At 40.4% G+C, this 144179-nt stretch overlaps 2 long non-coding RNA genes across 2 annotated transcripts; both read left to right on the forward strand.

The window, feature by feature from the left end:
- The first annotated feature begins 5167 nt into the window (after positions 1–5167).
- LOC138835134 (uncharacterized) lies at positions 5168–81595 on the forward strand. The gene is made up of 6 exons (XR_011374464.1): positions 5168–5289; positions 76316–76516; positions 78039–78120; positions 80040–80228; positions 81120–81236; positions 81536–81595. It is a non-coding gene; the product is annotated as an uncharacterized lncRNA (long non-coding RNA).
- A 2046-nt stretch (positions 81596–83641) lies between these two features.
- LOC138835135 (uncharacterized) lies at positions 83642–86784 on the forward strand. Its single transcript, XR_011374465.1, has 3 exons — positions 83642–83811; positions 85128–85826; positions 86113–86784. It is a non-coding gene; the product is annotated as an uncharacterized lncRNA (long non-coding RNA).
- The last annotated feature ends 57395 nt before the right edge of the window (positions 86785–144179 follow it).

Genomic DNA, 144179 nt, shown 5'->3' on the forward strand with positions numbered 1-144179 from the left:
AGACCAAAGTTTGAATTATAAGATTCTAAGGTATTGTATGAGAAAGACAAGAGTTTTGGGTCAAGGAATTATAAATAGAAACGAAAATGCAATCTGTGACTAAACAGGAGAGAAAATGACAAAATATTGGTTTGAGTTTTGAATGTGATTGGTTAATTCTATTTTGAATGGTGAAGGCCAATACTCCATTTTAACTCCAGCTAAACTATTGTATTGTAATTTTTTTTTCTTTTTTGTCGGTCGTGGGGCTTGAACTATGGGCCTGGGCGCTGTCCCTCAGCTCTTCAGCTCAAGGCGAGCGCTCTACCACCTGAGCTACAGCGCCACTTCCGGTTTTCTGGTGGTTTATTGCAGATAGGAGTCTCATGGTCTCTCCTGCTCGGGCTGGCTTTGAACTGCGATTCTCAGATCTCAGCCTCCTGAGTAGCTAGGATTACAGGCGTGAGCCACCAGCTCCCGGCTTGTAAATCTTTTAACTTATGATTCTGTAAAAATTACAAACAGATGCTAACCCTCACAAAAGACACATTGTTAATTCCTCCAAGGGACAATCTGTCTTTATCTCTTTCTTTACTGTGTGGCTACACCTAAGCGTTTGGGGCACTATCACAGAACGTTTTATTTATATACGACTAGTTTTCTACCAGTTTTGAGCCACAGCACCACTTATGGGTGTCTCCTGCCAATGGTGGCTTTGAATCATGATACTCCGATGTCTCTAAGCCATCACTGTACCTAGGATTATAGGCTTAAGCCATAAGCACCCAGCTCAGAGACTAATTATGTTTACAGCAAAAATGTACATTTGGAACTGAGAAGCTACAGTATATAAATGACTGAGGTAGCAGCTCTACTACAGATTTCCTCAGGGTGAATTAGTATTATATCATGCAAGAGTGAAAACTGGCAGATATCAGTACTGTCATGCGTGCCTCAGTCAGGCAGAACACGGTGCAACCAAGGTATGGTACCAGGATAATCACTGATATGCCAGAGTCCAGCCATCACCAACTTTCTTCTCCCTCTCTAGGCAATGTTATGGTGAGCGCTCGCCACCTACTGTCCATTTTCTGCAACTACCCAGGTTAGGAATTCCAGTTGTCTGACAGGAAATAAGCCAGAGAATTCTTGTCGGTCCAAAGGTGGGGTAAAAAGCAGGGCACTGTAGGAATGCAACAGAGTTCCACAGAGGTGGAACCACAGAACTCAGTCCAAGATTTGATTTGTCTTCTGGGCTGCCTGACACTCTCCACAGATTATTCAAAGCAGTGGTATTGGTACCAAGCTAGGTAGCAGAGCCAGGAAAATAAGCAATTCCCTCTCCCCCTTAGCCAACCTCCCCTCACACTTCACAGAGAATAGGAAATGGAGGAAATAAAGGGAAAGAGGGGGCAATATGGGTTATAGATTGAGGTATGAAAAGCCACTTCATTTAGCTGATAACTGACATTTAATATGCCTAAATAATAGCAATGATCTTCACATAGTGATGACATATGATTTCAAATTAATTTATGCCACGCCGACTCCAGTGGAGTCTGCTTAGCATGGGAAACCATCTATCAGACCATGATAGGGGCTTCAGAGACCTATCTCTGAGTTTTGGGACTTCACCGAAGTCTACCTCAGAGAATGGGGCTTTACAGAGACCTATCTCCAAGTTTTGGGACTTCACCGAAGTCTACCTCGGAGAATAGGGCTTCTAAGAGGCCTACTCCTGGAAAAAGGCTGGCAAACCCCTGGGAAAAGATGTGTTTCTGTCTTTCTTTCCCTCATAAGAGTGTCTGTTAATCCTTTACTGCTTCTACTTCTTTATGTACTTGCTCATTGTCAACGTTCCCTTATTCAAAGCTCTTTCTTAAGAGTGTTGACGACTCCAATATCTGATGAGTGTCTTAAAAAATATGACGGACTCACCAGAGTTAAGTGCTAACCTGAGACCCCTCTTATGGAGGCTAGGAGACAAGTTATAAGTAAATATAAAAGTATTGGGGGTTTTCACAAAGTCACTTCAGCAGAAGGAATTATTTGTAAGGAATTTACAAGAAGCTATAGGCTCAGTTAAAACAGAAAGAATGTATGGCAATTGCTGAGATAATTATGGAGAGAGAATTTCCTGCTATTTACTAAGAGAATTGCTAGGTCTCCTTAAAGTTTACTATTAAAAAAGAGACAGGAAAGATCTTATGGGAAAGTTAAGGCCTCTATAAAAATAGGTAATGGTTAATTGGTGACAAACATCGAAACCCAAACCCATTGTATTCCTTAGAGATAAGCCGGAGACAAATGCCTATCAGGTGCCCAGCTGGTGACCACCCAAGAATGAAGCCATGCAGCAAGATTGTGTAACCTTTTGCCCTTTCTCATGGAGACTTCTGTTATAAAAGTTTGCTATCCTCTGCATTAAATCTCACTCAGCACTCAGCACTCAGCATCCACTCCTCTTGTGTGTGAGTTGTCTGTTTGCCATCTCCCCACCTATTCCAGGTTCCTCCCCTAGGTATCCTCCGTCGTCCCGACAGAACCCGGTCCGCGGCAAATTTATTGTCATATGATTTCGTGAAATTTTATCTCTTGAGAATACAGATGGAGAGAAAGGTAAGGATAAGGAAAATCTCTCTAACCTTATCTCTTCTTGCATAAACATTTAACATGTTCTGGAAAGGAATTACTAGAAAATACAGTACATTTCCAACAGAGAAATAATTACACTATAAGTTGAAGATATGCCATCGTTGAATGCACAGCATTAGTAATGCATGCATGATGCCTAGGTTTGAGATAAAGACATACTAATGACATGTTAAACATACTCACAAACTGTATACACCTAATAATAGGATATCAAAATATATACAACAAATACTGCCACAGATATGGTTTGGGGATTGATGAGGAAGGAGAGAAATAAATAGAACAAATAAGGGCTGGGAAGATGGCTCAGTGGTAGAGCGCTTGCCTTGCATGCCTGAGGCCCTGGGTTCCATTCCTCAGCACCACATAAGCAAAATGAAAAAAGACGGAAGTGGCTTGTGGCTCAAGTGGTAGAGCGCTAGCCTTGAGCTGAAGAGCTGAGGGACAGCGCCCAGGCCCAGAGTTCAGGCCCCACAACCAGCCTCCCCCCCCTCCGAAAAAAAGAGAAAAAGTCAGCCCGCCATTACATCACACCTGATCAACAATAGTACATAAGGCTGAGTAAGGCTGACCCAAAATCCCTCTTAACTTCAAATCACATAACTTTTCTTCACTCATTGCCTTTGCAATAAAACACAGGCCAGAGGATCCATGGTAGTCCAGACTCTGTCATCAGGTCACAAGAAGACAGACAGGTAGAGAAATCCGAATCCCACCTTGCTTTTGTCTCATTCCTTTTCACTGTGAAAGGGCCTTACATGCCTTCTCCTGGCTCTAGCTACAGTCCTTTTCTCCCTCTCAAGGACCAACTGCAAGAGCACACTGAAAAGGCTGTGGGTCTTTCCTCAACATGACCTCCTCAACAGGACCATTAATTGACCCCTACTAAGCATGCTGTGATTTTCAAAATCAATGACTACTTAGATAAATTTAAAGTGCCAACAAGATAGTAAAGAATTTCTAAATATAGTGATACAATACTTAGTAGTTCATGACTTATGACAAAACAAACCAAAATCTGTTTTTATTTAATTGACATGTTTGTGTTTGGCTTTGCCACTCATGCTTTAAGTTGACCTTGAAGTATGGGATGTCTACAATTATAATTGTTTTTAAGGTGGAGGTATAGCTCATCAGTAGATAATCTAAGTTTCTGTTAGCAAAATGAGTCCCTTCCCATAGCTTTAGTCCATTCCCTCCCTTCTCCACAGCTTAACATACTCCCTTCCTAAGCAACACTAGGCCCACATAGTAATGGCAGTACATAATCAACTTCCAACCCCCTTTACCTTGGGATGGCACTTCTCTGGGACCAATACCACCATATAAGGCAACAAGAACCCCTTAGGGTGACCTTCAGATTTGGGCAGTTGCAGGACCCTTATCTACTAGGTGGATAGGAGGCATAAATCCTAGTCTGACATGATGAAGCCCCTGGCCCACACGTGGACACCAGGGTCTCCACCTCCTAGCACCTTCTAGCACCTCCTACACCTCCTAGGTTATATAGGTCACCCCAAAAAATAACCGGTGCTTCTTCTCATTCCTCCCTTGGGAGAAGGAGTCTTGCAGGCACTCTTTCCCCACCAATAAACCTTTCTTTGTTCTCTGTACCTTGCTGTCTGCATGGTTATCTGGCAAAGTATACTTAATATTAATTTTGCCATCAGTTCCTTTCCAAACACTGGAAAACCAAAAAAACAGACATCTATTTCTATATATGTGTACATATATATGAAGGCGTGAAAAGGTCAACAAGTGTATTATCAATCGTTACTTCATTTACAAAGAAATGAAAGCACAGCACAAATACATCCACGAATCTCTCTTTTAAAAGCAGCTTTGATGTTCTACATAATCCATGCAGATTAATGAAAAATACATATTTTAACATGTACCCTTTCATGTTCCTGTCCACAAACGAATCTATTTGTCAGCGTAAGAATGGCATGTACTATCTGACCGAGCACTAGGCAACCTAATTTTTATTTCCTATATATCCCAAACTTAAATCTACCAGGAAGTTATATTGCACCACCACCACCACCACCACAAAAGCTTAGATTTTCTCAGAAACACAGAATCACATTAAAAATTACCTTACAATTTTTCCAAACTTCAGTAGGTGGTATAAATGTTGCATGACTAACAAGCTGGCTATACATAAACTGAGGCCCCGGTGGGGCTTTTGTGTATTTCCTTCAACACTAGTTCCTGAAGCCCAGGGATTCCATTCAATGGTAATGCCTGCAGGTTCTGGTCTCCATGGTGATTGGGCCCTGCATTGCCTCACATCTGGGTTTGCATTCCTGGTGAGCCAATCTGTGCGACCAAGCCGCATCTACTGACCCAAGGAGAAGCCGTTTTGCTGAAAAGCCTCGGCTCCCGCAGGCTGCATGAACCTGTACTGAATAAAGCCTCACGCCATCGTGCTCTCGCTTGCACACTGGCGGCACGGGGGGCGGAGCCCGGCCTGGTGCTCGCGGGGAAGGGTGGCCTCGGGGCTCTGGCTCGGGGTAGCCGGGTCGTGAACGTGGCTGGCTCATGTCTGGGCACGGATCCTGGTCTAAACTTGTGGTAGAGAATCAGAAGCGCTGAGCAGCAGGCACAACTCTGGCCAAGGCCTTGGTGGCACCATCCCAGGAGCTGGATCCGGTGAGTCCAGCACGCCATGCCTTATGGAAACACCTGGTGGGAGGTGGCGGATCCTCCACTGCCCCGTAAGCCCCACTGCACATGCGCAGCCCTGCCCCCTTCCGCCCCCCCCCATTGCCGGAGGTCAGGGTCCGGAATCGGTCCACTAGTCAGGGTTGTCAGTGGCCGGTGCAGGGTGTGGTCGACAGGACCCGCAGGGGGAGCCGCCGGGCAGAGAACTGGGTCCTTCCGGGGCTGTGTGGACCGGCTCCGGGGGTGTTTGTGGGTCATGGGAACCAGGGTTCGGACCGCAGCACCTAGCAGCAAAGCGGGACAGCGAACAGCATCAGGAGATGGAACGGCCCCCAAGTGTGCTGGACACCCACACATTGTCAAGCCGCCTTCGTTGAGGGAAAGGCAGGGAGAGGCAGAGCGGCTTGGGGACAATCTTTCAAGAAATAACCGATTCGGTATCTCAACCGTCATGGGAAAAGCTGCGTAGATGAAATCGGAGGCAGGGGCTGGGCCACCGCACCCGCACCGGACCGCGGTGCCCGCAGCTTCTACGTCCCTCCTGGTCACCTCCTTCCGCTGCACCCTCCTCCTCTCCTTTGCCCTTTTATTAAGGGATGATAAGGATGACTCTTAGTGGAGAAGGACTGTCCTGAGAGCAGCCCAGGTCTCCAGGGCCAGGCCATTCCACGGGCTGGAGCTGAAACTACTGCGGTGCTCAGAGCCTGGGTGCAGTGAGCGCTGCTTCCCTCCAGAGGGCGCGCTCAGCGCGTGGGTATCATGGGGCCCAGGGTGTAGTGAGCGCCGCTTCCCGCTAGAGGGTGCTCTGGGAGCGTGCAGATGCTAGGTTGTTCTGTCAGACTCCCTTCTCAGATAATGATTAGGAGAGTCACAATTAGGCTTGCTTCACATAAAACCTAAAATGAAATAAGTTCCATGCATGTATTGTAATGATAGGACTTGAAAAACAATTAGTATTTACCTGTTTTCTGTATGTTAATGGCTGCTTGGATAGGTGAGGTGAACTAATGTAGGAAAAGTCAGGGTGATAGGGTTAGAATGGGGTAAAGAGAAAAATGAAAAGTAGTGAAAGTAATTTTCATGATAGCGAGTACATATGAACAGACATTCCATGCTAATAAGTAGGTGATGAATGGTTGAATTAATTCAGATCATTCCTGTGACTTTAGGAATATCAAGGTATAGAGATGAATATGGTTCTGGGGGGAATAATTTTCAGCATTGTCAGAGACTAAGGCTTTGCAGGTAATGAGTATAGTTATTTTACACTACAAGAGTAATACCAAACCCACAGCAGCTTCACAGGCTATCAATGTGAGAATATTATTACGCATTGTAAAACACGGAGTAAAATGTGTGTTCAAGATTATTACAGTGAGCCAGGAACCGGTGGCTCATGCCTGTAATCCTAGCTACTCAGGAGACTGAGATCTGAGGATCGCTGTTCAAACCAGCCCTGGCAGGAAAGTCTGTGAGACTCTTGATCTCCAATAAACCACTAGAAAACCGGACGTGGTGCTGTGGCTCAAGCGGTAGAGTGCTCACCTTGAGCTGAAGAGCACAAGGACAGTGCCTAAGCACAGAGTTCAAGACCCAGGACCAAAAAAAAAAAAAAAAAGATTTCTAAAGTAGGCGATCATAAATAATGATGATATTATACTGTCAAAGCAGAGAGGAAGAATGTGAGACCGGAAACATCAGAGCTCAACATACAGAGTAGCTACCATTACAGGCATGAAACACCAATGCCCAGCTTAATAAGGAATTTATTATTATAGAAATACTTAAGTAATTGTACAAAGAACTTCAATTCAACATATCAGTTTGTGAGTGCAATGTATCATTACATTTACTAATAGTATTTTATGAAGTTGATGTACAAAGGGTTTTAATTTCCATACTTGGGATCATGAGTACAATGCATGTGATAGATGTCACCCGTTTTATCATTCTTGTCATCCCTTCCCCAGCCCCCATCACCTCAGTTTGTCTAGTTCCATTTTCACACATTCACATTGACTGTCATGGCTACATTCATCTACCCTTCCTGTCTTCACTTGTCTACCCCAGTTTCCTTGACATTATCCTTCCTGAATATACTACACTGTAGTTCATAGTTTTGTGCAGGGTCCTATTTTCCTTAGAAACAGCTATTATTCCAAGATCCATGACGTAGTGTGTGGTCAGGGTCAACATTTCACTAGTATGTTTTCCTAGGTGGTCAGCTTTCTACCCAAGATAGAAGTCCTGTGGGTTTTGTTGTTGTTTTTGTTGTTTCCCCAAATCTTTGCATTTTCTTTTTATTTATTTCTTGCTCTTTCTTTTTCCTTTTCTTTTGTCGGTCATGGAAAAACACTCTGGGCCTGGACCCTGTCCCTCAGAATTTTAGCTCAAGGTTAACGCTGTACCACTTGAACCACACTGCCATTTCCAGTTTTCTGAGTGGTTTATTGGAGACAAAAGTCTCACGGCCTTTCCTGCAGGGGCTGGCTTTGAAGCACGATCCTCAGATTGCTACATCCTGAGTTAGGATTACAGGCAGGAGCCACCTATGACCAGTGTGTGTGTGTGTGTGTGTGTGACCAGTGTGTGTGTGTGTGTGTGTGTGTGAGAGAGAGAGAGAGAGAGAGAGACCAGTGTGTGTGTGTGTGTGTGTGTGTGTGTGTGTGTGTGTGTGTGTGTGCGTGTATGTGTGTGTGTGCCCCAGTCCTGAGTATTGAATACTGACGCTTGAATTCAGGGCCGGTGTTGTCTTTGAGCTTCTTTTTTTTTTGCACTCTGCCACTGGAGCCACACCTCCACTTCTGGATTTGTTTGGGGCAAGTTTCTGGAGTATCACAGATTTCCTGCCTAGGCTGGCTTTTACCCTTAATCTTCATATCTCAGCATCTCTAACACAAAGATGAAACTTTAATAATAGCAAGCTATCATGTGACAGATGCCAATATATTAGGTTTCCTACACAGACTACTGAGTTCTCAGTATCTCTAATGTGAGTTCAGACCTCCAAAACAGCAAGCAATAAACCATCATGACTGTCTCTGGGAATATACAATTTTTAAAAATATTCAATTACCAGCTGGGTGCCAGTTACTCACATCTGTAATTATTGATACTCATGAAGCTGAGATCTGGGGATTGCAGTTTTAAGCCAACCTGGGTAGGAGTCACTTATCTACAATAAGCTAATCAGAAAAAACTGTGTAGTGGCTCAAGTGTTTCAATGTGGCTCAAGTGATAGAGTGCTACCCTTGAGCACAAAGAGGCTCAGGGACAGTGCCTAGGCTCAGATTTCAAGACTTGGGACTGGAAAAACATTCTTACCAGAGCTCCCACAAATAACAACTACCTTCCTTTATGATGAAGGTTTACATTAACTATATTTATTCTCTGTACCAATAGCAAATGCCACCTTATCTTCATAAATCAAGACTTGCTTCAAAAATTCTATTTTGTAAAAATAGAAAAATGAAAAATTCATAAATCAAAAGTGGCTTACATTAAACAAACAAGTTTCCGCCGGGCGCTGGTGGCTCACGCCTGTAATCCTAGCTACCAAGGAGGCTGAGATCTGAGGATCGCGGTTCAAAGCCAGCCCGGGCAGGAGAGACCGTGAGACTCCTATCTCCAATAAACCACCAGAAAACCGGAAGTGGCACGGTAGCTCAAGTGGTAGAGCGCTCGCCTTGAGCTGAAGAACTGAGGGACAGCGCCCAGGCTCAGAGTTCAAGCCCCACGACCGACAAACAAACAAACAAACAAACAAGTTTCCAGAGCTCAGAATTCAGGGCTCAGCAGGAGACTTTGCTCCCACAGACCTAGGACTCACCTGACCAGTGCCTTCTCATATCCAGGAAGTCCAGAAGGATGTTGTAAATGATCATGAGGTTCATTAGGAATGTTACCAGGTAGGGAATAGTGCACTTGATTAAAGTCAGTAGAATTGGATGGGGTGATAAGCTGGGCTCAGAGCTCCTTCACTGACCTGAGAGTCACCTCGGTGTGGTGTGACTGACATAAATGGTCAAATGTAAGCTGTCTCTAGTAAATCAGAAATCTTGACAAAAAATCATTTATCAGAGGTGCAGGTAAGGGAACTACGATATTTTTCTATCAGTGCAGGACAGAAGCAATGGTGTTTTTTAAACATTTATTATTATTGTTGTTATTGTTATTGTTATCTTTAGGTAATTATACAAAGAAGTTCCCATTCTACAAGACACTATATAAATACAAGGTGTCTGACAACATTGTCACTCATCCCTCCTAGCAATGGTGTTTTGAACAAGAAAAAATAATGAGTCAGCAGTGGAAGAATGCTTGCCTTGCAGGCATGAGGCATGAGTGGGGAGGTGCTGGTAGGAGGCAGATAGTGCTGGGCTTGGAACCAGAGTGAGGAGGGGCAGCTCCTAATCATGGCAAATCTGGGAACAGACAGCCAGCGGGGCGACCTAAGGATATTCACCTACCAGGGCCCACGAGAGGGCCACATCCAGGGCACTTGAAAGCAGGCAGGAGGGACCAGGACACTGCAGTCCTGGAGAGAGCCACTATGGACTCCCACTAGTGTGTCCTGTCCCTACAGACTGTCCAACAATGCAGTCTCACTTTATTCAGAAGGAACTGGGGAACCAGCTCAGGCCCCGATGCCCTGCCAGTCCCCACTGCCTTCTCAGGCCACCTCCCTTCTCTATCCTTTCCTCTCCCTCCCTCCTCAACCCACACCAGAATGGAAAACAGAAAACATTATTTTCAAGTCTTGTTTGTTATAAGATTCTTGAACATAAAATAAAGAACACTTGCAATAATATAAAGGGATAGCCCAATTAAAAAATGCTCAGTGCTGAACACCAGAAGTGCTGAGCTCAGAGCTGCTGATGGCTGTTGTACACCTTCCTGAACAGACTAACCACCACTCAGTATTGCACAGTAAACTACAATCGTTTATGGGGATTTTCATCTCCATTGTTTCAAAGAAGTTCCTCAGCAATGTGTCATCCCACCATGGATCATGCTGTCATCTTATTTAGTGAGCATGCTGAGAGCTAGAGAATAACAGTTCAAAAGCAGCCTAGGCAGAAAAGTCTAGGAAATTCCAACTGCAAAACAACCAGCTAAAGGCCAAGCCAAAGGCATTTTTCAGGAGTTAGAATACCTCATGCTCTGCTATTGTAACTATGCAATCAAAGGTGTGCACATGTGCATCCTGCCTGGGAACACTGCAGTTTCTAGCTTCTGGGCAGCAGGACAGGGAGTTCATCTCTTCTTTACTTATTTGGTAGAATCTGGCTTTTTGTATAATTCCCTATATTCTCTATGTTTTATTTACTGATCATAGTGATGAAACTCGGGGCTGGGCACTGTCCCTGAGCAATTTGGTTCAAGGATAGTGCTCTGCCACTTGAGTCACAACATCACTTTCTGCATTTTGGTGATTAATTGGAGGTACCAGCCTCATGGACTTTCCTGGGCTGAGTTTGAACCATGGTGCTCAGATCTCAGCAGCTAGCATTACAGAACCATGGGCATAAAACTTTTGTTAGAGGTTAGTCCTTATTGTCTTAGTCAAGATTTTAGCTGAGATGGAGTCAGAGGAGAAGGAGCAAATTCATCCTGACTGTCTGCTTTCAGAAAAACAACTTATTGCATTTAATTTTTCTATAAACTCTGCTCTGTTTCTAAAGAAACTGAAAACTTTTTATTTTTTACTTAATAAGCTGTGTCCCTGAGCTCTTTTGGTTGAGGAGTAGCATTCTGCCATTGGATCCATAGCTCCACTTCTGGAGCTATTTTGTTTTTTTGTTTTTTGTTTTTTTTGTCGGTCGTGGGGCTTGAACTCTGGGCCTGGGCGCTGTCCCTCAGTTCTTCAGCTCAAGGCGAATGCTTACCACTTGAGCTACAGCGCCACTTCCGGTTTTCTGGTGGTTTATTGGAGATAGGATCTCACGGTCTCTCCTGCCCGGGCTGGCTTTGAACCGCGATCCTCAGATCTCAGCCTCCTGAGTAGCTAGCATTACAGGCGTGAGCCAACAGCGCCCGGCTTCTGGAGCTATTTTGGAAATTAAAAAATAAATTAAACTCGGTGGGGAAGGTGGCTCAGTGTTAAGTGCTTGACTTGCATGCATGAGGCCCTAGATTCGATTCCTCAGCACAAACCACATAAGCAGAAAAAGCTGAAAGTGGCACTCATTTGATATGGATGAGTTGGTGTCTCACAAAGTTTTTGCCCAGGATGGCTTCAAACCACAAATCTACTTCCTAGGTTTACAGGTGTGACCCACTATGCCATGGTTGTGGTTACTATCAATTGTCAACTAGAAAAGGCTAAGAAATGCATTAGAGGTTACTAATGCACAACTCTTGGTGTTTAATAGAGGCTATTTCATGAGAGCAATTATGTGCACTTTGCACATAATGTTAACTTGTAACACCCTGGAAAAAGCATTTGTAGACAAACATTTAAAAATACATGTAGTTGGTAACTTGTAGGACCCAGATTTAAGCAAGATGACAGGCTCCATGGAATGAAAATCGGTGTGCCTAGAAGTGGACTTTAAAAGCAGTTTCCTTTGCAATATCTTTTCTCTTCCTGCTTGATAAGCATCCTGATACACTATTATAGCAGCAGAAGTGGATAAGAGCAGAGAGAACTATCTTGAAACATTTACTTCCAATCTAAAGTGGACCTTCCTCTGACATCTGATGACAGGACAATGGTAGGCTTCCACACTTCTGTGGTTACTCAGTAGGAATACACTAAAGCCATCCCTCAATCAGATCCTGTGCTTCGTAATGAAGAAACATGCGATGACCATCTTGCACTCCATTCACCATTTGAGAAAATGAAATCTGGTGCATTTACTAATAGAGTGTGTAGTATAATAAAGTTTTTTAAACTGCAACAAATAAAAAATAAATTTATAAATTAAATTGAACAAAAAACACCCTAGAAAGTAGTGGTTTTGAGAAGAATTTGAGAGCTTGGCAGCAGTGGCACATGCTTGTAATCCCACCTTATCATATTACTGGGAGCTGGATCAATGCCTACCAAGGCAGAAAAGTGTTGTCCCCATCTCCAAGAAAACAAACAAACAAACAAACAAACAAAAAAAGAGTCCATGTGTCCTGGATGAAATCCCCAAAGGCTGCTCCTCAGAGGGTGATGTGTGATGCTGTGAGGATGAAATCTAATCTGTAGTGGAGCCCTCAGGGTATTGGTCATGTCAGGAATATGAAATGCCTGTTAAGGAGAATGCCTGAGGCTGGGAAGGTGGCTCAGTGGTACAGTGCTTGCTTTGCATGCATGAGGCCCTGGGTTTGATTTCTCAGCAATATATAAGCAGAAAAAGCCAGAAGTGAAGCTGTGGTTCAAGTGGTAGACTGCTAGCCTTGAGCTGAAGATCTGAGGACAGTGCCCAGGCCCAGAGTTCAGGCCCCATGACTGAAAAAAAAAAAAGGTAAATGTCCTGTGGCCTGCAAGTAAAAATACCATAAGGTGGGAATTTTCCTTTCTGATTGAGTGGAAATCTATAATCTGTGCCATTTTCCCTCTAGTGTATATGAGTTGTTTTTCACTTCATAGTGACTCATGCCTAAGAGTTTTCCTAGAATCGCATAAGAAAATTTAGTCTTAAAATTTTGAAGACTTTTCGATTGTTTACAGCCATGGGGAATTCTGGGAAATGGATGGACAAAAACCTACAAGAGCAAAGGTGGAATCTTAGGGTTATGAAGAACTATTTGGGTTCCAGGTTAATAAAGGTGGACTTGTGATGGATATGGTGAGTATTATTAGCATGAGTGGATTAAGAAGTAGCTAGGAGATTAGGAAAGCACTCCTTGGGTTACATTGTGTTATTGCAAGGAGGATTAACAGTGTGGATAGATCTTCACTCAATGTAGATGAACATTACCATCCCATTCTGGGAGCCTGAGAGAATAAATATCCTAAAAGGAGAATGCCAGGTACATCAATATGTTCTCATTCTCATTCTCTCCTCCATCTACTTCCAAGGAATCACTCAGTATGTGAGAAGGTTTTCTTATAAAAACTTACGTGTACTGAAAAATCCTGAAATTATAGGCAAAATAAGCCTGTCCTGCTTTAATTTGTCTGTATCAGATCTTCTGTCACAACAATGGGAACTCATTAAGACACTGCCACTCTCTGCCTTTTACTGGGAACCCTTTCCCCAGGAGAAGAACCATGACCATGAAGAGACTTGCTCTGGTCAGTTGACAGTATGTCACAGAGGCTGGTAGCCACACCAATGGTTCCCATCATTTCGCCAAGCCTAAGTGGCAAGTTGTAGGTTGAAACAGCATTGATGCTCCCCATAGCCTGGACTATTTCAGCTGCATCAAGCTGTCAGTGGTACTCGTGTCAGTGCTATGAGCCTTATGGCTGACTAGATGTGTTGCTCAGTGAGGATATCTTAGAATCCCCCATCTTGCTCCCATGTCTCACTTCTGGTCCACATGCTTACTCCTTCCAGTCATTCACACTGCCTATGTGCTTCTTTGGTTGAAAGCCTTTATTATTAGTTTGGGTCCAGAACTCTGGTGTACATGACAGGTCATAGTTAAGGCAAGGGCTGTCCAACATGAATAAGTACCATGCTTTGGCCCCTTGCAGAATCTGCTTGGTTCAGACTCCACCATGCCCTATGTAGTGCCACAATGGCACTCTGAACATAGGCTCTCTGAACACACCCAAGAGACAGACCATTCTTGCTGCTCTAATGCCTCCCAACCCACCCAGCATTCTTGCTGAGCTGCTCCATGGCCCCAAACCTACCAACAAAGTGCTTCTCTAGTATGATCTTGTCATAGCTGCAGGTCACACAGTGTCACCTCCAGCTATTTCTAAGTAGTTTATTGGAGCTAACAGTCTCCTGGACTTTGAGCTTCTTTTATCTATCATTCTACAATTCCCTTTTCTGATCTTATTATATCTTTCCTGAGTATCCAGTATGCTTATTATGTAATTTGCCTACACTTGAGCTGTTGTCATGACTAACAAAGCCAGGTTCACAAGTCTCCAGTGCATCAGGAATAGATTAGCTGGAAAAGCAAAGTGTTCAGAAATTCAAGGCTAGCTTGATTTCTTCATGGCATGAGAAAAGAAATAGAAATCTGCATTCCTTGAGCTCAGAGAGACTATTTTCTGTCTTTCACATAGAATTAAGTTTGTTTAGTCACTAACTTGCAATTTTTTTGTCTATTACCATATTTTATATTCTTGGATTTGGAAATCAGGGAGCAATCTAGCACTGAAGGCATCCCTCCAGCCCCATTGGTTAATGTTATATTTTTTTCAGATAAGAGAGGATCCCACATACTTTCCCCAAGTCCTTCCTGACACTTAGAGCTTCCCAATCCTTGTCTCTCACTGTGCCTTACATGGACTAAACAAATTTAAATAGGACAACTCTATACTTCATGAAGAATACTTACTAGAACTTAACGTTAATTGAGACTTTTATTTTTATTTTATTTGTGAACATACTGTACAGCGGGGTTACAATTACATGGGCAGGATAATGCATACATTTCTTACCAAGCATTGCAGCCTCCTCCTTTGTTTACCCTTCACATCCCTTCTGTTAATTGAGACTTTGTTTTTGAAGCACCTTCTTAAAATTTATATTATTTCATTTTAATATATTTTTATTTTTAATTTTTCATTATACAGTTGATATATAGAGGGATTACAGTTACATAAGTTAAGCATACATTTCTTTTTGGACAATGTCATCCTTTCCCCACTCCCAATTTTCCCTTCCAATCCCCACCCGCAAGTTGAATAGTGCATCTTCAGCATAGTGTCTATTGAATACCATTGATGCATTTGTTCACCCATTGTCTTATTTCATTCTTATGCCAATACCAAATTCTGTCATTCCTGGCTATTAAGTGAAGGAACTGAAGTTCAAAGATAAGAAACTCAAGATCACATTGCTAAAAGAGCTAAAGTTTACAATTGAATAGATTTAGCTGTGCATGATGGTGTGACTGTTATCTCAGCTGCTAGAAGCAGAGGCAGGATATTGTCAGCACGTTGCCTGTCTAGGCTGCATAGTAACACTGTTGCAAAACATCAAAACCAAATGAAAAAAAAAACAAGGATCTACCAATGCTAGAGATTATGTGGAGATTTACAGCATTAGTCTTTAAGGAAGGAGACTAAGGACACAGAAATGTAGTTAAACTTGGCTGGGATAATGGTATCCTGATCATGGTATCAGGCTGCTGTTCTTCTTTTTCTTCTTTGTTTTTTTGGTTGGTTGTCCTGAACTCTGGGCCTGAGCACTCTCCCTCAGCTCTTGACCAAAAGGTAAGCCCCTTACCAATTGAGCCACAGCACCACTTCCAGCTTTTTTCTGCTTATGTGGTGCTGAGGAATCGAACCCAGGGCCTCATGCATGCAAGGCAAGCACTCTACCGCTGAGCCAATTTCTCAGCCCAGGCTGGTATTCTTCAGCAGATACTTTATGAGTAGGATTTCAGTGATGATGGAACTTTAGTCTATATTTCTATTGTCTATATGTGTATAGCTGGTACTTATATGTATGTATTAAACATGTGAAATATGGTTTAGGATAACTGAAAGCTGACTTTAAATTGTATATACTTTTACTTACATTGCAATAAGATGGAACACTCTATTATTCCTTGTCTAATGTTCAATTTTAATGCAAGCCAAAGCTGGTACTGTGACTTTACTTTCAACTACTTCATGGTGGAGGCAAAAATAAAACAGGATTTCAGGTGTCAATAACAGCTTGACAGGTGTCAATAACGGCTTGAGTGTCTCTTAATGTGCCAATCCCTATTGAAGACAGATATTCACTTTGTAAATTCTTCAATTATTCAGCAAGAATCTAGGAAAGCACTCTAGAAGTCTAGGGAAAAAAAGGTAGTGTGACTAAGGCCCTGCTAAAATCAGTAGCCACTCTGGAGGGACAGGAAGTGTCTTGGGAAAGTGTCTGTTATCTGTTGCACTACCTTAGGCTATAGCACTGGGATGCTGTGGCACAAAAGCCATGTTCACATGAACTGTCTAATGCTGTTCAATCTTATTTTATCTGTGGCAATCCTTTTCATATGAAATTTGTTACAAAAATGGGGAGCTCTATAATTTGCAGCAAGTGTGGGGATAGAACCATGGCCTTATTTCCTGAAGTAAGTTGCTGTTGGTGGCTCTGGAGGTGCCTCTGTGATGCCAGGATGGCATGCATAGAATACAGGTGGAGCCTAGATAATTCTCAAGGGTCAGCTGCAGATGAGTTGATAGGCTTGTGAAGGAAGGAAATATTTGGAGGTGAGGTGTGATGCCGCCATGACAGCATCTCTAATTAAGTAGTTTGAAATACATTTCAAAAGAGCTCAAGGCCCTGAGTTAAAGCCCCTCAACTGATAAAAAAAATCACTGATTTTTCTGCCCAAGGTGGCTTTAAACCATGATCCTCTTATCTCAAGCTCCTCATTTGCTAGGATTACAGGCATGAGACACCAGCATCGGCTTTGCCTTTCCTTTTCATATTATGCTATAAAAATTTGTATCATCATTTTATTTTTTTTTTGATTTATTTTTTTTTTTGGCCAGCCATGGTGCCTGAACTCTGGGCCTAGGCGCTGTCCTTCAGCTCTTCAGCTCAAGGCTAGCTCTCTACCACTTGAGCCACAGCACCACTTCCAGCTTTTTCTGCTTATGTGGTGCTGAGGAATTGAACCCAGGGCCTCGTGCATGCAAGGCAGGCCACCGTCCAGCCCTGTATCATCATTTTATTATTGTATCATTATTGAGCTATATTTTTAGTGCAATTGTTTGCATTTTCCTCCTCTTTAATTTTCTCTCCCCTCCTCTCATCCTTCCACTTCTCCTTCACTTGTACTTTACTTGTACCATTCTAAGCTTGAACTCCTTACTGAAGCTTATTGCTCAAGGCTAGCAATATACCACTTGAGCCACTGCTCTGCTTTTGCCGGTTAATAGACAATAACAGTTTCACAGACTTTCCTGCCAGGGCTGGCTTTGAACAACCATCCTCAGATCTCAGCTTTCTAAGCAACTATGTTTATGGCAGCATTATTTACCATAGTCAAGATATGGAACCAACCCAGATGCTCCTCAGTAGATGAATGGATTGGAAAAATGTGCTCTGTGTGTGTGTGTGTGTGTGTGTGTGTGTGTGTGTGTGTGTGTGTAATGGAATTCTATGCCTCCATCAGAAAGAATGGCATCTCACCACTCATTAGGAAATGGAAAGACTTGGAAAAAAATTATATTAAGTGAAGTAAGCCTGGCCCAAAGAAACATAGGTCCCATGGTTTCTGCTGTCTCTTTTGCTGCTAACACGCTGGAGTTTAGGAATTGTTTATTTCTCAGTGCTAATAAGAGAGAGGGAGCCAAGCACAGGAGGCTTATGCCTGCAATTCTAACTACTTAGGAAGCCGAGATCTGAGGATTGTGGTTCAAAGCCAGCCCAGGCAGGAAAGTCCCTAAAACTCTTTTCTTCAATTGACTAAATGAAAAGCAGAAGTGGGGTTGAGGCTTAAAGCAGCAAAGTGCTAGCCTTGAACATAAGAGCTCAGGGATGGTGTCCAGGCCCCAAGTTCATGCCCCATGAACATCCAAAATAGAGAAAAAAGAAACTGAAAGAGGAGAGAGAAGAGAGAGGGGGGAGGGAGGGGTTGGGAGAGGGTTGGAGAGAGGAGGGAAAGGGAGGGAGGGAAGGATGGAGAGGTACTTGGTTTTCTAAGTCAGAGCACCACGTCCAGTTTTCTAGTGGTTTACTGGAGATAAGAGTCTCCTGGACTTTCCTGCCTAGGCTGGCTTTGAACCATGATCCTCAGATCTCAGCCTCCTGAGTAGCTAGGATTACAGGCATGAGCCACTGGTGCCTGGCTGCTTGTGATATATGATTTGGCCATATTGAGTCCCCAGAGTGTTCACCTTCCCCATCTTTCCCTTTGTCACCTTCATCTTCTCTGGAAGTCTTTTTACTTTCATTTCCCCTTTATTTAAAAAATTTATTTCCTTTGGATTCTAGTTGGGTAACAGGTATTTTTTTCTGCATCTCATTTATTTCTCTTACTATGAAAGTATGAAGATTTTTTAATAGCCTTTTTAGCTGTGTTCCTGTGGCTCATACTTGTAACCCTAGCTGCTCAGGAGGCTGAGGTCTGAGAATCAGTTTGAATCTATCCCTGGGCAGACAAATCCAAGAACCAAATCTCCACTTAACTAGCAACAAGATAGAGGTGAGTTGTGACTACAATGGTAGAGTGCCAGACTCAAGTTAAAGATCTAAGGGGCAGTACTCAACTCTAGTACTGTAACAAACATAACGGCAAACAAATCCCTTTTTAATAAAGAGACATTCACAGTAAGCTCAAAAACAGAACATCAGAATCTGCTGTGACAATCTCCTGTGGGAAAATGTTACACAGAGAGGAAGCCCCAGATGCTGACAGATGGCCATAGCTTCTCCTCTCTCTGTACCTGCAGATCCTGAAAATCAATGTGTGATGAGCATCCCCGTGGTGGCACAGAGCGTCCCATGCTGGTGCTGAGTACACTTGCTGGTCTTGAGCAACCATCAGGGAGGTTAATGTCTGGGGTCACACTTGGGTCCCCTGTGTCTCATGCAGTAGTACAAAGCTATGTCCTATCTTCTCAGACTGTCCATCTGCAGAAACAGCGTGCTCCTTCAGTTGTCTCTGGAGATGGTGAATTGACCTTTCACAGAGTCTGCATAGTTTTTGTCACTGCTATCACCACTAATGTATAAGAGCCACTCAGACCTCTTTCCTGGAGGCTGGTAGAGCCAGTTCATGTAGTAACTACTGAAGCCAAATCCAGAGGCTGCACAGGAGAGTCTCAGGGAACACTCAGGCTACACCAAGCCTCCTCCAGATACCACCAGCTGCACTTCACACTGCACACTTGTGAACACAGAGCATCCTGGCCAGGAAATTTCACAAAGACCTACTGTCTCCTCACTCACACCCAGTCATATATTTAGTATCTCTTAGTTTTCATAAATTACCTTGTAATGCTGCCATAAGGAAAGTCCATCTTAGCACAAACCCCAGAGACATTTCTCAGATTACAGTCCTGAACACTAAATGGAGTTTTTATCAGCAGAAGGAGCTGATATACTTTTTTAATTGTAAAAATACTGTACAGAGGGGTTACAATTACATAGGCAAGATAATGAGTACATTTCTAACCAAGCATTGTAGGCTCCTCCTTTGTTTCCCCTTCCCATCCCTTCCCATTCTTCCCCTGCCCCACACCCAATCCTCCCTGCCTCCCTCCCCCACCACCAAAGTTGTAAAGTTCGTTTTCGACATAATGACTTGTACATCTCATTGTTGCAATGGGTCCACCTGTATCCCTATTTAAATGATTTGTTTTTCCCCTTCCCCTCCACAAAATATACTGACATCAAATACAGTGAAAGCAGGGGTTATACTGTGGGGGAGGGACATACATAGCAACAAAGAAATAATCTTATAAATGTGTTAGAAACAATCGCATGAAAGAAAAAAAAACATCTGAATACATATCTTAGGGTTCATTTCTCTAACATCACCTTATCTGACCTTTTCTGCTTGGCTCAGACATATAATAGATATTGCAAATAAGGGAAACCATGGGACCTATGTTTCTTTGGGCCTGGCTTACTTCACTTAATATAATTTTTTCCAAGTCTTTCCATTTCCCAACAAATGGGGCAATGTCATTCTTTCTGATGGAGGCATTGAATTCCATTGTGCATATATACCACATTTTCTAGATCCATTCATCTACTGAGGGGCATCTGGGTTGGTTCCATATCTTACCTATAGTAAATAATGCTGCAATGAACATAGTTGTGCTGGTAGCTTTAGTGTGGTCTTGTTTGTAAACATTTGAGTAAATGCCCAAAAGTGGAATTGCTGGGTCATAGAGGAGCTCTATGTGGAGTCTTTTTTTTTGGGGGGGGGTCCAGTGGTGGGTCCTGAACTCTGGGCCTGGGCGCTGTCCCTCAGCTCTTCAGCTCAAAGCTAGCACTCTACCGCTTGAGCCACAGCACCACTTTCGGCTTTTTTCTTTTTGGTTATGTGGTTCTGAGGAATCGAACCCAGGGGCTCATGCATGCAAGGCAAGTGCTATATCACTGAGCCACCTTCCCAGCCCTATGTGGAGTCTTTTGAAGAACCTCCATACTGCTTTCCAAAGTGGTTGAACAAGTTTACACTCCCACCAACAATGCAGTAAGGTTCCTTTCTGTCTACATCCCCTCCAGCATCTGTTGTTATTAGAGTTCTTGATTTGTGCCATTCTAACTGGAGTGAGGTGGTATATCAATGTTGTTTTGATTTGCATTTCTTTTATGGCTAGGTAGGTTGAGCATTTCTTCATGTGTCTATTGGCAATCCTTCTTTCCTCTTCAGAGAAGTTTCTCTTTAAGTCTTCAGCCCACTTATTTTTTTTTAATTGTATTTTATTTTATTTGAGAACATACTGTACAGGGGTCTACAATTACATGGGCAGGATAATGCATACATTTCTTACCAAGCATTGCAGCCTCCTCCTTTGTTTACACTTCACTTCCCTTCCCCACCTCCCCCCTCCCCCCACCCAATTTTACCCCCCTCCCCCCACCCAATTATACCCCCCTCCCCCCCCCACACCGACATTGTAAAGCTGGTTTTGACATGACATTTTGTACTTCTCATTGTTGCAACAGGTCCACCTGAATCCTTAAACGACTTGTTTGTCCCCATCTCCTCCACATGTTATACTGACATCAAATATAGTGAAAGCGGGGGTTACACTGTGGGGGAGGGACATACAAAGCAACAAAGAAATAATCTTATAAATGCGTTAGAAACACATGCATGAAAGAAACGAAAACAATAAAATACATAATTAAGGGTTCATTATCCTAACATCACATTATCTGACCTTTTTCGCTTGACTCATACCTATACTAGATATTGCAAATAAGGGAAACCATGGGACCTATGCTTCTTTGGGCCTGGCTTACTTCACTTAATATAATTTTTTCCAAACCTTTCCATTTCCTAACAAATGGGGAAATGTCATTCTTTCTGATGGAGGCATAGAATTCCATTGTGTATATATATACCACATTTTCTTGATCCATTCATCTACTGAGGGGCATCTGGGTTGGTTCCATATCTTAGCTATGGTAAATAATGCTGCAATAAACATAGTTGTGCTGGTAGCTTTAGTGTGGTCTTGTTTGTAAACATTTGGGTAAATGCCCAAAAGTGGGATTGCTGGATCATAGGGGAGATCTATGTGAAGTCTTCTGAGGAACCTCCATACTGCTTTCCAAAGTGGTTGAACAAGTTTACATTCCCACCAACAATGAAGTAAGGTTCCTTTCTGTCCACATCCCCTCCAGCATCTGTTGTTGTTAGAGTTCTTGATTTTTGCTGTTCTAACTGGAGTGAGGTGATATCTCAATGTTGTTTTGATTTGCATTTCTTTTATGGCTAGGGATGTTGAACATTTCTTCATGTGTCTATTGGCCATCCTTCTTTCTTCTTCAGAGAAGCTTCTCTTTAAGTCTTTCGCCCACTTATTTATTGGGCAGTTGATTCTTTGAGGATTTGTTGTTGGGTGGTTTAATTTTTTGAGTTCCAAGTATATTTTAGATATGAGACCCTTGTCCGTTGTATGGCTAGTAAAGATCTTCTCCCAATCGGTGGGCTTTCTATTGATCTTGCCAGCTATGTCATTTGCCCTGCAAAAGCTCTGCAATCTTATGCAATCCCATTTGTCCAACCTTTCTTTGATTTGTTGTGCTTCCGGGTCTCTATTCAGAAAATTTCGACCTGAGCCAAGGAGACCTAGGGTTTCTCCTATTCCATCCTGTAATGTTTTCAGAGTGTCTGCTTTGAGTTCAAGGTCTTTGATCCATTTGGAGTTGATTCTGGTGCAGGGTGATATATAAGGATCTAGCTTTAGTTTTCTACATGTAGTTAACCAATTTTGCCAGCACCATTTACTGAAGAGGCTGTCTTTCTTCCATTCTATTGTTTTAGCTTCCTTATCGAAGATTAGATGGCTATAGGTCTGTAGGTTCATTTCTGGGTTTTCAATTCTATTCCATTGGTCCTGAGGTCTGTTCTTATGCCAATACCAAGCTGTTTTGATTACTATGGCTTTATAGTAGAGTTTGAAATTTGGTATTGATATTCCTCCAGCAGTGTTCTTTCCGTTGAGGAGCGTTTTTGCTATTCGGGGTCTTTTATTGTTCCATATGAATCTTTGGATTGCCTCCTCTATTTCCTTGAAGAATGAGGGTGGAATTTTGATAGGTATCGCGTTGAATTTGTAGATAGCCTTGGGAAGTATTGCCATTTTCACGATGTTAATCTTGCCAATCCAGGAGCATGGGAGGTTTTGCCATTTTTTAAGTTCTGTGTTGATTTCCGTTTTCAAGATTTTAAAGTTTTCATCATAGAGGTCCTTCACTTCTTTGGTTAAGTTAATTCCTAGGTATTTTATTTTTTGTGGGGTATTACAAATGGAGTTGCATTCCTAATTTCAGCCACACTTTTCTCATTGTTGGCATATAGAAAAGCCACTGATTTTTGGGGGTTAATTTTATAACCTGCTACTTTGCCAAAGTTTTGAATCAGCTTGAGTAATTTGGGAGTGGAGTCTATGGGATTCTTTAAATACGAGATCATGTCGTCTGCAAAGAGGGAGAGTTTTATTTCTTCTTTCCCTATTTGGATCCCCTTTATGTCTGCATCTTGTCTTATTGCTGTAGCTAGGCATTCTAATACTAGATTGAAGAGAAGTGGAGAGAGTGGGCATCCTTGTCTTGTTCCTGAGTTAAGAGGAAATGGCTTTAGTTTTTCACCATTGAGTATAATGCTGGCTGTAGGTTTGTCATATACAGCCTTTATTGTATTGAGGAATGTTCCATGGATTCCTAACTTTTCCAGAACCTTCATCATAAGGGGGTGTTGGATCTTGTCAAATGCTTTTTCTGCATCTATTGAGATAACCATGTAGTTCTTATTCTTGCTCCTGTTGATGTGATGAATAATATTAATTGATTTGTGTATATTGAACCAGCTTTTCATCCCTGAAATGAATCCTGTTTGATCATGGTGTATGATTTTTTGGATGAATTGTTGAAGTCGATTGGCCAAAATTTTGTTGCGAAGTTTTGCATCAATGTTCATCAAAGAAATGGGTCTATAGTTCTCTTTCTTTGATGAGTCCCTGCCTGGTTTTGGGATGAGGGTTATGATGGCTTCATAGAATGTGTTCGGTAGTGAGCTTTCTCTTTCAATTTCATTGAAGAGTTGGAGGAGTATTGGTGTGAGCTCTGCTTTGAAGGCCTTGTAAAATTCCGCTGTAAAACCATCTGGTCCTGGACTTTTCTTAGCTGGGAGGTCTCTTATTGCTGTTTCTATTTCAATGCTTGATATGGGCCTGTTAAGCTGGTTTAACTCATCTTGGTTTAGTTTTGGCATGTCAATATTTGCTAGGAAAAGGTCCATTTCTGTCAAGTTCTCAAACTTATTAGCATAAAGTTTTGAGAAGTATCCCCTAATAATGTTCTGAATCTTGGTTGTTTCCGTGGTGATGTTTCCATTCTCATCTCTGAGTTTATTAATTTGGGTGTGTTCTCTCCTTTTTTTGATAAGGTTTGCTAAGGGTCTGTCAATTTTGTTAAGTTTTTCGAAGAACCAACTCTTTGTTTTGTTGATTCTTTCTATAGTTTTTTTGGATTCTAATTCATTTAATTCTGATTTAATTTTGATTATTTCTTTCCGTCTACTGGATTGGGGTTTATCTTGCTGCTCTTTTTCAAGGAGGTTTAGATGTGTAATTAAATTGTTAGTTTCCGATCTCTCCAATTTGTTGATGTAGGAGCTCAGAGCTATAAACTTGCCTCTGAGTACTGCCTTTGCTGTGTCCCAGAGGAGCTGGTAATTTCTGTGTTCATTTTTGTTGAATAGCATGAACATTTGAATTTCCTTTCTAATCTCTTCCATGACCCATTCATGATTCAGCAGTGTGTTGTTCAGCCTCCATGTGATACCGGACTTTCTTTGGTGGCTTTTGTTGTTGAGATCTAATTTTATTCCCTTGTGGTCAGAGAGAATGCAAGGTATAACTTCAATGTTTGTGAATTTAGACAAGTTTGCTTTGTGGCCTAAAATGTGGTCTATTTTAGAAAACGTTCCATGTGCTGCTGAGAAGAACGTGTATTCTGTTGCTGCTGGGTGAAATGTTCGGTAAATGTCTGTTAAGTCTAGTTGATCTATGCAGCTGTTTAGATCTGCGGTTTCTCTGTTGAGTTTTTGCCGAGTTGATCTATCTAGTGGGGAGAGTGGTGTGTTAAAATCCCCAACAATTAATGTCTTTGGATCTATATGGGATTTGAGGGAAAGTAGTGTTTCTTTGATAAATTTGGGTGCTCCATTGTTTGGCGAATAGATATTTAGAATTGTAATATCCTCCTGAAGGAGAGATCCTTTAATTAGTATGTAGCGACCTTCTTTATCTCTTCTCACGAATTTTAGTTTGAAGTCTATTTTATCTGATATTAGGATTGCAACTCCCGCCTGTTTATGAGGGCCGTTTGCTTGGTAGATTTTGTTCCAGCCTTTAACTTTGAAAATATGTTTGTTTTTACGGGCAAGATGTGACTCCTGCAAGCAGCAGATAGAGGGGTCTTGTTTTTTAATCCAACTAGACAGTCTATGTCGCTTAATTGGAGAGTTCAGTCCGTTAACGTTAAGAGATAGGACTGAGAGGTATTTGGGGGTTCCTGCCATGTTATCCACCTTCTTGGGGGCTGTGAAAACTGGGTTCTTCCTAAGGTTCTTGGATTCTCAGTTTGGGTGCAGTTTCTTGGCCTTTGTTGCGTTCTTGTTGGTTTTCTATGTGTAGGACATCTTTAAGAATCTTTTGCAGGGCTGGTTTGGTGGAGATGTATTGTTTCAATTTTTCTTTGCTATGGAAGGTTTTTATTTGGCCTTCAGTTATGAAGGAGAGTTTAGCTGGGTACAGTATTCTTGGTTGATAGTTGTTTGTTTTTAGGGCATGGCATACGTCATTCCAGGCTCTTCTTGTTTTGATTGTCTCTGCTGAGAAATCTGAGGTAATTCTATTTGGTTTCCCTTTATAGGTGATTAACCTTTACTCCTTGACAGCTTTAAGGATCTTTTCCTTGGTCTGGGTTGATCCTGTGTGGATTATAATGTGACTGTGGGATGTCCTATTCTGGTCTGGTCTATTTGGGGTTCTAAAAGCTTCTTGTATCTGAATAGGCCTATCTTTTTGTATGTTTGGGAAGTTCTCTGCTAGGATCCTGTTAAACAAATTTCCTAGACCATTAACTTCTGTTTCTAGGTGCTCCTCTACATCCATTATCCTTAGATTGGGCCTTCTGATGGTGTCTTCCAGGTGTTGGATAGACCTATCATATTTCTTGGACTTGTCTTGGATGGTTGTATGTTCTTTCTCTATAATATCTAGGCTGTCTTCAATCCCTGAGATTCGATCTTCTGCATGGTCTAACCTGCTGTCAAGACTCTCTACTTTGTTTTTTATCTCTTTTCCTTCTAATTGGTCAGCTTTGATGGCTTCAAGTTCTTTGTTGAAGCTCTGTTTTAGGTCTTGTATGATTTTCTTTACTTCCTTAATTTGGTGTTCAGTGTTTGTTCTCAAATCACTTAGTTGATTGGTTATGGTTTCTTTGGACTCCCATTCCTTCTGTTGGGTTCCATTCAGCATTCCCTTTGTGGTCTCCCTGACTTCCTTCAGCTCTTTGTTAATGGATTCCATGAATGTCTTTAGTGATCTTTGTGTATTCTCTACCTGGTCTCTTAATTCGTGAATTACTCTTTGATTAGTTTCCTCCCTTCTGTGGGATTCCTGCAGTTCTCTTTGAGTGTTCTCTGCCTGCTCACGCCATTCCTCCCTTTCTCTTTGAGTATTCTCAAGTTGTTCACGCAAATCCTGTATCAGTTTTTGAGAAGCTTCCTCACGCTTATGATATTCCTGTATAAACTTCTGGGATGCCTCCTCTCTCTCCCTATCACGCTCATACAGAGTCCTTTGTACATTGTCAAACTTCTCATTTATCATGTTTGCTATTAGTGTTTGTAGAGCTATTTGGGAACTCTCCTCTGGATTATTCTTTATCTGTTCTAATCCCTGATTATCAAGGTTGGGAATTGAGATACCCGAATTTGCCATTTTTCTTGTGTTTTTCCGGCTTACTTGGCCCATTTGAGATAAAGATTGCACCAGTTTTGTGCTAGAACACTATCTTAAGGCAACCATCAACCAAAGTTTGCATTTGTACAGTCAATAGTCTACAGATACAATCTAGTTCAACAGATACATCTATTCAACATCAAACGACTATATGTTAAAGGACTTCGAACCGCAGAAAAGAATTTGGAAAACCAGAAATTATTAGGATTAGGGAGAGATGTGGGTAAAAAGTAGGAATAGATTGGTGTGGGGAGGCACAGGGAGAGTTAACTATGTCCTAATCACAGTGCAGGAAATGAGTTGGGTAGGATGCAAGTAGAGAGAGAGAGAAAAAGAAGAGACGGAAAGGGGAATAAAGAGAGACCAGAAAAAGAATAGAATCGTAAAAATTAATGTTATTATAGAGGTTAAAAGACCGTCTATTTAGAGAGGAATGTGAATATGTTCAGAGAAGGGGAGGGACATAGAGGAGTTGTGAAAAGCTTTAAGGATGGGAACGGGAGAAGAAAAGATCAGAAGTTCAGTAGAGCTAGATAAAAAACAAAAAGATAATTAAGAAAGAAAGAAAAAGAGAAAGAAGACAAGAAAAGAAAGGAAAACTCTTATTCACGTATTCCTAAAATAAAAATTATAAGATGAGAAAAAAAAAAAGGTTACTGGAAAACAATTATTTTTTCAGAAGAGGCAAAAATTAAAGATTAATAAAAGTTTTAGAAGGGAAAAAATTTATATATATATATATATATATATATATGAGGTAACAAAAAACAAAAAACAAGCAAAAAAAAGAAAAGAAGAAGAAGAAAAAAAGAAAAAAGAAAAAAAAGTCTTTTGATTTTTTTTTTTTGGGGGGGAGGAGTGGGAAGAATCCTGTATCTCCCTTTTGTCTGCAACCAGTCTCTTGTTGGAGTCTCTGGTCAGCTTGAGGTCCTGTGGCTTGATTGGTTTCTTAAGTCGGTTGGTTGGAAGAGGCAGAAAAATGCTCTGCTTTACCCAAGATTTTGAGATCCCCCTCCCAGGTTAGTTTTCTGGGAGGGTGGTCTGCTTTCAGAGTCACAAAAGAGGGGGATGTGGTGATGAGGCTAGGTTCTGGGTAGAGTTGAGGCCTTTCAATAAACAGTAGCTTTTCCCTGGGGCTAATTTGTGATAAAGCTCACAGCACCCAGCCTGGAGCCATTCTCAGGGTTTCTGTTTTTCAATTGATTGTGGAGGCTGCTAGAGGGAGGGGCAGCCTCTGGCTCTGGTTACCCAGTGAAGCAAGGCACTCCGATGGCTGGCGCCTGAGCTGGGTGACTTTTCCCTGGATGGAGCTGAGTCTGGCAGGTCACTTCGCCGTTAAGTTCTTGTGACCTGCTAAATGACTCATTTTATTCCAAGGCCTGAGCTGGAGCTAGCAGCTCCTCCGAACTTTGTCGGTATCCAAGATGGAGATCACCGGTGCTGGGGGGGGAGGGGTGGCCTTCCCTCCTCTGCTCCCTGAGGAGTGAGGATGTCGGGCTTGTACTCACGCCGAGTCTTGGATCCTGGGTCGTCTCTGTTCTGCAAACAGCAGGATGAAGATGTTCGCTCCTTGTCGGTTCTTGTTGGTGTTGAGTAGAATCCGCTCGTCAGCTGCGTCTGGCTCCTTCGTCCCAGACTCTCTGTGTCTCAGGTATGTCTCCGCGGCGGTGGTCGCCGCCGCCGCGGCCCCGCCGCCGGAGCGGCAGCTGCTGCGTTTCCTTGGTTTCCCCTCTCTTGTCTAACTCTCTGTCCTGTGATGACACACTTGGTGTGATTCTCTGGCTTAGGACTGTTCACTGGAACTCTAAAACTCCTTTCTATGCGAAAGCTTGTTCAGATTCCAGCTTCTCCTCCGCCATCTTCCCGGCTTCAGCCCACTTATTTATTGGACAGTTGTTTCATTGAAGATTTGTTGTTGGGGGATTTAATTTTTTGAGTTCGTGGTATATTTTAGCTATGAGACCCTTGTCCGTTGTATGGCTAGTGAAGATCTTCTCCCAATCTGTGGGCTTTCTATTGATCTTGCTAGCTATGTCCTTTGCCATGCAGAAACTCTGCAATTTCATGCAATCCCATTTGTCCAACCTCTCTTTGATTTGTTGTGCTTCTGGGTCTCTATTAAGAAAATTTCGGTCTGTGCAAAGGAGACCTAGGGTTTCTCCTATCCATCCTGTAATGTTTTCAGAGTGTCTGCTTTGACTCCGAGGTCTTTGATCCATTTGGAGTTGATTCTGGTGCAGGGTGATATATAAGGATCTAGCTTTAGTTTTCTACAAGTCATTAACCAATTTTGCCAGCACCATTTACTGAAGAGGCTGTCTTTCTACCATTCTATTTTTTTTAGAGGGAGCTGATATTTGCCTGTCCTTCTGCTATAGAATAAGCTCTGTACTGCAAGTCTCAGGTAGGACAGTGCTCAGAGCAGATGAGTGTGCTGAGGGAGTCAACAATAAATCAGTAAATGCAGGGAATTGGAGCTTTTCACTATATTTACAAGCAGTGACTTTTGGGAAGATTTAGCCCACTGTGAAAGCCTCAACAGTAGGATCAAGGGGCCTATTATCATCACAGAGAAATCTGATGTGGATTATAATTCCTACCTTAAATGCAAACATTATGTTTAGCTGTATTCCATCATTCCCACAAGTCTGGGTTGGTTCCCAAAACATGTTCATCTATGTGTCTTTCTGTTTGTGCTATCTTCATATATCTGTGTATTTTAAACCATCTTACTGAGAAATCATTGGCATATAATGATAATTATATAAATATTGAGATATGTATGTGAACACAAGTGAAATAACCATGAAAATATTCCACAACCTGTGGAATCATTGCTCCTTGAGACCCAGGTCCTCTCAGGCACCACAGATTGGATGCAGGCTGCCATAGAAGTCAATGCAAATGGATCATTCGAAAATCTGATCTCTCCTCTAGAGAAGGCTATCTTCTTGTTCTTTTGAAATGTCATCCAGCAATGATGTTTCTCTTATGGGACAATATAATGTTTCTAACTGTTGAACCTGAGTCGACTTGTGTATAGGGCTGGGAAGGTGGCTCAGTGGTAAAGCGCATTGCCTTGCATGCATGAGGCCCTGGGTTCGATTCCTCAGCACCACATAAGCAAAAAAAGAAAAAAGCCGGAAGTGACGCTGTGGCTCAAGTGGTAGAGCGCTAGCCTTGAGCTGAAGAGCTGAGGGACAGTGCTCAGGTCCATAGTTCAGGCCCCACAACTGGACCCCCCCAAAAAAAAAACAAAAAAAAGACTTGTGTATATCCAAGTCTGTTGGCAATCTGCCACATGAACAGTGGCTAGATCTCACAGAATTTGCTAATCACCAAAATGTTCCTTAATGCTGTTCCCCCCCCCCACACACACACTTTGGGTGCAAGCAACTCCACTTCCTGCTTTTCCGTGGAACATTCATCTTTCCCTGGCTGGCAGAGGAGTATGCACTCAGTAAGCATTAGTTTTACTTTTATTTTCTTAATTATTTCATAATTAATGGATTAGGTGGAGTTTATGTTTGATATCTTCCTTTAACCTACTTTTCTTGTTTTTCTTTCATTTATTCTGAACATTTCTCTTAGGTGCCTGTTCTCAGTCAATTTTTGGTTATTGATGCCTGTATGATGTAGGACAGGGGTTAGCAAACTTTCTCTGTACAAGGTTAGAGTTTGCGGGGCATTGTCGTTGTAGCTATTACTCAGCTTTGCCCTAAAATAACACATAGGATGTCACAGAAAGTATATGAATGGATGAACGAATGTAATTGTCTGTGTTCCAATTAAATTTATTTACAAAAACAAGGTTGGAATTGGCTTATAGTCCTATAATGTCTGTCACTGATTTCATTTATTTCTATCTATTTATGTATGTATGTATGTATGTATGTATGTATGTATGTATGTATGTATGTATGTATGTATGTATGTATTTGGTGGTCCTGGGGCTTGAACTCAGGGCCTGGGTGCTATCCCTGAGCCTCTTTGTACTCACGATTAATGTTCTCCCACTTGAGCCACAGTGCTACTTCTGGCTTTTTTGGAGAAGTTTATTGGAGCTAAGAGTCTCACAAACTTTTCTTACCAGGCTAGCTTTGAACTATTATCCTCAGATCTCAGCCTCCTGAGTAGCTAGGATTACAGACATGAGCCCTCAGCACCAGGTTAACTGTCCATGATTGTATGTTAAGTAATAAGAGCTTACAGGTTAGTTTACCATGTCACTATTTTCTTTCCCTTTGATGAGAAGGATAGGTAGATGGGTGAAGATTTGCTCTATTAGCAAATTACTAATATATCTTTTCACTATAAATGTTTACTTTTACTATGCTGATAATTTTCTCTTTTTAGGCAGGAAACAGCATAACTTCTGGTTTACATGAAGTTTGGAAGTTAATGAATATATTCTAAACTTTCAGAGACTGACAAATTCATTTCCTTTCCTGTCATTGGAGTCTTGTAGGAGATTCTACAATGAGGAAAAACACATAAATTTAAAACTATATAATAATTTAAATCTTAAGTTATACCATGAGTTATTATGAACGTGTTTTGAAATGATCCAAAGGTCCTGTGACCAGAGCTTTGTCCATTGCGTAGCAATGTTGTGGGGCAGAATCTTTGGAGAGATGAGGCTTGTGCAGGGCATCTGTGGCTCATGCTTGTAATCCTAGCTACTCAGGAGGCTTTGATCGATAAAAGTCAGACAGGGCAGAAAAAGACATGTGACTTACCTTCAATTGACAACTGAAACAAAAGCTGGATGTGGAGTTGAAGTGGTAGTGTGCAAGACTTGTGTGAAAAAGCTAAGAGACAGCACCTAAACTCTGAGTTCAAGGCCTAGTCGTGTGTCCCTCATTGAATTATTTTTTTCAGCTTGGCCCCATCTCTCCAAGTTTCTAGAATCCTTGAAAATAGCACTGCCCTCTGGAGAGCAAATATTCAACACATGAGCCTGTGGAGGACATTTCTTATTCAAAACATAACGTTAGTGAATGTTAGTGAACTAGGAACAATAAGAAAATAAAGTTATTTCTCTCAAAAGGAGTGAAGAGTGTATAGCTTAATGGGGATAATTAAAACACATAAGTTGCTAGTGATTTGTGCTATAGAAATTAAAAAGAAGCTGGGATCCCTTCTTTAGTGGAAGTCTTGAGGCTGTAGAGCGGGTTAGGGGTTAGGGTAGTCCATATATACAAAAAACATAGTCAAAAGGACAGCTGAGAAAGTCAATACTCAGAGGTCACAGAAATCCACAAACCTCACTTCCTTATACCAAGGATCTAAATGGTGACAGTTAAGGAGGTGGTTCTAGGATATTGAAGGTTTCAAAGTAGAACTTTGGAAACAGTTCTGTATTCATATAATAGCTGTGGAAGAGGTCCAGAAAAAAAGAATGCTTAGTTGTGTTCTGGTACAACTCATCTGTAGGGAGCTGGAGAAAAGGATGGTGGTGAGGAAAAAAGGACATCCACAGTTACCAGAGCTGTTTTGGAAGAAAAATGGATATAGGTGGAGTCAGGGATTTAAGGACAGCCCAATAACAACCTGTGAGATGTGTTGACATCACACCAGGCCCACTGCTCTCACGCCACGCCCCTCCCTCCTCAAGTGCAGAATTCCTCACAGCCCTGTTCCTTCACAGCTCCGCTCTCTCCGAGCCCTCCCTTAGTCCCGCCCATCCCATCGCCCCATCCCCTGCACACACGCCCCCATGTTCTCCGTCCCTCCCCAGCCCCACTCCTCACCTTGTGGCTCTTGCTGCCTCCTGGCTGCCCAGTGCAACCTGCATGTATCGCTCCTCACAGTGCTCACACATGCCACCCTGCCCCTTGCAAGTGCTCCCCTATCCTTGGCCCCCACGTGCTCCCACCTAGTCCTGACACTTGCCCTTGCCCTTGCCCCTGGGTGTCAGCAGTGAGGGGGGCCCTCTCCCCGTGCCCTAGTGGTGTCAGGTGAGGGTGGCTCCCACTCTTGTGCCGGTAGGTGAGTATGGTCTGCGCCCTGCTCCCCGTTTTCGGGCCTCTGTGCAGGGAGGCAAGGATGGCCCACGTCCTCTCCCCACTTTGGCCTGCTGTGCCGGCAAGTGAGGGCTGCCTGTGCCCAGCTCCAAGTCCCTGTGTCAGCAGGAAAGGTGGCCTGCGCCTCTCCCTCCCTGCTGAGGGCCACTGTGCCAGAAAGTGGGGGAAGTCTGCTCCCTGCTTCCCCTCTCCGCTCTCCGAGGCCCTGTGGTGGTAGGAGAGGGTGACGGAGGCCTGCGAGGCCTGCAGTGCCTTATCGGACCAAGACACTATGGAGCGATAAAGCCAGCACTCCCCCACGGAGAAGGACTTGCAGGCATCTCCAACTCTCTGTGGCGCCAGGCCTCCCCGAGAACAACCTGACCTATGGGAGACTATTCCATTCAGGTTTATCCACACAAACCCTATATCACCCCTGCATCCCATTAGCAGCCTCTCTTAGGGGTTGGGCTTCTAAAGGACATGGGGAAAGGAGGCCAGGCGCTGGACAATGTGGGTAGGGGCTGCCAAGGTAGGTGGCCAGAGAGAACTTATAGAGGTTTACAAGAAGCAGGATAACTTATGGAAACTGAGGCCTTTTGTTGACAACTCTGAAATATGGCACCTAAAATCTTAGAAATGCTATCTTTGCTTCAAAGAGAGGCAACTGAATGCATTCTTTCCTGAGGGATGCATTTCTCACCCAAGAATTCACAACTACCTGACAGGATGCCCCAAAATGCAGACAGCAGGGTGTCTCCTTGTTTCAAGGATAAGGATCTGCTTTATGGCAGGATGCATTCTTTCCTGGAAACTCAGAGTATAACACCAGGTGTAGTAAAAGCAAAGACAAAGCACCCAGCTTTGCATAACTCAAAGCCAGACCCCCTGCCTTTCCCCTATAAATACTCAACAGCTCAAGGACCTGTGTGTCTTTCTGGGTGTCTCCTTGTGTGTGTGTCTCTGTGCTTTGTATCCCTATGAGACCAGCAACACTTTGCTAGAGTGTGCCCCTACCCTTCTGTTTGCTCTTTTGTCTGTCTGTTTCCTTGTTGTTTACTTAACAAAGCTCTGCCAAGTTTTTTGACTTGTCCAGAAATTCTGTGATCAAAGTCAAGAACCCTAAGTGAAGAGTTACTATATTTAAAGGGGAGCTTCACTAAACCTTACCTCTGTCTGGTGACATACACAGGAGTGAATTTCCCAGATGGCATCCTGTGCTGACAGAAAATTACAGGGGTTCAGGTGTGGACATGCATGAAAAGAAATGGAAGCAGAGTGTGCGAGAACCTGTGTAGGAGGGGAGAGAGAGAGACTGAGGAGGCTCTCCCACAGATGTAAGGAAATTTGTCAGAGTTGGTGAGATGTTAATTTTGTGCCTCTGGAATGAGGGGTACCTGTGGCTAGGACTCAGTCGTCTCAGGCATACCGAATCCAATCGTTTGTAGAGACTAGAGAGTCACCTGCCTCTTGTGCTAGGACCCCTAAGTGCTTGTCCCTAGGAACTAGTGAGGAAGGGGAAGAAGTTTCGATGGTTGGGAAGGCCTAGGGATGAAGCTCATGGAAGCATGGCTTTCAAGGCCTTAAGAGGACATGTAAGGGCTATAATCTTCTGAAGAGGTTCCTAAAGATCCCCTCATGAAACTGTTTTGCTAGGATTGAGTAATTAGCAACCCACATTATCAAATATCTGGTCATGGCCAAGAATAAGAGAAGATGCTTCTTAATGTAAACAAAAGGAAGGCCTTATATAGCATACTTGAAATTGGCATGAATTTTTTTTTTTCTGGCTTCGAACCATAATCTTTAGATCTCAGACTCCTGAGTAGCTGAGATTACAGGCCTGAACCACTGGAACCTGGATGTTGGCTTTTTTTTTTTTTAATTTTTTATTGTAAAGATACTATACAGAGGGTTACAGTTACATGAATGAGGTAATGAGTACACTTCCTCTTGAACATTGTTACCCCCTCCATTGTTTTCCCCCCACCATCCCCTCCCTCCCTCCCTTCCCCAAGGTTCTTTTTTTTTTTTTTGATTGTGATTAAGTGATTACTTAATTTCCGGAAATTCACAGTATTGTGGAATAATGATGCTCATTTAAAGTCACAAGTTCATTCTAACTTTCCTGGAGCAAATTGTCTATCACAGTCTGTAATATATAACGGTGCTCATATGTTATATACCATATATGTGATCAGCAGCATGGGGATATTTATTAGTGGTTCAACCAGATGAGTGGGAGTTCTTTGTTTCTTAAGTCCTGTTAGTTTTGTCATATCACCTAACATTTTGGATTTATCATCCACTTATCAGGGAGACCATGTACTGTTTGTCTCTTCGTTCTTGGCTTACCTCGCTCAACATGATTCCTTCTAGCTCCATCCATTTCCCTGCAAATGCCATTATTTTGTCATTTCTAATGGCTGCATAATATTCCATTGTGTATAGATACCACAATTTTTGGATCCATTCATCTGTGGTGGGGCATCTAGGTTGTTTCCATATCCTAGCTATTGAGAACAGTGCTGCAATAAACATGGAGGTGCACGTGTCCTTGTATATTGGTTCCTGTTGTTCAGGGTAGATGCCTAGAAGTGGTATGACTGGGTCATAAGGGAGGTCAATCTTTAGCTTTCTAAGGACCCTCCAGACTGCTTTCCAAAGTGGTTGTATGAATGTACATTCCCACCAGCAGTGTAATAGCGTTCCTCGTTCTCCACATCCCCTCCAGCATTTGTCATTGGCTGATTTGTGGATGTGGGACATTCTGACTGGGGTAAGGTGGTATCTCAGGGTTGTCTTTATTTGCATTTCCTTCACCACCAGGGATGATGAACATTTCCTCATGTGTTTCTTTGCCATTTTTATTTCTTCATTTGAGAAGTCCCTCTTTAGTTCCCTTGCCCATTTAGTAATTGGTTTGTTAGGTTTGGGAGGGATTATTTTCTTGAGTTCCCTGTATATACAGGATGTTAACCCCTTGTCTGATATATTGCTGGTAAATATTTTTTCCCAATTAATTGGTTGTCTTTCTAGCTTGGTTGCGATAGCTTTATCTGTGCAGAAGCTTTTTATTTTAAGGTAGTCCCATTTGTCGAGTCTCTCCAATTTGTTGTGACCCTGGGACTCTGTTCAGGAAGTTCCTTCCTGTGCCTATTAGTTCAAGTGTCTCTCCTACTCTGTCCTGCAGTAGTTTCAGAAATTCAGGTTTAATGTTAAGGTCTTTAATCCATTTTGAGTTGATGTTGGTGCATGGTGATAGGCAATTGGCATGAATTTTGCAGGAAGAGTGAGAGAGAAGTAAACCAAGGTAGGTGACTGAAGGAGATATTTGTTCTATCTATGATTATGGCATCTATGACTGTGAAGCTAGTCCTGAAGCCATGCATGTCCATCTTCAACCCAACAGATTTTGGACTTGGAAGGCGTGTGTGTGTGTGTGTGTGTGTGTGTGTGTGTGTGTGTGTGTAGTGTTTTTGCAAGGAAGGGAATCATAATAACCAGGCTGAGATGAGTATCTAACACAGGAGCCTGACACATTAGGTATCCCTAGAAGTGCTCATAAGGAGGGAAAGCCATGTGCAACAAAGCTATTTTCATTTCAGGATAAGCTGAGAAAAGGTAGCACATTGTTCTGAAGGTGGCTAATAGTGGGCTTTATCTTTCTCCTCTGGGAGGCACCTGCAACAATTTCTTTATAGAGTTCTTCATCTTCCAGGGATAGGAAGGATACTGGTTTGGACAGAGCATCCCAGAGTCCTGAATCTTGACTGGCCCAAGAAGAGACCACAAGACCTAGACAGGTTGGGTTGGGGCTTGTGGCTCCATCAGAGCCCACCCCTCCCCCTTCCATGGACTGTAGAGAAAGCAGAAGACATTAGACACTGAACATGCAGGGCACTGCAACAATGCTGCCTGCACACCTGGATACAGCTGAGCCTGAAGCTGCACCTCAGCTTCTCATTCTCAGGTAGAAGTACATTACCTTTTCTTTTGCTCAGTTTTGTGTTTTCTGTCATTTACAGTTGATATTGTTCTAATCAACACAAAGTGATTACTAATTCTCTGGGTTAGGGATTCTGAGATTTTAATTTGATGACCTAAAACACACAGTGAAGAACAAGAATTACAGTTGATAGTTTGGTAGTAGCCTGGGAAACACAGGGATTCCTCTGCTGGTCCTGCAGCTTTAGGTTTGGCTCTGACAGTCATTGCAGCAGTGAATCAACATCTTACCTGGCAGTTCTGCAATTCCCGGGCCTTCCCAGCAGTGCCACCTTTTACTTTTAGGTGGTACCGTTGGTATCTAGGCTGCCCATGAAGACAAATGTGTCTGGAGTGTAGTAATGGATTGTTCTGGCAGGTGATATCCCCATAGGGTACTCTGTATTCAGGCAGGTGATGCCCCTCTAGGATGCTCTGTGTTCAGGTAGGTGATACCCCAATAGGGTACTCCCTGCCCTTGGAGGGATCTCAGAGGAAAGAATATCTGGGGTGATTTCTAAGGTGTAAAGATGAATGTGCATAGTAGCAAAATTTCATAAATTCAGCAAACATGTACCCAGTGTTAAGAAAAAGAGTCCACCTTGGTCTTCTAGGCATACCCAATGTAGAGACACAGCCAGAGGCAGACAATCTCTGGCCCCATACTTGTCGTTCCTGAGGAGCAGAGAAGCTTCTCAGAGGAGGGACCTTTTGAATTGGGCATTTGATGTCAGAGTAGAAGCTGGTCTCATTTCCTTTTTCTCAGAAAAACTGAGGCTCAAGAGATGTATGTGTCCAGCTTGATACACACAGCTAATTCAGGGCTGGGCTAGGAAGGGGTTGCATAGCCTGGGAATGTGAGGAGAGATTTTTGTTTTTGGAAGAGGTCATAGCAAGGATGAAAGCAGAAGAGCTTCAATACAAGTTACTTCTACATTATTCCTCTAAATTTTTAATTGCACATATGAAGCATATAGGTCTTATACACATATACACATTTCATTAGTCCTACTAAGTGATTTCATTTTGTTTTTAGTGAATACAACCCTGTGCCGAGTCTAGCCCTCCCTGGAGTCCAAATCTCCTTAGAGTCAGAGTCCAGGCCTTTTGTAGTCTGGGCCTGCTCGGAAATCTGCACCAGTTCTGGTTACAGGCATATTTCTAGCCTGGACCTCCTTTAAGTCTGCAGCACATAGTCCAAGTCAAAGTCCGTTTCTTGTGCTTACTCTGAGTCCAGGTGTCCTTTGAGTCTGAGTCCAAGACTGTTCCTAGTCTAGGCCCCTCAGACTCTGTGCCCACTCTGAGTCTATGCTGGTTCCAATTCCAGACCTGTTCCTGGGCCTCCTTGTAGTCCAGCCTATGCCCAATATCTTTTCTTTTTTTTCCTTTTTTTTGGGGGGGGTCCAGTTGTGGGGCCTGAACTCTGGGCCTAGGCCCTGTCCCTCAGCTCTTCAGCTCAAGGCTAGCACTCTACTACTTGAGCACAACTTCCCACTTTTTTCTTTTTTCTTATTTGGTGCTGAGGAATTGAACCCAGGGCTTCACGCATGCAAGTCAAGCACTCTACCACTGAGCCACCTTCCCAGACAGTATGTCCACATCTTTTCTATGCCTGCTCTGAGTCTGAGCTGCTCTGAGTCCTGGCTGCTTGGAGTCCTGGTTGCTTTGAGTCTGGGTCTGCACCTGGCCTGCTTCAACTCTGGACCTGCTCAGGTCTGGGCCATGTTCATTGTCTGGGCCTGCTTCATGTTCTGGCCAATTCCTAGTCTGATTAACTCAGAATCTGCATCTATTATCAGCCTGTTCAGAGTTTTCATGTCCTTAGCAAAGCCTAGGGGTTGGGGAAATTGTATAAGACATTCATTTTCCAGTATCTAGGTTTTATTCCCATTGTACTAGGCATATGAAAGTATTTTGTCTAGAGTTAAGAACATGAAAATGATACTGTGTTCCATGGCTTCCTTCAAGCTAGGTAGGCACCTTTACACTGAGTCATGTCCCTTACCATCACTGTGTCAGGCCTGACCTGAGATCTGTCTCATTAGAAGCTGGGCGGTGGTATCAGAAGGTGAGAGCAGAATGTGTGTTCTAGATGGCTTTTTCATTTTGTTCTCAGCCATACTCCAGATCACTCTCAGCATAAAAGAGGCTCCAGGATGCTGAACCCTACAGAGACTTCCCTTCACTTCAGGTGCTGGGTGTTGAGAAAATGCAAAGGGTTCAGAAGCCTGGAATTATGAGTGTAGGATCTGGATATAAGGCCTAATGTAGTATGGTTTGGCTGGACCTCAACAAATCTTGCTTTGGAGAAGATAGTGAGTTAGGGCATAAAGGGATCTGTGGAAAACATTTCTGCCAGGTGCTAGTGGTTCATGTCTGCTTTCCTAGCTACTCAAGAGGCGAAGCTCTGAAGATTGCAGTTTGAACCCAGTCCAGGTAGAAAAGTCCTTTTTCTTCAATAATCACCAACCATTCCCTTCCTTTTCCCCCCTTCCCCCAAAAGGGAAACAAAACCTCAAGAAAAGCACCTAGGCTGAGTTCAAGCCCCAGGACCAACACAAAAAGATTTTTGTTTTCATCATATAGGTTTGATACACATTTTATTAGGCATTAAAAATTATTTCTATTTCTTTTTGGTAAATTCCAGTGGTATTGTGTCCCATGACCTCTCATAAGCTAGGCAAGCACCTCAGCTCTTAGCCTGGCCATCAAGATTTTGATGCATGTTGTCTTCTTCTGACTGTAGGATAAAATGTGGAGAGTATGGAAGCTTGGTATCTTTAATAGAGGTTCATGGTATATGGCCCAATGTGGGATGGTCTAGAAAGACCCCATCAGAACTTGCTCTCGCAAACTCATATCTTGCCCAGGTCATTCGCCTTTCTCCAAGTCTGCACCAAATTTTCATCTATACTTTCATGTTCATTCTGTGGCCTGGAGAAGGAGGTGAAGGTGTATGTGAGAAAGGACATCCAGTCCCTTCCTGCTTGGTACGTTGGTGCCAACCAGAACAACTTTGGTGACTCTAGGTTCCTACCCAGGCCTCTGAGTCTTCACTGCACTTTAAGCTTGCATTTTGGTCATATTATGTTCAGTACTTGTGGGGTTGGGAGCTCAGGATATGTGTGGAAAAAATGTTACTTAATTAATTTGTCAGTTCTGGGGCTGGAATTCAGGGCCTGGGTGCTGTCCCTGAGCTCTTCAGCTCAAGGCACACACTCTACCATCTGAGCCACAGTGCCACATCCAGTTTTCTGGTGGCTAATTGGAGATAAGTGTCCCCTAGACTTTCCTTCCCAGGCTGGCTTTGAACCACAATCCTCAGATTTCAGAATCCTGAGTAGCTAGGATTATAGGCGTGAGGCACTGGCACACGGCAGTACCAAGTTTTTTTTTTTTATTATTATTGTTTTTTGTTTTGCCAACCCTGGGGCTTGAATTCAGGGGCTGGGCACTGTTCCTGAGCCTATTTTTGCTCAAGGCAAGCATTCTACTACTTGAGCCACAGTGCAATTTCTAGCTTTCTTTTGTTTGTTTTGTTTATATGGTACTGGGGAATCGAACCCAGACTTTCATGCATGCTAGGCAAGCATTCTATCACTAAGCCATATTCCCAGTTGCATAGCACATTTTCAAGTGTGCTTTCAGACATGTTCATCCCATAGCCTGGAGAAGGCAATGAACACATGTGTGAGGAAGGACAGCCTATGCATTCTTGCTTGGTAACAGTACCTGTCAGAGCAACTCTGGCCACACTAGGCCCATCCCAGGGCTATATCCTTAACACCAAGTCTTTACTGAGCTTTCAGCTCTGTCCTGCATAGGATATGGGGACTAGGGGGTGAGGGGATGTGTGACACATGTTTATATTTTCATTATTTCTTACAGATATTTTATCAGGCATTCTGAGGTATTTCAATTTGCTTTGGTGAATTCCAGTGCTATTATGTTCAGGGCTCTCCACAAGTTAGGGCAGCACCTCGACATTACCACTGTAGCCACGCTTCCAGTCCTTTTGCTTTTTTCCATTTTCTTTCACATTGGTTTGGCTGTGGACTGCTATTCTCCTTCTGTCCATAAATAGGTAAACAGGCATGCACCCCTATACTAATCCTTATTCCCATTTGCAGATTAAAAAAAACCTGAGGATTGAAGTTATGCAACTTGTCCACCATTACATAGCTAGGTCTCCATGCAAACATCATTTCAACTTAGGCAGTTATGTGGTCACCTTAGACCTTCCTAGTTTGAAACACGAAACACTGGAAGGTATAGAAAGAACAGTGGCAACTCAATCCCTTCAACACTGATGAGTTTGTCTTGGAATAACTTGTATAATAGCATAAGTTTTGGGGAGAGGCAGATGGCCAGAATGCTAAAGACTCTTTGGTGTGGTGGTGGTAGTGGTAATGGTGGCAAGGGTAGTAGTGGTGTGTGTGTATTGAGAAGCAAGCTTGACCCTGCTGAATTTCATCCTCACATACAATCAGCTCTTCCTCTGGTGTCTGGAACTGCCTTCACCTTAGTATTGCACAGAGACATTGCTGTCCAGGGGCCTGGGGTTAGGAGCCCATCTGCTGTGTTTACATTGGAACAGACCAATAAGAACATCCCTGCATTTTGTGCTAAGGACTTGGTTTCCACCAAAGGACTCTGAACAACATTTACCCTTTTCTGACCCTTTGCATCAGGGAAAACCATCTGTTTCTTTCTTTCTTTTTTTTTTTTTTTTTTTGTCAGTCATGGGGCTTGAACTCTGGGCCTGGGCGCTGTCCCTCAGCTCTTCAGCTCAAGGCGAGCGCTCTACCACTTGATCTACAGCACCACTTCCGGTTTTCTGGTGGTTTTTATTGGAGATAGGAGTCTCATGTCTCTCCTGCCCGGGCTGGCTTTGAACCTCGATCCTCAGATCTCAGCCTCCTGAGTAGCTAGGATTACAGGCATGAGCCACCAGTGCCCGGCATCCATCTGTTTCTTAAAATAACTAAACAGGTTGTGATGTGGTGAACACCATAATCCTGGACCTAGGGAGTAAAGAAGATAAGGCAAGGGTTCATGGGACTGATATTTTATTTATTCATTTTTGATGTGTTTTACCTTAGGTCTTGGTGTGTCAAACACATTTGAGTCATACTCCAATCCTCCTGCCAAAACCTTCTGAGTGAAGGGATTACAGTTGAGTGTCCATCTGTTTATCTCAATGAGATCTTTTATGTTGTGGGTTTTAGAACCTTGAACTGGTTATTCAAAGAAATCACCATGAATGCAGAATAGATAAAAATAAAGTTTTCTTTGGATGCCTGTGTATTTGAGCCAAAGTTGGCAGCTATGTAAAAAAATCCTTGTGTCCTGAGAAAGTTGGCATAGTTTTTATACATTTTAGGCTGTGTGTGTGTGTGTGTGTGTGTGTGTGTGTGTGTGTGTGTGTGTGTGTTGTGTGTGTGTGTGTGTGTCCTGAGGCTTGAACCAAGGGCCAAGGTCTCTCCCTGAACTTTCTGCTCAAGACTAGTGCTCCACCACTATGATCTTGCATTAAGAAATTACTTTTTCCAAAAAACATACCAACAATATTATTGACAAATATATAAACAAACTAGACCTCATTGAAAGAAAGCCTTTTGCCTTCCACCATTCACCCGTGCCTATAAGCCTAGCTGGTCTTCTCCTGAGAACTGGAGAATAATTATTTGAAGCCACTCCTATCCTAAAAACAAGTCCACAGACTCCATCTGTAATAAACTAACCAAAAGACAGAATGGAGGCCTGGCTCAGTTGTTTGCCAGCCATGAGCAATCAAGCTAATCCTAAGGAATGTGAGTTCATGCCCTGAATTCAAGAACTGGCAAAATAGAAGACACTCAGGCAGTCACATAGATAGAAGATAGATAGATAGACAAATAGATACATAGATACATAGATAAATATATATAGAGAGAGATACATACATACATCACATTTTTGTTTTGTAAGTGGTATCTACAATATAAAATAGAGCTCATAACACTGGATAAAAATTTAAATTATGAATTTGATATGAACTTATATCCACTGAATACAGACAATTCTTATGACTTATAAAATGCCCCTTTTCCCCTTCAAGTACTGGTTTTTGACATCAGAGCCTTGCTCTTTCTTACCTTGCTTTCTCAGCTGACCCAGCTATGATAGAAACACATATGCAAGCTAGATTTTGCCTATTATTTTAAAGACTGTGTTTCCAATAACATTTTCTGTCTGGATTTGAAACTTGTTTCTGCAGAAGTTCAGCCTCCTAAGTAGCTAGAATTGAGCCATTGCTGCTAGATTAAATAATTAAATTTTTATTAGCCACAAAAGGATTTGTCAAATTTCCACACATATATAAAATATATCCCAATCAACATCAGCCCCTCTATAATTCTTCTCCCATGAGATTCAATTCCCTACCTTTCCCACTTGTGCCCACCTTCACATCTGAGCCTGTTTTTCTTTCCTGGCATTTCTGTGTATGTATGAACTGCACCAAGGAATTTCACTATGTTTTTTTTTTCGTTGTTTGTTTGTTTTTGTTTTTGGTTGGTCATGGGGCTTGAACTCTGGGCCTGGCACTGTCTGTCCCTATGCTCTTCAGCTCATGGCAAGTGCTCTACTGCTTAAGCCACAGTGCCACTTCCAGTTTTCTAGTCGTTTATTGGAGATAAGAGTCTGATGGATGTTCCTGCCTGGAACAAACTATTTGAAGAAGTATTTGGGCTGGCTTTGAACCGTGATCCTCAGATCTGAGCCTCCTGAGTAGCTAGGATTACAGGCATGAGCCACCTGCACCAAGCAAGGAGTTTCACTATAGTGATTCAGAAATACATATATTTTGGTAGAAAAACCCTCTCTGCTGTTTTCTTTTCCTCTAAAGAGCCACAATCTACTATTGGTCAACTGCTGTCATTGAGGTTCTTTATGTCCTACTTATACATAGTTTTCCTGTACTTTGAAATTATTTGCCTTTGATTTTTCTGCCTACCATTCAGTCTACTATTATCTGAGCCTCCTCTACACTCCCACCTTTTTTTGCGGGGGGGGGCCCGGTCGTGGGGCCTGAACTCTGGGCCTGGATGCTGTCCCTCAGATCTTCAGCTCAAAGCTAGCGCTCTACCACTTGAGCCACAGCGCCACTTCCGGCTTTTTTCTTTTTGCTTATGTGGTACTGAGGAATCGAACCCAGGGCCTCAGGCATGCAAGGCACGCACTCTACCACTGAGCCATCTTCCCAGCCCTACAGTCCCACCTTTTTAATATATATACACATTTACGAGAATTTTTTTGTGGAAATAGCACTTAAGCCACAGCACCACTTCTTTCTTTGTTTGAGTAGTTTGTTGGAGTCACAAGGAACTTTTTCCACAGGGAACTTAATCCCAGGCTGGCCTGGGATTAAAATCCTCCTACTCTCAGCCTCCCTTGTACCTGAGATGACTGATGTGTGCCACCACACATAGCAAGTGAATGAGAAGGAGCTTTGTGTAGGTATAACTAGACTGGTCTTGAACTAATGTCAACTTCCCAAGTAGATAGCTTTACAGGCATATGTCTTCAAAACCTTGATGTGTTCTGCTTAAATTTGAAGTAGTGTTTGTACATACTTAGGGTGTATAGTGATAATACAGTCCTTGTTGAGTATATAATAATCACTTCGATATAATTAGCACCTTCAGGGCCTGGGAAGGTGGCTCAGTAGTAGAGTGCTTGCCTTGCATGCATGAGGCCTCGGGTTCAATTCGTCAGCACCACATAAGCAGAAAAAAAGTTGGAAGTGGAGCCATGGCTCAAGTGGTAGAGTGCTAGCCTTGAACTGAAGAACTGAGGGACAGGCCCAGGTCAAGAGTTCAGGCTCCGTGATCACCACAACCACCAACAAAAAATAGTACTGCAGGGATAGCACTTTCATCTCTTAAAACTTTGATTACCAATGTACTTTGGTAACATCATGACTCTACTTGTTATTTTGGAATATACCATAAGCATCCATAAATTGATAATGTTCACTGAAGGATTGGAAGTGGATAGGGATAGGTAGTAGATATATCTTTATTTATTGCTGCTTTGTAAAGCATTACCATATATCCACCATGACAATACCAGAGAATAATTTTCATGCAGTATACAATTTTCCTTTTCTTATTCTGCCATCCACTATCCCCTATAAATACGAATGTTTTTCCTTTTTAATTATTTTCACAATTAAATTATTATAAGATGGATTTTTTTGAAATTGCCTCATTTTGCTTGGTTTTGTGATGGTAGATATTGAGACCAGGGTATTATGTAAGTTATGCTAGTATACTATACCCCTAATTTATCCTCATTCCATCATATTCCATCATGTAGGGATTTAGAGTTGCTGGATATAGTGTTTTGTGAAGCTGGACTGAAACTTGCAACCTTCTTGATCTCTCAGCAGATTCTGGTGGCTCTTACCTATAATCCCAGCTACACAGGACTTTGAACACTGAAGATTCAGTTCCAATCCAGACTGGGCAAGAAACTCTGTGAGTCTCTCATCTCCAATTAATTAGAATAAGCTGGAAGTGGAGTTGTGGCTCAGGTAGTAGAGCACTAGTTTTGAGCAGAAGATACTCAAGGTAACCGTGAGCACAAGCCTAAAACATTCATGTGAGTGTGTGAGCATGCTCTCTCTCTCTCTCTCTCTCTCTCTCTCTCTCTCTCTCTCTCTCTCTCTCTCTCTCTCTCTCTCTCTCTCTCTCTCTCTCTCTCTCTCTCTCTCTCAAGCAACATTGTATCTTACATTCACATCCAGAGATTGGACAACAGCTCGGCAATTTGTGAACTTAATTTTTGTATTTCTTGAAGGAGAAGGATAGATCATGGCACACAGAAGCCAAGACTTCAGAGGCAAGTACTGTATAAACAAATAGCTTGTAAAAAAAACCAAATAGCAGTTTTCTATCTAGCTTTATAGATAACATTCCCTAAATGCTGTCATATTCTTAAAATAATAGTCATCATAACAATAAAAACAAATGCAGCACCTTTTCCCTTCTCCCCTTCCCTACATCATAAAATATTTGACAACAGAATAAAAAAAGTCTTTTTTCTTACAAGAATGGACACCTGTAAAAATATCTATGTGTGTAATGTTTGTTTAACAATACTTCTTTGATCTTCCCACCTCTAGGTACTTGCATATTTTGCTGATGACTGCCCTTAAGGGCAAACAGAAGATTAGGATACAGAAACAAAATAATGTCCTAAGATATAGATGTAAAAAAAACATGTGCAGGAAGCACAGAGCAGGCTGAGAGTGCCTTGAGAAGTAAAATGATTTGTGCCGGGTGATAGGAATAGTGACTAATAAGGCATGGATCTGACCTAGGAATGACTCCTTGAAGCTGAGACCATGCTAGTACCTAGGGAATTCGACAAACAAGGTATGCTGTTTACTATGTCCATATGTGTAAATTGTGATGTGGAAGTGGTGATTTCAGACTCGTTTGTTTTGGGGAAGGTCTTACGTGAGCAAGCAGCTTAGATTATTGAAACCTGAGAGGTGACCTTGCCTCCCTCACAGTGGATTAGAACATGGAACTGTGATAGCAAACTGTGAAAGTTTGTTCAAGTCAGCTCACTTGGCCTGTGGCTCTGGAACAAGAAAGATGTTCTTATTCTGTGTTCAAAAGTCAGGAGACTTGGGGCTGGGAAGGTGGCTCAGTAGTAGAGTGCTTGCCTTGCATGCGTGAGGCCCTGGGTTCAATTCTTCAGCACCACATAAGCAAAGTAAAAAAGCTGGAAGTGGTGCTGTGGCTCAAATGGTAGAGCACTAGCCTTGAGCTGAAAAGCTGAGGGACAACTCCCAGGCCCAGAGTTCAGACCCCACGACGGCCCGCCCCCCCCCAAAAAAAGTCAGGAGACTCGGGTCTCAGGCAAGAGAGGTGTGAGTGGGTCACTCAACGCTGCAGACATGGGATCAGTACCAAGAACCAAATCTAGTTTCTTAGGCCTTTGTCCAAGTAGAAACCAAGAGAAATACAGAGCAACTCAGGTGAGGTGTAATCATGATAGGAAACCTATTTGATCTCATCCTACTCAGACTAGAACCATCTTCTTGTGTGCTTTTAAGTGTCTATATTGAAATAATTCTTTCTATGTAGTTTTCAATCCACTCTATTACAGTTACTCAATTTGAAGTGTGCTCCCAATTCCATGTTTGAAAGATCCATTCTTTTTACCACCTTAGTGTGAAAAGGAGTCGGCTCCAACCTGGGATATACCCTGTAAAGTATGGAGCTTGGAGGCAGGCCTGGAGATGCTTGTGATTAACCTAGTCCCTGCCCACCAGCAAGGAGATCTCTTCTTTATTCAAAACTTCCTATACAACTATAGACTGTGGGAAAATGGAGCAAGTGCTGGCTATTATGTTTAAAAAGTGAGTGCTCCTCTTTTAATCTAGGGCTGCTCAGCCAGCCCTCATGGATGAGTCTTGGGAGTACTGGCTCCAATCTGAGACCGTTTGTTTCACAGGGGTCTTCTCACAAGAGCTTGGCATAAGACAAAGAAGAACACACCATGGCTAATTTCTTAGGACTGGCCAGCCAGGACATTTCATTTCCCTCAGAAGCTACTGGAGCTTTAGAAATCTGTTTACTGACAAATCAGGATTATAGGCATGAGCCAGTAACTCTCACCTAGCTGAGGCTCCAGGAAATCACTTTTACCATTTGTAAATAAGTTTTCAGTAGTAATCCTGGAGGCCTGTGAAATAATGTAATCAGAGAAAGGGCTAGGGTGTCAAAGGTGGCTAAATGACTTCTGAGCCAGCAGGGATGCCTTCCATTTGTAAGCCCTGAACCATTTACTTTTTTGGGGGGGTCCAGTTGTTGGCCTGAACTCTGGGCCTGGAAGCTGTCCCTCAGCTCTTCAGCTCAAGGCTAGTGCTCTACCACTTGAGCCACAGCGCCACTTCCGGCTTTTTTTTCTGCTTATGTGGTGCTGAGGAATTGAACCCAGGGCCTCATGCATGCAAGGCAAGTGCTCTACCACTGAGCCACCTTCCCAGCCCCTGAACCATTTACTTTTTATGTCTTGCTACTTGAACTCAGGGTCTAAGTACCAATCCTTTGGTGCTCACAGCTGGCACTCTACCATTTGAGTCACAGGGTCATTTCTGCCTTTTTGCTGGTCAATTGAAGATAAGTGTCTTCAAATTTTTCTGCCAGACTTGCTTCAAATGGTGATTCTCAGATCTCTGCCTCCTGATTAGCTAAGATTGGAGGTGAACCATTGGCACATTTACTTTGAACAGACTTCTCTAAGCCTCTTAGCAGAATTTTCACAGGACTGAATAGACATACTTCACTGTTGTTGTCTCTCAGTTTCACATTCCCATTTGGGACTTAGCCAGATCCTTAGGTTTCCTGTTAGTTCTGAAAAGAGGAGCCATTAAAGTGACATTCTCCTGTCCTCCCATAGGTACAGATCCCTCTGCCCAAACTGTGAGGAAGATGAACAAGTAAAGAAGTAAGTGAACTCTGGCACAAAGAGAAGGCCTCTCCTAGCCAACTGGGTATATTTGAGGCTTCTGATTCAAAGTACACATTTCTCCTTTGCACACTATTTATGATTTCCACCAGGGAGTTAAGGCTTGGGACTTTAGTAGTTGGCAGATGGCACAGGTGTGGGTGTGGTTGTGGTCTCTTATCGATGACAGGGAATATTGTGTGCAGAGAATCATATCCTGGGGGAAACAACCCACAGTAAGAAATTTGGAGAATTGTCTTGCAGCAGCTTTTAGAACTGGGTTGTGAGAAGCATCCTAATCCCAGGAATCTCCTCCCACTTCCTAATAAATGCACCTCTGCATAGAGGATGGACAGCCTCTGCATGGGGTTTGTAAGAAGGGGCTATGGGAGGCAGAGAAGGGAGAGGGCAGGTTCTCACCTTGCCACCAATCTGCTCCCTTTATTCCATCTTCACTTTGCGGATGGATTTTTCCCCTGATGACTTCTATGAGCCCAGGAACCAAGACAACCTGAATAAACTCATATACTATGTCATATTCAACTTGCACTCTTGGACTTGCTCTTCCTCTTACACATCCTTCTTGACCAGCTGGAGTGACACATGACTTATCAGAGCAAGAAAAAGGAGGAGTCCTTGTATAGGTGCCAAGACTTTGTGAGTAGTGATCAAAACTAGGCCCCTAGGGATGGGCTTCTCAGGATGGTGATTGGCCAGGAGCCCTTAGTACAACCCAGCTAGACAAAATGTCCTTTTATGGATATTCTCTGCCAGGTAATGCCTGTTCTTTTTTGAAAATATTCAGGCATCGGCGCTGATTAGAAACATCCTACCTTCTCACCACTGTTCAGTCCAAACTCAAGTTCAATAGCTTTCTTCATTAAAACCTCATGGCAGTTTAATTACACCTGAACTTATAGACTCCACTCTAAGAATCCTTTACCTATTTCCATTCTCAGGTTCCGATCAACATAGAGCAGCTTTCCCTGAATTCGAAATAAAGAACCCTCAGTGACGTCACCAATGGTGATGATGGAGATCTGGAGTCATCACTGGACTCCAGAAAGAATGTGAATGTAGAGCAGATAAGGCCATTTGCAGAAAAGACCAAGCAGATTTCGAGTACTGTGGATGTCCCACTTGTTCTGAACCCTACACATGATGCAGATGAACCTGCAGGTACTACAGTGGAAGAAGAGCCAGAATTTATTCACTTGACTTTCACTGTCTGCCTAGATCAGCTCCAGGTGAGTCAAATCAGGACATGTCTTGGCATGCAGGATAAACCAGCACTGTGGGGTTTGAGGAAAATTTCCCCAGTCTGTGTTCAGAAGCACCAATAAGTGATGTCTGAAAGCTTGATTCAGTTGAGGAAAGGGAGTCTGTCCTCACAGAATATCTGCTGAAGGAAAACCAATCTCCAATGGAGAAATAAGAATATGTCCCTCCCTCAACTCAGGAAGAAAAGCCTTCCTGTAATGAGGTGGTAGATCCCTTTGACTACCCTGACCTAGCATTTCTGCTTATAGGCAACTTATAGGAAGATCTAGTGTTATAGGTTCCTTCTCCCCTCCCTGGGAAAATATCTATTTTACTTTTTGTCATGATTGATGTAAAATGTTTATTTTATTTACTCTTCTAACTCTATTAAAACGTCAATATTTATGTTGTACAATTCTTGAATCCTATATACTGTGGATTTTTTCTTCCTATAATATGATGACCCAGGCACATGGGTCCTGAGTGGGTTGAAACACCTGTAGCTGTACAAGAGCATCTACTGAATATAGAGGCAACTATTAAATGCATAGGCAGTGGCAAAAGTCCAGGCCGTGCTTCTATATGGTGATAGGGTCCCTACACTAGCTCTAGGACATAGCAGACCAGACATCCTAGAAAGGTGTTCCTTCTTGATCCTCAAGCTCATAATCTGTCAATTGGGACAAATGCTAGAGTAAATGTAGTGGTTCATGGGACTCTCTTCCAACAGTGAATTCAAGTATCATTACACATCCATTGTGCTTCATGCAAACATCTAAGAAAATTTCACCTTAAATAACACCAAAAACCTAGTTTGGGGAGAAAATATTTAACAAGATACATAAGAGCCCACAATTCAATGAAAATGAATACACATCAAGAAACCTGTGGGACACAGCAAAAGCATTCCTGAGGGGGCAAATTTATTGCCCTCAGTGTCCACATCAAGAAAATAGAGATAGACTAAGTAAATAATCCCATGTTGTAAATTACTAGAAAAACATGAAAACAGTGCAACTTAAAGTTACTAAACGGAACCAGATTACCAAATAAAGAGCTGAAATTAACGAGATAGAGATTAAGAAAATTATAAATAAAATTAATAAAACAAAAAGCTGTTTTTTTTGTTTTTTTTTGTTTTTTAATTTTATTTTATTTTATTTGAGAGCATACAGTACAGAGGGGTTACAATTACATTGGCAGGATAATGCATACATTTCTTACCAAGCATTGCAGCCTCCTCCTTTGTTTACCCTTCACCTCCCTTCCCAGCCTCCCCCCTCCCCCCACCCAATCATACCCCCCTCCCCCCCCCACACCGACATTGTAAAGCTTGCTTTGACATGACATTTTGTAATTCTCCTTGTTGCAACAGGTCCACCTGAATCCTTAAACGACTTGTTGGTCCCCATCTCCTCCACATGTTATACTGACATCAAATAAAGTGAAAACAGGGGTTATACTGTGGGGGAGGGACATACAAAGCAACAAAGAAATAATCTTATAAATGCGTTAGAAACACATGCATGAAAGAAACGAAAACATTAAAATACATATTTGAGGGTTCGTTTTCCTAACATCACATTATCTGAACTTTTCCGCTTGACTCATACCTATACTAGATATTGCAAATAAGGGAAACCATGGGACCTATGCTTCTTTGGGCCTGGCTTACTTCACTTAATATAATTTTTTCCAAGCCTTTCCATTTCCTAACAAATGGGGAAATGTCATTCTTTCTGATGGAGGCATAGAATTCCATTGTGTATATATACCACATTTTCTTGATCCATTCATCTACTGAGGGGCTTCTGGGTTGGTTCCATATCTTTGCTATGGTAAATAATGCTGTAATAAACATAGTTGTGCTGGTAGCTTTAGTGTGGTCTTGTTTGTATACATTTGGGTAAATGCCCAAAAGTGTATTTTTTTAAAAAAAATATTTTTTAAAAAAATACATAAAATTGATGGACCTTTGGCAAGATTAATTAAGAGAGGAAACCCAAATTAACAAGATCAGGGATGCCACGGGAAAAATCACAACAAATACCCAGGACATCCAAGCAATTCTAAAGAACTATATCCAGAATCCATACTCTTTAAGAAAGAAAACCTATCAGAAATGGATGCATTTTTAGAGAAATACAAGTTACCCAAACTGAACAAAGAACCAATCAATTAAAAAAGCCAATATCTTACAATGAGATAAAGGAAGCAATCAGAAGTTTTCCAACAAGGAAAAGCCCAGGACAAGATGCATTCACTATGGAATTCTGTAAGACTTTTAAAAAGGAACTAACACCCATACTCCTCAGCCTCTTCCATGAAATAGAAAAAGAGGGAGCTATCCAAAACTCATTCTACGATGTCAATATCACACTCATCCCCAACCCAAGCAAAGACCCAACAACAACATCAACAATAAAAAACTACAGACCAATCTTCTTGATGAACACAGACACAAAGATCATTAACAAAATTCTATCCAACAGAATCCAGAAACATATAAAAAAAACATACATCATGGCCAAGTAGGCTTCATCTCAGAGATGCATGGATGGTTTAACCTACATAATTTAATAAATGTAATCCATCATATCAACAGACCCAAGGTCAAGAGCCATGATTATCTCCATTGATGCAGAAAAAAAGCTTTTGATAAGAGACAATATTCATGTTAAAAGCTCTGGGAAAAATAGGAATAGAAGGAACATTCCTTAAAACAATGAAAGCCATATACGACAGACCAACAGCCAATATTATACTTAATGGGAAAAACAACCAATTCTCCTAAAATCAGGCAAGGATTCCCACTTTCTCCACTCTTCTTCAATATACTTCTGGAAACCTTAGCCAGAGAAAAAAGGCAAGAAAAAGACATTAAAGGGATCTGCAAAGGGAAGGAAGAAGTTAAATTATCTCTTTGGGCAGATGACAGGATACTATAACTCCATGATCCCAAAACTTCGTCCTCAAGCTCTTAGAACTTATAAACTAATTCAGCAAAGTAGCAGGATACAAAATCAACCCACAAAAATCAGTTGCCTTCCTGTACACAAACAATGTACAAGCAGGAAGGGAAATCAAGGCAACAGCCTCGTTCACAATACCCTCCCCCCAAATAAACTATTTAGGAATTAGCTTAACCAAAGATGCAAAAGAACTATTTAATGAAAACTATAAAAACTTAAAGAAAGAAATTATAGAGGACACCAGAAATTGAAAAGACCTTCCATGTTCTTGGATAGGCAGACGTAATGTAGTGAAAATGCCAAAATTAATATACAAATTTAATGCAATTCCTATTAAAATCCCAATGACGTACATTGCTGAAATAGAGAAAACAATCCAAAAATTCATATGGAACATCAAAAGAACTAGAATAGCCAAAATAATTCTAGGCAAAAAAGAAAACAAGGGAGGGATCTCGATGCCAGACTTCAAACTCTACTATAGAGCCATAATGACAAAGACAGCATGGTACTGGCACAAAAACAGACCCCTGAGGGGCTGGGAAGGTGGCTCAGTGGTAGAGCACTTGCCTTGCATGCCTGAGGCCCTGGGTTCGATTCCTCAGCACCACATAAGCAAAAAGAAAAAAGCCGGAAGTAGCGCTATGGCTCAAGTGGTAGAGCGCTAGCCTTGAGCTGAAGAGCTGAGGGACAGCACCCAGGCCCAGAGTTCAGGCTCCATGACCGGACCCCCCCCCCCAACAAAAAGAAACAGACCCCCAAAGACCAAGAGAATAGAATAGAAGATCCAGAAATAAAACTACATGCCTATAGTCAGCTGATAATTGACAAAGGAGCCAAAGACATACAGTGGAAGAAGCACAGTCTCTTCAACTATTGGTGCTGGGAAAACTGGGCGACCACATGCAGAAAACTAAAAGTGGACTCCAGCCTGTCACCATGCACTAACCACTCCTAGGCATCTATCCTGAACAACAGGAACCAGGATACAAGGACACATGCACCTCCATGTTTATTGCAGCACTGTTCACAATAGCCACAATATGGAAACAACCCAGATGCTCTCACTACAGATGAATGGATCAAAAAAATGTATTTATATCCAATGGAATATTATGCTGCCATTAGAAAGAACAAAATAATGGCATTCACAGGGAAATGGATAGAACTAGAAGAAATCATGTTGAGTGAGGTAAGCCAAGAGGAAAGAGACAAATGGCACATGGTCTCCCTGATAAGTGGATGTTAAATCCAGAACATAAGGTGATACAACACAGTAAACAAGACTCAAGAAACAAAAGACCCCCACTCATCTACTCCAATGATTACTAAATGACCCCATACCGCTGACCACATATGGTATATATGTGCACATCAGAGGGAAACTAGGAGGAGGACACAGAACTAGAGGGAAACGGGAAAACATACAACAGTGGGACCCATCGGCTGCACCGGACATTGATCAAAACAAACCAAGCAACTTAAAGGCAGCGATGGGAGGGAGGAAATGAGTGGGAAAGAGAAAACAGCTGACACTATGCAATATCACTCAATCTGGAAGAAATAACTGTATAGTCAAAGCCCATAGAAATCATAAACTTCATGGACCATGATAGGCAATTTGTCCCATGAGTGTTAGAATGTGTTTGTGACTTTAACTATCCCAAAATACTTTGAAATTTATGAAATTATGTAATCAATCACAATAAAAAATTTGGAAAAAAGATACATAAGAAATATGAACACTGACATAAAATACATCATAAATAGGAGAAAGAAGACTTGCATAAATGGAAAATGACTTGCCAGGTGTCATGGACCATCTCACTAATTGTAGCTTCTAAAGTGGCATATTCTAAAGATGGAGGTTCAAAGCAGCACCTGCAGACAAATCTTAAAGACCCTTATTCAATGAATCAGTAAAAGTCAGGAACTAGAGGTGTAGCTAAAGTTCTATGTACAAGCGTTGAACAAAAAATAAGCAAGAGAGCAAGGTCCTGAGTTCAAATTCCAAGGTGGCATGAAAGATAAATATATCAGAGAAACAAAATTTGGGCAATGGCAATTTTAAACTAAAGAAAAACATATACAGGAAAAAGGAAAAGTATATGTTAATACTGTCCTTGAACAGTTTTTTCTCATGTCCATAGCTCCAATTTTGGATATTTGTTGTTGTTTTTTTGGAAATAATTTTTGGAAAGGTTTTTCTTCCTCAGGTGGGTTTTGAATTACTGTCCTCAGATCTCTTCTTTATGTGTAGCAAAGATCACAGATGTGAGTCATCCTCCCCTACTTAACTTCCTCTTGTTTTTGCAGTATCCAATTAGTTTGTTTAGGATTTCTTATAGTCCCCTACACATTTTAGAATGAATTTTGCAATTAATTTAAACCCAGGTCACAATCTTGTAAGGGGTATTTTGAATGCAAAGGCAATTTGAAAAGTACTGCTCTTTTAGAAATATTTTATGTTTTTGGGTCCGGTCGTGGGGCCTGAACTCTGGGCCTGGGCGCTGTCCCTCAGCTCTTCAGCTCAAGGCTAGCGCTCTACCACTTGAGCTAGCGCCACTTCTGGCTTTTTTCTTTTTGCTTATGTGGTGCTGAGGAATTGAACCCAGGGCCTCAGGCATGCAACGCAAGCGCTCTACCACTGAGCCAGCTTCCCAGCCCTCTTTTAGAGATATTAAGTCCTAGCTGGGCACTGGTGACTCACATTTGTTATCCTAGCTTCTAGGAGGCTGAGATCTGAGGATCACAATTCAAAGCCAGCCTGAAAAGTCTGTGATATTCTTACTCTAATTAACCACCCCCAAAACCAGATGTGTAGCTGTTGCTTAAAGAAGTAGAGTGCTAGTCTTGAGCAAAAAAGTTCTGGGACGTTGCCCAGGCCATGACTAAAGCTCCACAACTGATAAAAAGTAAAATAAAGTACAATATTGAGTCCTTTAGTCATAGGACAGGGTTATTTTTTCCATTTCAGTGGATCTACTTGACTTTAAAGGCATTTTTCCATTTCCAAATCACTCATCTTTTTATTGTTGATGTTCTGTGGTGGTCTTGGTGCTTGAATTCAGGATAGGAGCTATCCTTGAGCTTCATTTAGCACGAAGCTAGTACTGTACCACTTGAAATACAGGTCACTTCCAGGTTTTTGGTGATTAATTGGATCTAGGATGTGGTGCAGGAGGAAGGGGAGTAGAAGGAATGGATTGGGGGTGTCCCTCCTTACCCTGGTGCTTTAGTCATATGAGATGGAAAGTTTGCTGAAAATGGGCAGGTCTCCTGAATTGTCCAAGATGGGGGAATCTGACCCAGCATGGCTCCTGCTGTACTGCACAGGTAGCCTTGACCCAACAGAGAATTCTGAGGGGTGGCATGAGAATCAAACATGTGAGAGAACTCAGACATGGATCAGAATAGGAAGGTGGTGGGGTAGACATGAAAGGCAGCCCCATGAAAGAGGTAAAGAACAAATACCTGACTCTAGAAGGTGAAGGGGTTATTGGTGCCATCAGGAAGGTTGGGTGAGCCCAGGAGGTCATCGGCAATCAGGATGGGTGTTGGGATGATCGACGTGGGGCTATCTAACAGCCTCGTGGTGGCAGCAGTCTCATTGGCACTGGAAAATCCAGCAAAGCTAAAGCTATGCTGGAGATAGGGAAGGTCTGCAGAAAGGTCCTGGCCAGGGCTCTGTGTTCCTTGGCTTTGAGGATGAAGTGGCAGCAGGGCTCATAGAGGCAAAGGTTGGTGACATGGAAGGTACTAGATCTTGCACTTGGGATGGCAGGCTAGGCTGTGGAGCTTATGGATGCTGTGCATGAAGTGACACTTGTCTCTATATTTATAGGTGTTTTCTTCAAATTGGAGGAACAGCTAGTTCTTATAGCGACTGGAGTTGACCTGCCTCTTTTGGTCTGCTTCTGATTGGGCAGCAGCTGCTCAGCACCTGTGAGAAAGAGCAGTCTCTGAAGCTGCTGTCCCTAGAGTACAAGACTGGGACTGGCTCACCCTTCAGGTAGCTGATGACCTAGCTCTGGTGGAACTTGGTGCTGGGCAGGGTGTTGGCCAAGTGCCTCCAAGGGAAACACCTCAGCAGCAGGAGAGACCACTGCCTTCCTGTCCAGCAAGCAGCCCATTCTCTGGGAGCTCTGTCATTGAGCATCTTGGCAACCAAAACTTGCATAAAGCTTCTCTCAAGTTGAAAATGGTGGCAGATATGAGTGGGGTAGTCATTGTGGACACTGACAGAGGACAAAGGTGCAGATTTGGTGTCATGAAGGTCCTGATGTGGGGAAGGTGCTTACTCTGCCACTTAGGTCAGGAGTCCCACATGTCTAATCCCAGGGCCCCTCACCTTTCTCACTCTGCCCTCATAGAACTTTAAGTGGATTTTTTTGTTTTCTTTTTAGATTATAAAATGTCAGTGCATCAAATACAAGGGATTGCTGCATATTAATTGGGTTGCATGTAGTCAGGTTTTTTGTTGTTTTTCGTAAGTCGTGGGGCTTGAACTCTGGACTTGGGCACTATCCCTGTGCTCTTCAGCTCAAGACGAACATTCTACTGCTTGAGCCACAGCACCACTTCCGGTATTCTAGTGGTTAATTTGAGATAAGAGTCTCACTGACTTTTCTGCTGGGCTGGCTTTGAACTGTGATCCTTAGATCTCAGCCTCCTGAGTAGCTAGAATTACAGGCGTGAGCCACTAGCACCCGGCAAGTAGTCAGTTTTTCATCAGAACAAATACCTGAGAAAAGTATCTTCTGAAGTGAGATTATGTGTGTGGAAGATAGGAAGAAAAATGAGAAAAACTGGAAATGTTGGCAGAGGCTGTAATTTGGGCTTTTGGGGAACAGTGCAAGGATATTATACATTCAGTGGCACTTTGAAGCAAGGTAGTAAGACCCTCTCACAAATATTAAATAAAAAAGGGATAGAGGCACAGTTCAAATGTTAGAGCATTGCCTAGTGTGTGTCTGGCCTGGAGTTCACTCCCTAGCCCCAGAGATTTGACTTGGAAGGGGCTAATCTGAGTGTTACATGTAATCAATAGCAGGTTCTCTAGCACTGATCTTTTGATTAAATTGAATTAATGTGTGTGTGTGTGTGTGTGTGTGTGTGTGTAGGTGGTATGGTGTAAGAGATAGCAACTGAGTTTCAATCTTCTGAAGGTGAATATCTAGTTTTCCCAGCACCATTTTCAGATCCAATTTTTTCTCTGGTAAAAATGGAACAGTATTGATTCAGTTCACTCTAGAAAGATAGAAGGTAGACAGGGACACAAAAGAAATATTTTGGTCCAGTATTCTGTTTAAATACAGAGCTCAAGCTTTTTGTTTTAGCTTTTAGTTTTGTGGCGGGCACTCTGCCACTTGAGCAACACTTTCACTCCCAGCTTTTTCCTGGTGAGTTGATGAGAAGTGTCTCTTGAGTAAGTAGTATTATAGGCCTGAGCTTCGGGTACTGAGCTACAAAAGAAAACAAATTTAAATTTTCTAATAGGTTTATTTTTACAGCATAGTTATGGTATAATACAGGTATATCCATATATCCCATACATATTGTGGATTGTTTTCTTGTGCTTTTGTTTTGTTCCAAGGGCTTGAACTCAGGGTCTAGGTGCTATCCCTGAGCTTTTTTGGTCAAGACTGTTGCTTTACCACACTTTGATCCACACTTTGGATCCACACTTTGTGTTCACACATGGATCAAAGAGAAGGGTTACAAAAATATTTTCTTTTCTTTCTTGCATCTTCTTGAAGGTGTTGGAGAAGAGAAGACCTTTGACAAATGGGGCTATTGGGTATTTGACTTATTGTGAGATGTCTGCTTATCAAATTAAGACATTGTTCAAAGAGCACATTTGAACCAGTCTGTGTTTACATATACAGCATCCAGAAATAATGAAAAACAAAACCAATCAAAAAAGAGAATAATCATTCATTTTCCTGAGTATGAAAACCCAGGAAAATGTTTCTATGCCCTATGAACTTTGACCCCACATGCTATAGCAGGATTATTTTGGTATAGATTTTCTGGCCCCCTTCATCACACATAGCAGGAGGAGTGCAGGAGGAGCAGCTTAGCAGGAAAGCAGTTAGGCAGTGTTGAGATGCAATGCAGCCCCCTTATGGACCTTCTTGATCTAGGTTCTGAAGAGGATGCTTCAAGGTAGGGGCAGTGGGAGTCAACCCCAGAATGGTCAAGCTGAAATCCTGAAAGCCTGTGAACAGCTTTCTATGCCCTGGATTGAGTGAGTTTGCTGATTCTTACATTCATATTCTTCACCCAATAAACAAACATGGCACCTCAAAGCAGAGTCCTGGGCCTGCCCTAGTCCTTGTGAGTGAAAGGTGCTGGAAGCATAGGAAGTACAGTGATCTAGCAGGCAAATCTGGAGGCCTGAAATGCTATGGAAATGGCAGCCCTGGTTACTCAGAACCAACAGATATCCCTTGCATTGGCCCTGAATTCCAGGAGACTTGGCAGTTACCTCTCAATTCTGTGACAAGTAGGCTAAAGGCAATTCTGTCTGATGAATGGTGACAAGATGCCTAGAATTACCAACTCAGGCCCTAGGAAAGGCTGGAATTCCAACTCCAATCTCCACTAATCATAAACCAAGGCCAACCAGCTGTATCAATAAAGCCATGTGTCTCCTTGGATAGTAGTTGGAGCTGGCAACAAGTGTCTCACACCTATAATTCTAGATACTCAAAAGGCTCAGATCTAGAGTTTGCAGAAAAATATGGACAGAAAAGTCCTGAGACTCATATTTCCAGTTAACTAACAAAAAAAACAGTGAAACTTTGGCTTAAGAAGTATAGCGCCAAGTGCTATACTTGAGTGAAAAAGCTGAGTGAGAGTGTGAGACTTTTAGTTTAAATCCCAATACTGCTGTTCACACAAGGTGTGTACTTACACACACATGCACATATCTCTGTGCATCACCTCCTTCTGGGATGCAATAATAGATGCTGAGAGTTAGCTCTAGTATCAATATTAACTCATTTCCAGTTTGATGACTGTATTCTACACACAGCAGTAGTGTGAAAGCTTCTCAGAAAATGAGTCCCACCATGCTTACAGTGACTGAGGATGGGCATAGGTGCATCCCTTCTGCTAGCTTTTGAGGGACCTCACTGTGCATCTGTGGACATTGTCTGTTCAGAAAAATAGCCTCTTCCCACAGTCACCAACAGCCACCAGAATGTGGGGAGAACTGGTCTGAGTAATGATCACAGGATCTTTATTTCATCTTTGTTAGATGTTTTTGCCTCATGTGGAGTCAGGATGTATGGCAAAGATGATTTTAATAGTTTGATGCACAAAGAGATCATTGAACAATTACTGATATTTACCATGTAAGCACAGGGTACCAACAACAACAGTGATTACATATTCTATTGATGATTCTTTGTTTTTGTTGTTGTTGTTCATGGGAATTGAACTTGAGGCCTGGGTACTGTCCCTTGAGATTTTTTTCGCTGAAGGCTGGAGTTCAATCACTTGAGCCACATTTGGCATTTTTGTGGTTATTTGGAGATAATAGTCACTTGGAAGCCTGGAGCTGGATGTTCACCCCTGTAAGCTTAATTACTTAGAAGTCTGAGATCTGAGTGTCAAGATTCAAACCGCCTGGGTCAGAAAGTCCATGAGAGTCTTATCTCAAGTTACCATCCCCCAAAAGTCAACTGGGATCATCATATCTCAGCTTCCTGACTATCTTGGATTGCAAGTGTGAGCCATCAGCAGTTTATTTGTAACAAATAAGCAAATAATAAAATAAATAATAATTGTAAAATAAATAATAAATACTATCTCTTTAAATAGTTTTAAAGAGATTTTCATTTTATTTCATGTGGACAATGCATGTTGATCAGTGTTACCCTTTCCATTATTGTCTACCCTCCTTTTGTTTGAACACAGAGTCTCTGTATATTCCATGTGATCTTCTTGTTTCAGTTTCTTGAGTGTTGAGATTATAGGCATGCACCACAATGCTAAGCTTTGTAAGTCTTATTCTCAAACCAAAACAGAATGCCAAGCAATATTTTCCTAGTTTCTGCTGCACTACATTACAAATATGCATTAAGAATGTCAGACTTTTCGCACCCTGAAAATGTGGTACACTGACATCACACTGCATACAATATGCATGGTACATGGGGAAGTTAGCCAAGTGGTCTACGCTAACCTGACACTGAGTCCCATGTAAACCCAGGTGTATTCTGATGCTGCTGGGTGAAATATTCAATAGATGTCTGTTAAATCTGGTTGATCTATGCAGTTGTTCAGATCTGCAGTTTCTCTGTTGAGTTTTTGCAGAGTTGATCTATCTAGTGGAGTGAGTGGTGTGTTAAAGTCCCCAACAATTAGTCTTTGGATCTATGTGGAATTTGAGTTAAAGTAGTGTTTCTTGGATAAATTTGTGTGCTCTTTTGTTTGGTGTATGGAGATTTATAATTGTAATATCCTCCTGAAGGAGCAATCCCTTAATTAGTATGTAGCGACCTTCTTTATCTCTTCTCACTAATTTTAATTTGAAGTCTATTTTATCTGATATTAGTATTGCAACTCCTGCCTGTTTATGAGGGCCGTTTGCTTGGTAGATTTTGTTCCAGCCTTTCACATTGAAAATGTGTTTGTTTTTAAGGGCAAGGTGTGACTTCTGAAGGCAGCAGATATAAGGATCTTGCTTTTTAATCCAACTAGACAGTCTATGTCGCTTAATTGGAGACTTAAGTCTGTTAATGTTGAGAGATAGGACTGAGAGGTATTTGGGAGTTCCTGCCATTTTATCCACCTTCTTGGGGGCTATGGCAACTAGGTTCTTCCTATGGTTCTTGGATTTTCAGTTTGGGTGAGGTTTCTTGGCCTTTATTGTGGTCTTCTATGTATAGGACATGTTTAAAAATCTTTTATAGGGCTGGTTTGGTGGAGATGTATTGTTTCAGTTTTTCTTTGCTATGGAAGGTTTTTATTTGACCTGAGGTTATGAAGGAGAGTTTAGCTGGATACAGTATTCTTGCTTGATAGTTGTTTGTCTTTAGGGCATGGCATACATCATTGCAGGCTCTTCTTGCTTTGATTGTCTCTGCTGATAAATCTGAGGTGATTCTAATTAGTTTCCCTTTATACGTGATTGATCTTTTCTCCTTGACAACTTTAAGGATCTTTTCCTTGGTCTGAATTGATCCTGTGCAGATTACAACATGATGGTGGGATGTCCTGTTTTGGTCTGGTCTATTTGGAGTACTAAAAGCTTCTTGTGTCTGAATAGGCCTATCTTTTTGCATGTTTGGGAAGTTCTCTGCTAAGATCCTATTAAACAAATTTCCTAGACCATTACCTTCTGTCTCTAGGTGCTCCTCTACAACTATTATCCTCAGATTAAGGCTTCTGATGGTGTCTTCAAAATGTTGAATAGATCTACCATATTTCTTGGATTTGTCTTGGATGGTTGAATGTTCTTTCTCTATAATATCTAGGCTGTCTTCAATCCCTGGGATTCGATCTTCTGCATGGTCTAACCTACTATCAAGACTTTCTACTTTGTTTTTCATTTCTTTTCCTTCTAATTGTTTGGCTTTGTTGGGGGTTTGTTATAGATCTTGTATGAACTTCTTTACTTCCTTAATTTGTGTTCAGTGTTTATTCTCAAGTCACTTAGTTGATTGGTTATGGTTTCCCTGAACTCCCATTCCTGGAAGGTGATTTCTGAGGATTGCAGTTCAAAGCCAGTCCTGGCAGGAGCGTCTGTGAGACTCCTATCTCCAATTAACCACCAGAAAACCTGAAAGTTGTGCTGTGGCTCAAGTGGTAAAGTGCACACCTTGAGCTAAAGAACTCAGGGATCGTGCCCATGCCTAGAGCTCAGGGATCATGCCCAGACCCAGAAATCAAGCCCCACGACCAACAAAAAGAAAAAAAAAAAAGGAATGGGTTAAATGTTAAATAAATCTGAACTTATTTTAGGTTCTATGAATTCAGGAAATGTTACAATAATGGAAATACATTTTATTTCATAATATCAGGATTTGAGATCAAATGGGTATTATGATTCCTGTTATAGAACAAGATAGATTCAGAGTTAAGAGTGAAAAAATCTGTAGGGTTTAGGAAAACCTGCAATTTATTTCAAGAATTACAAGTCAATTTCAGTTAGGATGACACAAAATGAGGGATTTTCATAAATTATATAATTGGGATACCATTAGGGTCAAGTTTATGGTTAGGATTACAGCCATGATTAGGGTTAGAGTGAAGGAGAAAAAAATGAGGCTCAAATTGAAGGTAAATTTTAGAATAAGCCTGGTAAGAGTTAGAATGAATGTGAACTAGAGTATTGCTATATTAGAATCTACTTACAATCAGCTTATGGTTATTCTCAATGTTCCAGTTAAGGTTAAGTTTAGGGTTAGAAAATGACTAAGGTATTGGGAAAAAATTGTAACCTATGTTTGGAAGCCTTATTTGAATCAAGTCAGGATGAGTGAAAATTAGTTTATTTGTGTTAGTGTTGACATATAATTTATATTAAGATTAGGGTCAGTATTTTGTTCTGATTATGGTTAGTGTTATGAATAGGAATATTTTTAGTATGAAATTGAGTTTTCACTAAAAAGTGGACGCAAAAAATGTGAGATTGAATAGTAACTAGAGCATTATCATTATATTTATTTCTCAGTGATCATTCTTGTAATGATTAATGAGAGTTTTCCAGCCAGGTTTCAGTTGAGAGTTAGCTTAAGTAATGGACTAGATGATGAGTAAATCTGAAACTGTTTTAGGGTACAGGGAAACTACCATATTTTTCCTGATGTGAGAATTTGAGGACACATAATGGTTCATGTTAGGGAACAATATAACTTCAGATGTAGAGTCAGGAAATTTGTGGGAATTAGGGCAAATTGAAATTCATTTCCATAGTGCAAACTGGAGCATTCACTAGAATGAATAAAAACTAGAATATTTTTCTTAAACATTAGAATTGGACTATCATTAGGGTGAAAGTTAGGTTTCCATTCTAGATGGGCTTAATGTTAGCATTAGGGAAATGGAAAATTTAGGGTCTAATTGAAAGTAAATTTTTGAAAAACAAGTCAAGTTACAATTAGGATGAATGTGAAATAGGAAACTGTTCATAATAGAAGGATTAGGGTATGATTAGTGTGAGGGTTAGCCTGAATGTTCCAGTTAGGGTTCGGGTTAGAAAAATGGCAGGATATTTAAGTAAAACTAAAAACTATTTTGAGAAAGATGAGTTGAATCAAAGATAGGATAAATAAAAACTAATATATTTGTGTGGCTTTTAGAATTCAAAGGCAATTGGTTCTAGGGTTGTGGTTACTTTTCTAATTTATGAACTAATGAATTAAAGGCATAATTCTTTCATTCTTACAAACCAAGACAGTCACAATTTGGGGAACAAACTCAATTTTCTAGTTGAAAATGTGTCTTAAAATATTTTCAAACATAAATAATAGTGAACAAGGTGTCATTTATTAAAATTAGGTAAGTTGATGATACAGCTTTCAAAAATATACAAACACATGGGACAGAAACTCAGACATCTTATCAGAAAAAACAGATATTCTACTTGCTCTAGTTGGGAAATTGTCTGTATGTGTGTGTTTGTGTGTATGTGCACGTGTGTGCATGAGTGCGTGTGTGCATGCGTGCATGTGCGAGTGTGCGTGCACCCACCACAGGTCTTTAACTCAGGCCTGGGTTCTGTCATCATCTTATTCAGTGCAAGGATGGCACTAAACCACTTAGCCACAAGTCTTCTTCTGGCTTTTTAGCAGTTAATTTGAGATACATATCACATGGATTTTCCTGTCTGGACTTAATCTTATGATCCCCAGCAATCCTTGGATTAGTGTTACTGTGGGTGTTACCACAAAGTGATAGTTCATTAATCTGGGAACAATATAGAAGTACTTGTGCAAGATACAAAGTAACCAGTTCATTAATTTGGGAGTAACACAGGATCACATTAGATTGCCTTCAAACACATTGTTTCTGATGAGTTTATCTGAACCCCAAGACATAATCAAAACCTATTAGCCAGAATGTATGAAGTAGCACATATTTATGGCACAGGATATGTACAATGAATTAAATCCTGAATCAAAAGTCTTTGTTGGTTTTGCTATTTAAAAACAAATCAGAAATAGATGGTCATTGAGATGAAGCCTAGACTGGAGGCCTGTAGTGAGCAGCAGAGCATCTGCATAGTGAGCACAAGGCACTGAGTCCAACCCCCAGGACCATAAAGAAGAGGTAGAAGAAAGTGAAAGTGTAGGAGAAAGAGGAAAGGAAAGGAGGAGAAAGGTGTAAGAGAGGAGGAAAGGCATAGCAGGAGGAAGAAGAGGAGGGGACAGGGAGAAAGTTGAAGGGAAAAGGGATGTAAGAGGGAAACAGGACCCTGGGGAAAAGAAGCAGGAGAGGAGACAGAAGGAGAAAGATAAATGTAATATAACAACAAGAATTGTTGGAAAAAATTTTGCATAAGTGATCTGCATGTGCATGGCAGAATTATTTTTAATCAGTGAGAAAGCTAGCACGGTGACAATATGGGTGATACCTGTTGTTCGGTCATTTTATTTTCTTTCTTCAGTGAGGAGTTCAGAAGAAATCCTGTTTGGTGTTTGACAGATATATTCAGGATTTCTTTTTCATGAATTAAACATGGGAAGGAACTATATGCAACCTCCCTTAATTAAAAAAAGAATAGAAGCTATATTTATTAGTATTACTGTGCATGAGGAAATCGTGGAGATTTTTGGTTAATTCAAAGGGCTCCATGCAAAAATATACGACAAGAGGGAATTAAAACTGTTTTTAAAGTATAATACATTATCATTGATGAGAAGTTTTAGTGGATGTTTTTCTTTTTCTTTTTCTTTTTCTTTTTGCCAGTTGTTCAGTGCAGCAGCAAAGCTGTACCCTGGAGCCCTTTCGAAGTCACCACATGAACCTCAATTTCTGTAGTCCCTGTGGGTGTGGGTGCCTCCTCAGGTCACCCGTTGAGAAGTGGGGTCCCCTTCCTTCTGGTGGATGTACAGTGAGGGGATGTGTATGCATGCTCCCCAGCATTGCCAGATGAGCCCCACCCATCCTTCCCACCTCCCTTCCCAGTCTCAGTTGCTCCATTTCACTCAGGATCTGGCAGCTATGGGGCTGGAGTTGAATCCACTGCTGCCTTCTCCTCCTCCAGCGGTGCTGGTACTGGTCTGCAGTGGTCTTAGGTGAGAGTGCCATCCCAGGGAGACTCCGTTCTGAGGTCACTGCCTGCCCTCATGGGTGTAGGGTCTGGGGACACCATGTTTGTACACTGTAGAGTCCACGGGAGAAGGAAGGCTGGGTGGGCAGTCCACCCCTTTGAGGCCAGGCAGCCCAGCTGTGGTTCACTTATCAGTCATTTATTTATTTATTTATTTATTGTGAAAACACCATACAGAGGGGTTACAATTACAAGGGCAATGAGTACATTTCTTTTTTTTGGGGGGGGTCCGGTTGTGAGGCCTGAACTCTGGGCCTGGGCGATGTCCCTCAGCTCTTCAGCTCAAGGCTAGCGCTCTACCACTTGAGCCACAGTGCCACTTCCGGCTTTTTGCTTATGTGGTGCTGAGGAATCGAACCCAGGACCTCATGCATGCAAGGCAAGCACTCTACCACTGGGCCACCTTCCCAGCCCCAATGAGTACATTTCTTATCAAGCCCTTTCCCATCCTCCTCCCCCCACCACCAAAATTGTAAAGTTCATTTTTCGACATAACGACTTGTACATCTCCTTGTTGCAATGAGTCCACCTGTATCCCTATTTAAACTATTTGTTTTTGCCCTTCCCCTCCACAAATTATACCAACAGCAAATACAGAGAGAGCAGGGGGTATTCAAATGTTTTTCTTTCACTCGATTATTTCTAACATATTTATAAGATGATTTCTTTGTTGCTTTGTATGTCCCTCCTCCACGGTATAACCCCTGCTCTCACCTCATCAGTCTTTAAGGTGGTCTGGAGACTGGAGTTGTGTGCTGGCCCCTCTGCCAGAAGGCTTGTGACAGCTGCACAGCTCAGCACCCTGGAGCCCCTTTAGCATCCCCACAGACTTCCATTTTCTGGTCCCTGTGAACTCGGGTATGGGCTCATCCCTGCATATGCCCATCAGTGCCAGAGGAGTCTGGACTTTCAATGCACCAGCTGCAGCACCAGGGGCCTGAAGTCCTTTGGCTTTGCTGTGTAGCCTCCTCCGTCCTTTTGGTCTGCATGGGCCCAGATCTGGGTGACATTCTGGGGATGCTCCGTTTGGAGGCTCACTCCCTACCCTTGTTGTGCTCCAAAGCAGGGAAATGGGTCTGGCCTTGGCAGTGTAGTCCACACAGATGGAAGGCAGGACTTGGGGTCTGCCTTGCCTTCCCTCCTGGCTTTGGCCCCTGAGGCTGGTTTGCTTGATCTGGTCACTGATGGAGCCTTGTTGGCCGCAGCCCACCACAACAAGTGCTGCACCTGCTGCAGCAGCAATGTGATGTCCTGGGTCCCCTCAGGGTCACCACAGGGACCTCTGATGGGTCTACATGCGCTGGGTGTGGGTGTCATCCCAGGACTCCCATTAGGAAGTGCCACTCCCCTTTGTGGTACTGGAAGCAAGAGGTGCCACATATAATTTCTACGTTCTAACATTTTCCTTCACTGAGATAAACAGAACTGGGAGATTTAAATAACTTTTATAAAAACCAAATATTTAACCTATATCACTTCAACCTGTTAAACTATTGTAATATTTTTTATCTAGTAGTAATTCTTTTTTTTTTTTTTTTTTTTTTTTTTTGCTGGTCATGGGGCCTGAACTCTGGGTCTGGGCGCTGTCCCTCAGCTCTTCAGCTCAAGTCTAGCGCTCTACCACTGGAGCCACAGCGCCACTTCCAGCTTTTTCTGTTTATGTGGTGCTGAGGAATCGAACCCAAGTCCTCATGCTTGCAAGGCATGCACTCTACCGCTGAGCCACTTTCCCAGCCCTCTAGTAGTAATTCTTTCTGTAATTACTTATTTTACTTTTGAATGTAACTAATAAATATTTTGTGTGTGTTTTACTATTCTAGTATAACTTCGTTTGCACTACTTACATACAATTTTTTTTCAAATTCTGATATTCAATCATGTGTTTTGGATAAGAGTTTTGTTGTACTTTTATTTCAGTTTGCCATTATGGCCTTATAAATACAAACAATAAAATCCATTTTTGTTAGTATCAAGAAAAATGATTTTGGACTATAGACTCAAGGATATAGCATTATATATCATACAGTAATATGTATCACTTTGTTTAAAACTGCTCCATAAAATAAGTAGTAATTCAGGTGGCAGCCACTTCATCTGGCATGCTGATCCCTCTGGTGAAGTAGGATCCTAGTGGCAGTCTGTCCAAATCGGGCCCTTGTGGGCACCTCACCTGGGACTGTGGGAGAAGATCAGGGTACACCTCCTGTTGGGCTAGGGCAGCAACCCAGTAGCTTCTGTGTGAATGACACAGTGCCACTGACTCACATCTAGCACCTGCCTGCCCCGTGGGCCTGGGCTCTGAGGATCAGCCCCTGGGAGCACACACACACCGTGGGTCAGAGACCGCCCACCTAGGAAGGAGTGCAGACTGAATAGAAGCCACTCTGTGGGCCAGCTTGTACAGTATTTATCCTTCATGAAGCAGGGGACAATTCTGCTCCACTGTGGGGAGAAGAAAAGAAAGACAGGCCCAGGAGGGGTGATGCCAACTTTTGTATTCAGGCTGGCAAGGAAACTTTCCTCCACGCACTCTCCAGCAGGCTCAGGAAGCCCTTCCATGCTCCTGGTCGATGGAGTAGTAGCCAGGAAACTCACGTCTGATACTCCTGACTGCTCTTTTGGGTTTGTTTGTTAATTTATTCAGAGAGCCTCTCCCTCAGACAGCAAAGTTATATTCTGGGTTTTGTAAAACGTTCTGCATCTGAGCATTCTCAGTGTTTGGTTTTTGTGTTGTTTCTTGTAAATGGGTTGTAAAATTTGTGTTTTAGGTTTTGAGGTGCAGGAAGAGGAGCCAGAATATGAACACAGTTTCCTATAAGCCTTTCATCTAAAACTGAAAACAGATTCTCTCTAAAACTGCATTTCAGGAAATAAATTTGAGAGGGGAAAAGGCTTTTTTATCATGAGATCAAAATGTGCTATTTTTATATGCATGTTTTATACGTTCAAAATACAATTAAGTAATTCACTATCTAGGAACAATTTTTCAGATCTAAGATATAAGTGTTTTGGGAGCTAGAGGCAGGGTTATTGTGAGCTTTATCCAAAGGGAGGGAAGGAAGTTAAAATCCATAGATGACTTTGTAGAATCAAAATGGTAATACAAAATAAGAATCACAAAAAACCCTCTGTGCTATTCGGGGTCTTTTATTCTTCCATAATAATTTTTGGATTGCTTCTTCTATTTCATTTAAGAGTGAGATTGGGATATTGATAGGTATCACATTGAATTTGGATATAGCTTTTGGCAGTATTGCCATTTTCATGATGTTAATCCTCCCAATTCATGAGCATGGGAGGTTTCCCACTTCCTTAGTTCTGCTTTCTTTTTCTTTTTAAGGTTTTTAAAGTTTCCATCACAGAGGTCCTTCACCTCTTAAGTTAACTCCTAGGTATTTTATTTTTTTGTGCGGCTATTAAAAAGGGGTTGCTTTCCTAATTTCAGCCATACTCTTATTGTTATTGGAATACAGGAAAGTCATTGGTTTCCGAGGGTTAATTTTATACTCTGCTAGTTTGCCAAAATTTCTGATCAGCTCAAGTAACTTGGGAGTGGAGTCATGGAGTTCTTTAAATACAAGATCATGTCATCTGCAAAGAGGGAGAGTTTTACTTCATCTTTCTCTATTTGGATCCCCTTTCAGTTTGCATCTTGTCTTACTGCCCCAGCTAGCATTCTAATATTAAGTTGAAGAGGAGTGGAGAGAGTAGACATTTTTAATCTCACTCCTGTATTTATAAGAAATGGCTGTAACTTTTCACCATTAAGTATAATACTGGCTGTAGGTTTGTCAATCCTTAACAGAAAGAACAGTACTGGAACAATATCAATTCCAAATTTCAAACTCTACTAAAAAGCCATAGTAAAAGAACAGCTTGGTACTGACACAAGAATGGACCTGAGGACCAGTGGAATAAGACTGAAGGCTCAGAAATGAATCCACTGATCTATAGCCACTTGCTCTTTCACAAGGGAGCTAAAAAAACAGAATGGAAGACAGACAGCCTTTTGAGTAAATGGTGTGGAAAAAATTGGTTAAACACCTGTAGAAAACTAAAGCTAGATTCTGTATATGTCACCCTGCATGAGAATCAACTCTGAATGGATCAAAGACCTCAAAATAAAAGAAGACACCAAGAAAACATTACATGAAGGAATAGGAATAAATCTAGGGTTTTGTTTTTTTTTAGCACAGACAGAAATTTTCTTAATAGAGAGCCAGAAACAAAAGAAATCAAAGGAAGTTTGGACAAATGGGATTGCATGAAACATCAGATCTTCTGCAAGGCAAAGGTCATAGCTAGCAAGATCAATAGAAAGCTCACATACTGGGAGAAGATCTTCTCGACACAAGGTCTTATATCTAAAATATACTTAGGACTCAAAAAAAATCCCCCAACAATAAATCTTCAAACAAACAACTGCTCAATAACTAAGTGGTCTAAAGACTTAAAGAGAGACTTCTCTGAAGAGGAAATAAAAATGGCCATTAGACACATAAAGAAATGCTCAACTTTTCTGGCCATAAAAGAAATGCAAATCAAGACAACATTGAGATTGCACCTCACTCTAGTTAGAATGGCAATAATCAAGAAATGTAATAACAACAGATGTTGGAGGGGATGTGGTTAAAAGGGAACCCTACTGCATTGTTGGTGGGATTGTAAACTTGTTTAACCACTTTGGAAAGCAGTATGGAAGTTGTTCAAAAGAATCCGTGTAGAGCTCCCCTATGATCCAGCAATCTCACTTTAGGGCATTTACCCAAATGATCACAAACAAGGTCATACCAAAGCTGCCAGCACAACCATGTTTTTTGCTGAATTAGTCACCATAGCTATGATATGGAATCAACTCTGATGCTCCTCAGTAGATGAATGGATCAAGAAAATGTGATATATATCTATATATACGTATATAGATATAGACATACACACACAATGGAATTCTATGCCTCCATTAGAAAGAATGCCATTACCCCATTTGTTAGGAAATGGAAAGACTTGGTAAAAATTAAATTAAGTGAAGTAAGCCAGGCCCAAAGAAACATAGGTCCATGGTTTCCCTTGTTTGCAAGGACTAGTACATGTCTAGGACAAGCAGAGAAGATCAAAGGCTATGTACATATGACCATATAAAATGATGTTAAGCGAAATGTACCCCAAGTCAGAGACATAGTGGTTTTTTCTTTCTTGCTTTTGTTTTTAATATAATGTACTATGTGATTCTTTTGTAGGTTCATCCCCCCCATGGTATAATCCCTGTTTTCACTGTATTTGATCAAATGTTCTGCATTTTGTATATACATTTTTGTAATTTGGGGAGTGGAAGGGATATAGCAGAATGCTTAAATGGGGATGCAGGTTGACCTATTGTGATGATGAGATGTAGAGGACACTGTGTCAAAAATGAATTTACAGTTTCGGGCAGGGGTCAAGAAGGGAGGAGTTGGGGAGGTGGGGAGGGAAGGGCTAGGGGAAAAACAAAGGAGGAGGTAACAATGCTCGATAGGAAATGAACTCATTACCCTACTCATGTAACTGTAAACCCTCTGTGCAGTAATTTTACAATAAAAAATATAAAAAAATCTCTGCCTGGTGTAGATTTCCAATGCTGCCCTCGGCATTGCATTTTTTGCCTTTTTTGGCTGTGGTTAGGTCTGCCTGTCCAGTGGATCAGTAGTCTTCAAGGCATCTTGGTCCTGAAGTGGACTTGAATTATCCATTGGTTGTTGGAACCAGGCCAAGGACAGGACAAAACCACTTCCAGGGCCTGGCTTCTTCATTCCCCATGCAACTAGGATTGCAAGCAGTATTTCTCTGAATTTGTCCCCAGAAAAATCACTGAACCAAAAGGCAAAGTCACCAAACACCTCCCCTCCTCCCCCCATCCCCTCCTTTCTTCCTCCTTGGGAAAATACAAAATAATTTTGCAGGTTTTAGAAAACACACAAATTGCCCACCACCTCCCCTGGTAAACTAGGTTTTAAGTCACTAAGTCATGTAAACAGATAATGCCCCATTCATTATCCTGGACAACATCTTCAGGTTGTTGGATGCTTTAATTTGTTGTTGTTGTTGGTGGTGGTAGGGGGGCCTGAACTCTGGGTCTGGGTGCTGATCCTGATATGTTCAGCTCAAGGCTAGTGCTCTATCACTTGAGCCATAGTGCCATTTCCACTTTTTTCTGCTTGTGTGGTGCTGAGGAATTGAACCCAGGACCTCATGCATGCAAGACAAACACTCTACCACTGAGTCTCCTTCCCAGGCCTAATGCTTTAATTCTTTAAAATTTCTTCTTGTCAGTCATGAGGTTTGAACTCAGGACCTGGGTGTCAACATATCCCTACTTTCTTCAGATCAAGGAGAGCCCTGACCGCTTGAGCCACAGTGCTACTTCCTGTTTCTAGACAAGCATCTCTCAGACTTTCCTGCCAGGGTTTGCTTTAAGCAGCGAATTTTTAAATTATATTTCTTCTACGTGTTTATTGGAACATTACAGTTTTTCTGAAATTTAAAGTTTTCTATAAACCTTTGTCTTCAAGTAATCCAACAGCATTAAATATTACATTTAGAAGCTATCCTATAGCACATCAATTTTGACATTATTATGGTAAGATGAAAATCTTATTCTTTGTAGAAAAATCCCATTAAAGTCTAAATGGGAAATATGCTAATTTCAGCAATCTTGAATCTCCTTCCTCTTTTTTTTTTCTCTCCAGTATCTTTTCTTGTTTTGGAACAAGTGTCATGGACTGTCCAACCATTTAAAAGGAAGCTTAGTCCATTAATTTTATAGAAAAGGAATGCAGCCTGCCTGCATGTGAAGGCAACTTTGAGTATAATGTTAATCTGATAATTCACATCATTGAATTTTCAAAGTTGTTTTGATAAATTTTTGTTAAACCATTCGTTAAAGAGGTTCCAAATAGCAATAATAAAAACCAATGTTTTGCTTTCTAAGATGGTTTTAAAAGCTAGTAATTCAAAACAAAAAAAAAGCTAGTAATTCAACAAACACATTCTATCCTTCCACGATTCCATGGTGAAGAATTTCTCTTTTATAATTGCCCTTACCACTGACTCCCTCCCTTCAATCTTGCAGCTTTATTCAGTTTTATTGTTACAGCTTTCATTTTGGTACTAGCATCCATAATCTCCTTGTAGTATTTGACAATGAGATTTCATTTGTTGTTAAAGAGCTCAATTTATATTTATTTATATTTCCAAAGGCAGCCTCTTGAGCATATCATAGAGCATAAAATCTTGAATATCATTAACGTGATCTTATACAACTATTCCATAAATTAATATAAGTACCACATAAATGTGCATTTTCATATAATTTTTAAAATGCAAAGTAGTTACATATATATGTCAAAAATAATTCAGACCACTAGTAGAAGACACTAAGCTAAACCTTTTGCATCTTCATCAATATTCTTTGTAAAATTTTCTTTCACCTTAGAGCCTTCTATTCCTAGCAAGAAGTTATAAGTGATGTCCTTGGATTTTAGTGACCTCTGAGTAACCTCTTTTCTTTCCACCACCAGTTAGTCCCTCATGTTAAATACCTGAGGAATAACTTGGCCCAATGTGCCTGCAAGAGGAGTACCCAAGTCGACTGTCTGTGCCCAATCTACCCTTTGTTTGGGAATGGGGTATCAGAGAGAGGGGTGTCAGGGATCAGGTAGCTGGAACCATGGTTTTATGAATTATGGGTAGCAGAAAAGAGTAGTAGAGACTAGGATACCAGGGAAAGGGTAACTGTGACTGTAATTGCTGAGTTGCAGTGTCAGGAAATTGGGTAGCAGCTACAGCTTTGCAGGGGTTGGGCTAGCTAATACAGGCATCCAGAACTGTTTAGCGGGGACAAGGAAGCATAGACAAAGTGAAAGAGCAAAAGTTGTGAGGGATTGTGGGGCACAATCAGGGTAAAAAGGTCATGAGTGTGCAAACTGGGTAGCCAGTACTATGGTAGAAGCAATTTTCCTGGTGGACTGATGTGGTGCAGAGCTCTGGGTTTGCCTCTCCAGTTTTGGCTGTTAGATCTTTAGGGAAACTACCTCTAGCAGCTATTATCAGCTTGTTGTTTTCAGGCACGTGCCATCTATAAATGTCTACTCCAAGTAGATTGCATTCTTTGACACCAGTTATAGGATCTTTGCTCTAAGCATCCTGAAAGACCACACTCCACAATGCTGCAGAACAGGCTCCACATAGTGAGCTGCAATCACCTCATACAGCTCTTGCTGCTCCTCTCCAATGTCAATTATGATAGCAAGGGATCTGACATGTGCTCAGCAGCAGTGCTCTGGGAAGCTACCAATTCTTACTCTGGCATTCTGGGAGCTCCCTAGCAATGGGAAAGAGCACTTGCTGTGGCTCTTCCAACTTCTCTCTGTGGCTCTGGACAGCCAGACTCTTGTACCTCAGATGGGTTACTTTGATGTCCAGGTGGCCTCAAACTTGCTCTATCTTCTCTCTCTAGGTGCTCTTCAGCTTCAGCTTCAGCTGCCTCTCCTTTTCCCTCCAGGTAGCTCACTTCATCCCCACATCCTTTGAATTCTGCTTCATATCACACCAAGGCCTTCCACTTTCTCATTTACCTCTGTAGCTGTGAATCTGGCACAACAAGCTATATGTAACTTCTGTATCTGTTTATCAAGATTTGAGTTGGAATCCAAGGTGGTACTAGCTCACTGAGAACATGGGAAGCATCTTAAATACTCCCATGCCATTCACTGCTCATTGCGAAAGATGCAATTGTGTTGTGGTCAGTCTCTCCTTCTCCATTTCTGGCTCAGCAGAATAAAGTGAAGTCACAATGGAGCTACCAGACAGCTGCTATGTCAGAAAGTGACCCAACGAAAGATAATTTTGCGAGGGGATACTTATCAAATGTAGTAGGATGAATGCACATATTTATAGGACACTACTAAGGGCTTTCATCTGACTAGTTATGTTATGTCCAAAATGGCAGACCAATCTTAGGCTCTCGCCTAGATCTTCCTGTTCTGAAGGCCCTGAAGACTCCTACATACAACTCAGACTTAATGACATGGGTAAATAAAACAGTAGGTGAGAGCCGGGCGCTGGTGGCCCACGCCTGTAATCCTAGCTACTCAGGAGGCTGAGATCTGAGGATCGCGGTTCAAAGCCAGCCTGGGCAGGAGAGACCATGAGACTCCTATCTCCAATAAATCACCGGAAAACCGGAAGTGGCACTGTAGCTCAAGTGGTAGAGCGCTCTCCTTGAGCTGAAGAGCTGAGGGAGAGCACCCAGGCCCAGAGTTCAAGCCCCACGACCGACAAAAAAACAAAAACAAAAACAAAAACAGTAGGTGAGTATGGATTAGTATTCTGAAGGTATGCTAAGTTGTTGTCTTGTCATGACTACCATGAAATCAATGTCCTTTCTCTGACCTTCACCATAGTTCTTTATTTGGCAAAATTGGCAAGTTTCTTAGTGTGCCACTTTCTCCTGTTAGTTCAGTGCACAGGTTAAAACTGAAGAATTAGAAAAATTAGGGCTGAGTCCATTTTACAATTTGCTAATTTGCTAACTGCTGATTCTGCTTATGTAAACTTGCTTACGCTGGCACTGACCCTTCCCTTCCCAAAAATGAGTTAACAAGTTTCAGGGACCAGATGTCGGCCCCAGGACAAGGTCAGTGGTCGTAGATAAAGAACAGACAGTACGTGTTCCTCAGTTCCCATTTAGAAATTCCCCAGACAGGACCTTGAGATAACGACCACCTGGCAAGACCACAAGCTAAGCCAAATGTCAACCAATCATAGGCCTGTAACCATGTAAACCCCCTTAAACCAACCATGGGCCAGTCATTTTACAAAATTTCCCACGTGGCAAAGTGATTGTTGGCGTATATGATGACCTTTAAATGAACCAATCATGGGATGCTTTGTGTTATGCGTTAATCTTGTGGCTTTTGCCTTTAAAAAAGGGCTTGTAACCACTTCTCGGGGCTCCCTGTCTGCTCGGGACAGAGAGTCCGTTTGTGCAAACGTCAAATAAACTCCTCTTGCTTATTGCATCTCCCGGCCTGGAGTCTGAGTTTCTGGGGCGCCCTCCCGTTGACGAAAGTATCCCAGGAGTCTGGGGTCTTTCAAAAACATTAAGCATGCCAAACCATGGGTTTCCATTGTCCTAGTAGAAGTTTTGCATTCTAGGATCTTCCTTCTAGGTAAGTCTATTCTTGGGCCCTCATATGCATATGCTCACAGAAGTGAATGTCTCACAAACCATGGAACATAGTTGGCCAATGATGATTAGCTCACACAGAGACTCAAGAAGTTTGGGTCTGTAGCCTTTCTGAGAGGCCTTGGACTAGGTACTGTGGGCAACATTGACAGTAATTCTTCAGAGCAATACCACTGGCAGCAAGTGAGCCCTGACTACTACTTAGCCCTTACTAGTTCTCCCTCGGGTATGAACACATGAACAAACCCAGTTTAGCTTATTGCACAGTGTCCTCATCAATGAAATCATTTTGAGCCTAGGAGAAACTCTCCATTTGAAAAGCAGTACACATAAGAAGCAGATGATGGCCCACACTCAAATGCTTCAGGAGAACAGAGTGTAAGGGTGTCTACACAGTTGGGAAATAGGATTCTGAGGGGTAGGAAGGGATGATTTTAGATAGCAAACTTAGAAGTAATTATACGAATTCCTAACCTAACTTTCTTCTGCCCTCAGATTCAATTCAGGAAGTGGTGGAATGTTTATAATCACAAAATGGAGTTTTTAATCCCAGGCCCAAACTTTAGGTGTTCTTGTTACGTCTTCACACCTGCCACTGATGTAAACAGTCAGAAGGGCAAAGGGGAAGGGAGCCCCTGCACAGGAATATAAATGGAGCTTACAAGCCACTGCAATCTCTGACTTTCTATGTTGAAGGTAAGATAAAAGGCAGTTTGAGTTTCTAAGAACTCAGTTTCTAGGCTACATGGCTCCTTCAGAACTTCTTTCCCTCCTCCTGTGTTTTGAGAGCAACAGTTAGTACAGTACTTCTGTCTCTTAGGGGCAATCTTTCTCTTCACACAATGCTTAAAGTAGACAATAGGTGGAAGCTGCCATTAAATAAAAAAAGTATGAAATCAGGCTGGGAAGATGGGTCAGTGGTAGAGCGCTTGCCTTGCATGCATGAGGCCCTGGGTTCAATTACTCAGCACCACATAAGCAAAAAGAAAAAAGCTGGAAGTGGCACTGTGGCTCAAGTGGTAGAGTATGAGCCTTGAGTTGAAGAGCTGAGGGACAGCGCCCAGGCCCAGAGTTCAGGCCCCAGGACCGGACCGTGCCCCTCCCCAAAAAAGTATGAAATAGCACACAGTGAGTGCTTCCCCTGAATTCCTGGACCTAACAATCTCTCATTTCTGCAAGGCAAGCACTCTACCACTGAGCCACCTTCCCAGCCCCCAATTTCTCATTTCTGAAGAAAAAATGATTATGGGTGAGTACTAACAGCCTCCATTGCATGGTGAGCTTAGAACACTTTTCCCAAGGCAGGTTCTGTCCAGGTATTAGGATGGCTGAGATCTACTGGATCAATGAACTTACAGACAATGCAAGACAGAAAAGTCTAAGAGACTGAGTCTCAAAAGAAGAAACTGGACCAAGAAGAGAAAACTTATCATTGCTGGAAATGGAGAAATTCAGAGAATGTTTCTCTGAATACAGACAGGGTAAAATTATAACAAAGTTCTAAGTTGTGGCTCATTAGTAGAAACTATCAAGTCAAGCCTCATTAAAGCTAAAAATAAAACTTATAAAAATAAAAAAACTATTTGGATTTCAGTACTAACATCTATTTTAAGATGTGTGTGTGTGTGTGTGTGTGTGTGTGTGTGTGTGTGTGTGTGTGTGTGTGTGTGTGTGTGTGGAGTCTGAGATTATGTATGGGACAGCATTGGTTCTTAAAAATCACAATATTGACGCTGTCCTTTAGGTTTCCAATTGAAGTCTGGTGGTGTTCTAGCTCTACCAGTTGAAACACACAATTCTCAATTTCTTCTGATTAACTGCAGATAAACATGTAATGGATATGTCAAGCTGGGTTGGTTTCAGTTGTACTCTGTCGATATTATGTTCACAATGAACTATACCACTGTGGACAGGGACAGGAGGGAAAATCAGAGACGGAGAGCAAAGGAAGGGATGAGATTGTCAAACCAGAAATGAACTCATTACCTAATTTACAAAATTAAAAATCTGGGTTGATGATTCTCTCCTCCAGTTTTTGTAGGTGCCCTTAAGGCCCATCGATGGAGATTTTGAAGGTTAACTTATATGATAATTAATATAGAGCCAGAATCTCTTAAGAAATTTTATGAAAAGCATTTCATTCTTAGTACTGGTTTCTCTTTGAGTGGTGATTCTATATGTTGTTGGCAGAGCTATTTTTTTTCCTTCTTGTCTTTAGTACTTGTCAGGTGTTGAAATCCTTCTTAAAGCTTTGCAACAGAAGTCTGCTATATCTTGGCACCCTGCCCCTAACTAAAATGGTAATCAACGTTTGAAATTAATGTACTTGATATGAGTTTTATTTATTTATTTAATTTGTTTTTGGTGGTGAACTCTGGGCCTGGTCGCTGTCCTTCAGCCCTTCAGCTCAAGACTAGTGCTCTACCACTTGAGCCTCAGTACCTCTTCTAGCTTTTCTGCTTAGGTGGTGCTGCAGAATCAAACCCAGGGTCTCGTGCATTCAAGATAAGCTGTCTACCACTGATCCACCTTTTCAGCCCTTAGGAGTGGTATTTTTGTGCACGGATCTATCAAGCAAATCTATTTACCAAATGTGTTTATTTGCCACTATACATATTCAAAATTATGAATTATCTGATATTTTATTGAATAAAACTGTTATCATTGTTACCAGAAATTGTTTGTCTCCTCATGCTGTAAACATGGAGGAGGCATTTTAAACTAAAACTACAAAATAAATTTTAAGATCTTGGTGTTAACAAATGTGTCCAGGTGTTGTTACATTAAACAGAGAATTCAAAATGGTTTTTCTTCATGAATACAGAGATCAAAGTTCTTATAATACTTTTTTCAAAATGCAAATTAAAGGGAAAATCAGTCAGGAGGTAAAATTTATATTGAATGTAAATATTTAAAGAGGAAAAGAAGATCCTAGATGGCAGACTAAAGACAAAGCAACATCAGAGCCCTATATGCTCAATACTAAACAAGAAGCTTTAATTGAAAAATTCAGCTGGAATGTGAGCATCAGGCAAAGGCAAGCAATCAGAGCCTACCACCAACAAAGAAACACCATAATGTATATCTCAGAAAAAGTAAACAAGTTCAGACCAGGGCTCAACATCCTTATCCTTGATTTCAATGATACACATACACCCCCCCTACACACACACAGAAACACTCACTCACACACACACACACACACACACACACACACACACACACACACACACACACAAGAATGTATGCAACAGCTCAACCTACTCACATCCATTCAACATGAATCAAAGATCTTCCTGTAATATTTGAAACTTTAAAAGTTTCAAGTCTTGTAAATAATTGATAACAGATGCATAAGCAATTATTTTCTGAATAGCATCTGCTATGAAAATGAGAGTTCATGATTGTTATAACTACTTAAACATCTCTGAATCTCAAAAGAATTAAACTAGAGACAATCCGATTTTGGGGACTATATTTCTATCAGCTCTTCTGCAAAGGCTTAATAAGAAGTTATGAAATCTAAACTTAAATACCAAATCAATACAATTAATAATTGTGTAAGTGAAGTGAAAGACACTGATCAGAGACCTATGCTGTCTCCAGTTCTCAGCCAGCTGCACACTGTGGCACCTTTGATTCTGCTGGGCCTGGCCCACAGTTGTATCCCCAGAGCAGTGATCCTGCTGGGGTTGGGGCTGGGAGATTTGTGGAGAGGAGGAGTGGCCACGGGGGAGGCCAAGCTGGGATTGGGGGTGGTGGTGGTAGGGAGAGGATGGGAGGCCCTGGCAGAGGCTGGTGAAGGGAGGAAGGAGGCAGTAGCCCAGTGGCTCAGGAAGCAGCAACTGCAAAGGCAGCTGGGTTCTGGGGAGTGTCTGTGAGGTGCAGAGTTTGGCCCCTGGGGTCTGGTGGCTGGGTGAGGAGAGGAAGGAGTCTCAAATCCCACCTAAACAGACAATGAGAAATGAGACAACCAGTGGCTGAAGAATTACAAGAAGAAAGGCAGGGACTTGGGACTTGTAGGTAAACTCTGGGGGCGGGGAGGACAGCAGTGTTGGACAAGTGGTAGTCATGCCTCTCTGGAGGCTGTGGGCTTGGCCTCACTCTTGCCTTGAAGCAGGCACCATATAATTCTGCCTGGAATCTTTAATAGCAGCTTAGTTTAACCTTAAAGTCTAATTTATTTGCTTTGCTTTTTTTTTTTTTTTTTTGCTTACAGTAATAGAAGAATTGGTGGGACAATCTGAAAGGATCTCTGGCTTCTTATTTTCTCATCACCCTGAGCTACAACCTGTGTGCTACCAGCTTAGATGATGGGACTTTGAAATTCTGGAAAGCAGATGCACATCATAAGGCCCCATGGCTTTGGGATTTCTCACATTCTTTTTAAAATGTAATTGTTACTAAGGTGTGTACAGTGATTTCACAATTCATGTAATGTGTACACTTGTCTTGTAGACAATGCCATCCTTTCCTGAGCTTTTTCCCAGTTTCTGTTTTTTTTGTTGTTGTTGTTGATTGTTTTTGTTTTTGTTCCTGACCTTCAGCTTGAACTCAGGATTGGGTGTTGCCCCTGAGTTTTTTGTAATCAAGGCTACTTTACCTCTGGAGCCCCAGCTCCTTTTATGGCTTTTTGGTTGTTAATTGGAGAGAAGAGTCTCAGAGATTTTCTCACTCCATCTGGTTTTGAACTGAGACCATCAGCCTCCTGAGTAGCTAGTATTCTAGGCCTGAGTCCCCAGTGTCCAGCTACTAAAGTGTTGGTTTCATCCTTCCCTGTTTGTGTTACAACTTTCCTTAACTCTTGGCACTAATACTACATATTGCTTGGCTCAAATCTGAATCGGTGGAACATGCTGTATTTTGAGGAAGGCAGGAATAGGAAACTGTAGGCCACAGGGACATATAAGCTAAACAAATCATTGGGAACATGGCATAAAGACAAATAAGTTTATTGCCAGTTGACTGTGTCATGTCTTTACTGTTAATTCTGCATGGCCTGTGGATGATGTTATACATATCCAAATGGTCATTGGCAGAAATAAGGTTTCTCATCCTGTTCTATAAACAAAACAAAAACCAACCAAAAAATACTACCTATGAGTCCAGCAATTTCCTCTAATTAGAGATCAGTATGCCCTAGTTTATGAAAAAATATCCATTATTCAAGTGCTGCTACTTTTTCTAACCACAAATATAATGAAATATGTAGTTGTCTGTAGAATTGCGTATGAACACCATCATTTTAATTCACAAAAAATTCAGACATTTAAATGTTTATTTATCTATTTTTTGTCAGATGTGGGGCTTGAACTCAGTGCCTGGGCACTGTCTGTGAGACTCTGTGCTCAACATAGTTAGCACTCTACCAATTGAGCCACAGAGACACTTCTGACTTCTGAGTTGTTAATTGGAGGTAAGAGTCTTATGGGTTTTTTTCTTCCTGAGCTGACTTAGAACTGTGATCCTCAGATCTCAGCATCCTGAGTAGCTGGGATTACAGGAATGAGCCACTGGCACCTGGCTTCAATACTCATTTTTAAAATGATGAACTGCTTGGTGCCTCTGGCTCACATATATAATCCTAGCTATAGTTAGGATTACAGGTATGAGAAACAAACACTAGGTGTGTGTTGTTCATGATGGTTTATATTGGCATGTTTTGATATTGTTTGTTTCTTATACTACATTGCTCTTATTTTTATTTTCACCTAGGTGGGGGTGATAGGTACTAGCCAGTGTTGAACCTTCTTTGGTTGAGATGGAGCCATGTGGAAGTTCTTGCCTATGGCATGAAATTGAAATCCTCCAGCTCTCAGCTCCCAGTGAACCTAGATGTATTCCATCACGCAGAGCCAGTGGTTGGGGAGCATTGCAGAAAAAACTACACTGGTCTTGAACTGATGTCCCAAATAGCTAGCTTTACAGGCATATGCCTTCAAAACCTTGTTGTATTCAATTTCACTTTGAAGTAGTGTTTGTACATACTTAGAGAGTACAATGATAACACACTACATGTTTAATATATAGAAGTCAATACAATTAGCAGGTTAATCTCCTAAAATATTGAAGCTAATGTATTTTGGTAACCTCCTGACTGTGCTAGTTATTTTAGAATATACCATAAACATGAATACAATGATGATGTGTACTAGAAGATTGAAAGTTTATAGAGATTGAGACAAGTTAGACTATGTGTAGTAAATATATATTTATCCATTGCTGCTCTGAAGTACATTATCATATATTCACTGTGACAATACCATCATATATTCACCATGACAATAATTTTCTTGCAGTGTAGAATTTTCCATTTCATAATCTGCCATCTTTTATCTTTTTTACATTCTCCTTATAAGTATGAATGCTTTCTTGTTTCTTATAATGTTTTGAAATTAAGATGGAATTAAAATTCGTTGAGTCTACTGTAATTATCTCATTTTGTTTGGTTTTGTGATGCGAAACATTAAGACCAAGGGTGCCTGAAAGTGATGCCAGCAGACTATATCACTAAATTTTATTCTAATTACCTCTTATTATTGTATTTTGATATAGGGTTTTATTGTTGCTGTTTAATAATATAGAGTGTGGTGAAGGTGGACTGAAACTTGCAACCCCACTGCCTCCAATAACAATGCTTTCTTACTAGGATCTGGAAGCACATAATTATCACTCTAGCTAACAGGAGGTTGAGACCTGAGATTTACTTCAGATAGCCTGAACAGGGAATTTTATGAGTCTCTCCTCTCCAGTTCAGTACAGAAAACTTGCAGTGAAACTGTAGCACAATTGATAGGGCACTACACGCAAGGGAAAAACACTCGGGATTGTCATATAGCCCCTGAGAACAAGCCCTAAAACACACATATGCACAGACATACATTCACCCACATACACACACACTCTCACACACATGTACACAAACAAAATTGCAGGCAATGTTGTACCTTAAATTCTTATCCAGGGGTTGGACAACAGTCCACTTATTTGTGAAGGTTTTCCTTGATTATTTTGAAGGAGGAGGATAGTTCATGGGACACAGATGACAAGACTTTAGTGAGGAATACTTTATAAATTACTAGCTTATAAAAAGAACAGGAGCACAGCTTTTATCTTTAAATAGTACATTCCTTCAACTATAGTATTTTTAAATAATAATCATTGAATTATGAGAAGACAATGCAGCACCTCTTCCCTTCTCCCCTTCCCCTCTGTCATAAAATATGACAAAATTATCAAAAATAGTCTTTTATCTTACAAGAATGAACACTTGTAAAAATGTCTGACTATATGTGTAATGTTTGTTTTTCAATACTTGTTTGATTTTCCCACCTCTAAGTACTTGCCTTTTTTCCAGATGACAGCACACAGGGGCAGCAAGAGCAAACAGATTAGGAAACAAAAACCTTACAATGTCCTAGGAAGTAGATGTCAAAAATAGATGCAAGAAGCACATGACAGGCTGAGAGGGCCATGAGACCCAAAATGATTTGTGCATTATGAGAGAAATAGTGACAAATAAGGCTTGGATCTGACCTAGGAAGGGCTCCTTGAGGCTGAGACCATGCCTGTATCTAGGCTTAGCTGAGGATGTTGGGAATTGACAATGTCCACATGTGGATATAGTGATGTGAGAGGGGAGATTTCAGTCTCCAGTTTGTCTTTGGGATGGTCTTATGTGACCAAACAGCTTAGATCATTGGGCTCTGAGAAATGACACTACCTACCTCACAATGGAATAGAATATAGAACTATGAGAGCCAAGCAACTGTAACTGACATTCAGCTCAAGCCAGCTCACTTGGCCTGTGGTGCAGGAACAAGAAAGATGTTCTTGTGTTGTTTTCAAAGTTCAAGAGACTCAGCTCTCAGGCATGAGAGGTATGAGTGCCTCACTCAATGCTGCAGACTTTGGATCAGTGCCAAATCACGAATCCAATGTCTCAGGCCTTTTTTATAAGAAGAAACCAAGGGAATCATAAGGCAACTCAGGCAAGTATAACTATAACAGGAAACCTATCTAATCTCATCCAGCCCACATTAGAAACTTCTTCTTGTGTGCTTTTATATGTGTATACTGAGAAAATATTTACTGTGTACTTTTCAATCCACTCTATTACAATTACTCAATTTGAAGGGTACTCCCACTTTCACATTTCAAAGATCCATTCTTTTTACCACCTCAGTGTGACAATGAATCAGCCCAAACCCTGAATGTGCCTTATAACATATGGATCCTGGACTCAGGCTTTCTGGAAATGCTGGTAATGGACCTGGTCCCTGACTACCAGAAAGGTGATCCCTTCTATGTTGGAAACTTCCTCTACCACTATAGAGAGTGGGGGACAATGGAGCAGTTGCTGGATATTCTGTTTAAAAAGTGAATGTTCCTAAGCCAGGTGCCAGTGGATCATGCCTGTAATCCTAGCTACTCAGGAGGCTGAGATCTGAGGACCATAGTTCAAAGCCAGCCTTGACAGGAAAGTCCATGAGACTCTTATGTCCAATAAACCACTAGAAAACCAGAAGTGGCGCTGTGGCTCAAGTGGGTGAGTGATAGCCTTTAACTGAAGAGCTAAAGGATATCACCCAAGCCCAGAGTTCAAGCCCCACAACCAACAAAAAAAGTGAGTGTTCCTCTTTCAAACTCAGGGTTGATGAGACCCCCTGGCAGAGTATTGGTATACTTGGCACCTTTCTGAGACTGTTTCACTGGAGTCTGATCAAGGAGCTTGGCTAGAGACGAAGAAGTACACTCTGGCTAATTCCTTAGGACTGGGCTGCCAGAGCATTTCATTTGCCTCAGAAGCTAGTGGAGCCTTAGCAATTTGCTTGCTGAGAGACCAGCATTAAAGGAATGAGCCCGTGACATCCAACGTCCACCCTCACCTAGAAAATCACTATCTTGGAGGCCTTTGAAGGAATATAGACAGAAGAAAGGATGCAACTGAAACTTGAATTGGGGGCTTGAGTGCTGTCCCATTTGTAACACTCTACCATTTGAGCCCCAGGTCCAGTTCTGGCCTTTGGCTGGTTAATTGAAGATTAGTGTCTTTGGAATTTTACAAACTAGACTGCGTTCAAACTGTGATTAGTAGAATTAGAGGCATGAGTCATTGTGCATTTATTTGGACAGATGCATATAAGCATCCTCACAGAATTTGCATGAAATTGTGTAAACATATCTCCACTTTTTGTCTGTCATGTTTACATTACCATGTGGGTCTTAGCCAGTCCCATGTGTGTCCTGTTAGTTCAGAAAAGGAGAAGCATAGAGTTAACTTCCTTCTCTCCTTCCATTGGTACAGATCCTACTACCATAACTGGAAGATGAACAAGTGAAGAAGTAAGTGGATGTTGGCACAAAAAGAAGTTCTGTCCTTGAAAACTGGGTATCTTTGAGGTTTCTGAATCAAAGCCAACTTTCTTCTTTGCACACAAGTTGTGATTTTCACCAGGGGGTTGAGTCTTGGCACTTCAGTGCATAGCAGATTACACAGTTGTGGATGTGGTTGTGGTTTGGGACTCTCATGGAAGACAGGGAGGGCTGTGTATAGCAAGTCAGATTCAGTGGGGAAACAACTTTCTCTTCCTATCACAGGGAGAATTTTAGAGAATTATATTTAAGAAATTTCTAGAAGTGATATTTTGAGGACCATCCTGCTTGCAGAAGTCTCTTCCCACTTCCCAACCTGCAAGTCCTGCAGAAAGAAGCTCTAGTACAAGGCTCAGGATGAGGAGGGTGGAATTTCATTTTCCTTGTCACCAAACTGCCCACAGCATCGTTTATTCCATCCTCCTTATGTGGATGGACTTCTACCCTGATGATTTCTATGAACCCAAGAACCATTGCACCCTAAAAGAACTTACACAGTATGTCAAGCTCAACATGCCCTCTTCAGACTTGCTCTTCCACTTACATATTTTTCTGGACCAGCTGGAGGAACACATGACCCATGAGACCAAGAAAAAGAGGAAGAAGTCCTTGTTTCAATGCCTCAGAGCTTGTGAGTAGGAATGGAACCTGGGTCTCTAGAGATGGGCCTGATTGGCCAACAGCCCTTAGTACTCTCCAGCTTGGCAAAATGTCCTTTTATGGATATTCTTTGCCGGTAATATGTTCTCTTTTTGAAAGAACTTGGAAGTATACATTCAGAAATACCCTACCTTCCCATCAGTGTTCAGTCCAAACTCAAGTTCTACAGCTTCCCCCATTAGATCCTCATGGAAGTTTAGTCACACCTTAACTTCTAGAGTCTACTCTAAGAATCTTGTACCTATTTCCATTCTCAGGTTTGCATCAACGTAGAGCAGCTCCTGCAGAACTACAGATAAATAACCTTCAGTGATGTAGTCTATGGGGACTGATGGAGATCAGAAGCCATCACTAATCTCCAGAAAGCATGTGAACATAGAGTTTTTTTTTTAATTTGTAGAAAGGCCCAAGCAGGTTTTGAGTCCAATGGACATCCCACATGTGATGCAGGTGTACCTGCACATACCACCAAGGAAGAAGACGATCCAGAATGTCTTCCATTGATGTTCACAATCCAGCTAGATCAGCTCCAAACCAGTCAAAAAGAACACTTCTTGGTGTGCAGGGTAAATGTGTGCTAATGGAAAATGACCACAGTCTATGTTCAGTGAAACCAATAAGTGAGGTCCAAAATCTAGATTCAGTTGAAGAAAAGGAATCTTTCCTCAAAGAATACCCAGACCAATCTGTCCTCCTGCAGGGGATCCAATTTCCAATTGAGAAATTAGAATCTGTCCCTCTCTGGACTCAGGAAGAAAATCCTGTCTTTAATGAGGAAGTAGATCCCTTTGAGGACTCCGAGGCAGAATTTCTGCTGAAGGCAACTTAGAGGCCAATCTAGATTTAGAGATTCCTTTCCCTCTTCCTGGGAAAATCTTTATTTTTCTTTTTGTCCTGATTGTTGTAAAAGGTTCATTCTATTTATTTTTCTAACTTTATTAAAATGTCAATGTTTTTGATATATTCTAAAATTCATGAATCCTAAATGTTTCTTTTTAAACCTACAATCTGAAACATCGTGCATACATGTTCGGGGGGGGGAACAGAGAGTGACAGGGGGCTGTACAAGACAGCCTACTGCATATAATGGGAACTGTTAAATGTACAGGGAGTGGCAAGGAAGCAGGTCATGACTGCATGGGGTGATAAGGTGGCTACAAAAGGTCTAGGACATAGCAGATCAGATGTCCTAAAAATCTATTCTGTCAATTGTGACAAATGCCACAATATTTATAGTGGTCTGTGGGATGCTCTTCCAACAGTGAGTTCAAATCTGTATACATCTTCATTGTGCTTTGGGTAAATATGGAAGAAAAATTTGACTCCAGTAATATAAAATATTTGACAAATGAAAATATTTGACAAAATATATAGAAAATATGTATACTGGAAAGTAAAAGCCATCATCAATAGAAGAAAGAAAGTTTACATAGATGAAAAAACACAAAATCAGGAAGAAAAGAAACCACAATTAAATTAGTTATATGTTAATATGTGTTATATTCTTTATGTTATATATAGTATATTATATAATATATAAGATTATGATTTTTCAAACTACAAAGGCATTTAAATTTTTAGTCTAGTATTTTTTTCACAAAACATTAATGTAAAATATTATTGGGGATAGTAGGGATATAATTTGATTATAATTATATGAATATATATTTGTGCATTTCTAGATATAACATTGATTAAAAATAGATGAATAATTATATACATATATTTGTATATATCTGTCTAGGAAGTGAATATAATGAAACTGACTACAGTATGTATATAAAAGCAGCTATGAGTTGAGGCCATGAGACTCAATCCTGTAATCCCAATGATATGGGAAGCTGGGTTCTGAGTTTTAATCTCTCTTACCCCCTTGGCCTTAGATTTTCTGAGGAGGCCTGGGCCTTTCAGTGTAACAAAGAGACACATATGCAGTGGGATCACACTCCCTGACCCCAGAGGAAAGTCAGTAGAAATCAAGACAAGCTTCTTATGTTATGACAGTCTATTCAGTTCCTGTACCAAGATGGCCATCTGTAGAACATAAGTTGGAAAGTTGGCATTCCCTCCAAAAGGGTCTAAAAAGAGCCTTCTGAACTATAGTATCTGACAATACTGAATTAAACCTTATTTCCCTTCCCAAGCTGCAAACACATAGAAATATAGCAAGGGCTCAAGAGAGATGGGCAAAGATTTACAAATACATAAATTTACTCTGTTTTAGTAATTCAATGAAAATCATCAAAGGCATGTCTTTAATTTTTCTTTTTTCTTTTTAAAAGGAAATGGAAACATACTCTGAGTGTATCAGGAACTGGGTGACAGTTTGGTTGCTGAATTGTTGAATGCACTCCTGAGCAAAGGAGACACATATATTGGGGAAATTGTGTGGGGTTGGGTGTCCTCACACAGCTTTACAAAACAATAGCCATAACTTCTATGATGTCACAGTCACCTTTGCCATAGCAGCAAATAAGTGTCAAACACTGATTTTTCCCTGAAGTAGACTCAACACCACCAAATGGCACAAAGAATAAGAGGGAATGATTACTAGCCACCAGACTTCAGCTTGAGAAGCTGTCCTGACCAGAAGCTAGGATAAATTGAGCTGGAGAAGGCTAATCTCCATGTAAGGCTCCTGAGCACTAAGGACTAGGCACTATTACAGGTATTGGAGAAACAGAAGTTAATATGGCTCTCTCCTCACCAATTTCATGCTGAAAAGAAAACCAGAAATCATAATGATACTTTCTGTAAATCAGAGACACGAAATTGGTGGTTTTGTGGCAACAACTTCACATTGGGGATGGGGAGAGACATCCCTAAAGAGGAGATAGTTGATATGAGAGCCATCATCCAGGCAATTATCTAGGAGCAAGTTTTCTTTCATTATTTCTTTTTTTGGTTCCGGTCGTGGGGCCTGAACTCTGGGCCTGGGTGCTGTCCCTCAGCTCTTCAGCTCAAGGCTCTACCACTTGAGCCACAGCGCCACTTCCAGCTTTTTTCTTTTTGCTCATGTGGTGCTGAGGAATTGAACCCAGGGCCTCATGCATGCAAGGCAAGTGCTCTACCACTGAGCCACCTTCCCAGCCCTAGGAGCAGGTTTTCCAGGCAGTAAGAACAGTAAGTACATCCCCCATTGATGGGAATGGACCTGACTTGCTTCAGAAAAGGAAAACAGCACTGACATGCTTGCTTGTGAAATAAGAATGGAAGGGTACAATGAAGAAAAGAGAAATCAGAAATGAAGATAGAAATAAATTAGATATTTATTGGATGCTGCAGGTTACAAGAAGAAAAGTTATGATTTTAGTTTAAATCTGACGTGACCCACTGGAACCAAAGTAGTCAAACATATGGGTCTCTGGTGTCTCATAACTGGAATCCTAGTTACTCAGGAGGCTGATATCTGAGATTCAGGTTTGAAGCAAGCCCAAAGGAAATTTGGTAAGACTGATCTCCAATTAAACACCAAAAATATGGACATGAAGCTGTGATTCAGCTGGTAGACCACTAGCCTTGAGGAAAAAACTAAGGGACAGCACTCAGGCCCCAGGTCCAAATCCAAGGACTTCGCAAAACAAAGAAGCCAACAAATAAATTTTGGTGCTGTCATTCATCATTTAGCATTCTAGTTCAATATATTTGGTATTAGCCTTGGAATTATATCCTTAGCAAATGCTCTCCCGGATATTTTGCTTCATTACCAGTTTTCAAAGTCCTGGCATCACCACTGTCTCCTCCCAGTTAACATAGCAGTGTACCACTAGAAATTTGAAAATTTATTTTATTAATCACAAGAATTCCTATCATCTATCCACATACATGAAATGAATAGTAGCCACATTCCACTACTCTGAATATTTTTAATCCCCCTTTGAGTTAATTACCATTAAGGCTTAAAAACTCTAGAGTGGTTATCAAATTAATTCAACAGTCATCATTCTTCCACCCAATCTTGTAACATAAGTTTATAAAACTAGAGAGTATATGAAAGTGTACACATGATACCTTCTAACTATAATACTCTCAAGAAGTAGGGTTTTACAGAAACATCCTGATTGCATTGCCAAAGCAAAGGATAAGAGATTTAATTAAGCTACCTAACATCTCAGAAGGAAAATGCTATTGGCTTTAGAACAAATTCATTAGCCTGGAACTGAGGAAATTAGTTTCAGAAATGCCAGAAGCAAAGGGTATTATTCAAATCACCTTATCATGAGGCACAAGCAGCCTGTCTAGATCAAACTTCAAGGAAAAAAAGGGATGAATGAAAAGCAATTAATGCTTCTAAAACAAGCCAGTTGGTGGTGGTTCATGCTTTTTATCCTAGATACTTAGAAATCTAAAATGAAAGGATCTCAATTCAAAGACTGGCCAGGAAGAAAACCTTCCTCTCTGCAACCAGCAGACAGGAAGCATCAGCTCTGGGCCTGAAGCCCAGCAGGATGGCCTCTGCCCACAGACACACAAGACCACCCGCATCTAAAATATTATCAAATACATTCAAATAGTATCTTCTGTTTGGGAGATAACATTTAAAAGATGCATCAAAAACATTTCACTGAGTTCCAGTTAAAAAAGGAAGAGTGAAAGTGGAAATATGTACTCACTCACTGAAAGCTAAGTCACTGACTAGAATGATGTTAATAGGGCTAGAGGCCTATTTGGTAACTTATTCATTCAACCATCTTTCCTCACAACTTGTCAGTCAGCCTGAATAGTGAGATTTTTGGTTTTTTGTTTTTATTTTTTGTGCACATATTGTACAGAGGGGTTACAATTACATGGGCAAGATAATGAGTACATTTCTTATCAAGCATTGCAGCCTCCTCCTTTGTTTACCCTTCATATGACTTCCCAGTCTCCCCTTGCTCCCCCAATCCCCCCCCCCCGCACCAAAGTTGTAAAGTTCGTTTTCGACATGACAACTTGTACTTTTCATTGTAGCAACAGGTCCACCTGTATTCTTTTTTTTTTTTTTTTGTCGGTCGTGGGGCTTGAACTCTGGGCCTGGGCGCTGTCCCTCAGCTCTTCAGCTCAAGGTGAGCGCTCTACCACTTGAGCTACAGCGCCACTTCTGGTTTTCTGGTGGTTTATTGGAAGTGGTTTTCTGGTGGTTTATTGGAGATAGGAGTCTCACTGTCTCTCCTGCCCGGGCTGGCTTTGAACCGCGATCCTCAGATCTCAGCCTCCTGAGTAGCTAGGATTACAGGCGTGAGCCACCAGCGCCCGGCTCCACCTGTATTCTTAAACGACTTGTTTTTCCCCATCTCCTCCACAAATTATACCGACATCAAATATAGTGAAAGCAGGGGTTAAACTGAGATTTTTGAATGAAATGTGTGTGAGCATGTAGCTTGTGAAAGTAGTAATGAAAAGCTAGGCACTGGAAGCTCAGGCCTGTAAAACTAGCTACTCAGAACGCTGAGATATGAGGAACTCAGTTCAAAGACAACTGAGCAAAAAAGACTCTTACCTCCTGTAAGATTAAATTAAAAGAAAGCTGAGCTGTGCTTCAACTGGTAGAGTGCTAGCATCACATACAAAAGCTAAGGGACAGTATTTAGGTCCTGAATTCACGCCCCATACTCAAAGCTCTCATACACAAAATAAGCATGTCAACACCACAGTATATGCATATGTTAGCAAGAGATGTAGATGAATGGGATGATGACATCATTTACCTCACCTTTAGTCTCAAGCATTCTGTGTAGCATAGCTCAGTGTGTGAAAAGCCCTAGTGTGTGAAAAGTCCTGTATATGCCTTTATCTGATTGGGAGAAGGGAAGGGAAATAACAAAATGCTGAAAGAAGTACAAAAGGTGACCCATTGCAACAATGATACTCACAGTACACTATGGCAGAAATTAACTTTACAAGGTAAGGGGGGGAGTGGAGGGAAGGGACAGAGGGTGAAAAACACTGGAGTAGGTACCAATGTTCAATGAGAAGTGTTACTTAATCATGTAAATGTAACCCCTCTGTACAGCATCTTTATAATAAAATTGATTTTTAGAAATATAAAAATTAAAAAAGGTTTTTTCATAAAAATCTCAAGCTGATACTAACAGAACTTCTGAGTTCATGTCAAAGTGTTTTTTTAGGACTTTCAAGAAGCTAGTACTAAGTACATATAACCACAATTAAGTGATAATGAGAAAAGTAGTGCTTTTTATTGTATTATATAAATAAAGAAAAATTTTTTTTCATTTCTGTTTACATGGAATTCATGTTTGTGATCTGCATTGTTCCCAAGTCAGACTAATCTCTTGTCCTTAGCTTTCTTTGGTATGTATAGCCTGGACATGTAGTCTGAGGTAGAAGAATTATTCTTTGTTCAACTTGGAGGTCTAGCATAAAAGCCTTCCTCCCTGGGCAGGAGGAGGAGGAGGAGGAGGAGGAGGAAGTTAATAAAACCAAACCAGTGAGAGAGAAAAATTGAGAGAACAAGGGAAGGAGTGACATTTCAAAAAAGAAATGTATCCTGACCTGACTTATATGACTGTAACCTCTGTGTAACTCACCTTGATAATAATAATACAAAAGAAAAAACAGAAATATAGTGCTGGAGGCATAACCCAAATGGAAGATCAGACTAATATGTATGTGATATCAAGTTCAAACCCCATCATCAATTTCCCCTTCAAAAAATGGCTCTTCTCATCACTTGTGCTTTCCCTAGCTTATGAAAGGGGGTGCAAACAGTTAAAGAGAGAGAAAGGTAATCTGTCAGGAACAGAACTGTACTTGCAATGAGCAGTACTTGCTAGAACACATGTTGACTAGAACACATGATGACTCTATGTTTTCTGAAATAACAGACCTAGTTGGGCTTGAATACAGGCTCCACTGTATACTAGCTGGGGACTCAAAATTAACTAAACTCTCTGGATCTCAAATTCTTCACAGGTAAAGTGAGCATAACAATACTTATATCACGGGATTATGAGATCTGGATGTCATCAAACATGGAGCGGGTTTTATTTTAGGTGTGTGTTCAACACTCAAACACTGCTGGAAGGAGTATAAACTGGCATGATGTTTACTATATTACTTAACAGTAATACAACAACTACTACAGACGCACTCCTGTAATCTTACTTACAAAAGGTTCTAAGCCTGGACAGGAAACTGGAGCAGACTCATCTCCAATGAGCTCTAAAAAAGCTTGAGGTGGAGTTTGGTTCAAGTGGTAGAGTGCTTGACTTAGCATAAACCTCAGGAACAGTGCCCAGACCCTTAGTTCAAGCCCTAGGACCAACACAAGCACACACACACACACACACACACACACACACACACACACACACACACACACACACACTAAATTTTGTATGTTCCTATCATCCCACTTAATACTTTCCCTCTTCCAAGTTCACCAGTTGTTGTTTTTTTTTGTTTGTTTTAAAAGGGACTTGCTGTGTAGCTCAGACTGCTCTTAAACTTACAATCCTCGTGGGTGCTGGGATTACAGGCATGCCTACCATAATTGGCTTCACTCAGTAACTTTATTTATTATATTTTCTGCAAGAAATCCATTCATACTTATGAAGATATATGGCTTAAAGCTGTTCACAGTAATATTCTACTGGACAAAATGTAAACAATATAGCTGGACATGGTAATATGCAACCACATGGTAATGCCAGCCAATACTCAGGAGAATAAGGAGTTGAGGAAAGCTTGGTCTACACTGCAGAACCTGGTCTCCAAGTGAAAGAAATTCTAAAAATATTAATCTACTATGAAGTACACAATATGTTAAATTTATGTAATGGAACAAATAGATCATTGTTAATGGAAATAAAATCTTGGCAGAAATTATAAATACATACATATGTATATATATTTAAATTTGGAGAAATAAAATTTCAAGTGGTATTATCTGAATCTTTCAGTCTACTTGTCACCTACCTATTTACCAACACATTGATTTCTGTTTAGTCTTCACAAAACACTGTTCTCTCACATTAGTACAAAAAAATTGCAAAACAAAAAATACATTATCATAAATACAAATGTAGTTTAATCCCTACTATAAGAATTTGGAGAAAACTTGCATTCAGTTAATGGCATTGAATATTGTTCAAGAAGGGGAGTCTAGGAGAATGTTGACTCTGTGTGTGTGTGTGTGTGTGTGTGTGTGTGTGTGTGTGTGTGTGTGTGTTCCATGAGTAAATAATGGAGTTAGAAGTCGACCTATTATTCTTGCTTAGTCTTTTTGCTCAAAGCTGACACTACCACTTGAGCCACATCTCCACTTCTCGATTTTGGTTTCTTAATTGGAGAAATATCTCAGATTTTTCTGCATGGGATGATTTAAACCTGAATCCTCACTTTTTGACCTCTAAAGTAGCTAGGTTTTTAAAACATGAGCCACTGGTGGATAGCAACTACATTAACATTTTTGCATGTTTGATGAACTTTAAAGTAAAACATATATGTTACTTTTGAGAATGGCAGGAAAGAGTAATAAATGTCTAACAGAATTTAAAACATACAAAGCTGAGAATGGCAACTAGCTGAGAATAGGATGGAATAAATCAAAATTTCCTATAACAGTTTTCAGTCTGTGCACAGAAATGATTGCATTGTTGGAGGCCAAGGCCATCAGATAGCTGAGCTCCAGCTGGCTGCTATGCTCATGAGGCCAGCTAGTGCTATTCACAAGAATGTGATGTTGTTGGATGGCAAGGATCAGCTTCAAGTTCGGAACCTGGAATGTTTCTATTAATCTAGAAGGGGAAATATACCAGGACCCAATGACTGGGTATGTGGTTAGTGGTAGAATGCTGGCCTAGCATGCATGATACACTTGATTTGATTCCTCAGTATGATGTAAGCAGAAAAACTGGAAGTGGTGCTGTGGCTCAATTGGTAGTGTGCTAGCCTAGAGCAAGAGAAGTTTAGAGAGAGTGCCCAGGCCCTGATTTCAAGCCCCCAGTGCTGGCAAAATTAAAAACAAAAACAAACCAACCAAGCACAAAATGCTGTTTGTTGAAATAAATATGTTGAAGAATTCTTTATGTTCACTAGAAAATTGTGCTGTTGGGCATTCATAATGAACTTTGTTATGAAAAATTAAAGTAGGGCTGGGAAGGTGGCTCAGTGGTAGAGCGCTTGCCTTGCATGCTCGAGGCCCTGGGTTCGATTCCTTAGCACCACATAAGCAAAAAGAAAAAAGCCGGAAGTGGCGCTGTGGCTCAAGTGGTAGAGCACTAGCCTTGAGCTGAAGAGCTGAGGGACAGTGCCCAGGCCCAGAGTTCAGGCCCCACGACCGGACCCAAAAAAAAAAAAAAAAAAAAAAAAAAAAATTAAAGTAAATTAATGAAATATTATTTGGCATTGTTCAGGGCATAGTGAGATCTAAAAATGATTGCTGCGTATGGTTACTTGACATAACAACATTAGAGATACACTTGCCAGATTGTGATTTTTTTTCAGTATACAATTGTGGGATTTTTTTCTTTTTCAAAATAACTTTACTGCCGGGTGCCAGTGGCTCACACCTGTAATCCTAGCTACTAAGGAGGCTGAGAATTGAGGTTCTCTGTTCAAAGCCAGTCCAGGCAGGAAAGTCTGTGAGACCCTTATCTCCAACTAAAGGTTCAGAAAATGTGAAGTGGCACTGTTGCTCAAGTAGTAGAGTGCTAGCCTTGAGCTGCAGAGCTTAGGGACAATGCCCAGACCCAGAGTTCAAGCCCTACAGCCATCAAAAAATAATAATAGTAATAATATTAATTTTATTGTTACTATTAAGGTTTTATATATAAAGGCTACCATTTCATATGTTTGTTTCTTTGATAAAAGAAACGCATATCCATCTTCATTGCCAACAGTTGCTATATATTTATTCAAATACACACATACACACATACAAACACGTGTAGTATAAAGACCCAGGCAGTCTGCAAGGAAATATTTTAATAGGAATTCCATAAAATATTGTCTGCTGAGATCTGACTTGAATTTATAGTAATATCTAGCTGCTTCCACCCCTGGACAAGTCATCATCATTGGTGAAGATGTTGCCATTTGAATTTAGAATGCCCCAGAAAGACCTGTGTTAAAGAAAAATGATTTACTATTTCCTGAGAATACCTGAATATTTCCTCTGGAGATTAAGTTCTTCAGAGTGAAACCCATGAGAACATAGACTCTCATCTTCTTTTATCTTTAATCATTCTAAGTCAAAAACTTTTCTCTTTGACATACTCTCCACTTTCACATTGTCTTGTCACAGGCCACCAAAGCAATAAAACCAACTGAACATACCCTGAAATCTTCGAACTTGTAAATCTGAGTAAGCTGCTTAATAAATGGACAATATCATTATTATGGTAGGTTATTAAGCTAACACAGAAGTCTAGTCTTTCTAACAATGTAGAATATATTAAAATGTGCTTCATATTGTATTTTGTGTTTTTGTTTCTGTTAGTCCTAGGGCTTAAACTCAGGACCTGGATGGTGCTTTTGTGTTCTAGGCCAGAGCTTGACATACAATCTGAACTGAACTCCATTTCCCCTGGTGGTTAATTGGAGATGAGAATCTAATGAAGTTTCCTACTTAGGCTGGCTTTGAACTGTGATCTTCGGATCTCAATCTCTTAACTAGCTAAGATTACATCCTTGAACTACCAGTGCCTAACCATGTTGCATATTTTGTGTAATTCCAATTTCCAGCATTGTGTAGATGCTCTTACTACAATATATTTAAAAAAGTAACCCTGTTTCCATTGTATTTGATGATGGTATAATTTGTGTGTGGGGGGGGGAAGGGAACAAACAAATTGTTTAAATAGGGATACAGATGGACCTATTGCAACAGTGAGATGTACAAGACGTTATGTAGAAAAATGAACTTTACAACTTTGGAGGAGATAGGTAGGGGAGATAGGTAGGGATGGTAAGGGGAAACAAAGGAGGAGGCAACAATGCTTGATAAGAAATATACTCATTACCTTGCCCATGTAATTGTAACCCCTCTTTATGGTATTTTCACAGTAAAAAAACCTTAAAACATGGATATTTGTAAAGTTTATAATAAAGAATGTTCAGCCTTTACAAAATGTATGCAAAATCTATGCTAAACTATTGATATTTACTGTACCTTTCCTGCAATCAGTTTGATATAGTTTAATATTTGTCATGCCAAGTTTTTCTATATTCTACTGGAGATTTACTTTTTCATGTATGTTTATATATGTATATGTACATGTATCTATCTATCTATTTATCTATCTATCTATCTATCTATCTACATATCTATCTATCTATCTATCTACATATCTATCTATCTATATCTATATATTCTGTATTCTCTCTCTCTATATATATATTCCAATGTGGATAAATAGACTTGAAACTTTGCTTTGTTATTCTGTTCGGAAGCTGAAACTGGTCAGCTCATTCTGTGACAATATCTGTGCTCATTCTCATCATTCCTTTATTTACCACACAATCTGCCTTCTAAAACCAGCTTCATTTCCTAGGTAAGGTTACCAATCAGTCCAACCAATATACACCCAGAGGCTTTTAATAAAGCAAGCTTTAAGGAAGGAAGATAACATGAAGTGACAACTACAGAATTTCTACAGAGACCTGACATCGTTCACATTTCTGCCTTCCTTCTCTTCTCATACTTCAGAAAGCATTGACTAACCCTGTAAATATACTGCATTTATCACTTAAGCATCAGTGTTTTTTTTTCCAACCCGAAACCTTCTTTTCCATGATTTTTAACATAAACTTTTAGGACTTTTTTTGATTCTGATAGGATTCCATTGAAAACGAAGCCAAGTATATCAAGAAAGCCAATGTTTTCAACTCAGAGTACTAAACAAAAGAGGGAGAAAATGAAGGTTAGCTATATATGTTAAGCACAAATATAGGCAATATCAAGATATTTTGAAATTGTATATTTTTACTGGATAAAGTGGCTCAAACCTGCAATATTATCTGCCTGGAAAACATAGATTAGAGAATTCCAGTTCCAGGCAAGCACAGACAAAAAAAGTTTCAGAAACTCTAACCATTTGCTGGGTGCAATGTGTTTTGCTTGTTCAAGCAGGCCCAGGCATAGTGATACTACCTCAAAATAAGCAATCAAATTACATTCTGCAGTTATGGCAGTAGTAGAGATGCTGTTTCACAAGTATAGAGTTTTGGGTTCAATCTTCCAGCACTGCTAGGCATTTAAGTGTGTGACCGGGCAAGAATTTGGCATGTCTAAGGTCAAGATTTCACACTCTTTTTACAAGCTCTAATAAAACCTTTACCTCTTTTGGTATTTTAAAAAAAATATACCATAACTTCCATGCCCAAACCAAATAATTTCCTATCAGAGCTTTTCTCCTATCCGTTAACGAATATGTTATGTGTTGGATACTGTCCCAATGAAATCACACTAAAGATAAAAAATCCATTGCCTTAGAAAGTGACTGCATTTGGAAACAGAATCTCAAAGGTAGCATTTAAGTTGAAGTCTCCTCCAAGAAAAGCAGAAGGCCTTGAATATTCCAAGGAAAGAGGACTCTGAAGAAGCCAACTCTGATCTTGGAGTTTTAGTTCCACCAACTCAGAGGCAATGTATTTACAGTGTTAATGCTACCCAATCTGTGGTAGTGTGTTATTACAATTAATAACAAATGTGGAATCTATAAGACATGAAAAGTCATTGACTCTTGGGGTCCATGACTCATCTTTACAATGCTAGTGATTAAGAAGGATGAGACATGGGGGATAATGCTTTTCAGGCTAGTAGGAAAATTCATGAATACTATCTCCAATTAACTATAAAAATTTCTGGGCTGGAGACATGGTTCAAATGGTAGACTGATTATTGTTAACAAACAGAGAACATGAGGTATGTTCAAGCCCAAATTGGGAGAAAGAAAAAGTCCTTAGAATACTATGAGAAACAGAGCTATGAATAGGAAAGCAGAAACAAAAGAAATAAACATTGATACAGACAGACCTTCCCAATGTCAAATATGGCACAAACTCTAATATTTAGGGTTTTCCTTCCTATACAGTAGAAATAAATGGTAGTTTGATTTGACAAAACTAAAGTGTAAAACTGTATGCAATAAACAATCACATTACTTTTATGTTTCCATAATTTAAATTTCCTACAAATTTATAGAATAGTGTAGCTTTGGAAAATCAATAAATGTTGCATTTTCATATAGGATTACATATCCTTTTAAGTGTTGTCTAAAACTGATCTACACTGAAATAATTGCCATTGTACCTTTCTCAAGATTCCAAATGTTTATATTTTCTACTGACCTTCCACAAAAATCATACCCCAAACATAACTTTTTAGTTTGTTCATGCAATCATAGAAACATAAACATATGGCCCAAAATGTTAATTACTTTTATCTGCTGTCATTAATGTAGTATAACTAATACAATTAAGTATATACCTTGAGAGAAATAAGATTCTTCCTTCTAAATACAGATTTGTAGGCATACACGTGCCCACGCGCACACACACACACACACGTGCACACACACACACACACACACACACACACACACACACACATTTACCATTCTGACTCAGGTTAGGTTCCTGACATTGAGTATCAGACAATGATCTAATAATCAAACTTTCCTGCCCAGATATAAAATACATTCATAATTCCACACATACAAAAATACCAGATCATTCAAAATAATGAGAATATTTAAAAGAACCATCCAGCTCCTGAGCCATTTACTCCCTGATTTCATTCATTCATGATGATTCATTTTTCATATAATAATTAAAAATCTTTCTGAGTCTCTGATTAGCAGACAAAAATATGCTATCATATAATAGAAAATGTAGGTAAAATTACTTGTCCCTAGGTAATCTTTAATATATCTTATCAAAGACTTCTGTTTCCTTCTTGCAGAGTCTGTTTCCGGCATTTTACCATCATGTCTAATATTAAATTACAAAGGACATGCCATATTCCTTAATTCATTTTTCCTAAAGGTTACACTATGGAGTTGAATCTGATTTGTTTGCGTATTCTAAATTAAATATTCTCAACAACTTGAATTATTGTTGGTGTTACTCCTAAGCCATTTGAAACATCAAAAAGAACTGGAAATTCACTTGGCAATGATTTGTGACTGGCAGTAATGGTTGTGGGGGGATGAAGGACTTGAATTATCTAGAGTACCTTAAAAATGGTACTGTTCTTTAAAGGGATGATCGTTTAGTAAGCTTTTAAAGTGTGGTTTTCTTATTTCATCTAACAAGATAAAAGTATGCTTTTCATCACATTCTTGCCTGCAAAGCAGTAGAATTATTTCCTTTGTACAGTTTATGCCCAGATGCTACTGTAGTGAAACCCACAAACAACTGCACAGCTGTGTTAGCTGCTCTAGATTTTGAAAATTTCTTCCAGTAGTCCTTGTAATTTGAGCCCAGATTCATGTGATAGCACATAATCCACAATTACAAAGCACCACAGTATACAAAGACCACGTGCAAAATGAGGTTCAATTTTTTTCTTTGTTGTTTCCTTTTTGTCTTATTGTCTTTTAAGGAGCTAGGGGCTGTTTATTTCTCATTATTGTTGATGTGACCTAAATAAATTTACCACATTATTCAAATAAAATAAATAGATATAAAAAGACATATTTAGTCACAAAATAAAGCTAAACATTTGAGTGACTTTTTAAATTCTAGTCCTGTTCTCAGTTATCTTCAAATAACGTTGAGATGAGTCAAGCATATGTGTAAATCGACATATATCAAGCACACAGAACTCTGGAATCTTTGCGCTTTGATTTCTATATCAACTTCACCTAGAAAAGAAAATTATCACTTGCTTCATGTCTTAAGTAATCTACTTAAAACAAGTTTTATTAGTCTTTTTCTCTTAAAATAAATTTTTTTTGCCAGTCCTGGGTTTCTAAAATTATTTATTATTTATTTTTTAATTGTGAAAATACCATACAGAGGGGTTACAATTACATGGATAAGGTAATGAGTACATTTCTTATCAAGCATTTTTGCCTTCTCCTTTATTTCCCCTTCCCATCCCTTTCCATCTCCCCATTGGTATAAGTTCTGGAGGGGAAGGGAAAAAAAAACACATTGTTTTAATAGCATATAGGTGGACCCATTGCAACAATGAGATGTACAAGATGTTATGTCCAAAAACCAACTTTACAAGTTTTATTACTTTTATCAATAGATCTCATAATCTACGGAATTGAGGCATTGCATAAGTATTTGATTTCTGCGGCGCGGGCCTTCTCGACCAGCGAGGAAGAACGAACACCACACCAGGAGTCTTCTCAGATCACGCTTTATTGGAGAGCCTTTTAGTTGATGGGAGAGCTTGAGCACGAGAGAGTGTGCACCCGAAACATGGCCGCTTATATAGGGAATAGGAACACGGGTCTTTCTATCATTGGTCGTCTGCCTTTCACCGTCACCAGGTGCCACGGGATTGGCTGGGGACTCTACGTGGCTCGCGCATGCGCAAAGCCCAGGACCCACCGTCCCGCTAAGCACCGCCTGAAATGGAGTGGTTACCTCAAAGCTGCAAGGGAGTGGGCGCCATCTTGTAATGGCGTTTACCCTGGCTCCCTACAGTTCCCCCTTTTTTGTTTTTTTGGCAACAGGTAAGAGTAGAGGTTGGGCCTCTGTCTAAAACATTAGGACCTTGCACTGGCCTTCGCCTGAGGGACGCCTTCCCCAGTGATGACCAGGCCAGTCCGATGCCTTTTTTGCAGAGGTGGGATCTTGGGCATCAACCCACTTGCAACCCAGCATGCTCTTCTTGAGGAGATGGTACCCTCAAGTGCAGTGCACTTGCCTCGCACCCTGTCCCAAATTGCAAATTGCATACCTGTCCCGGTGCAATGGGATCCCCTAATCCCTCGGGGTGCTAAGGCTATGCAAGATGGTAAGGCTTAATTGCCTCTCAGGGCCGACAGCCAGATCTGGGGTGAGAATCCACTCTCCAAAGTGGCTAATGCTTGCAAGATAACAACCTTGTCCCTTCTGGTTTGGGCTCGAAGGCGACAGACCAACCATAGGCAGACCACGCATCCTCCCAGGCAGCAGGCTAAAAACATTCCGACTCCCACCCACTCTTTGAAAAAGGACACCGCAGAGGCAATCCAGTCAGTAAATTGTAACAGCCCACAGCATCATTGGTTTAGCTATCACAGGGATTGCTATTAGCACTGTTGCTAACAGCAGGAAGATCAGCTGCATCAGGAGACGAGTGGATGGCATCTTCAAGAGGGGGTTCTGCTGCAGTCTCCACTGGCCTGGTCAGTCTCGTTGGCACCCAGTGAGGTACTTCTTGACTCTGTGGAAAAACACAAACAGCTCCCCTGGATCTCGTTATTACCGGATCCGGTCCATACCATTTATTATTAATAACATCCTTCCACATAACCATGTCTTTAGTATCCATGGGGTCTCTTGTCATATGCCGATCTGCAGCAGACTGATCATTGTCATTTAGAATTAAAAAATTAAGGGTAAAGAGCGCAAGAGAAAGTCTTTCCCTGGGGGACGCTGACTCAGCAATTCCCCCTTTTTGTTTTTGAAGCATTTCTTTTATGCTTCTATTAGCTCTTTCCACTATACCTTGTCCTTGAGGATTGTAGGGCAATCCGGTGGTGTGGGCAACCTGCATTTGGGCGCAAAAGGCGCGAAAACCATGGGAAGTATAAGCAGGGCCATTATCCGTCTTGAGTCTAAGGGGCTTTCCCCAAGCTGCCCAAGCTTCTAAGCAGTGTATTTTGACGTGAGACACCTTTTCTCCTGCCAGAGGTGTGGCATGAATGACACCAGAAAAGGTGTCCACAGACACATGTAAATATTTTAACTTACCAAATTCTGTCAGATGAGTAACATCCATTTGCCATAGGGCGTTTGGTCTCAACCCCCTGGGGTTTACCCCCACATGGGGAGGATGAAGAAAGGTAACACAGGATTTACAGGCTTTAACAATATCTCTTGCCACATGCCTGGACAAATTATATCTTTTCCTAAGGGTATTAGCAGGTACATGATACAATCTATGAAAGTCTTTTACCAATTCTACAGGATCAGCAGCGACCAGAGCCACAGCCCGAGTTGCCTGGTCCACCAAATCATTACACCTTGCCATCGGGCCCGGCAACATAGAGTGGGCGCGAATATGTCCAATATAAAAAGAGTGTTTTCTGTTTAAGATAAGGGATTGAATCTGTAACAAAACATTAGAAATTGTACTGGCCTGCTTAATTGAAGCAGCAACTTCAAGAGAAGCAACGGCATTTACAACATATAATGAATCAGAAAATAAATTAAAAGGTTGATCAAATCTTTTAAAAACTTCAAGCACAATTAAACATTCAACAGCCTGGGGGGCATTCGGCCAAAAATTAAAGACTACTGGCTGTTTGTGTCCTTGAACAAAAAGGGCACCTTGTCCAGATTTTGATCCATCCGTAAAGATGGTCAGAGCATCAACCAAGGGCTCCTTTGAAGTGACAACAGGAAAATACACTAAATTTTTGTTAACTATGGCAAGCAGAGGATGCTTAGGATAATGGTTATCAATTACATTTGGAAATGAGCAAACAAGAATTGCCCACATATCCACTGTGGCTGCTAAAATTTCAACTTGCTCACGGGTGTATGGAATAATTAATTTATCTGGAATTTTTGCAAAGTGCATCAAACAATACTTTATACCCAAAATTGCCTGCTTAGCCACTAATTCAGGAAAATATTGAACAGTTTTTGCTCCCACAGAATTGCCGTGGAGCCACCATAAGGGGCCATGTTGCCAAAGAACCCCCGTGGGATAATTTTTTGTTTTTAATATACATAAATCGATAGGTAATTTTAAATCAACCCGTGAAAGTTGAGCCCTAGACAAAGCTGCCTCAACCTTTTGTAGGGAATTTAGTGCTAAAGGTGTCAGGGATCTAGAGGAGGTGACTTCAGGGTCGCCCTCCAAAATGGCAAATAAAGGTAACAACTCTGACCGAGGGAGATTAAGAAACCCCCTTATCCAATTAATATCTCCTGCCAATTGCTGAAAATCATTAAGTGTTTTGAGATGACCAGTTCGAATGGAAAGTTTTTGTGGTTTAATCTCAGTAGGAGAAACTATGGTTCCCAGAAATTGAACAACACTAGTCTGTTGCACCTTCTCAGGGGCAATAATCAGTCCTTTATCAGCTAAGGTCTCCGTTACCTGCCCAAACACTTTATGAAGAGTCTCTACCGAGGGAGCAGCCAACAAGATATCATCCATATAATGGACAATCCATACTTTTGGAAATTTTTTCCTGACAGGGGCTAATGCAGCCCCTACGAACAATTGACAAATTGTTGGGCTATTAGCCATCCCTTGGGGGAGAACTTTCCACTGATAGCGAGCATCCGGGGTTTCATGATTAACAGAGGGCAAAGTAAAGGCAAAGCGCTCCCTATCCTTTTCATAAAGAGGTATGGAAAAAAAGCAATCCTTAATATCTAAAGCTAAAATAGGCCACTCTCGAGGTAGCGCAGAGAGCCATGGAAGTCCCCTTTGGATGGGTCCCATAATTTGCATCTGGGCATTTACTGCTCTAAGGTCATGTAATAATCTCCATTTTCCGGAGGCCTTTCTAATTACAAAAATTGGGGTATTCCAAGATGACACTGAAAGCTCAACATGCCCCAGCTGCAGCTGTTCCTGGACAAGAGTTTGAGCCGCTTCCAATTTTTCTCCAGAGAGGGGCCACTGAGGAACCCACACCGCCTTTTGTGTTAACCAAGGTATGGGTACCGCACCTTCAGTGGAAGCTTTGTTTTCAGAGGGCCCTAAGAAAAACCCAAACCCTTCCTGTCCTGTTTAGGAAGTGGCTCTATCGGCTCCTTGTGTCCTTGGAGGCGCCGACCAAGCCCCAAGGCTGGCACAAATCCTTGCTGTTTCATCATATTCTGACTGGCCTCAGAATAATCATTAGTTAAAGTTAGCTTTAGCTGTTGCTGCACATCTCTTCCCCAAAGATTGACAGGGACGTCTACCACAAATGGCTGCATTTTTCCAACTTGGCCTTCGTCTGTTTTCCAAGTCAATTCTTTTGCACTTAACTGTGGGGCATCGGCATAGCCCAGCCCTTGTAAGGTCTGGGAGGATTTCTGAGTTGGCCATTGCTTTGGCCACTCCCCTCTTTGGATGATGCTTCGATCTGCCCCTGTATCCACCAGTCCCTCAAATCTTTTCCCTTCCACTTGGAGAGTTAGCATGGGTCTTTGGTCTAAAGTTATGGACAGGCATGTAAGGTCGACTCCAGTGGATCCTAGCCCTTTATCTCCTCTCTCTATCTCCTTAGCAGGGAAGTTGCCATGAAGAGAAGGCAAAAGCAGGAGCTGTGCAATTCTATCCCCGGGAGAAATGGACACCACTCCATGGGGGACATGGCAGAGAACCTTGATAGTCCCCGTATAGTCAGGGTCAATCACTCCCGGGAAAATTATTAATCCTCTCATTGTGGAGGAGGAGCGTCCTAAAACTATTCCTACAGTGCCTTCATCTAGGGGTCCTGTCATGTCTGTCTCCACAATCTGGACACCCATCTGCTGTGTTAATACCCGTCCGGAGGTGGCACAGAGGTCCAACCCTGCGGAGCCTGAGGTTGCTCTCTTTGGCTGGGGGATTGTTGCGGGTGCTGTCCGGGAGCCAGAGTCTGAAATGCCCCGTAAATTTTCGGGCCCTGGGGACGAGGGCCCTCCTTCCTGTTTTTTGGCTCTGGTTCCGAATCAGCGTTTGGAGTAATTTGGGGAATAAAATGTCCATTGATGTCTCTAACTGACCTGCACTCGTTGACCCAATGCTTTCCCTTTTTACAACGAGGACACACTCCTGGAGTCCTTGGCGGCCTGGGTACGTTTTGCGCAGGACCACCATTTTTTGGACACTGTTGTCTAAAATGTCCCAACTGACCACACCAGAAACACCCTTTTCCTTTACTATCTTTTGCGGCCCCAGCAGCCGACAAGACAGCAGCCGCCAGCCCCGCATTGGTCAGGGGGCCACCTACTTCTCTGCAGGCTTTTAACCAAGCTTCTAGGCTTTGAGTTCTTACTGGGGTAATTGCCCTCTGACATTCCTTGGTGCTTTGTTCAAAAATGATTTGCTGTACAAATGGCATGGCTGTTTCCAGATTTCCTAAAACCCGCTCGGCTGTCTCTAGCATACGGGAAACAAAATCAGAAAATGGCTCATTAGGGGCCTGCATGATTTTTGTTAGATTGCCAGCCATCTCTCCCTTGTTTGGGAGGAACCGCCAGGACTTGTAAAAGATCTCATTTACCTGGCGGTATACTTCAAAGGGATATCCTGTCTGATCTACCGTGTAGGGTCCCTGCCCGAGAAGCATATCTACGGTCCAGTCCAGGTGCCCGTCACGGACATTTTGTTTGTATTGGGCTTGAGCCTTGTCTTGAACAATAGACCGGAAATCGAGGAACTGCCCATGATTGAGACAGGTACGGGCTACCTCAAACCAGTCCGTGGGCGTCATAGCATTGACAGTCAGTCTTCGGAGCAGGGCAGTGGTATAATTAGCCGTCACTCCATAAGTCCGGACTGCCTCAACTAAATCCTTAAGCTGGAAGTAGGAAACCGGCTCAAAATTTCTTTCATTAGTAATTGGATTTTCAAAAACTGGAAAAGCGGCCGCCAACCGCGACCAGGTGCTTCCTTTTATAAAGTGACTCCGCCCCGCCGGCGGGCACGCCCGGGGGGCCGACGGGTGACGGCCAGCTCCGTTTCCTCTTCCTGGCTGCTGCGGTACTCCCACCCCTAGGGTGCGCCACCCCCCATATCTGTCTGCCTCATACTCCGCCGCAGCCTCTTCTAACTCTTCACTATCAGCTGGATCGAGCTGCTCTCCCTCCTCCTCTAACATTTCTTCCTCTGAGTCACTCACAAGATCACTGCATTCTTGGTCCCACCTTTCCACATGTAGGGCTGAGAACCGGTTTGCTTTTAAAGAAGGGTATGGGGGTCTCCTTGAGACCCCCTCCTCCCTAAGACCCTTCTCCTTTTGTGAGGGTTGCAGTCCCTCCTGCTTTAATTCTTTAGGATCCTTTTGTCTTTTTTCCCTTTTTCTTTTAGGCCTATTTTCCTCCCCATTACTGGATGCTGACTCTGATAGACTATCCTGATGCCGTGTTAGTACTTTGCATCCTTCCTGGATTAAATCAAACCCTCCCTCCTCGAGGCAAGTGCGCACCATCAAAAAGACAAGCCACAAGGGAAGAAGCAATGCAAGCAACCAATAAATATCTAAATCTACAGTGAACAGCATACCGGGGGATACTTACCGACGTCCCCTCTCCGCGTGTTGAGTTCTGGCTCCTGCTTGGCCTCTCTCGCGGGTCCCGGGTTTCGGCACCACTTTGCGGCGCGCGCCTTCTCGACCAGCGAGGAAGAACGAACACCACACCAAGAGTCTTCTCAGATCACGCTTTATTGGAGAGCCTTTTAGTTGATGGGAGAGCTTGAGCACGAGAGAGCGTGCACCCGAAACATGGCCGCTTATATAGGGAATAGGAACACGGGTCTTTCTATCATTGGTCGTCTGCCTTTCACCGTCACCAGGTGCCACGGGATTGGCTGGGGACTCTACGTGGCTCGCGCATGCGCAAAGCCCAGGACCCACCGTCCCGCCAAGCACTGCCTGAAATGGAGTGGTTACCTCAAAGCTGCAAGGGAGTGGGCGCCATCTTGTAATGGCGTTTACCCTGGCTCCCTACAGATTTCTTATTTCCGCTGAATTAATATTGCATTTATTTTCCTTTTTGGCCCACGAAATAATGACATTCATTAGGATAAAACATCACTGTTTTTCATTTTGGTTGCCAAAATGGAACTGTTAGACATTTTGAAATTTTAACTTTAAATCTGAACATTCAAATTTCATTATTACTTCAACTTCACGACAACTTTAATTTTAAAACAAAAAGAATTATTAAATAGAAAACAACATTGTAAGTTATCACACCTTAATTCCTGAATTGATTTTATGATAAAAACAATTATATTTATATAACATGATATATGTACTCAAAGTATGAGATATGGAAACAAAAGACTCCTTTTTTTGTTTTTGTGTTTGTTGTTCGTTATAGAATGTGATGATTCTGTCTTCTTTACCATATGCATGGTATATTCATTGTACGTCTTCAGGAAGGTGGGAGGTGGGCACAGAGCTTTAGGGAAAAGGGTGAAAATTGCAGTAGTGGAGTTCATTGAACATTGGTGATTTAACACATGGATGGGGACAGGAGGGAGGGATGAGGAACAAGTGAGGGAACTGAAGATATTCTATAAAAGGAAATGTACTCATTACATGACTTATGTAATTGTAATCCCTCTATAAATCACCTTAATAATAACAACAGAGAAAAATTTTAAAACTCAAACAGAATGTTGTTTCTTAGAATTCTAGATTTTTTTTTGTTCACTGGTTTGGGCTGCTTGAGTCTATTTCTAAAAATATCTACATTGATATTCATTGAGTGAATTTGTGAGCTACTAGTATATAAAAGTCAATTATGATTTCTTGTATGTTTTTTTTTGAGACTCTAATTTATTTACATCTTTAATCGAATTTGTATTATTTCTGTCTACTGGGTTTTGGTTAGGCCTGCTCCTGTTTTTCAAGGACCTAGTGTTGCAACATTAGTACTGATTCAAGATTGTTCTAATTTGTTTTCTTTGTGTGTGTGTGTGTTTGAAAATACTGTACAGAGGGGTTACAATTACCTAGGCAAGATAATGAGTACATTCCTTATCAAGCATTGTAGCTTCTTCCTTTGTTTCCCCTTCCCATCACTTCCCATTCTCCCGCCGGCCCTCCCCCCAATCCTCCTCTGCCCCCACCAAACTTGTAAAGTTCGTTTTCGACATAACGACTTGTATATCTCATGGCTGCAATGCGTCCACCTGATTCCCTGGTTAAACAATTTGTTTTTTCCCTTCCCCTTCACAAATTATGACAACATCAAATACAGTGAAGGCAGGGGTTATACCGTGGGGGAGGAACGTACAAGGCAACATAGAAATCATCTTATAAATGTGTTAGAAACAATCGTATGAAAAAAAATTTTTAAATACATATCTTAGGCTTCATTTCCTTAACACCAACTAATCTGATCTTTTCTGCTTGACTCAGACATATACTAACTATTGCAAATAAGGGAAACCATGGGACCTATGCTTCTTTGGGCCTGGCTTATTTCACTTAATATAATTTTTTCCCCAAGTCTTTCCATTTCCTAACAAATGGGGCAATCTCATTCTTTCTGATGGAGGAACAGAATTCCATTGTGTATATAGACCACATTTTCTTGATCCATTCATCTACTGAGGGGCATCTGGGTTATTTCCATATCTTAGCTATGGTAAATAAGGCTTCAATAAACATAGTCGTGCTGGTAGGTTTAGTGTGGTCTTGTTTGTGAACATTTGGGTAAATGTCAAAAAGTGGGATTGCTGGATCATAGGGGAGCTCTATGTGGAGTCTTTTGAGGAACCTCCATACTACTTTCCAAAGTGGTTGAACAACTTTGCACGACCACCAACAATGCAGTAGAGTTCCCTTCTGTCCACATCTCCTCCAGCATCTGTTGTTATTAGAGTTCTTGATTATAGCCATTCTAACTGGGATGAGGTGGTATTTCAATGTTGTTTTGATTTGCATTTCTTTTATAGCTAGGGAGATTGAGCATTTCTTCATGTGTCTATTGGCCATCCTTCTTTCCTCTTCAGAGAAGTTTCTCTTTAAGTCTTTAGACCACTTATTTACTGGGCAGTTGTTTCTTTGAAGATTTGTTGTTGTTGGATTTACTTTTGAGAGTTCCAGGTATATTTTAGATATGAAACCCTTGTTTGTTGTATGGTTAGTGAAGATCTCCCAATCTGTGGGCTTTCTATTGATCTTGCTAGCTATGTCCTTTGTCATGCAGAAGCTCTGCAGTGTCATGCAATCCCATTTCTCCAACCTTTCTTTGATTTGTTGTGTTTCTGGGTCTCTATTAAGAAAATTTTGGCCTGTGCCAAGGAGACCTAGGGTTTCTCCTATTCCATCCTGTACTGTTTTCAGAGTGTCTGCTTTGACTTCGAGGTCTTTGATCCATTTGGAGTTGATTCTGGTGCAGGGTGATATATAAGGATCTTGCTTTAGTTTTCTACAAGTGGGTAACCAATTTTGCCAGCACCATTTACTGAAGAGGCTATCTTTCTTCCATTCTATTTTTTTTTTGCTCCCTTATCGAAGATTAGATGGCTATAGGTCTGTAGGTTCATTTCAGGGTTTTCAATTCTCTTCCATTGGTCATGAGGTCTGTTCTTGTGCTAGTACCAAGCTGTTTTGATTATTATGGCTTTATAGTAGAGTTTGAAATTTGGTATTGATATCCCTTCAGCACTGTTCTTTCTGTTGAGGATCGTTTTTGCTATTCAGGGTCTTTTATTGTTACATATGAATTTTTGGATTGCTTCTTCTATTTCCTTGAAGAATGAGGTTGGAATATTGATAGGTATAGCCTTGAATTTGTAGATAGCCTTGGGAAGTATTGCCATTTTCACGATGTTGATCTTTCCAATCCAGGAGCATGGGAGGTTTTTTTTTTTTTTTTTTTTTTTTTTGCCACTTTCTAAGTTCTGTTTTGATTTCCTTTTTCAAGTTTTTAAAGTTTCCATCATAGAGGTCCTTCACTTCTTTGGTTAAGTTAATTTCTAGGTATTTTATTTTATGTGGGAATATTACTAATAGAGTTGCTTTCCTAATTTCAGCCACACTTTTCTCATTGTTGAAATACAGAAAAGCCATTGATTTTTGAGGGTTAAATTTATAACCTGCTGCTTTACCAAAATTTTGAATCAGCTCGAGTAATTTTGGAGTGGATTCTGTGGGATTCTTCAAATACAAGATTATGTCATCTTCAAAGAGGGAGAGTTTTACTTCTTCTTTCCCTATTTGGATCCATTTTATGTTTGCATCTTGTCTTATTGCTGTAACTAGGCATTCTAATACTAGATTGAAGAGAAGTGGAGAGAGTGGACATCCTTGTCTCATTCCTGAGTTAAGAGGAAATGGTTTTAGTTTTTCACCATTAAGTATAATGCTGGCTGTAGGTTTGTCATATACAGCCTTTATTGTATTGAGGAATGTTCCATGGATTCCTAATTTTTCCAGAACCTTCATCATAAGGGAGTGTTGGATGCTTTTTCTGCATTTATTGAGATAACCATGTGGTTCTTATCCTTGCTCCTGTTAATATGATGAATTTATTTATTGATTTGTGTATATTGACCCAGCTTTGCATCCCTGAAATGAATCCTGTTTGATTGTGGTGTATGATTTTTTGGATGAATTATTGAAGTCGATTGGCCAGAATTTTGTTGAGAAGTTTTGCATCAATGTTCATGAAAGAAATGAGTCTATAGGTCTCTTTCTTTGATGAGTCCCTGCCTGGTTTTAGGATGAGGGTTATGATGTCTTCATAGAATGAGTTCGGTAGTGAACTTTCTCTTTCAGTTTCATTGAAGAGTTGGAGGAGTATTGGTGTGAGCTCTGCTTTGAAGGCTTTGTAGAATTCCATTGTAAAGCCATCTGGTCCTGGGATTTTCTTAGATGCGAGGTCTCTTATTGCTGTTTCTATTTCAATGCTTGATATGGGCCTGTTAAGATGGTTTAACTCATCTTGGTTTAGTTTTGACATGTCAATATTTGCTAGGAAAAAGTCTATTTCTGCCAAGTTCTCAAACTTATTAGCATAAAGTTTTGAGAAGTATTCCAGTATAATGTTCTGAATCTTGGTTGTTTCTGTGGTGATGTTTTTATTCTCATCTCTGAGTTTATTTATTTGGGTATGTTCTCTTCTTTTTCTGATAAGATTTGCCAAGGGTCTGTCAATTTTGTTAATTCTTTCAAAGAACCAACTCTTCGTTTTGTTGATTCTTTGTATGATTTTTTGTATTCTAATTCATTTAATTTTGATTTAGTTTTAATTATTTCTTTCCATCTACTGGATTGGGTCTTTTCTTGCTTCTCTTTTTAAGGAGGCTCAGATGTCTCATTAAATTGTTGGTTTCAGATCTCTCCAATTTGTTGATGTAGGAACTCAGAGCTATAAACTTGCCTCTAAGTTCTGCCTTTGCTGTGTCTCAGAGGAGCTGGTAATTTTTGTGTTCATTTTTCTTGAATATCATGAACATTTGAATCTCCTTTCTAATCTCTTCCATGACCCACTCGTGATTCAGCAGTGTGTTTTTAAGCCTCCATGTGTTACAGGATTTTCTTTGGTGGCTTTTGGTGCTGAGTTCTAATTTTGTTCCCTTTTGGTCTGAGAGAATTCAAGGTATAACTTCAATGTTTCTGAATTTGGACAAGTTTGCTTTGTGGCCTAAAATGTTGTCTATTTTGGAAAATGTCCCATGTGCTTCTGAGAAAAACGTGTATTCTGATGCTGCTGGGTGAAATATTCAGTAGATGTCTGTTAAGTCTAATTGATCTATGCAGTTGTTTAGGTCTGCAATTTCTCTGTTGAGTTTTTGCAGAGTTGATCTATCTAGTGGGGAAAGTGGTGTGTTAAAATCCCCAACAATTAATGTCTTTGGATCTATGTGGGATTTGAGTTATAGTAGTGTTTCTTGGTTAAATTTGGGTGCTCTGTTTTTTTGGCGAATAGATATTTAGGATTGTAATATGCTCCTGAAGGAGAGATCCCTTAATTAGTATGTAGCGACCTTCTTTATCTCTTCTCACTAATTTTAATTTGAAGTCTATGTTATCTGATATTAGGATTGCAACTCCCACCTGTTTATGGGGGCCATTTGCTTGGTAGATTTTGTTCCAGCCTTTCATATTGAAAATGTGTTTGTTTTTATGGGCAAGTTGTGACTCCTGAAGGCAGCAGATAGAAGGATCTTGCTTTTTAATCCAACTAGACAGTCTATGTCGCTTAATTGGAGACTTAAGTCCGTTAATGTTGAGAGATAGGACTGAGAGGTATTTGGGAGTTCCTGCCATTTTATCCACCTTCTTGGGGGTTGCGGCAACTGGGTTATTCCTATGGTTCTTGGATTCTCAGTTTGGGTGAGGTTTCTTGGCCTTTATTGTGGTCTTATTGGTTTTCTATGTGCAGGACATCTTTAAGAATCTTTTGTAGGGCTGGTTTGGTGGAGATACATTGTTTTAGTTTTTCTTTGCTATGGAAGGTTTTTATTTGACCTGAGGCTATGAAGGAAAGTTTAGCTGGATACAGAATTCTGGGTTGATAGTTGTTTGTCTTTAGGGCATGGCATACATCATTCCAGGCTCTTCTTGCTTTGATTGTCTCTGCTGATAAATCTGAGGTGATTCTAATTGGTTTCCCTTTATAGGTGATTGATACTTTGTTCTTGACAGTTTTAAGGATCCTTTCTTTGGTCTGAATTGATCCTGTGTGGATTATAATGGGGCAGTGGTATGTCCTATTCTGGTCTGGTCTATTTGGAGTTCTAAAAGCTTCTTGTGTCTGAATAGGCCTATCTTTTTGCATGTTTGGGAAGTTCTCTGCTAGGATCCTGTTAAACAAATTTCCTAGACCATTAACTTCTGTCTCTATGTGCTCCTCTACAACCATTATCCTCAGATTAAGTCTTCTGATTGTGTCTTCCAAGTGTTGAATAGATCTATCATATTTCTTGGATTTGGCTTGGATGGTTGTATGTTCTTTCTCTATAATAGCTAGGCTGTCTTCAATCCCTGAAATTCGATCTTCTGCATGGTCTAACCTATTATCAAGGCTTTCTACTTTGTTTCTTATTTCTTTTCCTTCTACTTGGTTCGCTTTCATGGCTTCAAATTCTTTGTTGGAGCTTTGTTTTAGATCTTGTATGAACTTCTTTTCTTCCTTAATTTGGTGTTCAGTGTTTATTCTCAAATCACTTAGTTGATTGGTTATGGTTTCCTTGGACTCCCATTCCTTCTGTTGTGTTCCATTCAGCATTCCCTTTGTGGTCTCCCTGACTTCCTTCAGCTCTGTGTTTATGTATTCCATGAATTCCTTTAGTGATCTTTCTGTATTCTCATCCTGCTCTCTCAATTCCTGTATTACTCTCTGATTAGCTTCCTCACATTCACGCACTTCCTGTAGTTCTCTTTGAGTGTTCTCAACCTGCTCATGCCATTCCTGACTTTCTTTTTGAGTGTTCTCAAGTTGCTCACACAATTCCTGTAACAATCTCTGAGTAGCTTCCTCATGCTTATGATATTCCTGCATTTAAAGTTTGTTTTTCCTCCTCTCTCTCCCTATCATGCTCATACAGAGTCCTTTGCAGGTTTTCAATCTTTTTATTTACCATGTTTACCAGTAGTGTTTGTAGAGCTTTTTGGGAACTCTCCTCTGGATTATTCATTATCTGTTCTGTCCCCTGATTATGAGTGGGAGTTGAGATACACAGACTTGCCATTTTTCTTGTGTTTTTCCAGATTGCTCTGCCCATTTGGGATGAAAGTAACACCAGTTTTGTGTTAGCACACTATTTTAAGGCAAGCATCAATCAAAGTCTGTAGTTGCACAGTCAAAAGTCTGCAGATACAATCTAGTTCAATAGATATATCTATTCAACATCAAACAACTATGTATTAATGGGGGGGGGGTGGCCTTCCCTCCTCTGCTCCCTGAGAAGGAGTGAGGATGTCAGGCTTCTACTCACACCAGAGTCTTAGTTCCTGGATCATCTCTGGTCTGCGAAGTGCAGGATGAAGATGTCTGCTCCTTGCTGGTTCTTGCTGGTGTTGAGTAGAATCCGCTCACCTGCCGCACCTGACACCTTTGTCCTGGACGCTCTGTGTTGCAAGTATGGCGGCTATGGCCACTGCTACCACAGCTGCGGCGGCTGGCAAGTGCTCAGATCTGTCTCCTTGCCTGGATTTTCCTTCTCTGGCCTAAGTCTCTGCACTGTGATGGCACATTTGGTGTGATTCTCTCGTTTTAGGACTGTTCACTGGAACACTAAAACTGCTTTCTATGCAAGAGCTTGTTTCGCCTCCAGCTTCTCCTCTGCCATCCTCCTGGAACTCCATCAAAATAGTCATTTTTGAAAATCACAAAATTACATCTCTTGAAGCTTCTTTATCTATTAAATAAAATGTATTTGCATTCTAAATATGTCATTCATCTCTCCAACAATTGTATAACCAAACCAACTCCATGGCAAATAGATCCTCTGATTAATTCAAGTAAATATTTAGGAACAGAAGTTATCGCAATTGTATAGAAATATTTACCCACCACTCTAGAAATTAAATCTGAAATCATAAAGTATTGGGATTAATAATTAGCTTTCACTATGTTGCCATAAAGAGGTAGTGAACCTTTTCAAGTGGGCACAGAGATTTGGTCACTGAGAAATTGTGATCAAAGAGGACATTAAGATCAAAGTCCTTTCCTCCTCTTCCTTCTTTTTCTTCTCTGTCTCCGTCTATTTTTTCTTCTCCCTCTCCCTCTTCCTCTCCCTCTCCCCCTCCTCCTCTTTCTTCCTCTCCCACTCCTATTCCTCCTCTTCTTTACTTGCTGGCTTCTATGAACACATGCTCCATCTAATGTTCCTGACATGGGGTACAGTGCCACCACCAATCCAAAGCAATGAGGATAAGAAACATAAACTGAAATGTATAAAATCAGAAGCCAAGATTAATATTTTCTTCTTTTAAGTTGATTTTATAAAGTACTTTGTCATATTAATAGGAGGCTGACACAGGTGGCTGTCATTTATTATAAGGGATAAGATTTCCTGGAAAAAATGTGACCTGAATTTCTCCAATGATATCCACTAGACTGACTGCTCAGAGTGTTTATGTACTAGATTCAAAGATGTTCTAACATTTGACACAGGATATGAACATTTTCAGATGCACCTGCAGGGTCTCTGATTCATTCTTCATTGGATCTGATCCCTTTAATAGTGATTACTTGAAAGAACAATATAGAAGGAGAGACATATATCATACAGAGATTAAGAATTAGCCTAAGAGATTTAGAATGTTAAAGGCAATGAGGAATAAGCCTAGTTGATAATTAGTTCTTCAATAACCAAAAATGGTTCCTTAGAACAGTTTCTGGTATACCTTAATTACTATCATTTATTCCTTCCATCTGGAGTCATTCGTTCTCTTCTGTCACAACTGCTAATTAGCCTTTGCCTTTTTGGTGCCATGACTGACCAAAAAGATTTCCAAATCTCACTTAGACTACCCTTTTGATTGTGATTAGTAGTGATCACTCAAAGCCTGGAATCTTTGAATTTCCAGAATTAATCTTCACCTGACATCTAACCACATTCCTGGCATTAATTGCTGTGACCTAATGAACAAATCTTTTTTTTTTTCAACACAGTATCCTAATATAGGTAAAGTACATGAATTAGAGACTATTGTCAGGTATCAGTATGAAAGGAGCAATTATATATTCCAAGTATGGGTTATTTATTTTGCATTTACTAACTAAATGTTGTCTTTGTTTTATTTATTTATTTATTTATTTATTTATTTATTTATTTATTTATTTATTTATTTATTTATTTATTTTTGCCAGTCCTGGGGCTTAAACTAGTCCCTGGGGCTAGGGAATTATCCTGAGCATTTTTTTTTTTTTGCTCAAGGCTAGCACTCTACTACTTGAGACACAGCGGCACTTCCAGTGTTTCTTTTTCTGTTTATGTGGTATTGAAGAATTTAACCTAGAGTTTCATGCATGCTAGGAATGAAGTCACATTCCCAGAGCCCTAAATGACTTTCTTAAGATGGCATTACATTTTAATTCCGTAACTATGTATCATAATTTTGGCCAGGTTCTAGGAAAGGACATAGAAATCAATGCTAAGTCCAGTAAGGCTGAAATTTCTATCCCATCACTAAGGAAGTACAGTGTTAAGACTTGCAGGCTATTAGGACTCAGGGCTCCCAGAGCGTTAGCCTTGAGCTGAATAGCTGAGGGACCTTGACAGGCCCAGAATTCAGGCCCCACAACTGACAAAAAAAATCGCCATATTATCATACCATTCCATGGATAAATGTCTAATAGCAGATAGTTTTAGAACCTATCCCTCTGATTTGAATATTGCTTTTGCTTCTGCCTACAGTTAAATAATAGATTATTTTTCTGCTCTATCTTCCTTATGGACTTTCTTACATATCTGAAAACAAAATAAATCATTCTGCCTACTAATAAGCTACATGTATCTACTTATATAGGTTGTTTTATATATGATTCTATTACTAAGCATGTGACTTTAACTCTCAAGTTTATTCAGCTTTAACATGAGAGGACAGAGTCTGTGACATGTCAAGAACTCTAGTAGTTATTATTAAAGGGATAACTAAAGCTAGAATGTGCAGCTGCAAGCACAAACCATCTCTAATTGCGGTAGTAACACCTAGAACTAAGTGCATAGAGGTTCTCAGAAAATTTTTCCAGCAAGCAAAGATGTCATCTTTTCAATTTCCAGCTAGAGAATGCCAATGCTTGTGTGCTCTGTTACTAGTTCTCTCCTATGTCAGATTGGGCGGATTGGTCTTTTTTTTTTTTTTTTTTTTTTTTTTTTTTTTTTTTTGGGTCCGGTTGTGGGGCCTGAACTCTGGGCCTGGGCGCTGTCCCTCAGCTCTTCAGCTCAAGGCTAGAGCTCTACCACTTGAGTCACAGCTCCACTTCCGGCTTTTTTCATTTTGCTTATGTGGTGCTGAGGAATCGAACCCAGGGCCTCAGGCATGCAAGGCAAGCGATCTACCACTGAGCCATCTTCCCAGCCCAGATTGGTCTTTAATGGCACATAGTTAAGAGTTTCTGGTGATAAATAACAAAACAAGCTAACAGATCATGCCTACAGACAAGTATCCTGGGCCCATGACTCTTTATCTTCCATGGGGTCCTCGAAAGGGACTGTGTAGCTATAGACATGAGAACAAAATGAAGAACTTAAAAAAATTCCATCTGTCAAGCTGATGAAGGATGCTGTCCAAACCTGTGGAAAAAAACATGAAGTGCTAATTCTATGCACTGCTGATGCCTTTAATTATGCAAGTTTGCCAGTTGGAAAGATCATTATTCTGTTTTTAAGAAGATCATGCCACTGTACAGTTTGTGCCAAGGGTAATCAGTCACAGAAAAGAATCTCTCACATGTATAGCTCTACCTTACTTTTAGCTTACTAGATCCTAATTATGTTTCATAAATGGACAGTCAAACAAGGAAAATAGAAAATATGCATGACTATAAATTAGAATGTAGAAATTACATGTCAAAACAGGGAGCCTTTTTCTGTGCCTGTTCTAGGGCTTGAACTCAGGGCCTGGACTCTGCCCCTGAATTTTTTTACTCAAGTTTAGCATTTTAAAACTTGAGTCACAGCTCCAGTTCTAGGGTTTTTGGTGGTTAATTGGAGATAAGAATCTCACAGAGTTTGCTTCTTCATGATGGTTACAATCAGCCTCCTGAGTAGCTAGGAATAGAACTCTGAGCCACCAAAACCTGCTTAGGCAGCCATTTTGAAATTACACAGTAATGTTCCAGCAGGCAACTCACAGCAAGAGCACACTGAAGATAATTCCATTGTTATAGGATTGCTGATCCTTGATGCCCCAAGGAGGATGTCTCCAACAGGGAGTCATCTGCCTGGCCCTTGCATACTGAGTTCCTGATTTGTCTCAGAAAAGAATTTGAGGATACAAATTAAAGGCCAAGAAAGTTTATTAGTAAAGCAGAGTTAATGAAACAAAGAAAGATAGTGCACAACCCAGCCATGGGTATGGGCATATCTGACCATAAATTCTTCATGATCTTAAAACTATCTGCATATCTGTGCTCAAATGGAGGTTGAGGGTTTGACTCATATTTATTAAGAGTGATTAAATGTACCAAGTGTGTGAACAAAGATAAATACATAAGGTACACTTTCATCAATTAGGCTCAGAGACTTCTAGACTGACCTATTTGTTAAATTTTGGTCATTGATGTCTGGTAAGCCCTTAAAAGGATGAATTTTGCCACATGCTCCAAGACAGGTGTCCATTCATGAGATAAATAAAACTTTAATCACATTTTATCAAGAAAAGTTATTTTTCCCAAATGTCTGTTTTTTCCAGGATGAGTCTCTTTAAGATATCGTAGTTCAGTTTCCAGATCACACTTTATATATATATTTTTATTGTAAGAATACCGTACATAGGAGTTACAATTACATGGGCAAGATAACGGGTACATTTCTTATCAAGCATTGTTTCCTCCTCTTTGTTTCCCCTTCCCATCTCTTCCCATACTCTCCCCACCTTCCCCCACCCGATCTTCCCCTCCCCCAAAGTTGTAAAGTTCGTTTTTTTGACATAACGACTTGTACATCTCATTGTTGCAATGGGTCCACCTGTATCCCTGGTTAAACAATTTGTTTTTGCCCTTCCCCTCCACAAATTATACGAACATCAAATACAGTGAAGGCAGGGGTTATACTGTGGGGGAGGGACGTATAAGGCAACATAGAACTCATCTTATAAATGTGTTAGAAACAATTGCATGAAAGAAAAAAATTGAATACTTATCTTGGGGTTCATTCCCCTAACATCAACTTATCTGACCTTTACTGCTTGGCTCAGACATATACTAGTTATTACAAATAAGGGAAACCATGGGACCTCTGTTTCTTTGGGCCTGGCTTACTTCACTTAATATAATTTTTTCCAAGTCTTTCCATTTCCTAACAAATAGGGCAATGTCATTCTTTCTGATGGAGGCATAGAATTCCATTGAGATCACACTTTATTTTGGACAAGCAGGCTAAGTCAGAGGAAGAGATCTACTCTTTTTCTTTATTCTTTTTCTTTTAACTAATACTGAAGCTTTTGATGGAATGTCAGCCTTAAAGATAATGCTTTTTTGCTTTTAATAGAATTATTAATACAGTGTCTCTGAATTCTGTGCTGCTGTTTCCTATGCCTCACTTTCCTTGTCTAATCCATCTCACCTTAAGAGGTAGTATTTCAAAGGTGTGAAATATTTTTTCAATAGCCTTAGTTTCATCAAGATCTTCAGAAAAACAGAATAATCCCTGTTTTCCTGAAGTTTGCCTATATTGGCTCATAGGGGCTTATCTGATTCTGATGGTTTGCTCCTGTGCCTCCTAGTAGTTCCTTGAGGTACTGCTATTGGGATCTCACTTGCCTTGATACAATTAGATTATTTCCTTTGGTGTTCATACATTGGGGCATGTCTTCTGCTCATCTCCTCAACTTTCTATTGTTGTCTTTTTTTTCTAGAGGGGAGACCAGTGCCTGGAAGCTCTGCAGATATATAATCTCAGGACAGTTAGTGAGTAGTTGGAAGTATCCTTTCTTTTTGGCTCCATGACTGCCACTCAGTCCATGCCTTCACCACCATGAAGTTATTTACATGTCCTCAGACATAGTTTCCATACTCTTCTATTCCTGTATCTCTTGATTCAACCTGTACATTCTTGTCAGGTGGATCTTAAAACACAGTTCTTCATATAGTCTTCCTATTTAAGATCTTTTGTGAGTCAACTTTATTTAAAAGTCTAGTCAACCTTTCTTTTCTTCTCCCTCTGCTAGCATTATATACCTTCCTCTAATCATCAAAAGTCTATCATTTCCTAGTTTTTCTTTTCTCATCTTTTTGTTGTTCATCTCCATTTACCTGCCTTGAGAACCTTCCAAACCATCTAAACGTCTTTAAAACCAACTTCTTTTGCAATTGATAAAATCTAGGATGCAAAGAAGTGTGACTACTCCAAACTATTTACCTTCCATTCAGTTTTGAAACATGGCCATGTGTAATGTTATAAAAAATAGCAACTTAGAATACTGCAAATACTAAGTGAATATATTTGCTGAAGTTGTAACGGTTTAGATTTTGAGATTCTGAGAGTTAAATAAGGTATCATGAAGAACACAAGGATAAGTCTTGGGCATATTTCAGCTAGCCTGACTGTTTTATGCCATGGGATATATTACCTAACTCTCAAAAACTTACTTCAGGTATAAATTTTAGATGAATATTGTAAAACTAGTATCGTAAATTAAAAGTTTACAGAAATTAAATCTATTAACATATTTTATTTACCTTCCTTTTTTAGTGTTAAACATAGTGACTGGTAAATAATAGGCATTTAATAAACCTTAATTCAATCAACTGACTATATACTCATTTACTGTAGCCAGATATTTTTATCTAATATCTACATATATTATATAATAAATCATCTGAATTTAACTAGGTTAAAATTAAGACAGGATTGCAGAACTTACTACAAAATCATTTAAACTTATGTTTTTCTTTATGTTGTCTCAGTTATGAACATGTATATTTCAGTTGAGTTTACTTTTACCCAGGTTGGATGGTTGAAATGCCTTTTGACAACCCAATGAAGACATTTGCAGAAATGGTGGCCTGAATACAATAAAAACAGGTGTCACCTGAATTTCAGCAGAACAGCTTATTGAAATTTTTAGAGATAAAACAATAAGGAGAGAAGGAGCCTTTGATTTTAGGGAGGTTTGTAGAGGAGACAGCATGACTAGGTCTTTACTTTGAACACTTATTTGTAATTCAGGGGATTGGAATAAGTTACAATTTTATATACAAAACAGAGCATCTTAAAAAAAATAAAACTAGCTAGATGAGGTTTCCCAGTAAAAATTCAAACCTGATTCTTCCCTTCCTTTAATAAAGGATAGGTTATCATTGTTATGATAAAGTAGTCTAAAACTACAATTCCCTCCCTCATGTTGTATGATGTACCCAAAGAAATTTATGGGGAAATGATTCCTTCACTGGTTAGCTGTGATGCTTGCTCCTTCATTGCCAGATTCCTTTGGCCTCTTAAGAAGTGTGCTGACCCTTCTAGGTACTGTCCATCAAGTTCTTTGTATCCAAAGGTGCTTAACGAGATCAACAAAGCACAAGTATCATATTCGAACAGTTGTTGGTAAGAAGAAATTTCTATGAACTTGGAACAGATCTGAGTCACTTTAGAAATAAGGGAGATTTAGTCATTTCCTCAGGATCACAATCCTAGAGAGTGATGACATTTGATCTATTTTATCAAATGAAAACACACAAGCTAACAGGATTTCTGTAAAAAAAAAATAATAGGACCCATTGTGTGCAAAGTAATTAATACCTAATGGAATTTCAGAATTGGTAGGTTCTCTACTCCTCTGCATAAAGTTTCACCAAGTCCTCAAGACATAACAGTGAAAGGCAAAGCAAATGTATTTGGCTATTATTGGGTACCTGGTAAACAGAGATGCCTTAACTCTGACAAAGTGCATATCATAGTCGTTAATGTGACCTTTCTGAACAACTATATAGTCTATGTTCCAGTGTGAGCCCATGGGCGGTACAATCATATCTGAGACTGAGAAACTTGTCATCAATGTAAAACACCTCCTCATCTTCCACCAACATCAAAGGTATGAGTATGGAACTATTTGTGGAGTTCTCTGATGTCTTCAATAGGAGGATTCTGGGCTTAAAGAGGGAAGCGTAAAAGATAATCATTTGTGTCCCTTTTCTCATATTTCAATGTTTCTGATGAATGTGAATCCTGAGAAATGTAACTTCACCAATGTCATCAGAAAATGCCTCTAGCTCCAACAAATACTTACACTTCTTGTTTATAGCTCATCCATGATAATTTTGACATCATAGAGTGACTCATCATCATAATCCATTACACCAAGACCATAAATGCCCTTTCAGAAATTGTCACTTGTAACCTGTGGAGTTGCAACATATCCAATGCTATTATCTGTAAATCTGACCTGTCATCACATTTGGTAGCTTTTTTCAGATGTCATCAAGAAGAATGGTGAATCAATCATCCAGAGCTCCCCTAAAGGCTGTACTGAGAATCAGGTTGTCTATTTCTTTAACAATGATATCCACTCTCCAACCTGGATCTGAGAACCAATATCACCCTTAATAATCAACCATTTGTCAAGCTCATTTCTTGCTGCAAAAATTAATTTAACTGAAAAACCAGGATGGTATATTTTGATTGACATGGCCTCAAAGGAATAACCTTGTGACCCTACCCCCACTCAAATAACAGTGTTCAGATTTGGGGAATTTTACTTGGAAGGTGAACCCTTAAGTTGGCTCTTCTTCAGATGGTCTCTTCTTCTTGACAGTTTCCAGTCAGGTCCTTGAAGAAGAGGAGGAACTTGGGGAACTTTACCTTATATAAGGTTAACAAACTTCACTCTATACAGAAACTGCTACTAAAACTTAGAAAAAAGCCTACTAAGAAGAAAGAAAATTGGGCTAGGAATCAACACTAAAGTTCAGGTTGGAGTTAACTATTTGCTGGTTATTGCACTTCACATTTGTACTTCCTCTTAGATTCTTAAATACTGTTCCCCATTACATTTTTGTGCCCAACTATAGGGGAAAGATAACCTTATTCTCAAAGTTAACTCTTTTGGACATTTGTGGGAATTTTTCTCAAAAATAGGCAATTCAGTTCTCTGGTACACATTAGTGAATTATCAGATTCATCCACTTAAGGGCTGAACCTTACAAGATTGCCCCCCATCTTCATATGTCAATCATCATCCCTTCTTTGTTAGATCATTTGCTAGAATGGTTCACAGTCCTCAGAAATAGTTTACTCCTACATTAAGGATTATAAAAGGACATCACTCAGGAATTAGAATATTCCATGTTCTCTCCAGATGTGCCACTTTTTAGCCAACCAAGTGTTTACAACTTAGAAACTCACTGAACTTTGTGATTTTATTTTAATTTTTATTTTAATCTTTTAGTTGTACAAAGGAGTTGCCCTTTCAACAATGCAGTTTATGAATATAATGCAAAGTCCAGAAGGCAAATTCCAGAATAAAAAAATAAACTGAATTTAAGAGTGCTAAAATGAAATAGCCAGTATACTCAGTTACTGGGGAACTTGGAAAACTACAGAATAGTAAAAAAATGGACACAGGAAATTAACCATACTTAGGTAAGCTGTAGAGTAGGAAACTGACAATACTCAAAGTCTAAGTAAAATAGACTGTGGGCTGGTCTTGCGTTTGATCTCATGCTCTGGGCATTGTCCCAGAGCATTTTTTCTCAAGGCTACCACTTTAGCCACAACTCTGGTAGTGTCTTTTTGCAGGTTAATTGGAAATAAAAGTCTCGTCTTTCCTGCCTGGGTTGGCTTCAAACATAGATCCTCAGAACTGAGCCAACTGAGCATCTAGGATAACATTCAGCTTCATCTCAGTTTTTAGGTAATTTGTTTGCCAGTATTCAATCCTTGTAAGTCTTTCTATAGCATTGGCTTCCGATCACCACACAGATTCCCTTTCAAGTATATTTATTCTTTGTTTTAATACGTTTATTGTAAAAATACTGTTCAGAGGGGTTAGTTACATGATCAAGGTAAAGAGCGTACATTTCCTATCAAGCATTGTTACCTCCTCCTTTGATTTTCCTATACCATCCCTAACCTCACAGCTCCACAACTACACTATACACTCCTGCTACCCCGGCATAAATTGTAAAGTTTATTTTTCAACAGAGTCTTGTGCATCTCATTGTTACAATGGGTCAACCTGTATCCTTATTTAAGCATTTTGGTTTTTTTTCCTCTTTCCCTCCCCAAATTAGAGAAGTGTATATACAAGATGCAGGGCACCAACATCAAACACAGTGGAAATGGGTTATACCATGTGGGGGGATGGGAATACAAAGAAGCAAAAATCACATGGAATATTATAAATATTTTAGAAACAATAGCAAGAAAGAAAAAACCACTTGCGTCCCTATCTTGGGGTTCATTTCGTTTATCATCATCTTATCTGGTCAAGTATTATATTTATACATAATTTTTCCCATTCAGTCCTACCAGTGGCTCCTAGTTACTTTTCCATGGTGACATTTCCAATTAACAAACCCTGCTGATAAATGAAAACACATATTGTGATCAACAGAATAAAACTAATTTGAGCTGCTGTTTCTCATTTCTAGCTTTAAGCTCTTTGGGAAAGTTTCAAGGGCCCTACATAGCATAGTTGTAAACATGAAGTTGAATGACCCACTAACTATGAAGTCTCTCCTTACTTAATTTAAGGTGTTTGAGAAGGGTAAGGTGTGGGTTGGCCAATTGAACCAAAGCACAGATTCCACTCCAGTTTGGCCAGTAACATCTCCAATACTGGTCTTCTGCAATACTACCAGACATTTCCCCTGGCTATGATTAGTACTTATTGCTCATCTCAAAGGGTTGGCCTTCACTACATACAGCTAAGTTTCTCAGAAATTTCAAATTTTCCCCAAGTATAGTTGACTTGGAAAGAATGGAACCGGTCAGTTTCAGGGTTTTTTGAGAGTCTTGCTTTTTAGAAGCAAGTTGTCTCGGATCACATTTTGCTGACCTATCATGAATTTCATGCCCATGGGGTCTGAGCTCCATGACAGCACAAATAGGACCTCTTGTGTGGCCTCCCTGCCACACAGTCATAGTAGTACTCAGTATGTGGACGGAATCACCACAGTATTTACCTTGTTTATCCAGTCTCAATTTCAATCTGGGTAGATTCAAAATTGAAAGTCATACACAGAGTGTCTGCTCCAAGACTGAAGTTGCTAGCATATTGTAGGATTAACTAGACGGTCCATTGAGACCATGGAACTAAGCATGGTCACATTAAGGGCATTAAGACTGTTTGGAGTTCCCCAAGCAGGATGTTTTCACAGGTCAATATCTGACAAACATTAGACACTTATCTGGGCATTATAAAACTGAATCATGTTTTTGACCAATTTGATCATTAACACCCTCCTTACTAGAAGGAAATCCCCTCCCCCACTAGAAGGGAAACTTGCATTCCTGCTATTTAGAAACCCTCAAAACTCCCTCCCTCTTGGCAGAAAACCCTCCCTCCTTCTTGGTAGAAAACCCGTTAGGTGTAGCTTGCCTTTTTTTTTTTTCTTTTTTGGTCGGTGTTGGGACTGAACTCTGGGCCTGGGTGCTGTCTCTCAGCTCTTCAGCCCAAAGCTAATGCTCTAGCAATTGAGTCACAGCACTACTTCCAGTTTTCTGGCTTTCTGAGTGGTTTATTGGTGATAAGAGTCTCACAGACTTTACCTGCCAGGCCTAGCTTTGAACCACCATCCTCAGATCTTAGCCTCCAGAATAGCTAGGATTACAGGCGTGAGCCCCCGGTGCCTGCTTTTTTCTTTACTTTTCTTTTCTTCTCTTTTCTTATCTTTTTTCTTTGTTTTGTTTGTTGTGAGGCCTGAAATATGGGCCTGTACACTGTCCCTCAGCTCTTCAGCTCAAGGATATTCTCTACCACTTGAACCACAGCACCATTTCTGGCTTTTTCTGCTTATGTGGTGCTGAGGAATTGAACCCACAGCTCATGCATTCAAGGCAAGCACTCTACCACTGAGCCACCTTCTCAGCCCTTCATCTGAGTTTTTAGTTAGCTCACTGACAATGTTCAATCCTTCTAAGGCCTTTATGCAGCTTTGGCCTCCAGTCACCACACAAACTCTTCCCTTTTCAGATAGTTTCTAGAACTAATTTGCCCATGCCATCCTACTAGAGCATTTCATTTATGGGTTTAAAAAAATCTTTTAGTATAATTAACAAACCTCTGTTCATCTTACTCTATTCTACATTTTATTTTTGCCAGTCCTGGGGCTCCCTGAGCTTCTTTTGCTCAAGACTAGCACTCTGCCAGTTGAGCCACAGAGCCACTTCCAGCCTTTTCTATTTATGTTGTGCTGAGGAATAAAACCTAGGGCTTCATGCATGCTAGGCAAACCATTGACCACTAACCCATATTGTCAGCCCCCGAAATTTATTTTATTTATACTAATGATCAGAATAAAACTGATTCATAAGCTGCTATCTAGTTTCTGGCTTTGAACCTTTTGGAAATTTTTGGGGGGATCCTGAAAAGCACCTATGTTAATAGGAAATACAAATGACCCTCTAGGGAAGGGGTCTCTTCTAACTAGTATAAAATGTTTGAAAATGGACAGGTGGATGAAATGCTAGCATGAAAGGGATGTCCAATTGAACCAAAGCACAGGTTCTACTCTAGTTGGCCAGGAAGGTCTCCAACACTGGTCCTCCAAAATACCATTAGACATTCCCCCTTGCTATGTTTAATGCTTACTGCTCATCTCTTCACAGGTTCGGTCTTCCCTGCATCTTGATAAGTGTCCCAGAAATGCCAATTGTTCCCCCCTACCTCAGGAAGATAGGGTTTTTTTCTTAGATCCTTATTCTTGGGAACAGCAACAGCAGGGTCTTACAAGTTTCCCCAGGCTGTGTTTGGCATTCCATGCCTTGGGGGTCTGAGGTTCATCACAGTGGGAAGTGGACCACTTGTTTTTCTGGTCTCTGTGTCATACAAGCTTAACAGTAATGGCAGACAGAATATTTAATCCATTTCACCCAAGCATTAATTTTTGTTGGTCATAGGACTTGAACTCTGGGCCTGGGTACTGTCCCTAAGCTCTTCAGCTCAAGGTGAAAGTCCTACTACCTGAGCCACAGTGCCACTTTCAGTTTACTGGTGGTTAATTGGAGATAAGAGTCTCAAGGACTTTTCTCCCTGGGCTGGCTTTGAACCCCAATCCTCAGATCCTGAGTAGCTAGGATTGCAGGTGCAAGCCACTGGCACCCAGCTTTGGACTTGAATTTTAAGTTTATCCAGAGAGTCTGCTTCTGAAACTGAGGTTCCAAAGCCATACATCCTTGGATCAGCTAGGAGATAAATCCAGGCTTCAGAGTCAAAGTGGGCAGCTGAAGGAGTTTAGTGAATAGGACTTTTTTGAGTTCCCCTTGCAACATATAAGATTTAAAACACACACATGCAAGCACATATGCATAGCAAGTTTTTGTTTGGACTAGTGCACATTATGGAGCTCCATAATGAAAATTATCCATTATTTATGAGTGTTCTCAGACCTTTGTCAATATTCTCCCAGTGGATTATCAGAAGCAGGTCCTTGGATCATTTTTCTTGGGTTCCTTAGGCCTAGAATTCTTATTCCCCCTTTTAGCAGGCCTCTTGTGATTTGTTTTTGGTGCACTCAATCCTCCCTATTGTAAGTTTCTTGTGCACCTCTCTCATTTTCAACTCTCCCCTTACTGGAGATTTCTCGAATATGGCTTCCTCCAGCTCCCACATTTTTTTTTGAGAAGTCAACAATACATTTTATTCCACAGGAAGAAAAGTGGTGACTGATTTGAGAAGCAGGTTTACAGAGTCGGAACACACTGGTGATCATCATAGTGTTATAGAGTGAAGAACTAGGTAGTTTATTTTCAGTTCATCAAGCAGCGACTATGGATTTTTGAGGCACAGATAGATGACATTTGAAAACAAGGTGGCCCAGGATCCAGCTCCCACATTTTTATCCTTGGGCCAGAGAATGAAAATGCACCTCAAGACTCAAGTTCTCTTTGTGCCTAAGACACATTCAGCCCATGATAATCCCCAACCAACAAGGTAATATGCTCTAGTTCAATTTTTCCTCTCACGGCCAATTCATGAGGTTATTTTTTATTGGGGTGCTTCCTTGGGCCCTTTCCTGACATTGCTGATACACTTTCCATCATTAACCACAACGGATGGTGTTTAACCCAACCTTGAGCTACCTCAACAAGGCAGGATGTGTCTTCTCTGAGGGTCTCCCCACATCCCCCTTGTGTAACAAGGATCCTGGACTAGTCCCCAAATTGTTGGGAATACTCCCCTGTGTAACCCAATATCCCAAGAAAGACCACCAAGTTGAAAAGTACTTAGCATGACAAAGTTTAGTTCTGTTAAAGGGCTTGTTACTGACAGGAAGCCAATTAAACAACTACTCTGAGTAGGAAGATTGCCCAGGTTTTACCCATAATGAGTTACTACTTCTGGTATTGATCAGAAGTCGTGTTAACAATCTTACACAATTGGCTCTTTTGAAGCTCAGCTGGCTTCAAAAAGGGGGTTTAAGAGTTTCAGAGCAATCCACTAAACCAGGCCAGAAATTGTTAGAAAATTCTTACTCAGCTGGTACTCTATGAATTAAACTATGACTCAAGTCCCTAGAACGATTTTAGTAACAGGATATACTTTAGTTAAAATAGTTTTTTGTAAGATGATGCTATGCTTAGTCAGTGCTTTCCCTCAAGCAATCACTTTCAGCGAAAAAGATTCTAATTCCTACTCAGTCCATTCCCAGACAGAATTTACTATCAGCAGCTCCCTCTTTGGAATGGAGGCTTATGAGCTTCCAGGTGAAAACACCTTATTCACATATTGTCTTGGCTCCCTTAGGCAAACACTTCAGGAAGTGGTTATGAAACCAACAGCTGTGTGTGGCTGATCCTTTATAAAAAACAAACAAACAAACCTGTCTTGTACTTCTGCTCCTAGCACAAATAGAAAGAAGAAAGCCTCTCTGAGCACAGAGCACAATTGGGCTGCAGCATATTCAGCACCATAGATGAATCAGTCAGATCCCAGCTGCTTGGCTGACCACAGGGCACACTTCTGATGCCACATTTCTGAGGCAAAGCAGTTCTAAGCTGCCAAGACACTATGGTAGGAAGAGGCCTGATGGAGAATTCTTGGTGGGAAGGAGAAGGCGAAACTTTGGATTTAGGTTTTAGAAAATGCAAGCCATTTTCTGAATTGCTTGAGGCAGCGAGCAGAACATGTTGTCTAGCCCTCTAGATGCAGAGTATGAGAACACTTCCCACATCTTACACTCAATCGCTCCTGCCGGACAGTCTTCAATTCCCTCTTACAGGAGTTAAGCAGTTTTGTTTTGTTTTGTTTTGTTTTGTTTTGTCGGTTGTGGGTCTTGAACTCTGGGCCTGGGCGCTGTCCCTCAGCTCTTCAGCTCAAGGCGAGCGCTCTACCACTTGAGCTACAGTGCCACTTCCGGTTTTCTGGTGATTTATTGGAGATAGGAGTCTTTCTTGCCCGGGCTGGCTTTGAACCGCGATCCTCAGATCTCAGCCTCCTGAGTAGCTAGGATTACAGGCGTGAGCCACCAGCGCCCGGCTGAGTTAAGCAGTTTTTAAGAAAGCAAAAGTTAGCGAACCTGATCTAGCTGGTGAAGAAATCATATCCTTTGGCTTTAGAATAGATCAGTTTCTATCTCAGAACAAGAGGAAGGAAAGAAACCACATTCTACAGAATTTAACACCTTAAAGATGCTAGTTTGCTGCATTAAATTTTCATTGTTAGAGTCTTACAAGAAAAAAAAAGACAAGCTGAGAATTTCTTGAGCCTTTGCTAGCCTAGTACTGGGTTCTTGTTGTGGTTGTTGTTTTTTTCCTAATACTTTAGGAAGAACTGAGAAAATGCAGACATTAGCCTGAAACCTAATTAATCTGAAACCACAGCACCTAAGTTACCGAATTCTAAATTTAGTCTCAAAGCTGAAGGCCAAGGCTTCCCTGCCCCCAGCATCTTCAGAATAGCAGTATTGTCTCTGTCTCAAGTTTGTTTTCTTTAAAGAATTCGAGAGCAGAAAAGTTTTTAAAGCAGTTTTTCTTCAAAGCGAAAACAGAGCAGTGAAACAGATTCCTCAGCGAAAAGAGGAACCAAGAGCTGGTCAGAAGGGGCCCACATCCCTCAGGTATATGTAGAGCCCTTTGTCTCTGCCCCTTAGGGCATGTTCCTAGATTGATTGGTCAGTGGGTGGGCTTGTGCTACATGGCGTCTCGTAATTGGTTTCCCAATCTCAGAGTTTGATTATGGAATTTTCCTTACTGGATACTCCATCTCAGAGCACAAGCACGGAAAACACTTTTGCTTGGATGGAGGGTAGAGGGACACTTTCCAGACAATAGTCAGAAAAAGCACATGTGTTAGCACCTAAAGCTTGATGGGAACAAGGTGTGTATTTTTTTCTGCATCATTCATCCCCACCATGTTGGAACCAGTTCCAACCATCACCTTTTATCCACAACTACCCAGCTGAAGTGGTTTAACTCCCTCTGCATGGCACATCTCCACTTGTTACTCACAGGACACTGTACATTGTGGTGTCCCATGAAACACTGTTGACAGAGAGATTGGATATCTAAATTGCTGTTTTGAAGCAGCAAAGCCCTCTGACTTAAACTTGCACACTTACCTTGAATGCAAATTGATTTCTACTTACAGAGGCAAATTCAGTTCTGCTTTGAGCCAACAGTTCTGCTTTGAGCCAAGATACCTTTAGCAAATCTAGGGCAGAGAAATAACTGGACTGTATTTCTAAAGTCAGTTGAAGTAGGAGCCACCATTTCCTGGGTGCTTGTATTATCTTCATAGTCCTGTATTTTGTTGTGGGAAGTAATTTCTCCTGAAGGTACATTCTGAGCTGCATTTAGCCTGAAGATCATATTTGTGCATCTGAAAGCATACTTAGGAATCTAACTGCAGATGAAGCAAGTTCTTAGCAGAACAATATGTTCAATATATAACTGGTAATGACGTTTTGATGAACAAATGAAAGAAAACTGATAGAAGCAGTGATATTGATCAAGCTGCATTGTATTTATTAACTGACTTGTTGAATGATGACCCTTTGTAAAACTACTTAAAGGACAATATATATATATATATATATATATATAATAAAAAGCAATACTATGTATTTTCTGTGAGTGCATATCAATCCACAGTGTAAGTATCTTAAGGACAGGAGAACTCAATGATCATAACAATATAACTAGTAATGGTTTAGTCTCTTATCTGTTGAAAGCCCAGAGGAAGACAGTACAGGCATGAGGATTCCAAGAAGATGGAGGCATACCCCAGCATTAGGATTTAGCCCTCACTGTCTTGGCCCAAGGTGACTCCTAAAATGTCAGTAATCACTTCCAAGATCCAGGAAGTGAGGTGAAAGAACAAAAAGAAGGAAATAAAGAAATACAGAACATGTGTGTACTGTCCTTTAAGACAATATCCTAGATGCTATCAGGTAACATTTTTATCTGTATTATTGAGAAATGTTATCATTATTTTACTTAACTTGGACTTCAGTTAAATCGAAAGGTGTCTCTATTGATTCAGAAAGGAAGGGTGGACATTATGGTAGGCACTTGAGATATTTTGCTATGTATATCATATACCTCATGTATAATGTTTTACTATTTTTTTATGGGGAACAGATGATACATTTTATGTTCAACTAGAAACTACTTTGAAGCATAAGAAAAAGAGGAAACATATCTCATATGCTACATATGCTATTATGTGTATGATAACATCCAAATTACAGCAAACTGACAATGTATTTTGTACAAAAGGGATGATTTCCCTGAGCGTACTATCATTACATTAAAAACAGTCTCAGTGCACTCAACGGAGGGAAGCCAGAAGGAGGAACATAATGAGTGGGAAATGGAACAACATACAAAAAAGGGGCCCATCAGCTGCACTGGTCGTAAAAGGAAAAGAACTAAGCAACACAAAGACAGTGATGGGAAAGGAGGAATAAGAGGGAATAGCAAAAGGCAAGAAATGTAAACATCACCTGATATGGAAGAAATAATTTGTATTGTCAAAGCTCACAGAATTCACAAACGTTATACACCATGATAATGATAATTTTTCTTGGGAAGGTTCAAATGTGTTTCTGACTTTAAGTATCAGGATTCCACAATACTGTGAAATATGTGAAAATTATGTAATCACATCTCTCAATTTTTATTTATTTATTTATTTTTTGGTCTGGTAGTGGGGCCTGAACTCTGGGCCTGGGCGCTATCCCTCAGCTCTTCAGCTCAAGGCTAGCGCTCTACCACTTGAGCCACAGCGCCACTTCCAGTATTTTTCTTTTTGCTTATGTGGTGCTGAGGAATCGAACCCAGGGCCTCAGGCATGCAAGGCAAGCACTCTACCACTGAGCCACCTTCCCAGCCCTCTCAATTTTTTTAAAAAAGTGAGAGAAGGGTTGGGTTAGGAGGGATGGGTGATAATGTTGTCAGACACCTCGTATTCATATATTGTTTTGTAGAATGGGAACTTGTTTGTACAACTACTTAAAGATAATAATATAAAAGCATGTTTAAAAAGCAGCCTCACACACTTAAGTGAGATATAGTTTTGAACCCAGGTTTATTGCACACTGGCAATTTAAGTTGTTTTCCCAGCCTGTGGTGGTTGTTTTCTTCTTTTTTTCAATAATTGCGGTCAAATGAATGTAACTTAAAATTTGTTATCTTTTTAAAACTCTGTATTAGCATTACCTAGTTAAATAAATGGATTTTATTTTGATATATCCACATAGGCATACAATGTATCTTGATTATACTTACCCCTTCATCATTCTCCTTTTCCTCTCCCAGGTTTTATTATCTTAATCATTTTAAGAATAGAGCATAGTAGTAGTATGTACATTTACAATATTCTACAAGCTCAATGTCCACACTCGTTTCATCTTCCAAGATTCAAATTCTATATTCATTAAAACAATTTTCCACTCTCCTCTGCTTCAAGATATGCATCAAGTACAATTTTGCTTCCTATCTCTATCAATTTGACTGTTCTATGTAACTGACATAAGTAGAATCATGTAATATTTGATCTTTTGTGACTGGATTATTTCACTTAGCAAATTGTCCCAAAGATTCATCCATAATATAGCATCTGTCACAACATAATTCTTTTTAAAGTTGAAATAATATACAACTGTATGTAAAAACCACATTTGCTTTAGCTTATTCATTTGTTGATGGCCACTTGGATTGCCTCCATGTTTTGAGTATTGTACAAAATGAATATGAATGTACAAAGATCCCTTCCAGACCTTGCTTTTAGATCTTTAGAGTATATGCCCAGAAATGTAGTCATTGGATCATATGATAATTTTCTTTTCCTTCTTTATTTTTTGTCATGGGGCTTGAACTCGGGGACAGGTTACAGTCCCTGAACTTTTCCTCAAGGCTAGTGTTCTATCACTTTAAGCCACAGGTCAACTTGCAGTTTTCTGCCCGGGCTGGCTTTGAACCTCAACCCTTGCATTTCAGCCTCCTGTCCTGAGTGGTTAGCATTACAAGTATGAATATTCCTGTTTTTAATTGTTTGAAAAGATGCCATACTGTTTCCCATAGAAAGGTTCCAATTTCACCACACTTTTGTCAATATTGTTACTTTATTTTTAGTAGTTATCCCACCTAATTCATATGAAGTGGTAATTTCCTTCATTATTTTGACTTACACTTTCTGGGGATTAGTGATATTAAACACCTTTTTTGTGGGCTTGTTAACACTTTGTCTTCTCTGGAGAAACATCTCAGTTCTTTGCACATTGTAAAATTGGTTTATGTATTGTTGTTGGGATGATGTTCTGTATATATTCTTGAAGTGAACCACTTATCAAATATATGCTTGCAATGACTTTATCCCATTCTGTGCTGCTTTTTTGGACACTGTTGATTGCATCCTTTGGTGCATCCTGATTTGTGTTTTCCCACAATGAATGACCATTCTCTGATGTCAGTTTCCAGTATGTCTACTGGTCCTGTAACTATGAACCATCATATTGATTTGCACTCCTGTTATGGTAACAGTGAACTAAAGCTACATAATTATGTTCTGGTAGCCTATCTACTTCCACTTTTGGATCTCTCTCCCTCAACTTTTAGTAAAGGTCTTTTGGTCATATTCACAACTTCTTAGGTCCTTAAAAACCTATAGAAAGTTACAACCCTTAAATTTAGTTAGTTCTAATGGAAGTACATGATTTTCAATTTCTTTTTTCCCCTTTTTGTACGTTTTTGATTGTAAGAATACTTTACAGAAGGCTTACAGTTACATGAGCAAGGAAATGAGTACATTTGGTATCGAGCATTGTTGCCTCCTCCGGGTAAATAAGATGAAAATTAAGAGCTTTGTAATATAGAAGCACACTAAAACTCTAGGAATACATTTTTCTTCATATGAGTATTTAGAAATGTGTGAAGCTTGAGATTTAACCTACTTGCAAGTTAATAATGAATTTGTCACATTTTCATGGATGCTAGGCAATTTATAATGCTCTTCGGTCAGAGACAAAAAGGACTTAATTTTTATAGCAATAGTGAAAGCCAGTGAGATATGTGTGTGTGTATGTGTGTGTGTATTTGTATATTTGAAGTGAATCTCTCAGCCCTCAGTGCCACTGAGTGAAGTAGTGATAGACATGTGAAACCTATACAAACAATGGGTTCTGACTTTGAGCAACTGCCATCTATATAATGAGAAATAGGCATGCTTGAACTTTACTCTGGAGGATGACAATAGCTTAGAAATAGCTTGCAAAAATATTCTTGCAAATATATTATAGAATATAGAGCAGCTAATGTTCACTTGAAGATAGGCAAATACTTGAGACTGCCGAAGAATTGTTCTTTTTCTTTTGTTTCTTGAAGGGTCCTAGCTACCAAGACCAATACATATTTCTCCTAATAAATACATAGATCTCCTTAAAAGTGAGGCATGACAATTTGTTGAGAATACTTATTCTTTTTCCAGCCCTAAGCCTTAAGATGAAGTAGAGACTTCAATCCTATCTAGAGTACAATTCAACAAATGACATAGATGGAGTTCATATTTTACACATTTAGAAGCTTTTCTCTTAGAGCCATTTCTTAATGCAGGTGTGGAAGAAATTAAGGAAAAAATAGGTCCACAAATATTTTTATGAAGATAGCCTATGTATTTTTAACAGTAATAAAGGATTATATTTCTGTTTTTTAGTGTGTGAATATTTATAGAGTATGGTACAAAGAACCAAAGTTTATTCCAGGGCCTATCATGGAATAGAATGTAACAAATTTTCTATATATTGTTTGTATATTTAAAGAATTCACCTATCTGACTTCTCCCCCGTTTTGATAAACAGAGCACCTGTTTGACATATGGAAATACAAACATTATTTTTCTACCTACAGGATTCTACACACTTTGCTGTCTACTAAACACAGAAAAGATTCATGCACAACCCTCATCTTCAAGGAGCAATTCTCAGTATCCCAAGTAGCTTGTGTTTATCTCCCACTCCTTTCCTCCAAGCTGTCAATCTAGGTGAGTGATGACTGAATTCTATAAGACAGAAAAGCTCAGATAATTCACAGGCATGCAGGCATGGAACCTTCTTCATTTGGATTATATTTTATCACGTTGTTGTGAGAACTTCAGCTTCCTTATTTGGTAACTGAGCTGTCCAGTTAACAGTGAATAGATGCATCTCATTATTTAAAATTTCATTTAACTGAAATTGGAAGAATTAATTCACATTTGAGGTTCAGTACCCACATCTAGCCAGTGGCTAGTCTATTAGACAATGCATATATGGAATATATCCATTATCACAGATGTTTCTGTTAGAACTGTTTTAGAGTGTGTTTCTGCTTAAGGGATGGTCCATGTTCATAAACATAGTTGGTACTCAGACTGAAGATCAGACCAGAAAGGCTAGACACCCATGAAGTTATAGACATAAATTGCTCTACATAGGCACATTTATTTGTGAGGAAGAAAAGGATCAAACAGTCAACGTCAGCAGAACCAACCCTCTCAACTCTAGGAATGAATATGTGAAAATTTTAGCAATTCTTTGCAGCTTTGCTTCTGTGATTGAAATTGGCTGTGCTGTTCTCAATGGTGATTTTGTTGGAAAATATAAATGTGTAATTATCACATTAGCTCACAGAAGAATTAGGGTTTGTGCTTTGTAAATGTCAATTGGTATTTACATGTGACATTTCAAATTCTCCTGGTATCAATACACCACAAATATCTTTCTGAGTTGTTTCTTTTGTTAATTTTGATTGTTCTTACAGCAGGCATTTAAAAAATTAGTGGAAAACTTAGGACTTTCTTGTGTTTTACAATCCCATTAGTACTCAGTAAGTTTAATAAAGAATGAGAATCCAAGAACTATGTGAAGAAATTGTATCTCCAATCACCTGTTCCCTTTCATTAATTACTGGAGCAAAGAAAACTGGCTCCTCAGAATCTCACCTTCAGAATTCAAGAATGAGGTGGGAAGAAAACAAAGGAAAGAGACATAGTAATTTGCACTGAAGTTGCTGTGCTGTCACAATGAACACCTGTTCTCATGCAATCCTTTTGAATCCTACAGTTAGCTTTTTTGTGGTTTTTATTAGTATGACAAAGATGACTAACTTTCCCAGATTTAGAGTTGGAAATGTGTGGGACACATTCCTTTATCTATGGAATCTTCCTTAAAATTGCATCACATTTACTTTGGCTTTCGGTGCCTTTTCCATCCTTGTCGCAAGTATGTATTTCTACAAATGGAGATGTTGGTTCATCATTTGCCTTTAAATGATTAAATTATGTGGATTTGGGAGATTGTGTGATTTGCTGTAGAAGCAAGGTACTATGGGTAGGACCCTTTGGTCCATGTTGACATTCCTTTGTGGAATTCTTATTGGGGTCCTTACTCATGGACTCATGTACTTCTCTCCAAATTCCAGTACACTCCAGTAGAGTGTGGCCATGCATTAGAAATTTAAATAATGCCTATAATTCTTTTTAAAATATACTTTTAAATATAACATAAATAAATGCTTTTGTTTTGTTTTTTATTTTTTTAATATTATTGTCAAGGTGATGTACAGAGGGGTTACAGTTACATAAGTAAGGTTGTGATAACATTTCCTAACTTGTTTCCCCTCCCTCATTTTTCTTCCTCTTTCCCTCGCTCTCTCAATCACCCCCCCCAAGTGTACAGATCATTTCCAATATATTGTCACTTTTGATTTCCTTTAAGTAAATGTTTGTGCTGTCCCCATTCTGGAGCTCCACAAGGTGAACACTGGAACACCACAGTTAGACCCTTCTGCCACGCATATATGCATATACATATTTTCCTTCACTTTGGGGTCATATGTTTGTTTAATTATTCATTTGTTTATTGCCAAAACTGGAGCTTGAATTCGGGGCCTACACATTGTTCTCTGCTTTTCTTTTTCCTCAACACTAGCCACATCTCCATTTCTGGCATTTTGGTGGTTAAATAGATTTTCCTCCAGGGGCTGACTTTGAACCATGATCTTCAAATCTCACCCTTGTGAGTAGGTAGGATTACAGGTGTGAGCCTACTTTATAATTTTACTTTTCATCTCATTATATCATGTATATATTTTCTATCCAATAACATCCTTAGAAATTGCATACTGTTCTAAGAACATCACTTATAATGATTACATGGGAGTCCAGTGCTTATATATTCCATAATTAATTGAACTGTCTCAATCACTGAAACTCTTTGTTGTCTCCATAATATTAAATGCATCATCAAATCATCCATCTTAATTTGGCTCATCTAAAATAGTAAGTTATTCCTCCCTGTGAAGTTAATCTTTTTCCCAGCATGAAGTTCCAGTTTTGTAACTTTTACACGCCTTACCCACTATAATGCCTTTGTCCAAAATCCCTCTTGCTATCATCATTTTTGTAAAACCCTTTTCCATGGCATTCCATTAATAGGAAGGCATATTTAACTAATACCAACTTAATGTCTTCATTTTCATGGGTATTGCATTTTAGCCTGGATCAGAATTTGATTCTAACAAGATTTTATTTTAATGGAAGAATCAGAACACCAATTGTAAGGCTGAGAGTACCCTTATGAACAATTTTTTATCATTCATTGCTTGCTTTTGTTTTGGAATTTGAAGGCTAAAGATTGCCAGCTCATATATCCTCTGTTGTCACTGTATTTCATTCCGGTTCCCTGCATCTTCTTTATACATTTTTTTTTCTAATTTGGGGAGGGGAAGGGAAATAACAAAATTCTGAAGCAAGGATACAGGTTGACCAATTGTAACAATGAGATGTACAATACACTATGTTGAAAACGAACTTCACAATTTCATGATAGGGGGAAGGAGGAGTTGGGGAATAAGGAGGGAAGGGAATGTAGGGGGAAAACAAAGAGTGGGGTAACAATGCTTAAGAGGAAATGTACTCATTACCTTACTCATGTAACTGTAACCCCTCTATACAGTATCTTTACAATAAATTTTTTTTAAAAAAAGATTACCAGCTCATACTCCCATGGTTAAATTGCTGTACACCTTAAATGATTTATATGGCTCAAAATGGGAAACCAAAAAGAAAGCAACTTTCAATATAGATTGTCTATTGTTATAACACTGAGATGCCAAATGCAGTGCCAAGTGCACAGGAATCCAGAGTATAGTCATTAACCTCTAGAATTCTGAGTTGTTTTCTTTGGCTGGAAATCTCTTAATTGTAGTATACACAATATGCAGAAATGTCCTGAAAAAAATATTCTTGGAAAAAAACAGTTCTATACAATCAGGAAAATTTGTACCAAGTCAAAAAAAGGAAAATAAGACAAGAAAAATTCTATTCCTGTTTATATAAAAGCTACAATAGAACATGGGTCTACCAATAGTCTGAAGAAGAGAAACAATTATTTAAGTGCGTTGTTATTCTAAATGTAATAATATAATGATATGCATTTAAATCGAACCTGATGATGAGCCATGAACTCTGCCTGGAGAGTTCAACAAAATCCTTCTTGCACAGTGTCTTGATACATAGGAAGGAGAAAATAAATATTCTGTAAAATGATGAAAAGCTTATGAAGTGCAATAATCTCCAAATATTATGCTCAGGAAATGCAAAGTATCAGGAACAATGTAGCAGTGAATTGGAGAGTGAAATTGGAGCGATTGAAATGGTCATATAGCTTGGAGTTAAGGCACTTTCTTAATATGCACAGGGTCCTGGGTTCAATCCCCACCACTAAAAAGGAAGGAAGGAGAGAGACCAAGAAAGATTTGCGAGGTGGGCCTAACACCATCATAGAAAATTTATTCTCTAGCCCAGGATTTCATACTGTTAATTACACATTTTTACTGCATGGGAGATTATAAAAGTACAGTTGCCCAAGTCTCAGCCATTTTTATTTGAGTGGGTACAGATGTATCAACTTCAGCTGATATGACTTGGGGGCACCAGTAAAGCACCCAGGATAGAGATATCATGGTAGAACATATGTCTAGAACTTGAAAAAAGTTCTGTGAGACTTTTATTTCTGTAGAAAAATAAATGCCCATAGTATGTTAGCCTAAGTATGGATATAGAGTAGTCTGAGTTTAAATGTACCAATATACCAGTTTTTGCAACCTGGGGTAAATTACCTACCTCTCTTTAAGCCTCTGTTTCTTATTTTGGATATGGGAGCCAATGAGACTACAGTGCGAGTGTTCATAAAGTGTTTTCAGGCTATGCATTTTTAAAATTTGTTATAACTACTGTTAGTTGACTTGTTTATATAATGTAAATTTGCACCAGGTGCTGATGAGCAAAGCAGAAGATAATGAAGTGTCCTGTATTCAGTCTCTTAGGTACTTGATGTCATTCTTTACACTCCAAAATTTGTGAAGTCAGAGTTGGACAACAGGGCAGTTTGAAAATTTTTCTGTATGGAGTCTTAGCATTTTTCAATATCAGAGGGCCTCTGGAAAGATGGAAAAAGAAAATAGAGAAACCAGGGCTGGGAAGGTGGCTCAGTGGTAGAGTGCTTGCCTTGCATGCATGAGGCCCTTAGTTTGATTCCTCAGCACCACAAAGCAGAAAAAGCCAGACGTAGAGCTGAGGCTCAATTGGAAGAGCTCTAGCCTTGAGCTGAAGAGCTGAGGGACAGCTCCCAGGCCCAGAGTTTAGGCCCCATGACCGACAAAAAAAAAAAAAAAAGAAGAAAGAAACCACAACTGTTCTTTTCAGCTGGCTTAATGTTAGTCCTCTTGACGTATGACGACAAATTACCAGACACTGAATTGGTTATAAACAACAGATTTATTTCTACATTCTGGAGCCTGGAGGCCCAAGATTGCAATGCCAGCATAGTCAGGATTTTTGTTTTTCAGATTGATGCACTGTATTAAAGATCAGGATTGAAATCTATTCGGTTTTGTTTATTTAAATACCATTAATGAAGGCTTGCCTCCACGACTTAATTACCATCCACATGTCCGCATACACACACAAAGGACAACTTCTGTAACATTATATTTGAGATAGAATTTCAATATGTGAAGTTGGATGAAGATTGTAAATAAATGTATTTTAATTATACATTCTTTTTCTTTTCCCATAGATTGTGGATCTAAGAACAGTAAGATCCAGACACTGAATTGATCTCAGAGCTGACCTCTGAGCCATTCTATGATTCTGGAGTATTATATTTATCTGGCTTAATCAATTCTCTGTGTTCACTACAAGATTATTTGGAGAATATATAAGATAATTACACTGAGAAGTTATTTAGAGAATTAATTCATATTGTTTACTTTTAATTTTTTGAGGTAAGTACTTGGATTCAAATTCAGAGCCTTGCATTTGCCAGGCAGGCACCTGACCACTTGAATCATGCCACATCCAGCAATTTTTGCTTTGATTGTTTGTTTGTTTGTTTGTTTTTTGGGTCCAGTTGTGGGGCCTGATCTCTGGGCCTGGGCGCTGTTCCTCAGCTCTTCAGCTCAAGGCTAGCGCTCTACCACTTGAGCCACAGTGCCACTTCCGGCTTTTTTCTTTTTTATTATGTAGTGCTGAGGAATCGAACCCAGTGCCTCAGGCATGCAAGGCAAGTGCTCTACCACTGAGCCACCTTCCTAGCCCCTGCTTTGATTGTTTTTGAGGTAGAATCTTGTATTTGTTTATTCCTAGGATACCTGGATAGTGAACTTCCTAGTTTTATGTTCAACATAGGTAGGATGACAGCCATACATTGGCACATCCAGCTTTTATTGATTGAGATGGAGGTCTCTTGTATGTTTTCCAGCTTGAAATTGATCTGCAACTATCGACATTTCCATTTTCAGAGTAGCTATGATTATAGGTATAAACCACCCCATTTGACTTCTATTATATATGTTTATGAAAATTCTGAAAGTATGAGAAAATCCTCTAGAGTTACTAACCATACCCAGATTCTAGGTGATACACTAATGTTTATTCTGTCAAAAAATGTGTTTTGTGACAATTTTTTAATTTTTTTTATTGGCAAAATACCATACAGAGGGGTTACAATTACATGGGCAAGGTAATGAGTACATTTCTTATCAAGCATTGTTGCCTCCTCCATTGTTTCCCCTTTCCATCCCTTCCCATCTCCTCTCCTACCCCCCCAACTCCCCATCCCCAGTGAAAGTTGTAAAGTTCGTTATTCGACATAATGACTTGTATGGCTCATCGTTGCAATGGGTCCAATGTATCCCTATTTAAAGTTTGTTTTTGCCCTTTCCCTCCACAAATTATACCAACATCAAATATATGAAAGCAGGGGTTATACCGTGGGGGAGGGACATACAAAGCAACAAAGAAATCATCTTATAAATATGTTAGAAACAATTTCAAGAAAAAAAAAACATTTGAATACTTATCTTGTGGTTCATTTCACCTAACATGAACTTATCTTACCTTTTCTGCTTGTCTCAGAAATATACTAGTTATTGCAAATAAGGGAAACCATGGGACTTATGTTTCTTTGGGCCTGGCTTACTTCACTTAATTTTTTCCAAGTCTTTCCATTTCCTAACAAATAGGGCAATGTCATTCTTTCTGATGGAGGCATAGAATTCCATTGTGTATATATACCACATTTTCTTGATCCATTCATCTAATGGGCATCTGGGTTGGTTTCGTATGTTACCTATGGTAAATAATGTTGCAATAAACATAGTTGTGCTGGTAGCTTTAGTGTGGTCTTGTTTGTGATCATTTGAGTAAATGCACAAAAAATGGGATTGCTGGGTCATAGGGAAGCTTTACGTGGAGTCTTTTGAGGAAACTCCATACTACTTTCCAAAGTGGTTGAACAACTTTACACAACCACCAACAATGCGGTAAGGTTCCATTCTGTCCCCATCTCCTCCAGCATCTGTTGTTATTAGAGTTCTTGACTCTAGCCATTCTAACTGGGCTGAGGTGGTATCTCAATGTTGTGCTGATTTGCATTTCTTTTATGGCTAGAGAAGTTGAGCATTTCTTCATATGTCTATTGGCCATCCTTCTTTCCTCTTCAGAGAAGTTTCTCTTTAAGTCTTTTGCCCACTTACTTATTGGGCAGTTGTTTCTTTGAGGATTTGTTGTCGGGGGATTTAATTTTTTGAGTTCCAGGTATATTTTAGATATGAGACCCTTGTCCATTGTATGGCTAATGAAGATCTTTTCCCAATCCGTGGGCTTTCTATTGATCTTGCTAGCTATGTCCTTTGTCTTGCAGAAGCTCTGCAACCTTATGCAATCCCATTTGTCCAACCTTTCTTTGATTTGTTATGTTTCTGGATCTCTATTAATAAAATTTCAGCCTGTGCTAAGTATACCTAGGGTTTCTCCTATTGCATCCTGTAATGTTTACAGAGTGTCTGCTTTGACTCCAAGGTCTTTGATCCATTTGGAGTTGATTCTTGTGTAGGGTGATATATAAGGATCTAGCTTTGGTTTTTTACAAGGTATTAACCAATTTTGCCAGCACCATTTACTTAAAAGGCTGTCTTTCTTCCACTCTAATTTTTTAGCTTCCTTATCGAAGATTAGATTGCTATATATCTGTAGGTTCAATTCTATTCCATTGGTCCTGAGATGTGTTCATGTGCCAGTACTGTTTTGAATATTATGGCATTGTAGTAGAGTTTGAAATTTGGTATTGATATTCCTCCAGCACTGTTCTTTCTGTTAAGGATCTTTTTTGCTATTCAGGGTCTTTTATTGTTCCATATGAATTTTTGGATTGTCTCTTCTATTCCTTGAAGAATGAGTTTGGGATATTGATAGGTATTGCATTGAATTTGTAGATAGCCTTGGGAAGTATTGCCATTTTCATGATGTTGCTCCTTCCAATCCAGGAGCATGGAAGTTTTTACCACTTTCTAAGTTCTGTTTTGATTTCCTTTTTCAGGGTTTTAAAGTTTTCATCATAGAGGTCCTTCATTTCTTTGGTTAAGTTAATTCCTAGGTATTTTATTTTTTGTGGAGCTATTACAAATGGAGTTGCTTTCCTGATTTCAGCCACCCTTTTCTCATTGTTGACATACAGAAAAGCCATTGGTCTTTGAAGGTTAAATTTATACCCTGCTACTTTGCCCAAGTTTTGCATAAGCTTGAATAATTTGGGAGTGGAGTCCGTGGGATTCTTTAAACACAAGATCATATCATCTGCAAAGTGGGAGAGTTTTACTTCATCTTTCCTTATTTGGATCAATTTTATGTTTGCATCTTGTCTTATTGCTGTAGCTAGGCATTCTAATACT

Source organism: Dipodomys merriami, unplaced genomic scaffold (genome assembly GCF_024711535.1).
Source record: "Dipodomys merriami isolate MVZ:Mamm:240054 unplaced genomic scaffold, mDipMer1.0.p SCAF_23, whole genome shotgun sequence".
Lineage (NCBI taxonomy): Eukaryota > Metazoa > Chordata > Mammalia > Rodentia > Heteromyidae > Dipodomys > Dipodomys merriami.